The sequence below is a fragment of the Odocoileus virginianus genome, chromosome 12 (assembly GCF_023699985.2).
Source record: "Odocoileus virginianus isolate 20LAN1187 ecotype Illinois chromosome 12, Ovbor_1.2, whole genome shotgun sequence".
NCBI lineage: Eukaryota > Metazoa > Chordata > Mammalia > Artiodactyla > Cervidae > Odocoileus > Odocoileus virginianus.
This window is the reverse complement of record NC_069685.1, coordinates 17,087,084-17,225,435: the sequence shown is the minus strand read 5'-3', so window position 1 is coordinate 17,225,435 and position 138,352 is coordinate 17,087,084. Positions and strand designations below refer to the sequence as shown.

The 138,352-nt window shown below is 43.4% G+C and overlaps 1 protein-coding gene across 3 annotated transcripts; it reads right to left on the bottom strand.

The window, feature by feature from the left end:
* Positions 1-28,781: 28,781 nt before the first annotated feature.
* Positions 28,782-81,171, bottom strand: SETD7 (SET domain containing 7, histone lysine methyltransferase). Of its 3 annotated transcripts, none has more exons than XM_070474836.1 (9): positions 80,842-81,171; positions 79,918-80,050; positions 69,873-70,002; positions 55,422-55,623; positions 50,380-50,569; positions 44,328-44,409; positions 41,775-41,892; positions 40,115-40,272; positions 28,782-34,359 (listed from the first exon to the last, which is right to left on the bottom strand). In XM_070474836.1, the coding sequence occupies exons 1-9, from the start codon at positions 80,875-80,877 to the stop codon at positions 34,179-34,181; spliced, it is 1,230 nt and encodes a 409-aa protein (XP_070330937.1). In that variant the 5' UTR covers positions 80,878-81,171; the 3' UTR covers positions 28,782-34,178. The 3 variants fall into 3 exon arrangements, with proteins under 3 accessions (XP_070330937.1, XP_070330938.1, XP_070330939.1); XM_070474837.1 differs by lacking the exon at positions 80,842-81,171 and adding an exon at positions 80,738-80,814; XM_070474838.1 differs by lacking the exon at positions 80,842-81,171 and adding an exon at positions 80,192-80,276.
* Positions 81,172-138,352: the final 57,181 nt, after the last annotated feature.

Here is a 138,352-nt window from a genome sequence, read left to right as displayed (position 1 = left end):
CTGCAGAAATCCAAAGAGAAACTGACTGTCAGTCCCAAGGCAAAATGTCTAGGATGACTTGGCTAGATTCAGGTGCCCAGTGTAAGACCAATAGCTAAGAAAAGGTCAATTAGTAAACTTCTATGTTTGGGGAAGAAGGAATTTTGGGAAACAGAAGGGAAAAAGCTGCACAAAATCATTTGAGCTTTACTGTTTAGACAATGGGTTGTTCATTTGCTAAGTGGTGTCTGACTCTTTGTGACCCCGTGGACTGCAGCACACCAGGCTTCCCTGTCCTTCACTATCTCCCAGAGTTTGCTCAAAGTCATGTCCATTGAGTTGGTGATGCTATGGGTAGAAAAAGCATTTAAATATGAAATGCGTAAGAAAGCGTGAAAGCATTTTAGCAAGGAAGTAAGTAAAAGAATCAGATTTATACCTAAAATTCCATTGGCAAGGAGAAGGTTGTGAATGGAGACATGGAGGCCAGTTTACTGTAATAGCCGAGAAGAAAGAACTTTCAACTGGGATGTTGACAGAACAATATGCCATACAGCACTTATCTTCCTCTGGCTGGCTTATTTCATTTAGCACGAGGCCCTCCAGATTTATCCTTGTTGTCTCAAATGTCTGGATTTCCATCTTTTAAGACAATAATATTCCTGTGTGGGGGTGTATGTGTCATATTATCTTTATCTATTCATTTGTCAGTGGGCACTTAGATTGTTTCCTTACCTCAAGGATCCAATGAGTATGGTAGTACAGATCTTTTTGAGATAGTGACTTTTTTGCTTTGTATACCCAGAAGTGAGATTGTTGGATCATATGGTAGGTCCGTGTTTAATTTCTTCAGGTATCTCCATACTGTTGTCCATAGTAGCTGTACCAGTTTACATTCCCAGCTGCAGTCCACAAAGGTTCTCTTTTCTCCACATCCTTCTTTTTGATGATAGTCATCCTAAGAGCTGTCAGGTGTTATCTCATTGTGGTTTTGGTTTGCATTTCCCTGATGATTAGTGATATTGAGCACCTTCTCAAGTACCTGTCAGCCTCTGGTATGTCTTCTTTGGAAGAATGTTCAGGCTCTTCTACTTTTACACTATTTACTTACTTTTGCTACTGAGTTGCATGAGATTCTTGTGTATTTTGGATATTAACTCCTTATGCGATATGTGATTTGTAAAGTTTCTGCCATTCCCCAGGTTGTCTTTTAATTTGTTGGTGGTTTCCTTTGCTGTTCAGAAGCTGTTTAGATTCATGGAGTCCCACTTGCTTATTTTTGCTTTTGTTGCCGTTGCTTTTGGTGACATGTAGTCATTTTCTTAAAGAAAAGGTTGACCAAAGTAAAATCCACCAAAAAGAAATCAGGTCTCCCAAACCTGGGCATTCATCTGAGATGATGTATTCACTCTGGGGGGATGCTTGAGAACACACAAGTGGCTCACCAGTGTTCCTAGAGTTATGTCTGCCAGTCTCCATGCCGTCACGCGTGCTCTAGCTTTGGCTTATTGACAGAGAACCTCCAGTTTCTCAGACCCGCAGCTCACAAACTTCTTAAGCAAATATAAGATTAGTAAATATATCTGCTTTGTGGAGTCTATTAGTTCATTGTATATCCACGGACGCTGTATAGTACACATTTAAACATTCTGAAAACTCTGGGAACTTAATCACGGAAGGTCATGTGTATCATAAACTGGACAAGGAGGCACTCCCTAAGCCTTTGTCCTTCTTCCCCTTCTCTTCTAGCTGAACACCCTTCCCCTTTCTGATCTTATCTTCAGAAGGCTCTTGATTCCCCAACCCACTTCCAGGGCCTTGACTTGGCCCCTGAATTCCTGTGGGCTATCTTCCTTTTAGGGTACCAGTGACACACGGAACTAGATACGTCAAAATCCAAACTTAGAATCCTCCGCCCTAAACTGCCCCCCGCCCCATGTTTCCTCAAAACCCCTAGACTCTCTTTGAGGCTTCCTTTCCTTCACCTCCCATATCTGGTCTCCCACCAGGATCCATTGGTTCCACTGCTTCTGATCCTTGAATTTGTCCTCTTCTTTCTGAGAGGCCATGGACACTGTACATAGACTCTGAGGTCTAGCTGCAGGTGGACTGAATCTAATGGTAAAATCTCTCAGGGCTTCAATATCCTCTCATTTTTAAAAAGTCTTTATTGAATTTGTTACAGTATTGCTTCCATTTTGTATTTTGGTTTTTTGACTGGGAGGCATATGGGATCTTAGTTCCCTGATCCTGCTGTGGAAGGTGAAGTCTCAACCACTGGACCGCCAGGGATCTCTCATTTTTAAAGGGGACTGACAGTAATTCATAGGGTTATTGTGAGAATTAAATGAGTTAATATGCATGTTCTCCAGTGTTGCATAACAAATATTTCCACAACTTAATAGACAAAACCACACTTGTGTGTTACCTCTCACTGTTGCGGTGAGTTAGGAGTTGGGGAGCTGTCCAGCAAGGCACTTCTGGCTTGGGTCTCTCGTGAGGCTATAGTCGTCTAACAGCTGGAGCCGGAACACCTGGCACTCCCCAGGCATCTCCTTCTGTCTGGTATCCCCACATGGTGGCCTCAAAGTAGCCAGACTTCTGCTAGGATGGCTGGAGGTACCCTGAGCAACAGCCCCAGATACACCAGCAGATGCCCCAGGGTCTTTTCTCACTTAGATCGGAAGTCCTGCTCTGTTGCCTTGATGGAGGAAAACCTGCTGGGGAAAGAAAATCTATAGAAAGAGGAAGAATGAAGATGGATTAGAATGAAGAGCTGACTCATTGGAAGGGACCCTGATGCCAGGAAAGATTGAGGGCAAGAGGATGAGATGGTTGGATGGCATCACTGACTCAGTGGACATGAGTTTGAGCAAACTCTGGGAGACAGTGAAGGACAGGGAAGCCTGGCGTGCTGCAGTCCATGGTGTCACAAAGAGCTGGACACGACTTAGCAACTGAACAACAACAAAGAGAATAAAAGGGAGGCTGGGAAGGGAATAATAGGAATCCTAAAGGACAAATATAGAGGATAAAACGATGAATCAAAGAGGCATTGGTGGAATGTTGTAAAACAAAAGCCCCACAAAAAACCTGCCAGGATTGAAAGTGGGGAGACATAAACTCCAACTCTGCATGGAGGCCTGTCAGAACACTTGTGGACCTTTCTTAAAACCATCACAGAGAGTGACCATGAGAATGTTTTGTACCATTCAGATGACTCACTGCTTATCTCATGGCAGTCTCATTAAAAGACTGAAACTGAGATGTGCTGCACGTTTTTCTTTCACAAAAAGATATGATTCAAATTACTGGCCATTTCTATAATGATAAGTGTCTAGGATGTATTTCATACTAAAGATTATGCTACCTAATAGTTATTTTTACAAAAGCACTATTTCTTTCTGGTGGGTATCTGAAAATGATTTTATCTGACGTGCTTTTATTTCTAAAGTCTGTGTCACCTATAAAAATTCTATCTGAACATTCTGAAAGTTAGAATTTTCCATTCTGTTTAATGTTCTTCCAAACTAAGACTTACACTAGACTTTGGATCTGTTTGTTAAAATGAAACAATTAGTTTGCAAGAATGAACTGAGGAGATGGATATCTAGCAAATGGTTTCCAGTAAAAACCTTTGCATATCTTGTAGGTGGAATTGAGAACTCTGCGTCAAGGTTTAATTAGGCCTGTGAATGATGTTCTTCTATTTGGACCTAAGGATCTTTGTGGGTTTTTCATTTTTTTTCTTAACTTTGGTAGTCATTAAATGTGAGTATGAATAAAAACTGAGTTTATAAATGGACTTTTGCCATGCTTTATGTTGAAGTACTAAAGATTTTCAAAATAATGAAGCATATTTAATCCTACCACTTTCACTGAAAATTATTTTCAGCTAAATAGGGCTGTGTGAGAGATAGAATAAAAAGGCTCTTTATGTGAAAAATACAATAATTATTTAAAACTATACTTCATCTCATCTCTTAAATTTCTATTTTGTGTATATGTCTTAATCTACTTAAGGTTATCAGTACAGATTGTAGTTATAGTTTTTTTATTAAACAGTTGCAAATTCCTTTGTTTTTTATTTTTAACGTGTTTATTTACTTATTATTTTTTGACCACGTGGTGTGAAGGATCTTTGTTCCCTAACCAGGAATTGAACCTGTGCCCACAGCAGTGGGAGCATGGAGTCGTAACTGCTGGACTGCCAGGGCAGTCCCTTGATCGTGGCTATAGTTTTAGATGAACCAATGGATATTCACTGGAAGTGTTACCAAACCAGTCTTGGGTCTGCTCGTCCAAGTGCACACAGTGAAGCCAATTTACCAATACAAGGTTGTGGTGAAGAAAAGTGCAGTGTGTAGTGCAGGGTGCCAAGCGAGGAGTTCAGGGTAGCTAGCTAGTATTTGAAAGACTCAAACTCCCCAAAGGCTTTGAAGATTTTTAAAGACAGAGTGAGAGGGGGATTGTGGGGTTTTGATCAACTTGTGGACATCTTTCTGATGGGTTGGTGGTGAGAGAGACAACGTTATCACCCTTCTGGTTCCAACCGGTCTGGGGTCTGTGTTCTTTTCTGGGGTCAGTTGACTTCTTCCCCCCGGTGGGGTTTTCAGTATTTGCAAAACACCTCAAAGGGCATGACTCAGAATATTGTCTATAGCCCTTGAGGAGGAACTAAAAGTCCTTGGCTTGACTTCATGGCTAATTTTTTTTTTTTTTTTACCTTGCTTGGCTGTTTTCCTTTTTGTCCCCCTGCATTTTCTCACTTCTCTGATGAAGTTTTTCCTTTGACTAAAGTTTTTTTATACAGACAGAAGGTCAGCGGAGGACATGGGGGGAAATCTATTTTGGGAAGGCCTCAGAGGGTCCTGCTTAGTTACAGAAGTGCTGGTCACACACTTTTTCTGATAAGAGTGTCTGGTCTGAAGAGTTTGAAGACCACTGAGGTGCACACTTCCATCAGCGTCTGTGAAACACCCTGAGCTGTTGGCATGCATGTCCTCCTGCCCTTGGTGGATCTGGGCTGTGTCTCTTTACGAAAGAAGGCTGAACGCAGAGGAATTGATGCTTTTGGATTGTGGTATGGAGAAAACTCTTGAGAGTCCCTTGGACAGCCAGGAGACCAAACCAGTTAATCCTAAGGAAAAAAAAAAATCCTAAAGGAAATCAACCCTGAATATTCATTGGAAGGACTGATGCTGAAGCTCCAATCCTTTTTGGCCACCTGAGGCAAAGAGCTAACTCATTGGGGAAAAAAACCCTAATGCTGGAAAAGATTGAGGGCAGGAAGAGAAGGGGGCAACAGAGGATGAGATGCTTGGATGGCATCACAACTCAATGGACGTGAATTTGAGCAAACTCTGGAAGATAGTGGAGAACAGAGAAGCCAGATGTGCTGCAGTTCATGGAGTCACAGAGAGTTGGACATGACTTAGTGTCTGAACAACAGCAACTCTACGACGTGGGAAGCGGCAGGAGCCACTGCTTGGGGATTTGTGCTAGGCATGCTCCCCTTAATTCATCCCTCCCTAGGATATCACAGGGGGAAGGAGAAGGAACCACTTGCCTTAATTCTGCTGATGGCAGCCTTGATTATCTATAATGATCTCCACATTTTCACAGTCAGCATCTAGTCTTTGAATGTTATTTGTTTCCTCCACAGTCACCCACTTTCCCAACGTGTTCGCCATTTGAAAATCACTCGTATTTAAGCAATTCTTCTTGATTCATTAATGATTTGACTCCAAGGGCTTTCAAAAGGAAAAATATTCGTGATATGATGGTTGAGTCATGCTTGGTGAAATAAGCAGTTCAAGCCCAGCACGATGCTAGAGCAATACTGCATTCAGACTGGCAAGAACATGTGTCTTCTGGGAATTTTGTTACATGAAAGTAAAAATGAAGTTACTCTGCTTTAATTCCTTTGCTAAGCTTAAAAAAACAAAAACAAAAATCAAAGCAAGCTTTCTTAATGTTAGTAAACTTAGAACATTGAGGTCCTCGTGTTTTTCTCTTGTATTGTGATGGCAAGCGAGATCAGGTTCTGCCAGCTGAACCTGGGCAAGACCCTACAAGCCGTGTTACATGTCCCTCAGCCTCAGTTTCCCCATCTGTAAAATGGGGCCAGTAACAGTCTATAATAATACCTGCTTCCTTTTATGCCTTAACAGTTATTATTAAATTGATTTATGTTAATGAAATCCTCTTAGAAGCATAAGACTTCTGCTGTTGACAAAGTTGCTTCTAATACAAACTTCTCTGGTTTGTATTGTATTTTGTCTGGTGGGAGCCATTGTCCCCACAGCCAGAGTCTCTTTTCCCTCTTGGACCTCCCTCCTGCTTCCCACCCATCGCATCGCTCTAGGTTGTCACAGAGCACCAGATTTGAGCTTCTTCTGTCATACACAAACTACCACTGAAACATACACTGCCACGTGTAAAACTAGATAGCCAGTGGGAATTTGCTCTATTTGGCTGCTGTCTTAAAGGCTGTTTTCTTCGGAGTTGGCCCATTAACACTGGACTGTGTAGGCAGGAATCTCTCCCCCTTGCTGCCCTTGGAAACTCAGGACTTCTTACTTCAGCCCAAGTTTTAGAACTTGGGCAAATGGCAGCTGTCTCAGGAAGAGGGACTTCCCAGGCTTAAATGGATCTCTATATTGGAGATCTTCATTGCATCACCCATTCCTAACGCCTGCCTCCACAGGCTCTTTACCCTTGAGGCGGCCACTAAATGGAGCCCAGGACAAAGAGCTTTCTGAAGACTGATGACAATTTTTGAGACCTAGAAAAAAAAGGGACTGACCTCAAAATATGAAAATAAAACACAACTAAGAATCATTTAATTAAATGTCTACCAACTAATAGTTAGGCTATTATTAGCAAAATGTTAATATTCAAAAATCATAATACTTTTTTAAAAAAGGAGATTAGATTATTCCCCTTCAAAAGGACCATGTACCATGCTTGCTGAGAAAGTGATTATAAATGGAAAGGCTGACTTGTAGCTAAATTGTTAAAACTTTTTATTTCAGAAAAACAGTACTGTAGGTGCATTTTAATGTATTCAATATGATGTAGAGGGCTTGGGAATTTGAGTGAAGACTGTACATATACTAGATGGCATTATGGAATGATTGTTAATTTTCTTAGTTGTGATAATGATATTGAGGTTAAGTGGAAGAATCTGAGGACTACTTATGGAAGTGTATTTAGGGGTAAGGTACCTTGATATTAGCAACTTGCCATCAAAGTGTACTGAAAAATAATAACTATATGATGGAAAGAAGGAAGCACTAATTCCATTTCTTCTGCTTATGGGTAGCCTTGATTATGGATAAAAATTTCTGTATCTTTGCAGTCAGTATCTTTTATTTGAATGTCATTTGTTTCCTACGGTCATCCTTTTCTCTTAAGTGTTTGTCATTTGAAAATTACTCAGCATGTCAGCCACCTGCTTTCAAAAGTTTCTGCAAAATGATAATAGCAAATATATGGGTGTTTATATACACACACATGTACAGGATAAATGCGGTGAAATGTTAACAAGTGTTTTGAAGACTGGTAAAGCAGGTTAGAGGAATGAACAAGATATATGACGATTTGAAGGAAGTATTTGTCAGGCATATGCAAAGGCCTTGAGGCAGGACTTCAAAACACCTGATACTGTCCAACAAATTTTTTTGCTATTGTTAATCTAATGACAGTAAAACAGACTTTAATGATTTTAAATTTGTATTTCCCTATTTACTAATAAGAAGTTTTTAATATATTTATTTTTTAATGTGTGCTTCATTTTTTGTGAAATTCTTATCTTTTGTTTATTGTTCTATTGCATTGTCTTTTTCTTATTGATCTATAGTGCTTATATGCTGGGTAATGACTCCTTTGCCCAATATATGTGTGGCAATTATCTTCTTCCTATTTATGGATCATCTTCTCTGTCTTTTTAGGGTGTCTTTCAAGGAATAGATGCTATTAATTTTAATTCCATTGAGTTTATCAGTCATTTTATTTATGATGTGTATTTTTGTGTCTTAATTAAGATAAATTTCTTACCCTGAAGTGGAAAAAGATGTCCCACTAAGCTACTCTAAATGTTTTATGATCGTTTTTCACACTGATGTCTTTAATCAGCCTAAAATTGATTTTTATACAGTATAAGGTGAGAACCCAATTTTGTATTTTTTTCCATATTGAATATCTAATTTTTCTGGCACCATGTATTAAGTAGCCACTCTCTCCCTAATGATCTGTAGTGATCACTTTTTGTCAGTAAGGGTTCCATATATTCTTGGATCTGTTTCTAGGCTAATTTTATTCCATTCGTCGATTTGGCTGTTACTGGACCAATACGACCTGTCTTAATTTCTAGAGCTTTATATCTTGATATTTGGTGAGGCAAGTCCCTTGCCTTTATATGGAGTCTTAATTATTTTTTGACCTTTGTTCTTCTACCTAAAATTTCCATTCAACTTGCCAAATTCTATGAAAAGTTCTGTTGGGATTTTGATTCAAATGCTCTGAACTTAGGAGAATTGACATCTTAACAGTGTTGAGTCTTCAATATGGTACGCTTTTCTATTTATTTAGGTTTTTTAATTTTTTAAAAATTTATTCACTCGTGGCTGCATTGAATCTGTAGTTGCTGTGTGGGGGCGCTCCTTGCAACTGGCAGGCTTCTCTCCAAGTTATGGTGTGTGGGCTGAGTGTTGTGGCATAGTTGCTCCAAGGCATGTAGGATCTTAGTTCCCTGACCAGGGATTGAACTTGTGCCCCCTGCATTAGAAGGCAGATTCCTAACCGCTGAACCACTAGGGAAGTCCCAATTTTTCTTTAGCCTTTCAATAAGACTTGTTATAATAACAGGACACCAGTTTTGCCTTTATTGTTTAGGAACTGAAGGCAAAAGATCAAATATTATAACAAAAGATGCTCTCTCTGTTTTTATCACTTAGGAAGTCCCAAGAGTTTGGGCATCTGTGAGCCAGGAACTGGGAATGAAGACCGGATATACATTTCTTGTTATAAATCAAACATCACACATTTTCCCTCTTCTTTTCCTCATTAAATCCCCTCCAAACTTGCCTATTTGTTTTCAGTTTATAACTTTTTTACTCTGGTCCATCCTGGGCCAGGTGCTTTAAGTATTATTTCCTTCAATCTTGACAATAACCCTTATGAGGTAAGTATTATTGCTTCTCTTAGAGAAGTAACTTTCCTAAAACTATATGCTACAAGGGGATTGATCGAAGCTTGTCTAACTTTGCAGGCTCTTTCATCCCAGAAACCTTTGCTACTTTATTCTTGGATTGAAATTTATTCAATACAGGGAATCCTAAGGAGATGAATCAGAGCAGTTGGTTTGAACAAAGGAGGTCTATGAGGAGGGGAAGTAAAGAGGAATGGAAATTTAAATGGACAGTGAAAGCCACCTCATAGGCATGTGATGCTGAGTTTGCCAGAAGCAGGCATTTCATCTTAACTGGCTGGGTCATCTTCATTTCCAAATGTCTCCTCCCAAGAACCCCTACGGTGCTCAGAGCTGTGGCAATCCATACAGCTATTGGGCAACCCTGTAAACCATCCATACTTCAGTGTTTTAAAAAAGTGAAAAACAAAATCAAACAGCAATCAAAAAACCCAAACAGCTATTGGGCAATGAGGGTAACACAGTAGTTTTTACTACATTCCACTCTTGGTCAATCACAATTGTTCCCTTACAGTTTTTTGGGGGTTTTTTGCTACCAAATTGGCTTCCCTGATTATCCGTTCCTGGAGTTCATCCAGTGGTTATACATGTTCTGCGTTAGGCCCTTGTTATTCCCACTATGACTTGTTAGTCCCACGACTCAATGGACATGAATTTGAACAAACAGTGGAAGACAGTGAAAGTTAGGGGAGCTTGGCATACTGCAGTCCATGGGGTTGCAAAGAGTCAGACATGACTTAGTGACTGAACAACAAAAACAAATGAGTAGAAGGTGGAGATGTACAGACAAAACCCATTCATTTATTCAGCAAGTACTGAATGAGTGTCTGTTATATTTCATGTGCCAGGCAAGGAGCTAAAGGCACAACAATAAATGAGACAAAAGGCTGTACCTTGGGAATGCCTTTATTCTAGTGATAGAAGACAGACAACTAATATAAGCAAAGAAACAACACAACTGGGTTGGGATACTAGATAACAATGAAACAAATTGGGTCGGGAGATAGACAGGGTGAGTCGGGAGATAGAGGGGGTGAGTGGAGGATGGTCAGGAAGACATCTCAAAGGCAGACTCATGAGTGAAGGGCTGACAGGTGACACCAGCCGTGCAAAGACCTGGAGGAGAGCAGTGGGCAGAGGAATCAGCAGGTGTCAAGGCCTAGAGCCAGGACAACACTTGGCAAGTCTGAGGAACAGAAGGCCTGACTGGAGGATGGGGGGCGGGGGAAGGGACTGACTGATACTGGGGATGTAGCGGGAACCAGGCCAGTGTGCATTCTAAACACAATGGAAAGGGATTCGATAAGGCAATGGAATGACCCACATCACTACTTGAAAAGCTCGTCTCTGGTTGCTGGGTGAAAAGTGGACAATATTGGGATTCTCTGGTGGCTCAGAGGATAAAGAGTCTGCCTATAATGCTGGAGGCCTGAGTTCAATCCCTGGGTCAGGAAGATCCCCTAGAGAAGAAAATGGGAGCCCACTCCGGTATTCTTGCCTGGAAAATCCCATGGACGGAGGAGCCTGGCGGTCTACAGTCCATAGGGTCGCAAAGAGTCAGACACAAATGAGCAACTTCACTTTCAAGAGATGAAGGCAGCATGCCTGCTGGAGTCTCTTTCTTTCACATAGTTTCCCAGAGGCTTGACTCACTGACTCACCACTCCCTGCCAACATCTCTTGGGCCAGAACTGGGTCTTCTGGCCAGCCTTAGCTGCAAGGGATTCTTTTTTTTGTTTTTTTTTTAATTAAAATGTAATTGATTTACAATGTTGTATTGGTTTCCGGTATGCAGCAAAGTGAATTTTTACTTATCTACTGTATTTTAAGTATTGTTTAGTCATTAAGTCATATCCAACTCTTTTGCAACCCCATGGACTACAGCTCTTCAGGCTCCTCTGTCCATGGGATGTCCCAGGCAAGAATACTGGAGTGGGTTGCCATTCCCTTCTCCAGGGGATCTTCCTGACCCTGGGATCCAACCTGCATCTCCTGCTTTGGCAGGTGGATTCTTTACCACGGAGCCACCTGGGAAACCCCTATACTTATCTATCTATATATATATTTTGTATTATTTTCCATCATGGTTTATCACAGAATATTGAATACAGTTCCCTGTGCTATATAGTAGGACCTTGTTGCTTTTCTATTTTATATATAATAGTTTGCACCTACTAATTCCAAACTCCCCATCAGCTACCATAAGTCTGTTTTCTATGTCTTTGAAGGGTTATTTTCTTTTTTCTTTTGGAGTTGCCATAATAGAGCATTTTAATTTTTTAACTTTTGTTTTATTGAGGTATAGTTGATGTACAATATTATATGTTTCAAGTGTACAGCATAATAATGTTTAAAGGTTATGATAGCTTACAGTGAACGGTGTCAAATTTCTGATCTCCAAAGAAGATTTAGCTTCGGGACCAGGGACCAGTCTTGATCACTCAAGAGCCTTTGTGTAGCAGAGTTGTTGTTTTTTTTTTTTTTTGTGTGTGTGTAGCAGAGTTTTATCAAAGTATGGAAAGAGAGAGAAAGCTTCTGACGTCAGAAGGAGGACAGAGTCTCCCCCTTGCTGGTCTTAGCAAGGGAGCTATATACTTTTTCAATTGGTTATTACAGTAAATCAAAAGAATGTCTCAAGGTTGTAAAGGTCTTACCACACCCTCTCCCACAATTTACATTTTAAGATAATAGGGTTAAAAATAACAATAGAAAGATCTTACCAGACCCACTCACATAATATACATTTAAAGATGACAGGATTAGTCAGAAGTCTCTCAAGAAGGAGAAACATGTCCTCAAGCAGGATACGTTGTGATATAATCATTGGTACAGAGTTTAAGGAAAAACATATCCTTGAGCAAGATGAGTTGTTTTGTTGTACAATCATCAGCTCTGGGCTTTAAAAAAAAAAAGTTTGTCCTTTTCTCCTTCTGGCGAACTCCAGACCCCTCTGTCCACCTCGAGACCCCTTTCTCCTCCTTGGGGACCCCAGACTTCTTATCAACCTACCTAAGAATTGACTCAGTTACAAACATTTGGAGGTTATATTCCACCAAAGTATTGGCTGTATTTTCTGTGCTGCATAGTACATCCTTATTACTTATTTATTTTATACACAGTAGTTTGTACCTCTGAGGCCTCCTACCCCTATATTACCCTTCTCTCCTTCCTTCTCCCCACTGGGAACCATGTTTGTTCTCCATAAATCTGTGTCTGTATTGTCATGTTTGAGTGTTTTACTTTTAAGTTTCCAAATATAAGTGATATTATACAGTATTTGTTTTTCTCTGACTAATTTCACTTAGCATAATACCCTCCAAGTTCATCCATGTTGTTGCAAATGGCAAACTTTCATTCTCTTTTTATGACTGAGTTGTATCCCATTGTTTGTACATATACTACAAGTTCTTTGTCCATTCATTGGTTTATGGACATGTAGTTTGCTTCTGTTAGGTAGTTAGAATAGGGAAAAGGAGTCCAAAATGGTCATGGCTAAAAGACAAGGGAGGGAAAAGCCACAGAAAATAGAACAAAGGAAGGTCAAAGAAAGGTCTGAGGACCGGAGTGAGGACTTCAGGTAGACCAGCACTCCTGGCTGAGCCCAATTTGCATAGGGCAGGCCCAGGGGGAGAAAACACACAAAAGAAGGAGCCAAGCGCTCACTCTCTCTCCTGCGTGCAAACGCTCTTTCTCTCTGTCTCCACACTCCCCCCGCTACCCGCTCCACACCTCCTGCTTGCTGGCGCGCTCCTCTATTCTTCTCTTCTTCAAGGAAGGCTTCTCCTGCTATCTTCTAAATAAAATAAAGCTGTAACACTGATTTGTCTAAGAGCTATAACATGATTTGTCCAAGACTCGAGAGCCGTGATGCACTGAAGGCTTTAATGTCCGTCTCTCCAAATCACTGTTGTGACGAGACAAGAACCAAGGAGCATACACTCACCTGACACTTCCACATCTTGGCAATTGTAAATAGTGCTACTGTAAACACTGAGGTACTGTACAAAAAAGATCTTCACGACCCAGATAATCACAATGGTGTGATCACTCACCTAGAGCCAGACATCCTGGAATGTGAAGTCAAGTAGGCCTTAGAAAGCATCACTACGAACAAAGCTAGTGGAGGTGATGGAATTCCAGTTGAGCTATTTCAAATCCTGAAAGATGACGCTGTGAAAGTGCTGCACTCAATATGCCAGCAAATTTGGAAAACTCAGCAGTGGCCATAGGACTGGAAAAGGTCCGTTTTCATTCCAATCCCTAAGAAAGACAATCCCAAAGAAAGCTCAAACTACTGCACAATTGCACTCATCTCACACGCTAGTAAAGTAATGCTCAAAATTCTCCAAGCCAGGTTTCAGCAATACGTGAACTGAGAACTTCCAGATGTGAAAGCTGGTTTTAGAAAAGGCAGAGGAACCAGAGATCAAATTGCCAACATCCTCTGGATCATTGAAAAAGCAAGAGAATTCCAGAAAAACATTTATTTATGCTTTATTGACTATGCCAAAGCCTTTGACTGTGTGAATCACAATAAACTGTGGAAAATTCTGAAGGAGATGGGAATACCAGACCTCCTGACCTGCCTCTTGAGAAACCTGTATGCAGGTCAGGAAGCAACAGTTGGAACTGGACATGGAACAACAGACTGGTTCCCAATAGGAAAAGGAGTACATCAAGGCTGTATATTGTCACCCTGCTTATTTAACTTCTATGCAGAATACATCATGAGAAATGCTGGGCTGGAAGAAGCACAAGCTGGAATCAAGATTGCCGGGAGAAATATCGATAACCTCAGATATGCAGATGACACCATCCTTATGGCAGAGAGTGAAGAGGAAAGAAAGTGAAAGAAGAGAGTGAAAAAGTTGGCTTAAAGCTTAACATTCAGAAAACTAAGATCATGGCATCTGGTCCCATCACCTCATGGGAAATAGATGGGGAGACAGTGGAAACAGTGTCAGATTTTATTTTTTGGGCTCCAAAATCACTGTGGATGGTGACTGCAGCCGTGAAATTAAAAGACGCTTACTCCTTGGAAGGAAAGTTATGACTAATCTAGGTAGCATATTAAAAGCTGAGACATTACTTTGCCAACAAAGGTCCATCTAGTCAAGGCTATGGTTTTTCCAGTGGTCATGTATGAATGTGAGAGTTGGACTGTGAAGAAAGCTGAGCGCCGAAAAATTGATGCTTTTGAACTGTGGTGATGGAGAAGACTCTTGAGAGTCCCTTGGACTGCAAGGAGATCCAACCAGTCCATCCTAAAGGAGATCAGTCCTGGGTGTTCATTGGAAGGACTGATGCTGAAGCTGAAACTCCAATACTTTGGCCATCTCATGCGAAGAGTTGACTCATTGGAAAAGACCCTGATGCTGGGAAGGATTGGGGGCAGGAGAAGGGGCCGACAAAGGATGAGATGGCTGGATGGCATCACCTACTCGATGGGCATGAGTTTGAGTAAACTCTGGGAGTTGGTGATGGACAGGAAGGCCTGGCGTGCTGCGATTCATGGGGTCGCAAAGAGTCGGACACGACTGAGAGACTGAACTGAACTGAACTGAAACATGGAGGTGCAAAGGAATTAAAATATGAATATTTTAGGCACAGGAAGGCAAAAAGGGAAATGGCTTGCAAATTACTTTTTGGTAGTCATTCTAGTCTGTCACTAGGGTCATCTGTATTATTCCTAAAAAGAGCCTGTGAAATAGGTGGGGCAAATTTTCTTTTAATAAATGTAGTAGACATCCTTTTTTTGTCATACCACACAACACTCGGGATCTTAGTTCCCCAACCAGGGACAGAACTTGTGTCCTCTGCATCGAGAGTGCGGAGCCTTAGCCACTGGACGACCAGGGAAGTCCCTAGGTAAGCCAATTTTTATTGGACTCATTTATAAAAGGAAGACAGCATTAACAAACATGAAGTTCAAAAGACTTGGATCTCGATCTTCTGAGCTCAAATTGGATGTGTTCTTTTCACTACTTTTCATTATTCTGGGCCCCATAAATGACTGAACCTAGTCACCACATGTCCTGTTGCATCTCAACGTTCATTGTCCCTGAGCAATTTTCACAGCTGAATGGACCCTGGACGGAGATCAGTTCAGCAAAACAAATTTTGAAATGGAAAGAAGCCTTCTAAAAAAGAAGAAAGAAAAATAAAACAATAAGTAATGTCTTCTGTTATATTAGGAAAAATTGTCCCACCAAACAGAATGATCATGTGGAAAAAGCACACCCCCCGGGAGGTGTGGGAGACAGTCCACTGGGGTGTGGGAAGGACACTGAGAATCCTGTGTTTGCATGAATATAGATGATACAGCTATAGACACAGAAGTTCAGCATTGCTAATATTTATTTATTTTTATCAGGCTGCACTGGCTCTTAGTTGCAGCACATGGCTCTAGCTCAGGGATTGAACTCAGACCCCCCTGCATTGGGAGCACAGAGTCTTAACCACTGGACCACCAGGGAAGTCCCAGCATTGCTAAAATTTAATACATGAGTTGACACTGGGTATCAGACAGGCCCATGCCTTACATGTGTGGGATTCAAATCATATCCTGATTCTACAGTCTATACCATGGAGAAGTTAACAGCAGTACTCTCATTGTTTGTTTATTCACTGTCAATGGATTGTGGCAATAGGGGTTGCCAAGTGCCTGATTATGTGGATTTACTAGTAATGTTATCTTAAATAGTAAACTCTTTATAGTTTTTTTTTTTTTGTAATGAGATGGAGAGTTTCAGTGAAATTATACTTAGAAGAACAATGCTTAACAATCATTACATATATATATACATATATATATATATACATAGTCACCTATAGCCAGAAGATCATTATGGATTATATGCAATAAGAATTCAACATAGGTATGTCATATACATAGGTATGTATGTAATTACATACCACAGTGTTTTCTACTATGCAAATTAATATAGCTAGCAGAAAGCACCTAGTACAAAGCCTGCTGTATGTGTTTTTGTAAACATTCAATTAATCAAGAAAAACAATCACAAGCTGGCTGGAGTGTTAGTCACCTGGCTGGCCTCTTAGTGGTCACATCAGGAGATACTCCTTGGGAAGTCTTCCTTGGCTTAATGCTTTTCCTGGGTTCGGACTCTGGATATTTTGTCAGCACATTACTAACAGCTTCACCTTTCAGGACAGATTCATTAGTCAAGCTTACAAGACCAGAATCAAACCCAGAATCCGAGTTTGCTTACATGCTCAGTCGCTAAGTCGTGCCCGACTCTGCAACCCCATGGACTGTCGCCCGCCAGGCTCCTCTGTCCTTGGGATTCTCCAGGCAAGAATACTGGAGTGGGTTGTCACTTCCTCTGCCAGGGGATCTTCCAGAGACCTGTGTCTCTCAAGTCTCCTGCACTGGCAGGTGGATTCTTTACTACAGAGACACCTGGGAAGTCCCCATGTATACATGCTATTAAACCCGTTTGATTGATTTTTCTCCTGTTACTGTCTCATGTCAATTTTATTCTTTAGACCAGTCAGAAGAACCTAGAAGGATACAGGAAGATTTCTTCCTCCTTGACAATATGATTAATAACATTCTCTTTTTCAGTTCCTTTTTTTTTTTTAACTCGTTATTATGGAGATTCTGAAACATACACAGTGTAAGTTAACGAGCCCCATGTACCCATCACCTAGCTTCAATCTCTATCCACACATGCTCAGTCAGTCTGGTTTTATTTACATCCTCACCCACATCTCCTACCTTCTGTATTGGAATTTGAAGAAAATTCTAAACATCCTGATTGATTTTAAAGGTATGTTATTGAATCAAGTCCTGCTGGTTTGAACACCATTTTTATTTTATTTTTTTCTTTTTCTGGTGACTTTAGCTATCTCTGCTCCAATCTTAAAGTGCCTCCCAGAGAGTGAGTGTTTAGTTCTCAAGGGAAGCCTATGGTTCTGAACACAATCACCATTATGATTGGGCAGGGTACATTCCACTTACTTTTATCTTTCCTGAATTACCCAGGGATATCACTCTGAGCATCATCTTTTAGGGTTTGAAACAGCTCAACTGGAATTCCATCACCTCCACCAGCTTTGTTCTTTGTGATGCTTCCTAAGGCCCATTTGGCTTTGCACTCCAAGATGTCTGGCTCTAGGTGAGTGATCACACCACTGCGGTTGTCTGGGTCATTAAGATCTTTTTTTTTGTACAGTTCTGTGTTATTCTTACCACCTCTTCTTAATATCTTCTGCTTCTGTTAGGTCCATACCATTTCTGTCTTTTATTGTGCCCTTCTTTGCCTGAAGTGTTCCCTTGGTATCTCTAATTTTCTTGAAGAGACCTCTTGTCTTTCCCATTCTGTTGTTTTCCACTATTTCTTTGCATTGATCACTGAGGAAGACTTTGTTATCTCTCCTTGCTATTCTTTGGAACTCTGCATTCAAATGGGTTTATCTTTCCTTTTCTCCTTTGCTATTAGCTTTTCTTCTTTTCTCAGCTATTTGTAAGGCCTCCTCAGACAACCATTTTGCCTTTTTGCATTGCTTTTTCTTGGAGATGGTCTTGATCACTGCCTCCTATACAATGTCATGAACCTCTGTCCATAGTTCTTCAGGCATTCTGTCTATCAGATCTAATCCCTTGAATCTAATTGTTACTTCCACTGTAAAATCGTAACGGATTTGATTTATGTATACCTGAATGGCCTAGTGGTTTTCCGTACTTTCTTCAATTTAAGTCTGAATTTGGCAATAAGGAGTTCATGATCTGAGTCACAGTCAGCTCCTGCTCTTGTTTTTGCTGACCATATAGAGCTTCTCCATCTTTGGCTGCAAAGAATATAATCAGTCTGATTTCAGCGTTGACCATCTGGTGATGCCCATGCATAGAGTCGTCTCTTGTGTTGTTGGAAGAGGGTTTTGGTGTTTGCTATGACTAGTGCGTTCTCTTGGCAAAACTCTGTTAACCTTTTCCCTGCTTCATTTTGTACTCCAAGGCCAAACTTGCCTGTTACTCCAGCTATCTCTTGACTTCCTACTTTTGCATTCCAATCCCCTATGATGAAAAGGACATCTTTTTTGGTGTTAGTTCTAGAAGGTCTTGTAGGTCTTCATAGAACTGTTCAACTTCAGCTTCTTTGGCATTAGTGGTTGGGGCATAGACCAGGATTACTGTGACATTGAGTGGTTTGCCTGGAAATGAGCAGGCAGTTGTTTTTGAGATTGCAGCCAAGTGCTGCGTTTCAGACTCTTTTGTTGACTCCGAGGGCTACTCCATTTCTTCTAAGGGATTCTTGCCCACAGTAGCAGATGTAATGGTCATCTGAATTAAATTTGCCCATTCCGGTCCATTTTAGTTCACTGATTCCTAAAGTGTCAATGTTCACTCTTGCCATCTCCTATTTGACCACTTCAAATTTACCCTGATTCATGGACCTAACATTCTAGGATCCTATGCAAATCCTAAAAGATGATGCTGTTAAAGTTCTGCACTCAATATGCCAGCAAATTTGGAAAACTCAGCAGTGGCCACAGGACTGGATAAGGTAAATTTTCATTCCAATCCTAAAGAAAGGCAATGCCAAAGAATGTTCAAACTACCTCACAATCGCACTCATCTCACATGCTAACAAAGTAATGCTCAAAATTCTCCAAGCTGGGCTTCAATAGTATGTAAACCGTGAACTTCCAGATGTGCAAGCTGGTTTTAGAAAAGGCAGAGGAACCAGAGATCAAATTGCCAACATCCGTTGGATCATCGAAAAAGCAATAGAATTCCAGAAAAACATCTAATTCTGCTTTATCGACTACACCGAAGTCTTTGGCTGTGTGGACATGCTGTGTAAAATTCTTAAAGAGAAAGAAAAACCAGACCACCTCACCTGCCTCTTGAGAAATCTGTATGCAGGTCAAAAAGCAACAGTTAGAACCGGACATGGAACAATGGACTGGTTCCAAATTGGGAAAGGAGTATGACAAGGCTGTATATTGTCACCCTGCTTATTTAACTTACATGTAGAGTACATCATGTGAAATGCCACGTTGGATGAAGCACAAGCTGGAATCAAGATTTCAGGGAGAAATATCAATAACCTCAGATATGCAGATGACAACATCCATATGGTAGAAAGCGAAGAAGAACTAAAGAGTTCTTGATTAAAGTGAAAGAGGAGAGTGAAAAAGCTGGCTTAAAATTCAACATTCAAAAAACTAAGATCATGGCATCTGGTCCCATCACTTCATGGCAAATAGATGGGGAAACAATGGAAACAGTGACAGATTTTATTTTCTTGGGTTTCAAGATCACTGTAGATGATGACTGCAGCCATGAAATTAAATGATGCTTGCTACTTGGAAGAAAAGCTATGACCAACCTAGACAGCATATTAAAAAGCAGAGACATTACTTTGTCGACAAAGGTCCATTTAGTCAAAGCTATGGTTTTTCCAATAGTCATGTATGGATGTGAGAATTGGACCGTAAAGAAATCTGAATGCCGAAGAATTGATGCTTTTGAACTGTGGTGTTGGAGAAGACTCTTGAGAGTTCCTTCAACCGCAAGGAGATCTAACCAGTCAATCCTAAAGGAAGTCAGTTCTGAATATTCATTGGAAGGACTCAAGCTGAAGCCAATGCTCCAAGCCTTTGGCCACCTGATGTGAAGAACTGACTCATTGGAAAAGACCCTGATGCTGGGAAAGATTAAAGGCAGAAGGAGAAGGGGATGACAGAGGATGAGATTGAGGTGGTTGGATGGCATCACCAACTTAATGGGCATGAATTTGAATAAGCTCTGGAAGTTGGTGATGGACAGGGAGGCCTGGCCTGCTGCAGTCCATGGGGTCACAAAGAGTCGGACATGACTGAGTGACTGAAGTGAACTGAAATGATCACTTTGAGCATCATCACTTACTGGACTGGAGTGCAAAGCAGACATGCCAGACTTCTGTGCTCTGCCCAGGGGAACTTGAACCACATGCGGGGTCTCTGGGAGCTGGGTCTAAGAAACTGTGTCCGTAACGAATTCCCAGGTGATTCTGCCCCTGAGGTTGGAGAATATTGTTAGAGATTGCTAAGGTTTCAAAGTACTCAGGTTTCCAGCCATGGTGCTGAAAAACTGAATGAGACTTTTAGAAAACCAGCTGCATTTTTCTGATGCTTCCTTCTTTCTTCTGTTGCTTGTTGTCACACCTCTTGGGTCAGAGGCCCTGAGGCTGGAATCTATTCCTTGGTGGCTGTGCCAAGGTAGTTCTGCAGAGTAAAGTGCATGAACTTCGAAATAGCGATTGGTTGCTTAGAAGTCCTTTGATTTCAAGTTCCTGGCTGTGTCCTACATAGCTGTGGGTGCTATAGGTCTTACTAGGTAAGTGGTGTTCCTATGGGCTTCACAGGTGGCACTGGTGGTAAAGTACCAGCCTGCCAATGCAAGAGCCCTGGGTTGGGAAGATCTGGAGAAGAAGCCCGTGGAAGGAGGAGCCTGGCACTCTACAGTCCATGGGGTCACAGAGTCGGACATGACTGAACAACTGAACACACACACGAACACACACAGGCTGAGTGCTAGATTTGCTTTTGCAAAAAATGGAAGTATTGTTGATTTTAAATGTTGTGTTAGTTTCAGATGTACAGCAAAGTGATTCAGGTATATTCTTTTTCAGTTTATTTCCCATTATAGTTTACTATAAGACATTGAATATATCTCCCTGTGCTATAGGTCCTTGCTGTTTATCTGTTTTATATATAGTAGTGTGTATCAGCTAATCCCACACTCCTAATTTATCTCTCCCTTCAGCCCCTCATCTTTCCCCTTTGATAACCATAGGTTTGTTTTCTATGTCTGTGAGGTTGTTTGCATTTTGTAAATAAGTTCATTTGTATCATTTTTTAAGACCCCACATGTAAGTGATATATGATGTTTGCCTGTCTCTGTCTGACATACTTCACTGAGTATGAGAATCTCTAGGTCTATCCATGTTGCTGCAAGTAGCATCATTGTATTCTTTTTTATGGCTCAGTAACATTCTATTATATACATGTACCACATCTTCTTATCCATTCCTCTGTCGATGGACATCTTGGCTATTGTAAGTAGTGTTGCTATAAATATTGGGGCGCATGTTTCTTTTTGAATTAGAGTTTTCTCTGGATATGTGCCCAGGAGTGGAATTTCTGGATCTTATGCTTCTGGAGTGTTATATTTTGAATGGTTCTACTACATAGCACCATTTTGCGAAATTTCTCTAATATCTCAGTTCTACTGGGATAAATTTTCCTTCGAGTGACCAGTTTCAGCAGTATGGGATGAACACTCATGCTCCCCACAGTGTTCATCACAGTCATATGATAAGCTTGACTATGACTCTGTTTTTTATTTCAAGCTGTTTAAGATTTCCTTGTTTTGGAGAAACTATATTCTTCTGCGGACTCCTCGGTGGCACAGTGGTAAAGAATCCGCCTGCAATGCAGGAGACTCAGGTTTGATCCCTGGGTGGGAAAGATCCCCTGGAGGAGGAAATGGCAACTCACTTCAGTAATCTTACCTGGGAAATCACATGGACAGAGGAGCCTGGTGGGCTACAGTCCATGGGGTCTCAAAAAGAGTGCAGTTTGTGCATGTGGATGGCTGGGAGATAACTTCCCCTGCTGATCCATGACCCTCTCATGACACTGTGGGGTGACTCATTAAAAAAAATAAAGAGAGAAGTCAGGGAAGTACAAGATAAGATTGATTTAGGACTAATGAACTCACAACCCATATTTGGCAGAAAACAGTGGTTTTAAAGAGCTATACGACCTTAAAATGCTTTTTAGTGTTTGTTTTAGTTTGAAAGGAAAACAAGCTTTGTTCAACATAGTTTATTGCAAGTTCCAAAAGTGCTATTCTGTGCTTAGTCGCTCAGTCATGTCAGACTCTTTGTGACCCCATGGACTGCAGCCCGCCAGGCTCCTCTGTCCATGGGGATTTTCCAGGCAAGAATACTGAAGTGGGTTGCCATGATCAAACCCAAGATTCCAGCATTGCAGGCAGATTCTTTACCATCTGAGCTGCCAGGGAAGCCCTTTTGTAATTTGGGTGTATTTAAAAAATTAAAGAAGCCCTGGAAATTGTGTCTTCATTTGTTCAAAGTTTAACCTGATGATGGGAATAAACATCAGCTCAGTTTTCATGTTTGTTTTCAAAATGTATTAAATCATCTTGCTTAAGTTCTTTCTGTTCTACAGCATCATGTCAGAAACAGTATGAGAATAAATCCTTACCACAAGAGGGAGCTGGATCACGAAGAAACTAATGAATGGGCTGTTTTGGAAATAGAAACTGGGAGAGTGCTGGTGTTTCACGGCAAGACCGTCAGCATCAGCAGTGGTGACAGAAGCGATTTTCACACGTGATTATTTCATTCTTGTGGTTCAGACCAAGAGCAGAGTTGCCCTAGATTCCTTACTTCCCAATGAGTTAAGCGTGTCTTTCTCTTCTGATTTGTTGACATCTGAGGCCTTGCTGAGCTGGGCCACCGATTCCTTTAGCAAACAAGTTGTCCTTTCATATGCAAACCATCCCATCCAGAGCCCATCCGGCAACTGGCTGCTGCTTCTTTTTTTTTAATCCATAAAGATGCTCATTGCAGTGTTATTTATGATTCCAAAATGCTAAGCAACTTGAATATTCAATAGGGGATAGGTTAAAGAAATCATGGTACTGTCATATAGTACAGTGTAGCTTTTAAAAATTATGCCTGCATGCTAAGCTGCTTCAGTTGTATCCGACTCTTTGTGATCCCATGGACTGTAGCCTACCCGGTTCCTCTATCCATGGGATTCTCTAGGCAAGAATACTGGAGTGGGTTGCCATGCCCTCCTCCAGGGGATCTTCCCCACCCAGGGATCAAACCTGGATCTCTTAAGTTTCCTGCACTGGGAGGTGGGTTCTTTACCACTAGGGCCATCTGGGAAGCCTAGAACCCAAAGTTTTCAGTGGGAATGTATTTATGATATATGTTATTTTAAAATTTTATTTAGATTAGTTTTTATTGGAGTATAGTCGCTTTACAAATCAGCTTCTTTTTTGGCTCTTACACTCCAGGGCCTCCATCACCCCAGGGCCAGGTGCTGGGTAAATAAAAGCACCCTCTACACTCCAGAGCCTGCTGAAATTATTCAAACTTGTTTAGTTGCTCAGTCATGTCTGACTCTTTGTGACCCCCATGGACTGTAGCCCGTCAGGCTCCTCTGTCCGTGGGATTCTCCAGGCAAGAATACTGGAGTGGGTTGCCATTTCCTTCTCCAGGGGATCTTCCCAACCCAAGGATCAAACCCGGGTGTCCTGCATTGCAGGCAGATTCTTTATCATCTGAGCCACCGGGGAAGCCCCATTTATGGAATACTCTGTGACAGACTATTCTAAGAGCTAAATCTCACAACAACCATATAAGATAGGAAGCAGCCTTTTTTCAGTGTCTCCACCTTTCTTACTCTGCTTCTCAGACTTTGAATATGCCATTCCCTGCCTAAAATACTCTCTCTTTCCTTACTGTTTGTTCCCTCTCTTCATAATTCACACCTATATGTAAGGTCTCAGTTTATTCAGCACTTTCTCCATGAAGCGGTCCTTGATCTTCCTAAATCTGGGTTACTTGTCCCACCCTATGCATCTCTTGCATTGGCAGGCAGATTCTTTACTGCTAAGTCACACCCCAGAGCCCACTGAAATTATTCAAAATAATTAATTCTAAACCTTCTGTGCCTGTTCCTTCCCCCAGAAACCACGTCCAGCCTCTTGTCCCCATCTTTTCTGGTCCCCTCTGCCTTCTGATCCACCCCGGGTCCCCCCTCCACCCCCCACCCCCGCCATGGCTTGGTACCCCCTCCCCCTGGGAACTGTGACTAATGAACTGCCTGGCTGACAGCACTGATTTGTTGGCCTCATCACCTGAGTGATAATAAAACCAACACCTTAAAATCTCTAGCCCTACATCTCAGCAAGTCCTATTGTCACTGCCTTTACGGCATATTCCCAATTCAACCACTGCTCATCGCCAGCGCCCCTTCTGGGTCCTGTTCTTCCAGCTGCCACCTGGGTCCCCCTCCCCCTCTCTAGTCTATTCTCCGCCCTGTGTGCAGTCAAGGTGAACCTGCTACACAGGTAAGGCCAGTCTTATCACTCTTCTCTTCAGAGCCCTCCAATTGAAGGGCTAACAGCAATTACAGTTTCAACAGCATTTTTGGAACTGTCAGCTGCAAATGGGCACTAGCCAAGATCGTTGCCAGAGACTGAACAACAAGGGCGTTGCCATCTGCCTCTGCTGAGACTGAACTCTGGGCTGCTGCAGCTGCTGACCTTTGACACCTCTGAGGGGGATTCAGGGCGGAGAGCGAGGCGCTCTGTGCTCCGGGGAAACTGAAGGAACAGGTCTTTGGGTAGATAGATATTTTGGGGAACTGATTTCATGATCCCAATCCTTGCATCTCCTCATACCTAGAAAATCACTACACCCCTTCTTGGTGACATCAGCTCCTTGTGACTAGCAGAAAACCTTTTGTAAAGTATGCATTTGATTGCTTTGAACTCCCCCTTCTCAAAAACCTTACATATTGACCTCCCGCCACTGCCTCTTTGGAGCAGTCTCTCAGAGCTATCTGAGCTGCTGTCTACCGGGCCTCAGTCCTCATCTTGCCTGGAGGAAAACTTAAGTCGCAACTCTCAAGTTGCGAATCTTTTAATTGATAGAACTATCAGAAAACTAAGATTGGATAAAGCTGTTTTGGTTTTCTTTTTTTAAAAAACACAAAGAAGTAGTTTATGGCATTGGTTGACTTTTCATCCATTCTGAGTTAAAAACCAAGTCCTTAAAATGGCTTTGGGGGCCCCTATGGAACTGGAAGACAGTGAGAATGGCTGGAGAAGAAGGATGAGGGTCAGGGAAAGAAAAGGGCTTGCAAAGTTCCAATCTTTACAACCCCAGAGCAACCCTGTGCCACAGTGTTATCCACTTTTGCTAGACAGAAATCTAAAGTCCGCTGTCCCATGGGCAGAGCTGATACAAACCAGCCTGACTCCAGGGCCAGGTCCCCCCCCCCCACCCCCACATCATAACTCTCCCCGGTGCCAAGAGTGAAATATCCCGAAGGGAGCTTCAGGTAGTGAAGGTGAGGAATGAGAAATAGGCTGGGGTGGAGAAGCTACAGCTGGAATCCAGGCAGAGAATGTGGAAGTTCTGGACCAGGGCAGAAGGTGATGTGAGCAAAACTATGGGAAGTTGGTCTGGGTATTGATGCTGAAATCTCAGCTTCTCTGCACACCAGTGCTGAATCAAATCTCAGAGACAAGAGTTTTGGGTGAAGCAAAAAAGGACAGTTTTATTGCTTTGCCAGGTGAAGGGGGACACAGTGGGTTCCTGTCTTTGAAATCCACGTGTCCCAATCCAGGAGGATATGTTGAGGAGTTTCACAGCAATAGTTCAAGGGTGCGGGTGCTGACAAGATTAGGGTGTGTGCAGGGTCTCAGGTGCTTAGTCTCCTGATCTTGATGAGCTTCTCAGGCTCCTTTAATCTCGCCTCAAGTGGCTGCTTCTCCCTTGATTAGTAATGGTTCGAATCTGCCCTTTGGAACACAGGGAAGGTCATGGAGGCTGGAGTATCCTACAAAAAAAGGCCTCTGTGCCTGGGAGCCCCATGGGGCCCCAACTTGGTTTCACTATTGCATGAATTGGACCAAGTAGGGCCTGGGGCCTGGGAGATGAGTTCATCAGGAGGCTAAGTAAATGATCAAGGGAAAGGAAGTTGGCTTTACCCTGTAGAGAGCATGAAGAAGTGAAGGGCAGGAGGAGAGAGGAGCTCCCGTAGTGTGGTCTGGAAAGCAGCCTGGGGCCCAGCCGCCTGGCTTCATGCTTTGCCCCTGCTGCTTCCTTGTTAGTTCTGTGATTGGTTACTTAACTGCAAGGTAAGGTAACATCTCTATGCCTCAGTCTTTCCTTCTCTAAAATGGGGTGATAGCAGTACCTATACACATGGCTGTTTGAGAAATAAATGAATAACCTAAACACTTAAAACTGCCTTATAAACTTGACCTACATGTATCTTTGTAGAACCTCTTCCACACCAGTCCCTGGAAAATTTTGAGTTGATTTGATTAATTAGAAAATCCATTTTGAGATTTCCCTACTGGTCCGGTGGCTAAGAAAACATGCTCCTAATGCAGGCAGCCCGGGTTTGAGTTCTGGCCAGAGAACTAGTTCCCACATTCAATTAAAGATCCCACGTGCTGCAGCTAAGACCAGGTGCAGCCAAAAAAATTAGAAAAAAAAGAAAGCAAAGAAAATCCATTTATTTATTTGAAGAGACTAACCTCCTTTCGTCTCTGAAGAAAATAAGACAAAATCTATGTTGCAAAAGAGGCATACACTGTGGGTGGTCAGCCCAACCCTTCCTTCTCTTTCCTTCCTTGATGGGAGAATCTCAGCTTTGCTCAGGCCCTGCTGTCCTTCCCCTCAGAGCTGTGTGCTTCCCTCAGATACTAATGGTGCTCCCATGGTCTCTGCAAGAGACTTACATTTTCACCGACTGTGTATTGCCAAATCTGGCTGTGATGTCTGTAACTGTGGCAGCCACTTTGTGACTGTGGGGTGAACTGGCCCCTAAGGGCAAACCTGACCTGCTAAGAATTGCAAAGCAGAAAGATAGAAAAAAAGTTGGTTAGCATTAACCAACTCCAGGGTCACTCAACACTTCTTGTGATGCGAAAGAGTAAATCTTGATTGCTTCAGCTATATTGAGGCAGGTTTTTATGTTTCTTGAAGCTAGAAACATTCTGATACTTGCAAGAGTAAAAATTTGGTAGCAATGTAGATGGAGTCATTCGTCCTTTTCTATGTATATTGTAAGAAGTGAAGCTCTAAATTAAAAATCATGGCTTTTGGTTTTCACAGAGAAACAAAACTTTAAGAAAAACACACCAATACTTTGCAGGGGAGTTTGCATCATCTTTTTATATGGAAGACAACTGTTGTTTTCTAAAATACTTGGGGCAAAACTTTCTAGTTGAACAACCCGAAACCCCAATATTCTGAATGACTGTTATCTAATTCTAATTCTAGAAATGACTGCTGAAATAATTTCAAATTTAGTATGAATTAGCAGCCTAAGTGATCTGGAACATTAAACCCCAAAGGCAGATATTTTGTAAGCAGTATATGTGGGGCAATTACTGAGCATAAAACAATTTGGTCTCGATCTTCCTCACAATCCCTTATTCTACAACCCTTTAGCCCACCTCCATCTTAAACCACAAAAAATTGCCTGATCCTTCACTTTTGAGAGTTTGGCTTCTTAGATTTATTCCAGTTTTATTCATTTTAATCTCACAGTCCTCTCCCTCACAAGCAGGAAGAATACAGGACGTTGGTGAGTGAAACTCTGCCTTAAGGATCCAGTGTGTGGATGTGTCTTCATCCAAGTGGTAAAGCTGGTCCCATGCTGGTTTGGACTGAGTCATCTCACTTGCTTCAGTGGAAGGAAGCGTGATAAGAGCGAGGAATGGGCAGCCGAGGGGGCTAAGAGAAAGCAGGCGTGCTCATGGATTGCTCTAGTTTGACACCCAAATGACTCACATAGCTTGGCCCAACTCACTGGAATTCACCGCTCTGGGACCCTGGGCAGATGGTGCAGTCGATAGCGAAGTATTATTTTTATCCCCTTTTTCACTGGCTTTTGTGCTTTGGGAATGTTGTAGGGGAGAATTTGGGGAAGTTGCTTGTGATTAGGCAGAAATAAGGGATTACAACTGAGTGAAATAAGTCAGAGAAGGAGAACTATTGTATGACATCCCTCATATGCAGAATCTGAAAAGATATGATACAAAGGAACTTATTTACAAACAGGAACAGATTCACAGATGTAGAAAGAGAATTTATGGTTGCACGGTGGGGGGTGGGCGGGGAGAATAGTTAGGGAGTTTGAGATGGACATGTACACACTGCTACGTTTAAAATGGACAAACAACGAGGACCTCTGGTGTAGCACAGGGAACTCTGCTCAATGTTATGTGGAAGGGGAGTTTCGATACGTGTATATGTATGGCTGAATCCCTTTGTTGGTCACATGAAATTATCATAACAACATTGTTAATCGGCTATACTCCAATTTAAAATAAAAAGTGTTTTTTTTTTTTTTTTGTTTTTTTAATGCAATCAGGGTTCCTGGCTTCCTTGGCTCAAAGCTATCCTAAGATCACCAATATCTATCATGACATCTAACAACATTCCTGTATCTTAACCATGAGTTTCCCATTCTTCTTACCTTTTCCCTGATTTTCTCTTTTCCATTCAATACTCTTAACATTTATGGAGTTGATCAGATATATTTGGCAGATGTTGCTAAGTTTTTTGGATTCATGGGTGTATGTGGTATCATGCCAAATACACAAGTTTCTGATCTTTCCACAGCCCTCTCTCAGTTCTTACTATAATGCTTTGAAAATGATAAAAGGTGAATACCATTTTGAAACTAGTTCAAATGTAAAGTTTGCATAGTAATTTAAATATATAGATAGACAGGGCATGAGAAATGTTACTGCTTTTCCGTCTCAGGCAAACAAAGGAAGACAATGACAGGTGATTGTATATTTTGTTTAATACTTGCATTGTTTCTATAGCGCAATTATAGCAATCTTTAAATTGACTTCTCATTACAAATATTTGTCAAGTTTTGTTTCAGAAACATTTTTCCTACTCTCTTGCACATGCACCCAGACACACTACAAAAAACTCATTCATAACACAGTAAGGGCAAACATTATTCATGTAAACATCTTTCATTAATTTCCCATAATTTAAAAAAACCATAGAATTATAGATATTGAATAAGGCTCATAGATTTAGTTCAAATTCCACAAAAGACCAATCAAAGATGCTCATTAACTGTGATGAGGTTAACTTTTGGTTTCAATAAATGCTGAAAGCATTCCCTTGGCTTCCAATCCTTAAACATACCTCACAACCTAATCGATTTGTTTCAGGATAAAAAGAGAACACAGAAAACGCAGGAGAAAAAACTCTTGAAGTAGGGAGCTCAGAACCATGAACCCAACTCTCTTCTATGATAAGCAGACACTACGTAGTCCCTGTAGTTTCCCAACGCATGAATCGAGATGAATGACAGTCATCCAAAATGTAACCAAGTTGTATATTAAGATACATCAGTACGTGTGTACATATTGCTAGTATACACAGTGAAAATCTGTCATCATATTTATCATTTCATTTCATCCAGGACCAAAGTGGAGAAAAACCAAACCCACTCAAGTTGACTATGATTATAAAGGAGTGTTCTAGTAAGAGTCGGGCAGTTGGGAGGTGTGTCCTAGGGAGGTGACTGGTCTTGATGTTAAAACGACTTCCAACAACGGTGCGTCAAGTCACAGACAGAGGAAGCAATGATCTGCGTTATCCAAGGATGTCTCTCTCTGGTGGAAAGTTCGGGGCTTGGGTGCATAGTCGCCCAGAGCCGAGACAGAAGTGGACTGTGCTGGGAAATGGGCCCCGCCTTGCCAGCAGGACCCGCCTCCATCCTCTCTCGAGGTGAAGGCCCGGAGGCAGGGACTGCTGGCAAAACCGTGAAGCCCCACCCGGGGGATCTGAACCCCAACTCCGCTCAGGGCAGCCTCCCTGACGTGTGTGACTAGGCAGTAAGGTGGCGGTGGATGGCGGCCAGAAAACCCGTTCCAAGGTTCCCACGGCCACGTCTGCCTTCTGATTCTGCTGCCCTGCAAAGAAATTGTGCTCCAGATAACTGCACCGGTGTCTCTAATGCCTCTGAGTCACTCCCCGGCCCCCGAAGGCCTGGAGTGATGTCACAAAAGGGTGGACACAACTCCACGAGCACCTAACTTCCACCAGGAAGCGGCTGAGGCACTGGGGAAGCCTACGAGCTCTCTCCACGTCGGCGGCAACAACGCGGGGAAGTTGCCACGCGTCAGAGTTATTTGTAGGCTTTTGATTCTTTAAAAATCAAAATTGATCTGCATTGTATCTCAATAGACTCAGAGGATTCTCACCAAAAATTTTTGCAATTTGTTTAAATAGCACTGGAATAATTCAACTTCATTTAAATATATTCATTCTACCATGAAAATAGTTCATACAAACATCTATTTACATACAAACACATTAAAATTTGTGAAAAGGGTTTCCATCCCTGTGGTTGTATGGCTTGAAATAGTTTTCATTGCTTTGAATATGTCTGCACACATTTGGCAAAATAAAACCGTAACAATTTAGTATTTTTAAAACAAAAAGACACCAAAGTTCCAAATTCCTGAAAGAAAAGAAAAAAAAGAAAATCTATCAAGGTACCTCAAGTAGATGTAAAAATTTCATATATTTTGTGAACCTTTGATCTGCGGCAAATAAACAATACCACTATCGGTCTTGCAACATAGTTTTGCTTGTTTTTCTAAAACAGAAGATGTCTGGATTCTAAATCACTACTCTTAAGACAGAAACTTGAGGCAACTGTTTTAAAACAAAGCACAACAGAAAAATGATACCTTCCTGGAAGATCTTAAATGCAGTTTGCAGTGAGTGATTTAAAATTTCATAGATTAAAGGAAAGTTACTAAAGTGCCACATACGACTCACGGAGAAGACAACCCTTGAACTCACTGTTCACAGTTACTGCAATTTTATGGTTACAACTAAATATTGTCAATGGTTACACTTGGCCTTCACGCTGGCCTTTTTTAGGTTGTTGGTGATGAGGAAATTGTTTTTCAAGTGTGAAGAACCCCCAGAGGGCAGATAAGTTTAAAGACAGCCTCAGACAGGTTCAAAGGGGTCTTCAACAACAAATTTTCTTCTCAGTTTCTCAGGCAGACCAGGGATGAAGCAGGTTAAAATAAGAATAGGTACTGCAAAACTCAAGTCTTCCATGCCAGTAGCTTTTTAATCTCATCATTCCTTTTCCAGAAATTCAGTCCTTACGTTTGTTTTTTTTTCTGAGTCCATTCACATGCCCATTTGGGGACATACTCCTACAGATTAGTTCCTATTCCTAACTCTAACACAAGATAATATTTTGTCATAGAAAAGCTGCTAAGGAAAGATCTAGTCATGCAGGACTTGGGCTGAGATGGCTCTGAGCGAATCTCCTAGGAACCATGGCATCACACACCCATCTCAGCGCTGGCGCTTTTGGGGGAGCCAGAAAGTTACTCCTCTATCCCCACTACATGGATTCTTCCACGTTTCTGTGCTGTTGCTCATGAAACTACCTGCTTCCTGACACAGTTCCCTCCACAGCGGATATCAAGATTCAGTAGAAAAATACATCCCTCAGCTTTGGCTCAAACAGGGAAAAAAACACCCTTATTCCCTCGGCAGTTCATTCCTCAGGGGACCCCAGTCCCCTTAACGGTTTGTCTACCTGCAGAACACAGTGAGTCTTAAGGCGCCCTCTGACCCCACCCTGTGACGAAGTCTTGCATTGAGGAGTGTGTCGGGGGAGGGCAGGGGACAGCAGGAGCAGTAGATTCAGACATGGATGCAGAGCGATGGAGAGAGGTACTCCTGAAGGGAAAGAGAGACAGACTGCGCTCCGGGGGCGCACAGAGGCAGGAGACGCGGGACAGAGGGAGCAGGAGGGAGGGATCAGCTGGTAGGTTGTTAGCGTTCTCACAGACGACAGGGAGAGAAGAAAGGGGAGGGCAGGAGAAAGAAGAGCCGGAGATGCAGAGGCTGAGCTTGGGGTACCGCCTCCTCTGATGTGTCTGAACGTCACAAACACACTGCAAGACTCTGAACTCAAAGTGTTGACATTCACGATCTCATCTGAAAAATGGGTTTGTGCTGGTTAATCACTACCATTTAATTCGATCACTTTTATCAAAAGAAAAGAGAAATTCCATTTGAAGGGGGTAGTCCATTGGTATAGAAATTATACCCCACGGCAGCCTCAAGTCCTTGCCAGATCTCCCCCTGACCTCACTCCCAACCCCACTGACCAGGAGTAGTTCAAGCCATCTTTCTCTGGAGACAGTCACTCACTTTGGGACACGTTTGAATGAAAGCACCTGTCGGAATACACGTCCCAAGACCTCATCCGTCTGTCACAGTTTACTGAACGGTCTCTTTCTACAGAATAGAAGCGATCCTATCCTGGTGCCTTTTAATCTGAAAACTTTTCAGTTCCCTTCAAGGAAGATCTTTCTGGCAGCCCTCAGAACTTCTCACAAGTGAACCAGCAGCATATCTCCCTGAAACCAAGGCCACTTAGCTGCTCTGCCAGGGACACAGGGGCTCTGGGAAAGCCTGGCCAAGGGAAAGGCTGAATCCTGTGCCTGGAGCAAACTGCCAAAACTGAAAGTTGTGAGCAGCCCCTGGATCAAGCACTTCTGTGAAGTTCTTCCCAGAGCATGTGTAACTGACACAAAATAGCAAACTTCCTCCTGCCTGTTTCTTTTCTGCTTTCTGAGCCTTCCCTAGTTACAGGAGCTACAGGAGCGTGGAAGGCTTCAGCTTTCAAGACCAGACTGACTTGGTGACAGGTGCTCCGCTGACAGCTGCGACTTGGAACAAACACTAATCTCTAGACCGCCCAGCTCCACAGTGAGGCATCTAGGGAAGGCATAGCTGTGGCATGTGGCGAGGGCGCTTGCCATAACCCCCAAACTCTCATAATTCATTCAGAGCAATCCCAGTTAAATTACATACCTAATTAGCTAAACTAAAAAACAGGGGGTTTTCTCCTTATTTCTGCAGTTGTGATTACACATGGCTAGCAAAATGACTGAAATGCTATTGATACTGTTGCTTTTAAACTATACAGGTGTTAATCTTAATTCACAAGGCTTTGAAGCAGGTAAATGCTTTGAAATTACAATGATGAAGAGTTTTAGCGGTTAAGGTTTGATGTGTACCTAGTGATCAGTACGTCTCTCTTAATAGTAGCGATTTAGAAAGAAACAAAACAAAGGAATTTCGAATTCTGGATTAGAATTCAAGTTTGCTATTTGACTTTTGAATCCAATGCACTGTGCCACAAGCCAGACTGCTCTACGTTATGTACATTTAATGTGTACCCAAGGAGAAAAAAAATGACTAGCACTATTGAAGATACTGCAAAATTGCCACAGTTACTGCTTAGAAATACTAATTTCCATCTCTTCTTTCTTAAAGTATATATTACAACTCTTCCATAACTTAATGCAAACAAAGTAAATTCATTTCTTCTCACATCTTAAAGCAAAGATATCTTTGTTTACATGCGAGAATAATAATTCTATAATAATAGCCTGGCCCTAGGAGCCAGGTCTTTATACTAGGACATAATAATGAAACAATGACAGATCGATAGAAAGAGCCAGAGAGACCTACACACTGGCGCTGACACAAAATCTGTTTGGAAGTTTTCTGTCGTGAAAGATACCTAAGAGAGAGAAGAAGACTAAGGGGTGAACAGACTCAAAAAGTGGGGTTCTGTTCGCTAGGGGGAAAAAACAAGGCCATTCTATTGCAAGAGACAGATCAAAGGTTAAAAGGCAAATTATACTACATTTAGAGAATAAAAATGTAGTAATTCTCCCCTTCATATGGCGCATATGCAAGTGTGACAGAACAATTTGCATTGGCCATAGAAATAAACCTCATGGAAAAACCACTGACTAAAAATGACTGAAAAAACCCCCTTTTTTCCCCTTTTTTCAGTCTAATCATTTGGCATCTCTGAAGTGGTACAGATTTAGACTTGAACCACCCAAGAACATCATGCTGTCTTCTGTCAAGTGCGCGACAGTACCTCTCGGGAGGGCGTTGTTGCGAGGCTAGCTAATTTTAAATCTGGTATGAGTAATACAGTCAGACCTAGTTAGTATTCGAGAAAGTCGGAGCGAACGCAGAGTGAGAGGGTGTGATGTCACAGCATGAGCAGTCCCTGGTTGTCCCGTTGTCGGATAAACGTAGTGCATAGATCCAAGTTTCTGTTCCAGGTCCCCTGCAGCCCGGAGCCAGGCCTTTCACTTCTGCTGGGTGGCCTGGAAGGCCTTCAACTCCACCTGGTACCACTCGGGAGCTTCTGGCCCGCTCTTCCCTGGGGGGCTGTGGTCGTAGCCGTAGGCAACGGTGAGTTCCTCGTCGGCCTCCACGGCTCGGAGGGTGCGGATGCATTTGATGGGCCCGAACCTGGGGTGGACAAACCTAGACATCAAGATGCACACAGTCATTCCTGGGTGGACCAGAAGGTCGGACACAAAGGCTAGAAGGGCCGAGACAGGAATCACCCACATGCTTTGGCCTGGACCCCAGGGGCAGGTCGTCAGTGTCACAGGAGAGTTAGCATCAGCGTTTCCTGGGAGCCTGGTGCTCACGTACACTTGGGCTACCCCACCCAGACCTGGCGGTGGAATCTGCATTTGAACAACCCCTCCCCCTCCCCCAGGGGACTCTTCTGTGCGCACACTCAGTTGCTCAGTCGTGTCTGACTCTGTGGCCCCACGGACTGTAGCCCGCCAGGCTCCTCTGTCCTTGGGATTCTCCAGGCAAGAATACTGAAGTGGGTTGGCATTTCTTCCTCAGGGATCTTCCTGATCCGGGGATCGAACCCTCATCTCCTGTCTCCTGCACTGCATGCAGATTCTTCACCACCGCACTGAGGCTTAAAAAGCATGGCCCTAGGACTTCCCTGGTGGTCCAGTTTTAACAATTGGACTCTCTGCTTCCAATGCAAGAGGCTGGGTTGGATCCCTGGTTCCAACTGAGATCCCACCTGCCATTTAGGATGGCCAAAATAAGCAAGTGAGTAAAGAAAAAGTATGGCCCTATCTTCCTTTTTGAGCATATTTGGCGCTCTGTCTTTATAAATCAACAGCCAGGATCTACCCCCAAAAATCTGTCTTTAATGAGAAACCGGATTCAGTGTAGTCTGCCAGCATTTCAGCTCATCCGGCCTGTAGCATCAGATTACCTGGCTGTGCCTCAGGGCAAGGGCACTTCTGGAGTTCTAAGAGAGAGCCCTGTGGATTTTCAAAAGCAAAAAATGCTGTATTCCATCCTGTACTTCTTGAGGAAGCATTATTTTCTAGTTTTGAAAGTAAATGAAGATTTCTTTCCAAGAGGGAAGCCCAGACGCTCTGCCATCCTGCTTCTTTCAGATTTCCCGCTGACCCACGCTGTGAAGGGAGAGGCTGGGCTCCTGCTAGGATTAAGCTCATCTGTGGAAGGCTCCTAGCCCGGCTCACCCGCACAGCTCCCTGCAGGAGAGCAGGGGCTAAATAAGTATTAATAGATTTGTCTCCTCTAATAAGGGATTCCCAAGTGGTGCTGGTGGTAAAGAACCTGCCTGACAATGTAGGAGATGTAAAAGACTTGGGTTTGATTCCTGGGTTGGGAAGATCCCCTGGAGGAGGGCATGGCAACCCACTCCAGTATTCTTGCCTGGAGAATCCCATGGACAGAGGAGCCTGGAGGGCTGCAGATACATGGAAGGCATGGCCAGAAAAAATCTTATATTTTTGTATGCATGTGGTTGGATCTGTCTGGTTCATTTACAGTTACATTTTGAACAAGAGGCACTGAGACGTCACAGAAGGTCCTAGATCCTAAGTTAGATGGCACATGGCGCATGATGGCAAGCACTTGGTGGGAGAGGTGTGTCTGCAGTGTATGGACATACTTTGTGTGGGATGAAGGGCAACAACTGCACCCTCACTTCAAGGGGTGTCAACATCTACCCGTTCTGGGTGTCCTGTTCCCTGGCACGCACACTTGATTTGGGGCTGAAGACGCTGGTGTGAGTCCTGGTTCCACACGTTGTTACTGCCTCCTTCTGGAAACTCACCTCTGCAACTCTGAATCTCACTTTCTCCTCTGTAATCATAAGACTAGTGATTCTTTCCTCCAAGAGTTCCTGCGGTGACAAAGTGCTGTGGCTGGGCTCAGGCACTTCAGTCCTATCTGTCTCTTTGCGACCCTGTGTAGCCTGCCAGGCTCCTCTGTCCATTGGATTCTCCAGGCAAGAGTACTGGAGTGGGTTGCCATTTCCTTCTCCAGGGGATCTTCCTGACCCAGGGACTGAACCTGCATCTCTTATGTCTCTTGCACTGGCAGGCAGGTAGGTTCTTTACCACTAGCATGTGCCTGGCACAACTGAGGACTCTCATCAGTTGCTAAGCACGTAAGCAAGCCTGTGGGTGTGTGAGATTGTGCGCACGCACAGAATTCTCAAATGTGCTCTGGCACAAAAGATATTCCTGGACCAGGGATTTGGGAATTACTTACTAAAATCGCAACTCTTGGGCTCCAAAATATTTCATTAGAAAAGTAATACTCCTTACAATAGCATATCACTCGGCCATAAAAAGGAAGAAATATTGCCACTTGCAGCCATGTGGCCAGACCGAGAGGTTATTATACCAAGTGAACTAAGGCGGACAAAGACAACTATCATGATATCGCTTATACATAGAACTGCAAAAAATGATACAAGTGAACTTAATTTACAAAATACAGACTCACAGACATAAAAAATCAAACTTATGGCTACCAAAGGGGAAAGGTGGGGAGGGAGGAGGGATAAATTAGGAGTATGGGATTAATATTAATAGATATACACTACTATGTAGAAAGTAAACCATAAGAACCTACTGTACACTACAGGGAACTATATTCAATATCTCATAATAACCTATGAAGGAAAAGCATCTGAAAAAGAATACATATATATATATATATATATATACATATATCTGAATCATTTTGTCATACACCAGAAACTAACACAATATTGTAAATCAGACACTTCAAAAAAAAAAATACTCCTGAAATGGAGCTCTAGTTAACCTTGTGGTACTACACACACACACACACAAAATCCCACAAGAAGCCTAAGATTTCTCTTATTGTCCTCTGGCATTTTCATTTTCCTACTCATTTTCATTATTTTCAGAGTAGAAAACAGACTGAAAAGAAAGAACTCAGTCTCAGGTGCCGATTCTTCAAAGCAGCCCTAGAACACAGAGGTTACGAGCACTTCACTTTGATAAGAGTCCTGTATTTCTTGTCCCTGATCTGGGATACTGGTAATAATTACCAGTAATACAGGTGGCCCCATGAAGTTACTGGGAAGACTGAATGACATCGTGCACAGAAGCCTGTACCACAGTGCTGGCCTGCAGAGAGCGCTCAGGAAACACTGGGCAAGATCAGCCCTCCGGCCAAACCTCAGACCATGCAGTTCGGCTCCTTCTTGATGAGCAACCTAGATCTACAGCAAGGAAAGCAGTTCCTGTCTGTCCATTTGGCACAGTGTACGGACTACAGTTCAAACGGCTTACAGAAGTTGGTGTTCTGTGTTAAAGTGTGCATAGCAGCACCAATGATTTTAGAAACAAATGAATCCCATGGACTGGTATCTGAATGTTCTGATTGTTATTCAGGTAGTCTCTCCTGGGGCTTCTCAGGTGGCGCTCGTGGTAAAGAACCCACCTGCTAAGGCAGGAGACATAAGAGATGTGGGTTTGATCCCTGGGTCAGATCCCCTGCAGGAGGGCATGGCAATCCACTCCAGTATTCTTGCCAGGAGAATCCCATGGACAGAGGAGCCTGGCAGGCTACAGTCCATAGGGTCATAGAGTTGGACACGCCTAAAGTGACTTGGCACCACCTCTCCATGACCCCAAATAATTAATCATTCACATTGGGCTTGAAAAAAAAAATTTCTGAGGAGGGACTTGATTTTGCACAAATGGTTCCTTCTCTTTTCTCCTGTGGTCTCTTACTTTTGAGGAGAAAAATCATATCCTTGCCATGAAATCACAAAACTCATTCGTTTTAAGGGGCAGCCTAAGTAGCATTTATAATCCTTCATTACCACGGGTTTAAATGGTTGTTGTTCAGCTGTGTGCAGCCTGGAACGATGCTTTGGCCTAATTTACATTGGCCATGAAAGCCTTGGAGTTAATAACAGTGTCAGTTTCATTTCACATGACACATGTCCTTTGCCATTTCTACTCGCCCTTTAAACAGAAGTTGTAGCTTCAGTACTTGGTACTGGCTGCCAAGGAGAGCAAGTCCCTGCCAGAACAATTTTAAAGCCATCTCAGGGATGCAAGAAGGGACACTCGAATCCTGGCACTTCTCCTACAGATTAAATGCACACGATCTGATCCCGCTTATGTTAACAAGCAAGAGAACCAAGCAACAGCAAACTACAGCTGAGCAGAAAAGATTGCACGCGGCTCCCGGCTGCTCGGAGGAACTGTCATCCTCGGGCTGAGCTAAGGACAGCGGTGACGTGGAATCTCAGCTATCCCTTTAAGGAATAGTCAGAGATGCCTGACTTGGGGAAGACGGTTTGGGAGCCCATGAAAACCACTATGATATGTGTAGGGCTACTGTGTGGAAGAGAGATTGACGTTGTACACTAGAAAAGGGATAATTAGGGCCAGGGGCCAGAGAGGTCAGGGAAACCCACTGGGGTCCAGCAGAAAGAACTTTCTAGTAACCAGAGCCCAATAGCTAACTCCATCGCACGCATCTGTTTGTCCAGACAGCTGCCCTTGTGGATAATGGTACGGCTCTCATCCATGGAGGTGTCCAAGAGGTTCAGTGTGCTATTGGAAGGGGAGGCTCAAACTGAAAGGGGTTATTTGATTTTTTAAAACTAATGACGGTGGTGAGATGTAATTCATGCTTCATAAAACGCACCCATTTAATGTCTACCATCCAGGGGTTTTCAGTTGTACAACCACAGCCACTAACTTTGGAAGCCTCAAAAGGAACTTCCCACAACCCGAATGTCTATCAACAGAGGGATGAGTAAACAAGACATGGTACATACAGACAACGGGCTGTTAAAAAAGAATGAAATAATGTCATTAGTAGCAACATGGGTGGCCCAGAGATTGTCACACCGAGTGAGATAAGTCAGACAGAGAAAGAGGTATATAATATGATGTCACTTACACATGAAATCCAAGCAAGTGATACAAACGAAAACTTATTTACAAAACAGAAATGGACTGACAGACTTAGAAAATGAACTTATGGTTACCAGAGGGGGAAGGTGAGGGGAAGGGATAGTTAGGGTGGTAGAGATTGCCATGTACACACCTCTATGTTTCAAATGGATAACCAGCGAGGACCTGCTGTATAGCACATGGAACTCTGCTCAAGGTTATGTGGCAGCCTGGATGGGAGGGGACTTTCAGGGAGAATGGATATATGTATGTGTATGGCTGAGTCCCTTTGCTGCCCAAGTGAAACTACCACAACCTGTTAATCAGCTATACTCCAATATAAAATGATAAAAAGGAACTTCCATGCTCAATAGCCATCAACTTTTGCTCCCCCAACCCCGGCTCCTAGCTCCAGGCAAGCACTGACGGGCGTTCTGTGTCTGGGGCTATAGAGAGGACTGTTCACACAAATGGAATCAACATCACACGGTCTTTAGTGACTGGCTCTTTGCATGTTTTCAGAGGTCCATCCAAGTTCTTGCCTGTGTCAGTATTTCATTCCTCTTGGCTATCAGCTGATAGGGACTCTGATTTTATAGGTTTTTTTTTCTAACACCCAGACCTCATGCCCTAGGTTTAGGATTTTACAGTCCTCCTTCCTTTCACATCATAAAAGGATTCCCTAATCTCTACAGTGCAAATTCAATTTGTACTATTACTTCCAGTGACACTATCCTTAATTTTCCAGAATGAGAGCTGAAGAACAGAAAAAGCCACAATAAAACAGCAACCACGAAGTGCAGTATTTCCGCAGCATGTCTACTCTTTGAAGCACTTTTCTATTTCTGGGTTTCAAGTAGTGAGCATGAGTAGCCCCCTGGCTGAGGACCCTCTGATATTCTAAGGGGGCCACCTTCTTTGGGGGCAGGATAAGACCTCTGAGGTGCCCTCTTCATTCTCGGGGCCCCACGGCACTGGCAGCTTGGGGTCCTACTCACATGTCATAGATACAGTTTGGAGTGAAGGAGTGATTTGCCTTGTGTCCCAAGGAGGCACAGTACTTGGATACGTGGTTGTAGGGCTCAGGCACATCAATGACCGTTTCCTCGTCAAGGGAGAGGGTGTTCCCATTGAGAGCCCAGTCCCTGCTGTCGACCTGCAGAAAACAAGAAAGTGAATATTGGAAACGAGCTTCCTGCCAGGAACTCAAAGGCCACTGAAGATATTAACTCATTTATCCCTAACCTCATGGTTTGAGTGCCATGTATATGGCAAAAGCCTAAGGCAGCAGCCCCCAACTTTTCTGGCAACGGGGACTGGTTTTGTGGAAGACAATCCTTCCATGGATCAGAGTGGGGGGATGGTTTCAGGATGATTCAAGTGTATTACATTTATTGTGCACTTTATTTCTGTCACTATTACATCAGCTCCATCTCAGATCATCAGGCAATAGATCCTGGAGGTTGGGGACCCCTGGCCTAAAGCATCCCTTGCACTTTGATGGTGCATACTCCACACACTGATGGTGGGAAGGGCATAAAGAGCAGAGCAGGGCAGCTCAACTTCCTATTTATTTTTAAAGTAATTAAATTAAACTAATTAATTAGTTGATTGATTTTTGGCTGTGCTGGGTCTTCGCTGCTGCCTGGGCTTTTCTCGAGTCGCAGTGAGCAGGGGGCTCTCCAGTTGGGGTGTGCAGGCTTCTCATTGCTGTGGCTTCTCTTTTTGCTGAGCACAGGCTCTCAGGCACGCGGACTTCAGTGGTTAGGCACATGGGCTCAGTAGTTGTGGCTCCTGCACTCTAAAGCACAGGCTCAGCAGCTGTGGCTCTCAGGCTTAGTTATTCTGTGGCATGTGAGAACTTCCCAGATCAGCGATAGAACCTATGTCTCCTGCATCGGCAAGTGGGTTCTTTACCCCTGAGCCACCAGAAAGTGAAAAGTGAAAGTGTTAGTTGCTCAGTCATGTCTGACTCTTTGCAATCCCGTGGAATGTAGCCCACCAGCCTCCTCTGTCCATGTGAATTTCCCAGGCAAGCATACTGGAATGGGTTGCCAATCCTTTCTCCAGGGGATCTTCCCCATCCAGGGATCAAACCTGGATCTCCTGCATTGCAGGCAGATTCTTTACCATCTGAGCCACAGGGAAGCCCATAAGCCACCAGAGAAGTCTTCAATTTACTATTAATTAACTTTCCCCATCTTATTTTATAAAAAAAGAATTTGGAAGGTATTTGGGTCATGGGGGCAGGTAGAGCCCTTATGAATAAGACCGGAGTTCTTATAAGAAAACTCTGAGTTCCCTCATCCCTCCCGCCATGTGTAGTTATAGCTAAAAAAGGGACATCAATGAAGCAGGAAGCCAGCTCTCACCAGACACTGAATCTGTTGGCACCCTGGTCTTTGACTTCCTGGCTTCTAGAACTGTGAGAAAGAAGTTTCTGTTGTTCATAAGCTACCTAATCTACAATGTCTTTGCTATAGCAGTCTGAGGTTGGCTGGAGAACGATATCTGAGCAATTTTATAAAAAAGCCTAGCCTTTTGTTCCTTTATATTCTTCCTGAACATTAAAGTAAAAGGACTAATGAGAAAATTAAGGGTGTCTGAAACAAAGCCCGTTAAACAGTCAAACTGAGTCCCCACTTCCACCTCACTCACCTCTTGGTGTGTAATTCGGACTCCATTGTAAAAAGACATAACAGTATTGGGTCCCGCAGCTACTTTTGAAAACAGTCCTTCTCCAGCACTGGAAATGAGAGATTCAGCAACATAAACCCTAAAAAGAAAAAATAAAAGGCAAATGATTCGTTTTAGTTTGATATATCATCCCTTACTAACCACCCAAATACCGTCATAGCTACAGAATCCAAAATGTCAGTTCATAGTAATCCAATGAGGCAGAAAGAAAAAGTGAAATACAGATTTTGGCACTGAAAACTGGAGAATGGTGTATACTTATGACTCTCATTGCTCTCTAATAAAGGGATTATTAGTATATATTCACAAAGTAACTCAGTGCTTAATATAAGGTTTTTAAAAATTTGCATGTTTTAATTAATGACAATTTCCACTGTCTTCTTGGACTATGCAAACATTTCCCAAGGCTAATTAAAGCTATACCCAAGGTTCTCAACCCTGAGATGAATCCTCTACATAAAAGAGTGACAAATAATTAATAAAAGATACTCAATAAGTACTTCCCAACAAAGGAGTTTATAACAGATTAGCTAACTCTGGCCCAAGGATCAAATCTAGCTGTTGCTTGTTTTTGTAAATAAAGTTTTATTGGGACACACCCACACCTATTTGTTCAGTATTATCTATGACTGCTTTGGCATCACAAAGGCTGACTTGAGTAGCTGCTGTAGAAACTCACAAAGCCTAAAATATTGACCATGTGGTCCTTTACAGAACAAGTTTGCCAAGCGCTGGTTTTAAGAAGATAGAACTCGTGATTACAGAACAGGATTTATTGAGAGAGTGAGTGCGAGCATGTTAAGTTGCTCAGTTGTCTCTGACTTCATGACCCCAAGGACTGTAGCCTGCCAGGCTCCTCTGTCCACAGGACTTCCCAGGCAAGAATAGTGGACTGGGTTGCCATTTCCTTCTCTAGGGGACCTTCCCGATCCAGGAATCGAACTCACATCTCCTATGGCTCCTGCATTGGCAGGCAGATTCTTTACCCCTGCACCACCTGGGAAGCCCCTTATTAGGAGAGTACCTGCCCCAATCACATAATTTCAGTTATTCCAGCCCCTGTGGTGGATAGCGAGTTTGGGGGAAATGGTCACTTGGGATTTCTGTTATGTAGATCTTCTGTTAATTTGATGGGCTGGAAGGCTGAATTACTGCTTCCACCTCCTGACTCTCTCCCTGGGACAGAGTTATTCTGATTCTTGGTCATGTGACTGCCCTTCAGCTTGCATGGAGGATAACGTCCCTGCCCAACTGACTTGGTTTTGGCTGAGTGATCTGCTTTGCCACTAGGCAGAAGTGACTGCAAGGCTAGGTCTCGGGTGTTAAGAATCATGGCAAGTCTCTGCCAGCTTCCTTGAGCTTCCATTCATCTCCACAAGGAGAAGATGCCCCAGGGGGCTGTTGTTTGCTTAGCCTGAGTCTTGGAATGAAGGCATGTGAGACAGACCGGAACCCAACTTGAATCTTGGAGCACAGCCTAGTCCAGCCGAGCAGAGTGGAACCCAGTCAAAAGTGGCTGAGCCTCAGCCAATCTACAGAAGTATGAGCACAGAAGGAAATATTTGCTTTCATAAATCGCTGGTAGTCTAAGGCTACTGTTATGTGGCATCATCACAACGACAGTAACACACAAAAAAAGATACATACAGTTAGGGGACTGTTGTGTTTGGGGGCTAACAAAGACCAAATCTTTCTCTCTGCAAACAGGCCAGAGTCTCATCTCAAGAAAGAGGCCATTCATTCATTGTGACATTGTAGTGTCAGCCCTGTCAGTTAAACCAGGGAAGAGGCCTTTTCTCAGACGCGGACAGAAGAGAAACTGAATAGAAGCCGTGATTACAGAGTGAGGCCAAGAGAAAGTCCACTGCAGATGGCACTCTTACCCACAGACAGGCCAGCCACTGGGGCACACGAAGCCCAGTCAAGAGACCCGAGAAAGCCATTCCAGGAATCCAGAGCTAGAGTTTAGCTAGCATGTCCAATGGAATGGGGCCTGACACTCTGGAACGGAGCTTAGAGAATTGTAATTTGTAAGCTGGAATGTTTTTATGCTTCTTACATTTTATTTATTCCTGTCTTCCCTTAGTGAATAAAGACATTATCTTGTGCTCCAGACCCTCTCAGCTGGGCTAAGTAAAGCAGCAGACATCTGGTCCTGCCTTGACTAGAGCTTTCAAGAGTGTGAAATGCTCCCGAGGGGCTAGGAGAGGCTGCCACGCCAAGAGCCCCAGGAAAGCGGACGCCTGGGCAGGGTATAACGGGCTGCCTGACCCTTCGTAGAAGCTTCACTCCGGGACCAACACACAGGCTGTTCTGTGCTTTACGGGCGGAGAAACTCTCTTACAGGGACAGATGCTGTATGACCAGGAAAACACTCTTTCTCAGAATACACATTTTTTTTTCTGCTAGGGAACTCGGCCTGAGTAGAGGGCCACCAAGGAGCAATAATTCCCACCAGAAGAGTTATTTAATCTCACATAAATGATGTCATTAAAACCACAGGGGAACAATTACCTCTCTGATTCATACGGGTCTGGAAGAAGAGCATTGGAAGAAATGCAAGATGAAGTTGACTTATCAAAGTGGTACACCGCACCTGAAAAGCAAACAAAAATTTCAGTACAGGCCCAGTGTCAGGGAAGTGCATCAGAAACATTTCTCTCTATCAATGGGACCTGCATAAGTTAAATAATGCAAAAGGTTACTCAAGTTAGACCAACTAGAATGAAATTCTTCAGTATAAATGGAGAGCTTTTTTTTTTAATAATAGTTTTTCATGATAAGAAAGTTTACTTATCCTGAGTAAATGTGCAAACACAATGAAATTCTTAGCTTCATTCTCCATCATATTCATTATGCATCTCTTGGTGACTATAATGACATTCATTATTTTTAGGAGAATTTATTATTGTGAATACATAAATCCCAACCCATTTTTTCACCTAGTAAAAGATACACATATGCGTTTTCTTTCTTTTGCAGAATATCCAAGTGGAAAAAAATACAGAGAGATACTCAGGAAAAAGTTAATCTAAAGTAATAATTTTTTATTACTCCTGAAATGCTTTCACTGTGTTCAGGAATATAATAATGAAGATGGATACCATTTTACAAAGCATAATTTACTTTAGCTCTTTCATTCTTTAACTATCTGGAATTACATGAGTGACCTACACCTAATCATCATCCAACCCATTGGTAGAACTCATGTTATACTTCCAATATCATTTCTGATTTGAGAATCTTAAGTGTAACAAATATTGTCATAACATCAAATATTCTTATACTAGGGGATTAAAATCTGTTGTTTCATTTGTTGAACTTTGTGATTCTGAATTGAGTTGCTAAAAGATATTTTTAGGTTATTATTGAATACAGCAATTGGATGCTTAGTAGATGGCATGGGTACCAGGTGATGATGTTAATTCTAATTAAAATATGTGATAGGATGAAATAGTTGCTGGCTGGCTAGATAACAAGCTTCTTACAAGCAGGTTTACACCAGTAATTACAGACTGCTGTGCAAAATATAAATGGATAGTTTTCAGATTTATTCTGGAGTTTTGTTATCAGGTCTTCACAGCCATCAGGAGTATCTCTTAAAATTCCATTTTTGCTTTTGAATTCTCTTTATTCACATGATTTAAAAGCTGCTTGTGTAATTAAAATTTTTAACTGAGAAAAAGCTTTGTCATGAAAACTTGAGATCTCTCTCTGGTTGGATAAGATTGGATAATAGTTTTAAATTTTCCTTGTGGTTTTTTTCACACTAGACACAGTCTGTAGAATCAAACCACCCACCCTTGGCAATTGTCTCCTTCACCAAAAATAAACACTCAGCCTCACCAGAATTAAGAACAGACTGCTTTTGATAAAGCATTAACAAAGTCATCTTATTTCTATTAAAGTGGTTCAGAAACCAATTAGTACTTTATTCCAGAAACGAAGACACACAGCCACTCTAGAATTAATGTTAGTTCTCTGCAAAGAATCAGCCTCCAAGAACCCTCCAAGAGCATGAGGAAGATATATGGTGTTCCAAAGGCTAATAAGTAACAAGTTTACTCCTGAAAAGTCAATTATTTTAGGCACTAAGGCATCATAAATTATCCATTAAGCAGTTCCTAAGTAGTTACCAATGGTTACCAGGTTCTCATTCTTTCTTTCTTTTAATACCATCAAAACCCAAATTAATGTCTCAGACGAAAAGTCTGAGATCAGTCCATGTCACAATCCAGATCAGCCCGTGTCACAGACCATTTGAGTATTTTGAAGAGAGAGAATTTAATACAGGGAACTGGTTACATAGAAGATGGAAGAGCTGAGGAGCCAAAGAAGGCAATGAAGAGCCCAAAACTGCCAAGAGCAGAAAGCCATAACCCTGAGTCACAGGAGCAGCGTTACTCACTCAATCGTGTCTGACTCTTTGTGACCCCATGGACTGTAACCTGGCAGGCTCCTCTGCCCATGGGATTCTCCAGGCAAGAATACTGGAGTGGGTTGCCATGCCCTTCTTCAGATCTTCCCTACCCAGGGATCGAACCCAGGTCTCCAGCATTGGCAGGCAGATTCTTTACCATCTGAGCCACAGAACCATCCCTGGACCTCTGGACCTGGGGGAGCCCAGGGAAGCTGGACCCGTGGGGAACCGTCCTGTTAAGAGATGGAATCAGGAGACAGGCCCCTGCTGGGGACTCTATGGGACACACAGAGGGCTTCTCCCTGCTCCTGTCCTTGGCCTGTGGCCAAACCCAGACAGAAGTCGGAGGCACAGAGCCTGGGAAATGCACCAGGGAAGGGGTAGACACCCCAGCCTGCAATAAAGCAGAGCAGGGAAGGCTGAGAACCAGCACATGACCGATTAAAGGAAGTTCAAGCAAGAAAAAAAAAAAACAAAAAACCCCACACTTCCAAACCAAACATTTCTGTGGAATACACATCCTATTGTGCAGAAATTCTCCTAAGAACTCCCATCTCCTTTCCTTAGACTAAAACGTTCCTCACAAATGTGCTAAGTGCCAACTCTACACATAAAACACCATGCTAGGGGCTCTGCAGATACAAGCAGGAGTCATATCACATCTCTTCCTGCTTTCAAGGAGTCACGGTGTCTTCTCCAACGCTGACCATCCCTCCCGCTGCTCCCTTAGACAGGCCTGTGCTCCAGGCCAACTGAAGGTACCCTCTCCTCCCTCTATTCCCCTGTCATTGCTACTATGACCTGGGACTGCAGTTCATCCATTCAACTGACAAACGTTACTTCTAAGAGCGGAGCCAAGCCATAAGGATGGAACAGGAAAGGATTTCCCTTTCCCTTGCAGTCCAGTGGTTGGAACTCTGCACTTTCACTGCCAAAGGTCCAGGTTCAACCCCTGGTTGGGGAACTAAGATCCTGTAAGCTGCAAGGCACGGCCAAAAAAATAAAAATTAATAAGGACTTACTGTATATTGCAGGGAACTCTACTCAATACTCTAATGGCCTATATGGCAAAACAATCTAAAAAAGGGTGGATATATGTGTGGGCATAACTGATTCACTTTGTTGTACACCTGAAACTAACACAACATTGTAAATCAACTATACTCTGATAAACATTTAAAGAATTAAATTTAAAAAATGCAACTTCTGATTTAATAGTCCTGAAGGAGGCCTGACAACCTGCATTTCTAAGAAACATTCAAGTGATGCTGATAATTGCACTAAAAAAGAGACAGAATAGGCATTAGCCAGGAAATGGAATTGCTATGTAAAGAGGCGAAAAAATGAGGAGAGAAGAAATTCCAGGCAGAGGCACAAGAAAACTCAGCAAGAAGTGTGGAGAGAGAGAAGCAGTTTGTTGGTCCAAGAGCACAGAGAGAAAGGAGCAGGCGGTGAGGAGGGTTTCAGGTGAGACACTCGCATTCTGCTTCCTCCTCCCCCAACCACTGGGCCAGAAGCCACATGACCCCGAAAGCCCTCATCTGTCAGCCAGTCAGGGGTTCAGCACTTGTAACTGGAAGAGGAAGGAGACAGAAACAAAAGGGGCGGAACACAGAGCAAAGACTGGGCCTGGTTCCTCCCAGTCACCCAGAGCAACTATGCTTTCCGATCCCTTTGAGACCCAAATTGTTCAACCTAGCCTTAAAAGAACTGAGGCCTGCTGGAATCTTGCCAATAAATCCACCCCTCCTTTTCTGGTCTTAAGTGAATTTGAAGAGGGTGCTTGCTATTTGCATCCAGGAGTTCTAAGAAAAACCATAATTCCCCTGAGACTGATCACTCTCACTTTCCAAAATGTGTTTCATACTTACACCAAGAAAAGTGTAATAACCACAATAACTTTCCTGATGGGGCTTTATGATAGGTGCCAATATCTGTATTGTATCATGAAGAAACAGGTTCTAAAAGGGTAAGTAACCTGCCCCAACCCATAATACAGTAAATGTTGGAGCCAAGACTCCAACGAGGTGACTCTCAAGTTCAAGACTCTTGCCACTAAAAGTGTTGCCATTTCTGAAGTTTTAAAATCTGCATCACCAACTGGGATCTTCCCCTGGCCAGAGTCTCCTCATTTCTGAACATTGTAACACTGTCTCCTATTGAAATGGACATGAAGAGTGCAGATACCAGAGTTTAAAGTTCAAAGATTACTGTTACACTTAAAAAAAAAAAAACTTCATTGTGGAATGACTTTAAATTTACAGAAAAGTTGCAAACATAGTACAGAGAACTCCTGATGCCCCTCACTGTTTCTCCTAATGTTAATTTCTTATGTTACATGGTGCATTTGTCCAAATTAAGAAACCAGCATAGCGTTACTATTGAGTGAACTCCAGGCTTTATTCAGATTTCACCAGTTTTTCCACGAATGTCCTTTTTCTGTTCCAGGATCCAATCCAGACTCCCATGCTGCATTTAAAATGCCTCAATTTTTAACTTAAAAAAACAAAAACGGAGACATTTATAACAACCCAAGTTGGAGCTAAATGCAAAGTGCTAGGTTTCCTATTTTTGAACAACCACCCTTTGGAGAATCTCCTTCCAATCCAAAGAGCTAAATATTATCTAGGCCTAGCAATGCCTAGATGCACTATCTTTTTTACTTTATTCTTCTTATACCTTAACTTAGATTGGAAATACATATATGTTGGGAAGATCCCCTGGAGAAGGAAATAGCAACCCTCTCCAGTATTCTTGCCTGGAAAATCCCATGGACAGGGGAGTCTGGTGGGCTACAGTCCATGGGGTCACAAAGAATCAGACACGACTGAGCACTTCACTTTTTCATACATTGTTTTCAAGGAACCAGACCAATTTAGCTTTCTTAATATTGTGCCACTCAGAATACAAAACCTTGATTTTTTTCGTTGTATATTTTCCAGATTTTCTACAGTAAATAATTCTGTAATAAGAAAAAAGTTTGGTGCCATCCGGTACTTCTAAAAGGAAACAGGACTTTTTCTAACATGCAGACCAACAGGCTCATTTGTGCATTGAGTATGTCTTCCAAGACGATGCTAGACGTTCCCCTCCTTCCGCTCGCATCGCTCAGCCTGTGAGATCTTAGCCAGTCAGGGGTTGAACCCATGCTCGCTGCAGTGGAAGCGTGGCGTCTTAACCACAGATCACCAGGAAAGTCTCGATATTAGACTTTGAAAAGAGGCCAGGTACCAATGTGCATTTATCTTTCCCAATTGGAACTCAGGTTGATTCAGCATTACAACTTGGCGATCTACCTAACTTGATTCTTTATCAATTCAATCATTAAACTGTAGGGGTTTTTTCCCCCGAGATATAATATTTAAAACTGATTAAATTACCGCTGTCATTTTTTCACCCCTCTGTGCACTAGAATTAGACAGCTATGCCCTTGTCAGGTGACTTTCCAGCATCTGCTACTAAAGTGCCTGGTGTATCGTTCCCTGTTTCACTGATGGCTTGGCCGTGTGACTTGCTTTGACCAATGACAAGTGGGTGAAAGGGACTTTGTGTCAGTTACACACTGAGGCTGCAAGAGGCATCGCAGGTGTCTGCTCAGTCTCTGGCTTCCTGTGGTCGCCTGAGAAAACGGATCGAAAGGCCCAGAGCTAAGGCCCAGCACAGGCTCTGAGCTGACTAGGGCTTCCCGAGCGTTAGAGAATGCTGGTTCAGTGTTAAAGAATCTGCCTGCCAACCAGTAGGAGACGCTGGTTTGATCCCTGGGTTGGGAAGATCCCCTGGAGAAGGGAATGGCTACTGATCCAGTATTCTTGCCTGGGAAAACCCATGGACAGAAGGGCCTGGTGGACTACAGTCTACAGGGTCGCAAAGAGTTGGACATGACTTAGTGACTAAACCATCATCACCACCACCGACCTAACTAGATGCCTTGAGTCCCATCTGGCCTGGCCATGCCCCACCTGGACCAGTTGAATACAGCTGCTTATCAGACCTGTGTTTGATGTTGTAAACCCCTGAGGTACTGAGGTGTCTCATAAGCAGCCAAGCTGATACACCAGACAAGACAAGGAAACTAACTTCTCCCCAGTAAGCCCTAGCAACCTGTTTTGGAATTAAAGCAACTCATCTGAAGCAGATTCAACTTACTTCCAGGCATCAGTTCAAAGTGAGGCCTTCCTTCTTCAGTGGACAGAAGAGTAGCCAGCTTCCCTTCTATCATCTCTCCATCGATGAATTTTCCATACAGGGCAGTCCTTTCATCAGGGTATACGTAGGCTATCTTCTCTCCCGTCATCTCCCCATCTTCATTTACTTCTCCTACAAGGCTGCCTCCATCCTGATGGGACAAACCCAAAACCAGAAAATATTATATTATAGTATTTATCTATATGACACGACCAGTATTCTTGGGCTTCCCTGGTGGCTTAGCTGGTAAAGAATCTGTCTGCAATGTGGGAGACCTGCGTTTGATCCTTGGGTTGGGAAGATCCCCTGGAGAGTGGCTACCCACTCCAGTATCCTGGCCTGGAGAATTCCATGGACTGTATAGTCCATGGGGTCCCAAAGAATCAGACACAACTGAGCGACTTTAACACACTCACTCATAATGACACAAGTTCAAGATATTTCTCTTGTGCACGCCCACTGTTAGTAGCACTAATATGGATGATAACAGATTAAGAACTCAGCTTTTCACATGAGCACAAAAAGCATGAGGCATATCATCCCTCCCCACCCAGTCCCCTATAGGCTATATGCACAGAGAGTGTATAAACCTGATTTACAGAGTCAGAGATGGAGCTGTACTTTATAATCCTGGACAAGTTACTGATACTGTCTAACTTGATTTCTTATCTAAGAAACAAACACACTGTATTTGTGCGTGCATGTGTCCTCAGTCCTTTCAGTCGTGTCCAACTCTTTGCGACCCCATGGACTGCAGCCCACCAGGCTCCTCTGTCCATGGGATTCTCTAGGCAAGTGTACTGGAGTGGGTTGCCATGTCCTCCTCCAGATCTTTCCCACTCAGGGACGGAACCTATGTCTCCTGCGTTGCAGGTGGACTCTTGACTCACTGAGCCGCCCCTTTGTAATAGGTCATAAACATTGAAAGGAAATATAACAAGGGTTACTCTGAGCCAATATCAAATGTGATGAGGGTCTGCAGCAAAACAGTCTTACTCACTATTCTTAGAAATTTGTTTTTCTAATATTGAATTCTGAATTTTTGGTCTATTAAGAAAATCTTTAGTTCAAAGATACTTAAGAATTAGTTTAGCGTACGTGAGTAGAGAGTTGTCTGTGGTTTTGCAAGGAATAAACAAAAGAACTTTGAGATACTGTCTTTCTGAGAGTCCCATACCACGGTTTATTTTTTTGAGCTAGAATGCGAAGTGAAAAAAGAACAACCAAATTCTCCTCCTTTGCCCGTCACTTCTCTCTTCCCACTCTTCTTTATTTACTGCTCCCTTCTGCCTCCTTCCAGGAGAGGAGCCAGCTGTGCTTCCTGTTTTACTGTCACTTGCTTCACTCCCAAGGGTCCTTAAATGCTTTAGGGCAGAGGCTATCGTAGAATTCTGCATCCTGGTACCAGTGCTAGGGACACAGGAGGTGATGTAAAAACTTTGCAAATTGAATTGGGACACTAAAAATAAACTAATAGTTAATTATTATTAAATTATATAAATTAAATATTATTATATATTATTAAATAAAAAGTTAATATTTAAAAACCTAACCTAGGGTACAAGATATGTTTCCTTTTTTTTTCTTCCCATCTAGGAGATCCTCATGGTATAAATGGAAATCTCAGACTTTTGTGGATTTGACCTGAGACTAGTAAGGCCATGACATCTTCTAAAAGCTTGGTCATTTCCTCAACTGAAAGGTTCTAGAAGCAGCTACTCAGAGTCAGTGATGTGGGATGACTTCTGAGTGATTTCAAATGTGGTTTACAGAGAAGGAGCAGGAAGAAATAACCACCAGGTATAGAATCTCCACAGTTCACTGGAGTCTAATGGCTCTTTGGAGAAAAAACAGTTATAAATTTAAAAATGAATCACAGCACTTTCATAGAAAGAAAAATACCTGGAAGCATTTTTCCCAGATAGAAAGGATGTTAGGGTTGTATTATTGCTCTTCCTTCCTCCCGAGTTAATTCTTAACGACCTAGCCTGAACAGAGACGCATATTCTGCAAGATCTGCCTTCAGACTTCCAGCGACGATGACAGCTGAGTGGCGTCAGGACACTTGTGCTCCTCACATACCGTAACTAACTAAACCATCAAGATGACTATTTATTCAGCATTCTCTCTTTCTAAGGTCTCAGGTTTTCTTCCCCCTTACGTGCTTTAAACTTCCTTTTGTGGGCAAGTGATTTTATTTGTCTAGAATGATAAAGCAGATTTTTCTTTTATTTTAGAAAGGAGTTGGTGGTTTTAGTTGCTAAATCGTGTCTGACTTCACGACCCCATGGGCTGTAGCCCTCCAGGCTCCTCTGTCCATGGGATTCTCCAGGCAAGAATGCTGGAGTGGAATGCCATTTCCTTCTCCAGGGGATCTTCCCAACCCATGGATTGAATCGGGTCTCCTGCATTGCAGGCAGATTCTTACCAACTGAGCTACCAGGGAAAGGAGTTATGAGTTTTTAATTAAAACTCTCTATCACTGTTCCAAGGTAAACTTTTGACAGAAATAAACTACCCTTAGAATGAGCTTACAAATCCTGGATGGAGAATCATTATTTTTTGCCTCGCTTTGTTCCTACTTTAACCTCACGTCACAGACACTTCCCTGTTGGCTGTACCAGGGGGAGCAGAGGGAAAACTGATCCCCTTTCTCCTCTGCTCAGCAGCTCCTCCTATGGGAAGAGGAATCGGAAGAGGAATCCTTCACTTGATCGGTGAGACGGCAGGATCTGACACCCATCTCTACCAGATGGGGGTTAACAGGATAAAGTCTGCTGCTCTCACATGTTCTGCATTTTCGCTCACCTGTTCTGAGAATTGGCAGCGCCCATGGGCTGCACCTGCTCCCCTCTCATCCTCTCTTCTCCTTGGGGAAGCTCCCCCAGGCAGCCCTACTCCCCAAGGGAAACCTGAAGCTTTCTAGCTGCTCTGTGGGCACCTGGCCCATCTGTTTAGTTCAGAGGGGCAGAAGTAGAAACCCATGACACCTCTGCATTCTAACTCTGCCATAAGGAAGTCCCGATCCCTGACACCTATGTCCATTTCTTAACTGCTCAGTTGAGTCCGACTCTTTGTGACCTTAGGAACTGTAGCCCACCAGGCTCCTCTGTCCATGGAATTCTCCAGGTAGGAATACTGGAGTGGGCTGCTATTCCTTTCTCCAGGGGATCTTCCCAGCCCAGGAATTGAACCTGGGTCACTTGCATTGCAGGTGAATTCTTTACTCCAGGCTCCTCTGTCCATGGAATTCTCCAGGTAGGAATACTGGAGTGGGCTGCCATACACAGGGACTGAATCCGGATCTCCTGCATTGCAGGCAGGCTGTTTACTGTCTGAGACATCAGGGAAGCCCGCTTCTTAATTGATTCTCAACCCGGAGATCAGAGCAGTGGGATGTGATCACCAGCCTCACGCCTGGCCCCAGTGCCAACAGATACTATACACAAAATGTCATCAACCAAGTTAATTTTGACAGCTTGTAACTCCCCAGTGCTTCTTCCTTCCTGAGGTGGAGTCCTCTCTCGGTGTTTAAAAGGACACTAATTAAAGCTGAAGGCTAAAATGCACCTGTGCATTTTAGGTTTCAAACTGCAACTGCATTGAGTGAATCAGATCAATTTACCTTAGTGCAGCTTTGATATCCTCTAGGGACTTAAATTGATCATAGTTACAAGTAAAATTACAGGGAGTGGGAGAATCTTGTAATTCATTGCATTTCCTTCATTTCAACCCCCAGGAGGAATTCCACTTTCCCTGATTTCAAGATTCACTGTGCTATGGGCAGCTCCCTAGCACAGGGCAGTAGGAAGCTTATCCTGCCTAGTGACAAAGCGACAGAAGTTTCAGCTTCCTAATCTGGTAAATACCTCCACCTCTTCTCCCTCTGTAACAGAAATTTCTGAGCTATTGCAGATCCTACCAAGAGAATGTGTAAATGCTTTAACAATAATTTAAAAAAATGTTTCACAATTTTTTTCTTTGGCTAGAGTATAACTTATTTTTCAGCAACAATAATGTGTAAGTAGATTTTGCTGGTATTACTTTTCTTGTTATACATATAATAGAGACTTTGTTTTTACTGATACTTTTAAATCATAAAAGGATAGGATTAAGAGTAAGAAAAAACATATTTTGACTTAAGCTCTGGACAAAATAAAATATTAGATAAAATATTTTTGCAGGTCCATTTTCTGAAACATTTTCTGGAAATTCACTAAGAACAGATGGGGTATTTGAAATGCAAACAAAAATTACAACATTAATTCCCAGCCATGGGTTTTTGCTGCATCTTTCTGCTGTAGTCAACTCCAGAAAGATCGTAAATGTTATCAAATATTCAAAGGCTAGTTAATTTTAATCACCTTGATTTAAGCAATATAAACCAAAAAATGGGGAGGGGGATTGGAAAGTCAAGTAACAATAGTGTAGTATGTCCAAAAAGATGTGAAATTGCTGGAATCATTCTTACCTATGAGAGAGAATAAAATTAATCGCAACAATGAAACATTCTAACATTCTTTCTATATCCCAAAGAAATATTTTTAAAAATCAATGTATTTTTGTTTTTATTGGTGGTACGATCAAGCCAGTTTGTCTCAGTTTGGTTTTCTTTTACTTTTTTAAAAGATATTTATTTAGCTGCACCAGGTCTTAGTTGTGGCATGTAGAATCAGACCCAGGCTCCCTACATCGGGAGCATGAAGTCTTGGCCACTCAACCACCAGGGAAGTCTACTCCATTTTGTTTTAATCGTGACTAATCAATTCTTTCCAAAGCAACCCTGAAGAGGAATTGACAGCAGATCGGAGGACAATTTAAGTCAACGGTTTCACAGTGAGAGGACAACTCCCTTAAGTTGTTGACTTCAGCTACTGACTCTCAAGTTTGCACAGTCTCACGTTTTCTAACATAGAGAATACATTTATTCTTCATTGGGAAGACTCAAAGCCTTGTCTTAAAACATGCTATTTTTCAGCGAATTGAGCAGTGACAAGACTTACTGGGTAGTATATCCAGCACACTCCATGCCGAATGTTATCTTTATATTGTCCCTTGAAGATGAGTCTCCCATCTGTGTCGTACTCCTGGGCCGGTCCATTCAGCTCTCCGTCTACATACGTGCCCTGGAGAACGCCTCCGTCCTCGTAAGTGTAAACTCCCTGCCCCTGCAGGGCATCGTCCACGTAATATCCCTCCAGGGTGCTGTGAGGGAAGGGAGAGCAAAAGAGGAGCGTGAGACCGCGACTCAACTCTCCTGAAAGACAGGATCGTATCATGCCCACCTCTGTTCCAATGCCCGCCTGTATTCAGTACATCCTCCTGAGTTCTCTGAGACTGCTAGGAAAAAATACTCCTGAGATATGGGTAGGATTAGAAACAGAGGAAGATTTAATTCCTAATCTCCTAGCTCCTATTAAATCCAGTTTCTCTACTGAAAGAAATACAAGAGAAAGAAACCACAAGTGGAAACAGAATAAGCCTCATCTAAGTTATGTTTCCTGGGGCTTCCCTGGGGGCTCAGATGGTAAAGAATCCACCTGCAATGCAGGAGACCTGGGTTTGATTCCTGGGTTGGGAAGATCCGCTGGAGGAATGCATGGGAACCCACTCCAGTATCTTGCCTGGAGAATCCCCTTGGACAGAGGAGCCTGGTGGGCTACAGTCCGTGGGGTCACAAAAAATTGGATACCACTGAGTGACTAAGCACACATGTTTCCAAGGCTAGATGCTGACCAATACCAGGCAACAGAAATGCTGGTGTTACCCTTTCCACACATAAAACACTCCTGCTTAATTTCCCTCAAGAGTGGTCCAGAATTCACTGGGAGTTCTCAAAGGTCTTTAGATGGCTTGTATAGAGTGGTCTCTAATAAAACAGATGTGGTTTAGAACGTGTAGATGTCTACCTATTTGTTTTACACTATTAATGCATTATTTACTGGTGACAACCACAATTAGTATCCAATCAAAAGTATCCCCTTCCATCTCTTTGGAAGATATATGGGAAGGTACTTGTGTATGTGTGTGTGTCTATGTCTATGTGTGATCATGAGCAATGGGGGTAAAGTATGGAAGATGGCAGGCTAAACCTGACTAATATCATTTGTTGTTGTTGTTTAGTCACTTTAGCCATGTCCAACTCTTTTGAGACCCCATATACTGTAGCTTGCCAGGTTCCTCTGTCCATGGGATTCTCGAGGCAAGAATACTGGAGTGGGTTGCCATCTTGTTCTCCAGGGGATCTTCCTGATCCAGAGATCAAACCCAGTTCTTTGAGTCTCCTGCATTGTAGGTGGATTCATTAGTAGCCTGATAGAAAGTTTGAGATCCATAGTCCCAAAACTGAAGAAAGCTCACAGGGGTGTTTATGTTGATTTTATAAGAACCTTTTTTTCTCTCCTCATAAAACACTTTTTGGATTTCATAACATATTTTGAGTGTCAGCCTTGCAAAGGCCATTATGCAATGAAGCTAACTTTATCCAAAAATTCCTTTATGAACAGAAATTTGGAATAAAGGGAAAGACCAGCTCAAATTATTATTATTTTTTACAATTAAAACATAAGATGGTTAGCAACAAAAGTTTGATTATTTTAACACACACAGATAATATTCATTCATTAATTCAACTAACAGATATTTATAGGATGCCTTCAAGTAGTGAGCACAGCTGTATGAAGATCTAGGAAGCATTATGAACAAGACAACCACAAAACCAGGAGACAGGTACTGGGGACAGGTGGGAGCCACGGGGATGGATGTGGCTGCACCCGACTCTACCTGGAAGAGTCTTATCTTGCTGTTAATGAATGACAGACTGATCTGTAATTATTAAAAGAAAAGCACAGTTGAAATAACGATACCCTCTGATTACAATGTAATTAGACTATTTGTAGTCTCCCAAAGAGATAAATCATTCTCTTTCAGTTTTGTTTGTATGATCAGTGATAAATAGGCCTAGTAAATTCATGTAGAGACGAGGGTGTACTTCAGCATAGCCCTTGCATCAGTAATCAAAATTCTAAATTAGTGAGGTTGGAATTAATGAGATTACACTGTCATTAGATTCCCACCATGAAAAAAAAAAAAAAGAACAACCTTGGTGAAGGATAACCAATCAACTGATATAATGATGCAACAGATAGGACAAAAAACTATTTAATTATCCATCTTGACTTGGGGAATTACCAGGTAAAATACAGGATGCTCAGTGTAGTTTCAGATAAATAACAAATAACTTTTTTTAGCATAATTATGTCCCAAATATTGAACAGGACATAATTACACTAAAACATTTTTTGTTGCTTATCTATGTGTGTACGTGTGTGCGTGTTCAGTTATGTTTGACTCTTTGCGACCCCATGGATTGTAGCCTGCCAGGCTCCTCTGCCCATGGAATATTCTAGGCAAGAGTTTTGGGATGGGTTGCCATTTCCTACTCCAGGGGATCTTCCTAACCCAGGGATTGAACCCAGGTCTCCTGTCTTGCAGGCATATTCTTTACCACTGAGCCACTTGGAATACCATTTTAACTGGGTGGCCTGGATTTTTATTTGCTAAACCTGGCAACCCTATGGACTGAATTCTCTGTCCATTCTCAGTCAGACATTCAAAATGTTACTGTGTGTTTGGGCAGAACTATCCCCTGACAGACTAGTCTGCCAATATTTCTTAGGTTTATGATGAAATCTACAAGGCATGGGTCTCAAGAATCAGTTAAACAATCATGTGGATTTGCACATATTTCCCCCAGTCATATCAGTAACTTGTCTCCCCCTCCCTTACAGCAGAGCCCACCCTTATTAGTATCATAATCCCAAGAACAAACGGCTATTTCCTGTAGCTCAATAAACCTAAGATTCCCAAATGCAAAGTCTTGAGACTTCGGAGAGCAAAAGTTACTGCATTGTTTTCCAGCCCCCGACTGAGGAAGCAGCTTAGCTTCCCTGGTAAATTTTTTTGGTAACTTGGATGGAATCTGATAACAAAAAAGGGACATGTTATCATATGAACTGTGATCTCCAAGGCAATAAAAACTGATAAGTCTCTGAAATCCTCTGTCACTGAGGAAATAAAAAACTTCTTAGTCTGGTGTTAAAGGCACCACTTCTTTCTCTAACTTTTCCTCCCGAAAAGGTTGGCAAACCGTAGCTGGCTGCCTGTTTTTGTAAATACAGTTTTACTGGAACACGGCCACGAACATTCCTTTCCGTATCCTCTGTGGCTGCTTTCATATCACAGCAGCAGAGTTGAATAGTTGCAACGGAGGCCATATGTGGCCCCCAAAGTCTAAAATATTTACTATCTCCCCCTGGGCAAGAAAGGTTTGCCCAACTTCTGCTCTAGAACCCCCTGGTTACATTAGTTTATTCACTGGCCTCAAGCACACCTCTATGTATCTTAGCTTCTATACTGGGTTTTCCCTGGTTCTTGCCTTGAAACATACGTAACTAAACTTTTTAAACTCCTGAGGATGACTTCAGGGGGAAAAAAAAAAAGTTGTGGGTCACATTTGCCTTTTAATCATTCAAAACAAAAATAAGTTTGGGAAAAAGAATGAATATTCTCCAACCTCTGGTCTTTTTCTATTTAAAAAAGAAATCAGCTATGAGAAAACGGCATTATGTTGTACTTGATTGTTAGTACCTGGTCATATTTGAGAAGTAGCTATGGAGGGAAAACTTTCTTATCTTTCTTGCTGAAATGGCATGGGGAGTTATACTATAGAGAAGGGTGCTCATCACTGGCCTCCCTGGAGCTTCCCCTTCACCCACATGCAGCCCTGCTTCCAAAGGAGGCTATCTTGACCTCTGCAACCACAGTCACCGAAGCCTAGTCTTCAACTAGTACAGGATGTGCCACATCTTTATCCATGATCAGCTTATGGGTCCTAGTTCTCTAAATAGATTGTAAGCCCTTTACAGGAACAAATTAGGCATTATGTATTTTTCCCCTCACATATAAACACAGCATATCTTCAAGCGGTATTTCCTAAATGAAAGAGTGGAACTGGGAAATGGGATAATCTTGCTCTGAGAAGAGAAAATTGAGAAGGAACATAACCATGTTAAGAGTATTTCTCAAGCGCAGGGAGAATTTTTTATATGAAGTGTATGTGCATTTAAAAAAGAAATCAACTATGAGAAAATGGCATTATCTTGTAGCCACTCAATTGCAAGTGAGGAAAGTTTCTTAAACTCTGTGCTTTATATTTCTCCATTCGTAAACTGCAGCTACTAATGAGGCTATTCAGGATTACAAGGTTTAATACATAGCAAGTGCTTAGAAGATGTTAGGACATAACGACTGCTCGAATAACAACTATTATTATTAAGCATGCACTTTCATGTATATGATGGTGAGCTTTTTGCTGAGAAACTTAGCTTAAAACAGCAGCACCGGGGAACTGGTTATAGACTCTGGAGTAGACAGTCAAAGAAATTAACAACACTGCTCTAAATTTACCTTAAAAAAACCAGCTAGAAAGATTCCTCTCTGAGGGAAGGATGGAATAAATGCTTCTTTAAGTGAAAAAAGTAAAACATAGTCATTGTAAAATGAACAAACAAGTAAACATAAAGCAAATCAAACACTACAAAGATGTGGAAAGCAGAAACTCCCTGGACTCTTGCTCAGTTCGGCATACATCATTTAAGACTTTTCTCCATTAATACCTTATGCATTTTCCAACCTCGCGTGGTTGCTGTTTTAGCAAAAACTGGGATCATACCACACCCAATGTTCTTGACTTGTATTTTCTTAAAATTTCTTTCAACACTTGGCCGATATTTTAGTATGTTAAGAAGCTACAAAAAATGGTTTGATTTTTCCAGTACGAGCACTTGAATCAAATAACTTGAAAACATGGAAAAAATGTAAAAATCAATTTTAATTAGATTTCTTTCTTCCCATATACACACAGGCCATTTTTATCTGTTTTATCAAAGCTCTTGTACTTAACTTTCCAGTAACCTAACTTGGAAAGAAATGAAAAAAATTTATAGTTGTTTACCTAGGCAGATACATCTGCAATCTATTCAACTATTTTCATTGAAGAATTCTCTTTAATATCTGAATACAAAAAAGTGTTCTTAGGAGACTAAACAGCTTTGGCTTTTCCTTTATATTTTGGGCTCTAGAAGGTTTGGGACTTTCCAGCTCCTGAGGCATAAACTCTGTTCTCTCCAGCACTGTGTTCCCTTCCTTATGTCTAGTACAGAACCTAGAGAGAAATTTTATTTTTTAAAAATTTATTTATTTTTTTATTTTTTGGCCATGCCAGGTCTTAGTTGCAGCACACAGGCTCTTCAGTTGCAGAATGTGGGATCTAGTTCCCTGACTTGGGACCAGATCTAGGACCCCTGCATCGGGCAACCACTGGACAAGGAAGACCTGAGAAGGATTTTTTAAATGAAGGATAATGCTACTTTAAATTCCTATCTCTAACCAAATTAAACTGTGACTCAGTATTAAAACATTGTTATATGACTATATATTTTAAAATGCTCTTTTTCTTAAAAAATTGAGATATCATCAGCATACAACATTATATTACATATTATCTCTTAAAATATTTAGAACTAAGTAAAGAAGAACAGCAATAAAAAACCCCAACTCATCTACTAGGGTTCTATCCAACCAGAAAAGCCAACTTCCTCCAGGATGTGACATGCAAACTACATGGAGCTCTGTCATGCTTCCATGTAATCCTGTGTTCTGTCTTCAAAATTTTTTACCTTTTAATAGAAGATCTATGAGTCTGTAGCTTCTGATTGTTATAAAGTTTCAAGATAACAGTAGGATATGTGAAGAGCAATCAGTGAAATTGAGTTTTGCTCTGTAAAAATAAGCCCTGGGAAAACCCTGCTGGCCACTGTTAACTGATAATAGTAACATCAGTAATAAAATATAGTAGTAAAAAATCAAAACAGTAATAATCCATCCTTGCTCTTGAGGGCATTGTGTTAAGTCAAGTAAGTCAGACAAAGACAAATACTCTGTCCCCACTCATATGTGGAACCTAAAAAAGCTTAACTTGGGACTTCCCTGGCAGTCCAGGGGTTAGGACCCCTCATTTCCAATGCAGGGGGTGAGGGTTCAATCCCTGGTTGGGGAACTAGGATCCCACATGCCTTTTGGCATGACCACAAAATTTGAAATAAAAAATAAATAAAATCAGAAAAGTCTAATTCCTCGAAACATACAAGTAAAGAGCAGTGGACGCCAGGGGCTGGGGGGTGGGGAGATGCAGATATGTTGGTCAAAGGGTACAAACTTCCAGTTATAAGATGAGTAAGTTCTGAGGATATACAGCATAGGGACTATAATTAACAATACTTTTATACTCGAAAGTTGCTAAGAGAGTAGATCTTTTTCCTTGCCCATGCCGCATAGCTGTGGGATCTCAGTTCCCTGACCAGGGATTGAACCTAGGCCCTGACAGTGAAAGTCTGGAATCTTAACCGCTAGGCCACCAGGGAACTCCCAAGAGAGTTAGATCTTAAGTATTATCACCACACACACACATAAAGCAATGATGTGGGGAAATGGAGATGTTATCTGATTGTGTGGAAAAAAACGCAGACACAGAGTAATAGGAAAAAAGTAGGGAGCTTCTGGGTTGGTGACCTTGTGAAGACGCTGGGAGAGTGACACCCTTGGAGGGGGTCTAGGAGCCCCGTGCCCCTTCCTCTGACTTTGCTCAATGCATCTCTTCCATCTGGCTGTTTCTGAGTTTGGTTGCTAAGTTGTGTCTGACTCTTTGCGACCCCATGGACTGTTGCCCGCCAGGCTCCTCTGTCCATGGAATTTTCCAGAATACTGGAGTGGGTTGCCATTTCCTGCTCCAGGGGATCTTCCCAACCCAGGGACTGAACCTGGGTTTCCTGCATTGCAGGTGGATTCTTTACCGACTGAGCCACCAGGGAAACCCGTTATAAAGGGTTATATCCTAAACTGAGTTATATCCTTTTTTTTTAACAGACTGGTGATCTAGTTTTTAAAAAATTACTAGTAGAGCTCCTACGAGGTACCCTCCCCTCTAAGGTCTTTACATGGTTTTTCACTTAGTCTTCACAACTAGGAGAAGTTGATAATAATTATCCCCATTTTTCAAACAAGGAAACAAGTTGAGGGAGGCCAACTCGCTAGGGCAGGGCTCTTCTGAGGTGATTCCTCAGGAAAATCTCCCGTCAATGTGCCAAGCTCCCAAGTTGTTTAAGCTCCTATAAGAAAGTGACTGAATTCACCCCAGGACTCCTTTGAATTTTCCACAATTAAAGCTAATGAGTAACCTCAAGTAAAATGAAGGCATGAAACAAAGACTGTCAGGATCAGAGCTATTTTTTTTTTCCCTTGGCTTGTGGGGTCTTAGTGCCCTGACCAGGGATTGAACCTGGGCTCCCTGCAGTGGAAGCGCGAAGCCTTAACCACTGGACTGCCAGGGAAGTTTGGAGCTATATCCTTGGTTCCTGTGAGAGGAAGGGAGCAGATGCAGGGAGAAGAGGGGTGGCTTTGGAACTGAACTCACCTTGGCTTGACTCTCAGCTCCAACTCCTAGCGATGAGGTCACCTGGGGTAAATCACTTCACCGCTCTGTGCCTTAGTTTCTTCATAAGTAAAAAAGGACTATAAAACCTACCTCACAGATTGTTGTGAAGGCTGTGTGCCCAGGGTTGGACAAATGGTAGGTATTCAAAGTTCTCCACCTCATTCCCCTCCCTTTCTTCTCATACATCACAAAACGCTCTGCCTCAGTCAGAACTGTTCCTTAGGATACAGATGATATTTGTTGAGCCTAGTTCCAACAAAAGCAACATAGAAGGGACTTTTGCCTTGTGTGGGAGGTTGGGATACATGACTTCAGAAGTCTGTTCCAACTCCAATTTCTCTGAAATGCAACCAAGTGCTTTCTAAAAACCAAACAAAAGAACTCTGTCTGTGGACCTGTCACCTGGAAAATACCACCCTTCTCAGTGGCTCAGCAGATGGGCAGCTTCTCTTAAGTTATCTGGTCCATGATTAACTACAAGGAGCCCTCTTAGCCAGATTCATTAGGAACAAATCAACATCAGAAAATGACTTGGGCAGAGGAGGATGAAGTCATGGAGTAACATAATACTTTGAAATCTAATTGGCAGGTCAGGAGGAAGCATCAATAATGTTAAAAAAAAAAAAAAAAAACCTGAATGAATTCATTTATCTCTATTTCATAATCAGGCTAAAAACCACATGATGCCCTAATATCACACAGGCCAAAGACACTCTACATTGAAATATCTTTTTCTTGATACCATTCTAAGATTTCGAGAAGTCCTGCTAAATTGCCTTTACATCCACAAATCTTGGTCGAGATGGGAACAATTGGGACATTAAGATGTCCCAGAATCTGGGATTATTACTGTATTAAAAATCAGAGATGTGTATATCGAAGCATGTTGCCTACTAAACATTTTGTAATACCCTACAGTACTCCAGTGAATTACTGGTGCCAGAGAGACTCCAGAACCACAACAAAGCCGCAAGATTCCTTTCTCCTCACCACATCAACACTTTTATATCAGGACCAGAGCAGATGTTAGGAAGTCCCAATTACCTAATCTTAGGACAATCTTCTTCTTTCCATTAGAAAGGGGGAAAAATGGGGAACTGCCTGGTAGTCCAGCGGTTAGGCGGTTTCACAGCAGGGCTGGAGTTTAATCCCTGGTCGGGGAACTAATCTCCTGCAAGTAGCATGATGTGGCAAAAAAAAAAAAAGGCTGGGGCAGGGGTGGGGATGGGAGGGGCAGACTGGAAAACAACAGCTGCTTGAAAAGACAGTTTAAAAAATCAGGTCAATTTTCTCATTCATTCCTCAATTGTGGGATAAACTATCTGCTTGGTCAGACTTTAGGTCTCTGACATAATAAACCAGATTTAACTTAAGAAAATACAGGTCAACTGTTTGTTAAGATCTCAAAACTGGTGACAATTCTGAAGCTGAGACAGCAGTAAAAATGTACATGTTGGCTATCTATACTGATTTAGAAAGAGATAGCTAGTTCCTGAAGGCTCCGACAGTCAAGAATCTGCCTGCAATGTGGTAGACCTGGGTTCGATCCCTGGGTTGGGAAGATTCCCTGGAGAAGGGAATGGCAACCCACTCCAGTATTCTTGCCTGGGAATTCCCATGGGCAGAGGAGCCTGGCAGGCTACAGTCCATAGGGTCAACATGACTGAGGCAACTGAGCATATTCACTTTTTACATTTCCGTATTTCTTGAAGTTCTTTTTTCTACCAAGTATTTGCTACCCATGTAATTTAAAATCAAAATAAAATATTCTGCTTCTATTTTTCCAGGCCATCTTTCCTGGTGATCTGCATATTTAAAATTCTTATTCAGATTTATCATATTCTGTGTAAAGGGAAAAACCGATTCCAGATCTTTCTTGATATAAGTTTTTATTTGTTTGAAACCTTCTCATAAATCACACACCCAGTCTACGGCACAGATTGTGGTGATGGTTTCATGGATGCAGACCATGCCAAATTCAAGTTGTGTACATTAAACATGTACAGATTTTTGTATATGAATCATGCCTCAAGTTAAAAAAAAAATCATACAACCAGGTTCAGGTTTTATATAAGATTAAAAATGCATCAAGCCAAGTCTTCTGTCACTACCCTGGAATTTTCCAAACACAGGCTCCTGTAACTGCAAACAAAGCCTTGATTGGTAACATAAGCTAGTACTACAGGTTCGCACAACTTTAAAAAACTTTATCAGAAACCTTTTGTTTCCTCAATGGTTATTTCAAAACCTTGATTCCACCCTTTTTGGAGGAATTTTCCAGACTAAAGACTCCTGACCGGTAGTAAAAACCCTGAATGCCCACTTCATTTTACTCAATACATCAGACCCTGAAAATTGGAAGCAGTAATAGGGAGAAAAATTAATAAAGCAATGTAAACTAAGGTGCTGCTTCATGCAGAAACTGACTTCTCTATGCACCTCCCTGTTAGATCTAATAGATTCCGCAGCATTTTATTTCAGTCATAAGACTCCCTAATTTTTCCACAAATTCTTTTTTTTTTTAATTTACTTTTAACTGGAGAATAATTACTCTATTAGTACAATATTGGGATGGTATCCGCCATACATTAACATGAGTCAGTCATAGGCTTACATACGCGCCTCCGGTTGTCTCCTAAAATGCCCACCCTCTTCCCTTCCCGTCGCCCGCTCCAAGTCATCACATAGCACCAGCTTTCAGTTCCCTGGATCACACAGCAAATTCCCAGCTACTAGCCACTTCACGTACGGTAATGTCTGTTGCAGGACTACTCTCTCAAGTCATCCCACCCTTTCCCTCCCCTACCGTGACCATCAATCTATTCTTTCACAAATCCTTTTAGTAGATGTCTCACAGCATGATCCTTATTGGGCTTAAGAAAGAAGGTGATTACGACCTTTTAAGAACCTGTCACCACACTGTCATCCCATGTCACAAAGGCAGTGAGACTGATCTTCTCCCCTCAGGGGATTACCTGCCACATGCACAAGGCTAACAAGGGTGAGCTTTTCAGGTGCTTGCTAATACCCTCATTCTTTGAGACTCCCATTGGCCCTAAGTCTCTTCAGGTGTTTGAGTGGTAGGTATAAAAACCAATGAATTTGTGCCCCCAAAAGAAAAAAAGAAAAAAGTGAATTTCTTTCTATTCCTTAGATGGTTACTGACCTAATGCTTCAGCCTTACCTGGTGCTTCAGTTTGCCCTGGTCTTGACCCACAGGCAGATCTCAGCGTAAGGCACGCTGGAGGAACTGGAGGAAGCTGGTCAGAGCTGGACGTGACTAGCTTGACAGGAGGAGGGATGTGTTTGGAAGACTCAAGGTCCCCCTCGGCACCCCAGGCCTCATTCCTGGCACATGGGTGGGAAACCTAGCCTGACTCTTGAGTACAGAGCAAGCCCACGCGCTCAGTCACTCTGTCATGTCAGACTCTTTGTGACCCCATGGACTTTGGCCCATCAAGCTCCTCTGTCTATGGGATTCTCCAGGCAAAAATACTGAAGCAGGTTGCCATTGCCTACTGCAGTGGATCTTCTTGACCCAGGGATCAAACCCAAGTCTCCTGTGTCGGCAGGTGGAGTCTTAAAGATAAATAAGACATTTATCTTTACCACTGAGACACCTGGGAAGCCCAAAGCAAGCCCATAACCAACACTAAATTCAACCAAACCTGTGGACTGTTTTCCCAGAGTCAATCAATTAATTAGGTATGACCTTCAAACTAAGAGATTTAAAGCACTCTTTAAACACTTGTGTGTGTGTGTCTATGTGTCTGAGAATTCTACCCTCTTTTTCATCTCCCATCCCCACTCAGCAAGAACTTTTTTCAGTACCAAATTAAGAGTGAGTGTTATGAGGCACAGAAGATGAAACAGACACAGATTTTGCCCTCAAGGAAACCTCACTTCTGTAGGGGAGAGACTTATTTCTGGCTGCACCTTGCTGCTTGTGGGATCTCAGTACCCCAACCAGGGATTCAACCCGCACCCTGTGCATTGGAAGTGAGGAGTCTTAACCACTGGACTGCCAGGGAAGTCCTTGGAAATAAGACATTTATATAGATATATATTTGTTGAATGAATAAAAGAATAGCTGCATGAGATAAATAGTGACACTTTCCAAAAAAGAGTTATAAATAAACTCTTGTGGCAACGAGGCAGGAAAAATCTCCCTCTGGATGGCTTAAAGGGGTTGTGAGAGAGGAAAGCACTGATACCAAACCCAGCAAGAGGTCACTACAGACCTTGGGTATCCACCAGTGCAGGAAAAAGGAAGTAGAATACTGATTAACATGAATAGTTTGGAAACCAGTTTCTGCTAAAATGAGGTTGAGTGTGGGGCTGGGGACAATGGGAAAGAGAAGGTTGGAATTAAAAGTTTACAAAAGTTCTCTGAGGCTTTTATTGCTTTCCTCACCCCTCCTTATTTCAAATAATTGAGAGCCTGAAGACGTATTAACATTTTTTTTAAAAAAGCAATTCACTCCACCTACAGAAAAGGAATGGGATCTGGGTCACAAGCCAGTGTCTGTGATCCCCTTCAGCTATCAGCTTAGACAATTTCTCTCCTGAGGAATTCCAAGGTTTGTAGAAGTTTCAGCTTATTACCAATGTCAAGAATTTAGCAAGTGGTGCTATGTCTGATACTGAGCGGGACCCTGTGGGGCTCCTGGGCAAAAGGCCTTTCTGTGGCCCCATTTCTTTGATTCCAGGCAACAACCTTCATTCAGCCTCCATGACCTCCCCTGAGTTCCAAGGGGCAGATTCAAGCAGTTGTTAATTAGGGGATACAAGACCAGGGAGAAACAGTCCAGAGCAGCCTTGGGGCAAAGTCCTATTTTCCCATCAACAGATACAGGTGACAGACAATATCTTTGAGCCATTCTGCAGAGACTGAACACCCCTCCAGGTGGGAGAAGTTAGCGATTAATGACGGTATGCTGCCCACAAGCATGGAGACCCCAGACCAGTTGGACCTGAAGGTTGACCATGTGGACTCCTATTTATCTCACCACCAACCCACCAGAAGAATGTCCATGAGTTGGTCACGCCCTCTTTGAACAATTACTATAAAACTTGTCACTGTCTTCCCCAAGCCGGGACACTTGGTTTTGAGGGCATTAGCCCGCTGTGTTCCCCTCTGCCTGGCAAAGCAATAAAGCTACTCTTTTCTAGCTCACCCAAAACTCTGTCTCCGAGATTTGATTCAGCACTGGGATACAGAGAAGCTGAGCTTTCAGCATCTTGTCCCACAGAATTCTATAATCTGCTTTAGCTAAATCCATTTCTGGGGTCTTCCCTGGAAGTCCAGCGGTTAGGGCTCTGTGCTTCCACTCAGGGGGGCATGGGTTGGATCCCTGTTCAGGGAACTAAGATCCTACATGCAGCCAAAAAAAATCCATTTCTGTATTACTCAGTCAAGTGGCATGAAAAGAGCCGGTTCTTCCATGCCTCTGAATTCTTCTAATTGCTGGAGATATTCACCCAGCCACTCCTCATTTCTGAAGATGACATGGCTTAAAAGTCACTACTCGCAAGCTGGACCTGTGTAACCCATCTCTTTTGAAAGAGAAGAGTCCTAGCTATTCCCACGTATCTCAGGAAGGTGAAGAACTTCTGCCTCATGGTGCTCTCATACAGGAGGTGAAAGCAAAGTTAAAGAATCCTGCTGTGAAAAATATTTTAACTAGAGGGAGAACATAGGAAACACTATTACAACGTCAGCATTAAGTATCACATGCAATTATCTAGTCACCCCAAAGACAAGCATTTACAACACTGGGTCTGGATCCCCCCCTATGTTCACCGGTCTTACTGCATGAACCGTGATGATGGGGCTTTGAAGGCCTCTGCTAAATATTCTCTTGACTAATCTCAGGAGGAGAGAGAATACGCTGAGAAAATGATGAAGGTGAAGAAACAATGGGGTGGCTGAAGCTTCTTTCAGGAAATCAAGAAACTGGACCATGATGTCTGAGAATGGGCTGAATGCAATGCAGTAAGTGTGCATTACACTCAAAAAAGAGCGTGGATCGGTCACTACTGGGATTGCACACACTGGTCCCTGATGAAGAACGATCCCCAATTGTGTAACTCTATGGAGACGCATTACCTGAACAAGCAGGTGGAATCCATCAAAGACCCACCGACTTGTGCATGACGGGGGCCCCTGAATCTGGCACGGCAGAAGGTGTCTTTGACAAGCACACCCTCGGAGGTGATGCGGGCAGAGCTGAGTCTCAGGCCATAGCCATGGTGGGGGCGAGGTAACCAAGCGGGACCCTATGGGATCTTCCCGGGACAGACCCCTCCCCCATAGCCTCTGCTGTAGCTCCTCTCTGAAGCACCTAGGTAACAGTATCTGATGCACATTTCCCAGGTTGACTTACAGATGCTAAATCCTTCACCGAATGGAAGAAATTGACCACTGATGACCATGAGTGCGTAGCCCCCAGACTCACTGGCGCCTCTGGGTTGGTAAAGCGAACCCCTGTTACGCCGCCCGTTACCTCACTATCACAGAATTGTACACACGCTCATTACATATCCTGGGATGCCCTGCCCTTACCTTGTCTTTAAAAACACTTTCCTGAAACCCGTACAGGAGTGTAACAGGCAGCAGTAGGTGCCCTGGACTCCTTGCATGGTGCCCCGCACCAAACACTTTCCTCACCACCACCTGGGGGCAGCAGATTGGCTCTACTCCATACAGGCCACTCGAGTTCTGTAACAGGGGGTGAATTCCCTGGTCCCCAAAGCAGTACATGCATGTGGGGCTTACCCTGACCTTTCCTAAAAGTTGTACTAAAATACTGAAATTCTCTCATTCATATCATTCTTCCAAATAATTCGGTACCCACCTCCTACCCCCCCAAACAAAGCAAAACAAAACCGCAAGTGCTACCTGCCATCAAAGAAGAAGAACTTGCCCCGTCCATTCTTTTCTCCGTGAATGAAGTTGCCCTCGAATCTGTCCGTGGAGGAGTAGGTGACTGTGCAGAAGCCGTGCGGTAATCCATCGTCGTCCAGGTGCCCTGGGGAAAGGCAAACACAGGGCAAACCTTAGCTTCCACGCTCCCCCACCATCAGGTGTGTGCTCAGATGCTGCCAGCAGGTGCCCTGAGCAGACTGGGGGTCCCTTCCTTGCTCAGGGAAGGGCGGATGCCAAGCTTTCTCTGCCTGCATCAGCACCATCAATTCTACTTAGATACTCTTTCAAAAGGGTGGGTCCACGATAGACCACCTTAGACACATGTAAGAATAGGAACCCAACCCACGCTCATATTTTACGAGGGACTGAAACTTATTCTCGATAGTAACATCTGCAGTGTGAGTTTCGGTTGACTCAGTACTTCTCCACACGCTACTCCTCAGGTTTGGAATGAGTGTCCCTGAACGGTCATGCTTAACCGAAACGTGGTGGAGATGGCACACCGTCTTGGCAATATGTGGCGTGGTTCTAGAACGAAGCACAGTACAATTTTATACATCATTACATGGTCTGATGTGGAGCTCTGCTGGCCAGGCACCCTCTGAAACCCCCCCTCCTCTCTGTTACCTTCTGACAAGAGCTCGACCCACCTCTCCACAACTGCCCTAACGTCTGCACCTCATCATATAAACACACAAACTCAGAGTTCTTCTAAGCTTGAGCTTAAGCTTAACATCGAACTCATTGCTTTACTTTATAAAAATCTTTCTGCTTTCAATGTTCAGTAATAACCTTGTCATATACCTTCTGCCCACTGGGTTCAGAGGGTTTGTGCTTTAAATGTAGCCAGAAGTATCCACATGACCATTTAAGGAGTGATTTTTGAACATCAGTAGCCATGATTACACTGTGATCTTTAAATTGCTGGTTCTTCTTGCATCACCAATTGGTATATTCTAATATTTATGTTTCCAGTCAACATTTAGGTTTCTTATTATTATCCACATATCTCACAACACCCAGGAGTCACCTCCTTGGTGTCTCCCCAGTCATGTTGCTGAGCTAATTTTGCAGACGTGGGTTGAAAATGAAGCAGCAGTTAATCTACTGACTTTTTCCTGGGTTAATGACCTGAGTCATGGATGAAAAGGTATAAAAGCATTAAATACTATGCAATGCAGGGACATTAAGCACTTAAATATGGCTTCCAGATGGCTCACAGACATAAAAAAAAAACAAACAAAAAAACAGACCATAACACCACAATGAATGCTTTACTCTCCTAAAATAATTTCTTCTAAAGTGATAAAAGACTATCATCCCTTAGAAGGGATAGTAGGCAAGCACTCTTATGAAGAACAAAACACCTGTTTATCTGTATTATTGATTACATAAACATAAAATACAAATGAACAAAGACTGTTTTATTGCTATATCTCATTCTGCATAGAATGAATTACCTAAAATATATCACAAGAAAACATGGCTACTTAAATAAATTACAATGAATAGGATCATTTTCTCTTAACACAGTTTTTTTTCACCAAGGGCCAGGAAATTAATGGTTAGGAGGGAACTAGGACACATTTGCTTCCTTGCTCAAAAACCAAAAACTGTGTGTGACATGATTCAATGACACTTGAATCATATGAAATAATTTGGACAATTATTTTCTAAATATCTACTGATGACACTTTTCTCATTGAAATAAATTAAACCTTTTTCTTTTTTCATTAAAAAAACACACTCAGTGTATAGTTAAAAGCTTTTTTTTATGAAATGTTGCTCAGATCAAATTAAATTTAGTTGTTAGCATTCCTACAAATGTAGCATCCCACTTTTGATTTAGGTATAACTACCAGAATAACCATTTTAGCCTTATATTGAAGTACCTACTAATCTGTTCAAAATGCTTTCTCCATAGAAAACAGTTCACATATTTCAGACTTTATAAAACTAATGTTTGATGAAATTAGTGATTCTACCTTGCTTTTTAATTTTTAAAATATATTTTAAAAATGTATCTGGCCATGCCGGGTCTTAGTTGTAGCATGTGGGATCCATTAATAGTTCCCTGACCAAGGATCAAACCTGGGCCCCCTGTATTGGGAGCACAGAGTCACTGGACCATTGGGGAAGTCCCTATTCTACTTTCAATCAAGAGAAATATTATGGTAAATATGAACACTAAGGGAAAAAAAAACCCAATGTAAATTCATTTCCACCTTTCCTCAGTTGCAGTGGTCCTGTCCTATTTCTGAGCAAAACATTGCAGGTGCACCCTCAGCAGCGGCATTTAGATTCTAGAGAAAAATGGAAGCATCACAGAACACAATAAAAACAGTACAATAAAAACAAAAAAATAAAAACAGTACAATAAAAACAGCTTGCGGGACAGTACTGAACCCTACTGAGATGAAAGTGGTAGCATCAACCCACTCCATGAAGGATGCCTGCCTCTTTACAGGCCAGTGAAGAGAAGTCCCATCACCTTCTCAGTCTCCAGGGAGAAAGGAACAGAAGAGCTGCTGAATCATGGCCGTTTGGTGACACCATGTGTTTAGGAAGAAGGCTGGGATGGGTGACACTTCACTGCCTTTCCAAAGGTGTTCAGTTGGTGTGCTGTGAGACATCTCTGAAATCGCCTTCTATCAGATCACAGCAGGGTCCTCTGATTGGCTTGTCTGTTCTCTTCTCATCCTTCCAAAAGCAGGAGGATGTGATCAATGACCGGACGTGATCAATGACCAGGATCAATGAAAAAGGAGCTAAAAGTTACTAAGGCTTATGATCATTCAAGACTCCCATCCTGAATATTTAATAGCCTGGGGTGGTGTTTCTGGTAGCAGAAGTTTATGTTTAAAACAACACCCACAACCAAAACAATAACTAAGAGACTCCAAGAAAAGAAATGTCAGGAAGAGGAGAGACTGGGTTGCTATGACCTCACATCTCCTACCAGCTAGTGGTACAAGAGCTTCTGGTACAACTCTTGTTCCAAAGCCATTTGGACAATAAGATCATGTGATATTTATCTTGCCAGTAAGTCAGTTTGATGGAGAGGGAGACTGAAACACAGAGAAGAAAAAAACACCTGTATATGTTTTCCATCAGGCATCAGGCACTGAGTTATGCAATTTCCTATTATCTAAATTAAACCTCACAGTCATCCCTCAAATTCCAGTCTTATAGATGAGAAAGTCATCCCTATTGCCCAAGAAGCACATTAACAGCTACCCTGAATGAGCTATGTATGCAGGTCAGGAAGCAACAGTTGGAACTGGACATGGAACAACAGACTGGTTCCAAATAGGAAAAGGAGTACATCAAGACTGTATATTGTCACCCTGCTTATTTAACTTATATGCAGAGTACATCATGAGAAACACTGGGCTGGAGGAAGCCCAAGCTGGAATCAAGGTTGCTGGGAGAAATATCAATAACCTCAGATATGCAGATGACACCACCCTTATGGCAGAAAGTGAAGAACTAAAGAGCCTCTTGATGAAAGTGAAAGAGGAGAGTGAAAAAGTTGGTTTAAAGCCCAACATTCAGAAAACTAAGATCATGGCATCTGGTCCCATCACTTCACGGCAAATAGATGGGGAAACTGCAAACAGTGGCTGACTTTATTTTTCTGGGCTTCAAAATCACTGCAGATGGTGATTGCAGCCATGAAATTAAAAAACGCTTACTCCTTGGAAGAAAAGTTATGACCAACCTAGACAGCATATTGAAAAGCAGAGACATTACTTGGTCAACAAAGGTCCATCTAGTCAAGGCTATGGTTTTTCCAGTAGTCATGTATGGATGTGAGAGTTGGACTATAAAGAAAGCTGAGCACAGAAGAATTGATGCTTTTGAACTGTGGTGTTGGAGAAGACTCTTGAGAGTCCCTTGGACTGCAAGGAGATCCAACCAGTCCATCCTAGGGGAGACAGGTCCTGGGTATTCACCGGAAGGACTGATGTTGAAGCTGAAACTCCAATACTTTGGCCACTTGATGCGAAGAGCTGACTCATCTGAAAAGACCCTGATGCTGGGAAAGATTGAAGGCAGGAGGAGAAGGGGATGACAGAGGATGAAATGGTTGGATGGCATCACCGACTCAATGGACATGGGTTTGGGTGGACTCCGGGAGTTGGTGATGGACGGGGAGGCCTGGCGTGCCACGGTTCATGGGGTCACAAAGAGTTGGACACGACTGAGCGGCTGAACTGAACTGAACTGAATGAGCTAATGGATGCGAAGAACCCTTTCTCCTACTCTTTCAATCCTGGGATAAAAGCAAACTGGCAGGGTATCCTTTCTTTCCTGCCGATGGCAGAAGCGACCTCTAAAGAGAGGGGATCTCAGGTCCCAGGAAGAGAAATGGAAGGGGCCTTCACAGTTAAGATAGCTCTCACAGCACCAGCATATTCTGACGGCAAGTGCCTGTCTCCTCCACGTGTTACCCAACACAAAGAGCAACACTAGTCCTGCCTGCTCGGATGGAGGTCAGTCTGCGCAATGTGCCAAGTCAGCCAACAGCCTTCCAGGCCAGTTCCCACTCAGCAGAGGTTGAGTGCCAGACCCAAACAAGGAAAAGCTGCTCGAATGATGGTCGTGTGTTGGGAGAGCAGCCCTTGTGTATATACCTGTCTGCAGCACGGTTTTCAAATATTGACAGAAGTCAGAGAAAGGGGGAAAAAAGGAACTGTCTCACAAATCTACTTTTTCACTTTGTTCTCAAGATCATTATCTACTGAACAGACAGAAAGTTCAATTTTTTTCCCCTTGGATTCCCTCAGTTTTTTTTCCTGAATCTGATGAGAGCGAGGGCTGTATTCTGTGCAGTGATGGTTCCTCTCAGCAGAGGAAATTCCCTCTGGATCAGACACTCTGCTGCTTACAGCCTCAGGCGTACTCACAGGAGATCCGAGCGTGTGTGTGTGTGTGTGGGGGGGGGGGGTCCTCTCAGAACCAGAGACCCTTACACGCATTGTTGGTTTTGTAGAACAGAATTATTTTTAAAAAGGTAATAATAATAAAAAAAGGCAAACTTATTCCGTTTAGTGCAAGAATGTGCCTTCATGATGAAGCACTTATGCTTGTGGTTAAAAAAACACAATCTGATTTTTGAAAGTCATCCTTTGCAAGAGCTCCGTTATTAGTTGTGAGGGTCATAGTTTTAATGTGAGGCCCACATACAAAGGGTGTTACCGGAACACCTCGCCTGTATTTTTCCTAAGTCCAGAGCATCAGTAGTCTTATTACAGACAGGTAGGATAAGTGATTAGGAGGACAGTTAAAAATACTCTTAATACTTGAGAGAGAGTAGCATGGAAGCATGCGGCTTCCCATGGTGGCTCAGACGGTACAGAATCCACCAGCAATGTGGAAGACTTGGGTTCAATCCCTGGATCGGGAAGATCCCCTGAAAGAGGGCATGGCAACCCAGGGCAGTATTCTTGCCTGGAGAATTCCATGGACAGAGGAGCCTGGTGGGCTACAAGTCCATGAGGTCAAAATCAATCAGACAGGACTGAGTGACTAAGCGCACACACACAGCGTGGAAGCAGATACATGTACACATGTAAGACAGAGCAAATGGAAATTCCTTGTATGACTCGGGGAACTCAAGCCTGGGCTCTGTCATGACCTAGAGCGGTGAGAAAGGGTAGGGGGTGGGAAGGAGGTTTTAAGGGGGGGGTATATGTACACCTGTGGCTAATTCACTTTGATGTATGGCAGAAACCAAACCAATATTGTAAGGCAATCATCAATCAATTAAAAATAAATAAATATCTTAAGGGCAAAAAAAATCCTCTTACAATCTGAGGGGACTGGGGCAGTGAAACATGGAGATTCTTGTTTTCATTCTGGCTTCTTCGTTCTAGCGATGCTGCCCTTTCCCCTTTTCTTCTTCCTCCCTGTCGCCTTTATGTATCCAGGCCTGTCTGATTTTTCCTGCCCTCATAACTGCTACTTCAAAAAGCCTTCTAGATGACGGCTTCCCTTGCTCCCCACCGCCTGTTCATCCTCCCAGAACAGAGCCCCCAACCTTCCGTTCTGAGCTCTACAGAGCCTCTAGGACATGGTTCACGGTCTGGGCCTGGGACAAGACTCCCTTCCCTGTATCACCCTCCACTTTTCTCCTCCTTGACCCTCTGTTATAGTAAAAGCCAGCAGTTCGTCTCTGAATGCGCCTGAAATAATTCCACTCTCCCCCTCTCCTTTTTTTTTCTTTTTTTTATGTTTTGGTGCACCTGGGTTAATATTTGATTAGCTGAAATTTCTTGATGATGCTAGTGAATCATACATAAGAGTGTCCCCTTCTTTGCAGGATGATATTAGTCTTATTGAATTTTGCCAACCTAATTAGAGAAAACCTTTATCTCAGCATTTGCATTTGTATTTATTTAGTGAAGTTGTTTCTTTTCGAATGCTTGTTGGCCATTTGTTTTCTTTTTTTCCTGTGAATTGTTGCTTCATTCCACACCTCTCTTTACTTGCAAAGTGCCTCTCTCAACTGGACTCAATTTCATGCCAACTCTTCGGGGAATTCCTTCCCCAACTACTGCCACAAGCTGTATGCAATTTTCATTTCCTCTCAACCACCATCACTCATCTGATTAGATATGATATATTTATTTCAAATTATATTAGGGACCACCTTGTATTCATCTTTGTGTCTACTGGTAGGCAAAGAAATAGATGTAATAAAAAATTCTATTCCCAAAGCTAAACATCACCCTTTGCTGCACCAACGAGCCTCAAAGAAAAAAAGCCTCAGCAAGCGGACTTCCTTAGATGTCCAGTGGTTGAGACTCTGCGCTTCCAATGCCAAGGGCATGGGTTTGATCCCTTGTAGGAACTAAGATCCCGCATGCTGTGCAGTGCAGCCAAGAAAACCTTTAAAATAATAATAATATAAAAGAATAAAAACCACAGTGGGAGCTCAGGCAATGTTTGCAGCCCGCTGAGGCCCAGGGCTGCCTTCCCAAGGAAGCACAGCCAACATCATAAACAGAAACTCCCTCTCCTCCACCCACCTGCCCTCAGGGATTCCTCTGCCAGGGCTTAGAACTCCAATCAAGCTACAGTTCCACCCTAACAGAGAGGTAACCAAAAGATACATGATGTGACAATCAACACTGAACTTAAGTCCTGAAGAGACCAGTTTCTTCCCCAGAGTAAATTTCTAAGGAGGAAGAAAAAGGATGTCTGTAGCAGAGGCTATCAGAAATATATTTTTTTCTGAAAGTCACCGAACTTTTTCAGAACCAGCCTCTAAAGAGTGACACTGATAACTGTTGCTTTCAAACTCAGCTACCAACTGTTTCCTACATGTGACTGGCTCATTAAGAAATAAAAAATAAGGGTGTACGGAGACTATCTGGAGAAGCGAATGGCAATCCATTCCAGCATTCTTGCCTGGAGAATTCCATGGACAGAGGAGCCTGGCAGGCTACAGTCTGTGGGGTTGCCAAGAGTCAGACATGACTGAGCAATTAACACACACACACACACACACACACACACACACACACACACACACACACAGGGAGACAACGTAGTATGGTGGAGCAGGGTTCTGGGGTCCAAGCCTGTCCCCTGCATCGCTGAGGGTCCTTGGATCAGTTCTTAACTTCTCTAAGCCTCAGTTTCCTCCTCTAGAAAATTAGGATAATATGAGTATCGACATCATGAGATTGAATGGATAATGTGTGTGTGAAACACTTAGCACAGAGCCCGCACATAGTAAGAACTAAATAATTACAGCAATAATGATAGCTAAGACAATGAAACTCAGAGAGGACAGGCTCTGCATAGGGACAGAGGTAGGTTAGCTGGTACTTCAACAGCAAGATACTCAGACTAGCCTTTTACCAGTCCCCCAAGCATGTGTTAGATGTTGACACTCTTACAGACAGCACTTTAAAAGGCCAAGAATGGCTGGGAAAAAGCCTGCTTTTACACATGCATGCTCTAGACACTGTGAGTCTGAGCTGTGTGTGCCTCTAAGGACTTGAAGACTGTGTTACTTTGTTTACTGTTGGTATGACTGAGTAACCATGTGACCTGGATTGCTCCAGACATTCAAGGTTTTAGCCAGTTGTGCCAGCATAAGTATTAAATAGTGACCCTTCTCAAGTATATTCTGACTTTGGACAATAATGTATATGAATATACCCTCACACTCTATATCACAGAAACTTCCTTGCTTATACAAAGAAGTTTCTCTGCTTCCACCCATTGAACAATCCCAAATGCATGGATGTATTTCTAAAGCTGCTTGTTTACATTCTGCAAGCAGCCTGGGACTGTGGACAACTGGGCCTTAGGTTTCCAAACAGCTTCAAAGGGTAAGGTGGTTTAACCTTGGGAGCATTGCCTGTGATCAAGGGTTTGCATTATGTTTACAAGTCAAAGTAAACTTTGAAGAAGGAGACCAAGTCCTAACAATTTGAGAGTAGCCTTTTTCAATTATCTTTCATAACATGAAGACACACCTAGTCAATAATTTAAATTTAAATAAGACTACCAATCAACGTCTTTGGGCCCCAGGAAGTCCCAGTATTGGCTTTATTCATTACAGAGAAATAGTTCAGGGCATTGTGAATTTAAAGCAAAACCAACACTCCTTGAAGCTCCATAGAGAAATAAGAAGTTTCAACAGTTACATGAAGACAGCTTTTAGAGAATTCAAAAATATTATTCAACTTAATCTCTCCCTAAGACCTTGGGAGCACTGCAAACGGAGTCAATTACGTTGATATAAAAATTAATTTTTTTCCTCCCAAAGTAGCAGTAACTGCATTCTCATGCATCTGTAAGCCTTGTCACTTTGTCTTTCTTTACCATTTCTAAGAACTTGTTATACAAATTAGAAAGGAAGCAGATTCAACCAAAAGCTAAAAAATGTTTACTTAGCTGTTTGGTTAAAATATTCTGGAATAATACCACGCAACACTGCAAAACATCACGACGTACCGTCTAGGGTAGAATCAAATAAATAACGCTAAAGTGTATTTTCCAGTATTCACTGTTACAAAATCATAACGTCTCATGATACAAACAACTAGATTGTATAACATCCCCACCTCGTTTTTTTAGAACTAGCCAAAAAAAAAAAAAAAAAGAGGTGGAGAAACTCAGCAAAACAAAGTGGCGAGAAAAGTCGGGGGAGGGGCGCTGGAAGCGAAGGGGCGGAGAAACACGACAGAGGCGGTGATATCACCCACAGCCAACTGCATGGAATTCAGAAAGTTAAGTGTCACCCAGCAATTTGGGTCCGGGCTTGCGGCGCGCCAGCACAGCGTGGCGGCGGCGGCACCCGCCTGGGAAGCAGGAAGGGGGAGGGGCGGCTTGGCCGAGTGCGCTCCGGGGCAGCGGAGGCCAGGTCGGCGTGCGTTCAAGTCCCGGCTCGGGAGCCTTGTCCCCGGCCCTGCAATGATTTCATCTTTTTGGAGGAGCGACCGCCCGAGCCGCGGCTGCCACGTGCCTGGTCCAGCCCCGTGCGCTGCGCTCGGGGACGGATCGGGCCGCGGCCGCGGTCACCGCGGGTCGCAGCGGCAAGCCGAACGAAAGGGCTGGCGCCGGGAGAGGTGCTCGGGATTGCTCCATCGAGATCGCCAGCGGCGGCTGGGGTGGGGGTGGGGGGGTGCTGACCTCCTGCGCACCTCCATCTCCCATCCCCGAAAGGGGGAAGGCCGGAGTGCGGGGCAGGTTTTGCAACTCCGAGGGCGGATGCAGGCGGTGGCCGGGCAGGATGGAGCAGCCGTGCCCCTCTCCTGACCCCCAAGGGGACCCCGGCCCAGCTGAGCCCCTTTCCCGGCCTGCGCCCCGCCGCTCAGCGCGCGCTCCCGGTGGCGTGGCCGTGGCTGTCCGGCCCCTGCGCGAACCCGACTACCCGAGTAGGGGACAGTGGCGGCCGCTGGGGGCCCGGAGCCGCGCCGGTCGCAGCCCGCCACTCCTTCCGCGTCCCGTGCCCCCTCCGGCGCCTCCTCCCGGGGCCCCACAGAGATGCTAGTACCTTCCACCGCTTCCTCCACCATCTCATCGTCGCTATCCATGGCGGCTGGGGACCCTGCCCAGCTCGGGGCCGCGCGGCTGCCTCGCGTCCCTCTGGGTGCTCCCGGCGGCTGAGCGAGCGCTGGGGCTGAGCCCTGCGAGTTTGGAGGAGGAGGAAGAGGAGGAGCAGTCGAGGCTGGCTCGCACTGCCTCCCCCTACAGCCCTTTCAATTCCTTGGCCTTAAGCTGCTCCGGCAGCCGCCGTCCCTCCTCCCTGCGCCCGCTTGCCCCCTTGCCTGCCAGGCTCCGGGGTGCCGCCGTGGCCGCCGCCGCTGCAACTTTCTCCTGTAATACCCCCTCTTTGTTATCGAGCAGCTGATCCGCTGACATCACCCAGCGCCGGTGCGCTCCCTCCCTCGCTGATTGACAGTTCCCTGTCCCTTCCCAGAAGTAAGGCTCCTTAAAACGAAAGGCGCTCCCGGTCCGCGCTGGCTCGGCGCCCCACCCCGCCAGTCCCCCGGCCCAGCACGGGTTCAGCTTTTGCTTCTGCGAGGCTGGGTGCGCTCCTCGCGGCACTTGGGACCTCCGGGTAGCCACCCCTGGGGGTGGGGAGGGCTCAGAACGCTCGACCTCCAACTATGCCAGGGACCACTTGGAAGTCCGCGTTCAGTGCCCGCCAGCCGCCGCACCCCTCCCCTCCCCGCCCCGGCTCCTCGGGACGGCCTCCAAAGAGCTGGGCAAGCTAAGGCAGCGTTCCTGAGACTCCAGCGCCTCAACTTCCTCTCGGCCTCGCCCCCACTCATCCCGTTTGCCACCCGGAGCTGCACGGGTGCGGCACGCACGGGAGCGCAGGTGTCCCCGCGCCGCCGCATCACATCCGCGAGCAGGTTTCCCAGGCGCCCGGGGGTGACAGCCCGCCCGGATGCCGCCGGACTGCGGCTCCCACCCTAGCGCGCTGCGTCCCCACCCTCCTCGGGACCATCAGGCGTCTCGTCTCGAGTGATTCAGAGCTTCAGCAGATCCAAATGGCAGCGGGCTCGTTATCAGACAGGAAATAAGCCGCGCGGAAGGCCTGGCAGGTCCCTCCTCGCGGCGGTGGTAACGGAGAAGGAGCCAGCGGGTGGAGCCCCCGAGGAAGGACCCTCCGTCTGGCGCGCCTCCCCCTCGCGCCTCCCGCCCAGTGCGTGCGATGTCCCCCGCCGTCCCCTGGTTTCTCCAAGTGCCAGCCCTTCACGGATTCCTGCTCTGGAAGTGTGGAACATCACGGGGCCCCGCTTCCCGGCCCCGCCACTTTGTCACCACGGCGTCGCCTCTTACAGGTGGCGGTAAAGGGCGGCTGTAAATAGCTGGTTAAATGGATGCAAATGTACACAATGTACCGTGGAATTACCGGGTGCCGCTTTGGGCATCTGCCAAGAACAGCTACTGCACGGAGCGGGTGAGGGTGGGGAGAGGAGAGGAGAGGAGAGAAGGGAGCAGAGAAGTTGTTCTGTTTTGTTTTCCGAACCACGAGTGAGACTTTGCGGATTTCGGAGTACTTCCCGTACCCGGGAGACCACGCCTTGCTTTGGGGCTTTGTGCTTAAATGCCAGTTTTTTTTTTTATTTTTTTATCGAGTACTGAGTTTCTTCTTAAATTCAGTTTTTATTCTGTGAAAAAGAGCACAGTGTTAGGGAATGTGTCTCAGCGCTGCCAGAAGTTTCAGTCCGTTTTGACTGAGAGAGAGAGGGAAGGCCCCTGAACCAGGGGTTGAGACGGTTGTGTCCTGGTGATGCTCACCTGCAGAAGGGCCTGGGCAGGCCACCTTTTCACAGCTTGAATTCCTCCCCTAGGAGATAAGAGGCTTAGGCTACACAGGTATCAGGCCTGCCAGCTCAGGCTAGACTGCTCAGAGGTCCTCCAGCTTAGTCTATATTTTTCTAAAGTCTTCTGGCTTAAATATAACCTCCTTAAAGTCCTCCAGGGCAGACACCTGGGCTCCAAAGCTACAAAACGATCGGGTTCCTGCAGTGGAAGATGAAAGAGCCGCTTTGGATTACACCATTTTCAGACATGAACTGCAGAAATAGGATTTTATTTCTGATATTAAAAAAAAAACACCATCAGGTACTGACCTTGGTCAAGCACTAGTTTCCCCTTTTAAAACATATCATCTCCTCTCTTACATATTACACTGATGCACAGAAACACACCGATACTCATCTTCTTCAGTTTTCAGTTTATTTTCCAGGGCAAAAAAAATGCTGTAAGCTAAAGGAAACACAAATAATTTATTTCTCTACTCAAAGCGGGTTGAAACAGGGGCACAAAACATACACGTGGAGTAAACCAAGACCCAAATTCAAGGTGGGTGGGGTGTGTGGGGGGAGGGAAAGGAATCATGTCACAAGTGTCCACAACTTTAGGCTTATAAGGAGGATGTCTACCTGCCCCTTGGTGATGGGAGATTCTCCCAGCCCGCATCACTTCAGCAGACCTCCTCTGGATGTAAAGGGGGTGGGGGGGGGGGGGGAAGCAACCAGGGTCTTCCTGCTAGAACCTTCCTTAGGTTTGCACAGAAGGCAGGCGGCACCAGGGCACAGTCCCAGGCCCTCCCTGCCCCACTCCTGCCTGCTGGCTCTGGGCCCAAAGTTTAGGCAAAATGTTTTGATGACTCCCTTAAGAGCCATTTGCATTTTTAACACATCATTCTGTGTGTTTTCAATCCCCTTCTCTGGACTGACTGATTCTTCTTTCTAGCCTCAGAACCCAGCAGAGTGCCCAGTACAGAAGGAAGGTTAAGCCTTGTGCGTGATGGCTATGCAGAGAGGAATAGTCTGTTTTATATAAACAGTGCTGAGCCTTTCTCACACACTAGATCCCCTTCCTGTGCTTGGCAAAATGCTGTGTTGTTAGTTCGAGTTTGAAGAGCATGTTTGAGTTGTTCTACTTTCCCACATTTACTGGCCCCAGATCTGCTTCCATCGCATTCTTTCCCACAGTTTTCTTCATTGAGAGCTCATTTCATAAACCCTCTTTCCACTTGGCTTCCTGCCAGCCTCCTCTGCCATACGCTGTCCCCACCAATGTGGTCATGGGCTAGAAAATCAATCACTGAGCTCTTAATCACAGTGCTGGGCGGCTGCGGCGGCAGCCAGGCTCGGTGCCTAACTCAGCAGATCCCAGTGCGCCAGAACAGGCCTGTCCAGGGAGGAGTGGGGGGGGCTCGGAACAACCCTCGACGCGGCCTGGGGGTAGGGGTGGGGACTTGCTTCCAGGCTCACACCAAGGAGTGACTTTTCTACGCTACTCTGCCTTGTTCCTAGGCATCCAAGGATAAATCCCTCTCTTCCCACTCAGCTTGAGAAACAGAAGTCCCTCTTCCACTGCAGCAAACAGTCAAAATACTGAGTTATTTTATTCATTTTCCCACCCATGCCTTTCCCCAGAGAAGGCTGGTGCTTTCTTACAAGACTGATATAACTTTTGCAATAAATATCTTTTCACAGGGATCGTGTATTTCATGCATCTTCCTACACTGAGGGGGAAATTTTCTGTCAATTTACCACAGTGCGTGCTGGCTAATAGTGAAAAGCCTGGTGGATGTGGGACTCGAGTGGATCATTAGCCTGGCTGTCTCTGAGCCCTCGTCCTGTCCCGCTGACCGGGCTGGAGGGGCGCAGGCGGTCTTCAGGGTCTCCAGGCTCCTCGGAGGCGGAGCCTCTCCAGGGGTCCTGGTGGATCTATGACTGGTATGCATGCTCTGCTTTGATCTTTTGCTTGCTCTGCTGGCTGGGAGACAAGAGCGGAATGAGTGGAGGAGCTCTTAGATAATCACCAAGTCTTCTCTTGGCACTGTTCACCCCTTAATAAGATTTTTTTCCCCACCAAATCTGCCACTGTACTTGAGTTTTCATCCCACTTGTTTTGGTTCCTCCAAAGACTAGCCATGCAGCTGCTCAGTTCAACTCTCTGGACCTGGTTTTCCCATCTGTAAACGAGGAGGTTGGTTGTCCACCCAAATACTAAGCTCAAACCTTCTCTGTCCACCTTTCCTGGGGAAAAGTTAAGTAGAGCGTGAAGAACTCCAGGGACACACACAGGAAAAGAAAAGGGAAGAAGCGGGGGGTAAACTTGGCAAATGGAATAGTCAAGGCCCCCGGTCATCTATACTGAATGGTACAGAGATCTGGGGCTGATGGACTTGATCTGACTCTGGAAAGAGAAGCGGGGGCCTTTGCGGAGAGCTAAGGTTCTTGGCTTCTGAATCACTGAGTTGCTAATCAAGTGGCTAACTGTGTTAGTGACGACTGCAGAGGCCGGGGGGAGGGGCAGAGAGCAGCGCTGGGGGAGGCTGTGGGGGAGGAGGTGTGGATGAAAGGGAAGCATTTACTGCGTGTGGGGCTCAGCCAAGAGCAACTGGGAACATCAAGGGCAGCAAAATAAAGGTCCTGGAGCAAAGGACGAGATGGAGAAAATTCATTCTGCTGGAAATAGACATGACTGCAGTCGTGAGGAGGACTCACGGATTCAGGGTGACCTGATTTGATCACTGCAACAGGAAGTGCAGGAGAGAGAGGGCAGGATAACCTGACCTGAGGAAGTGAATTAAATAATGGAGAAGACATCATTGTTGCCATGGCATTTAAATATCCCTCACCACATTAAGCTTCTTTTTCTCTCTTTGGCTTGATTCTTGTTCTTGCAACATGTTAATGTCATTGCAGTATATACGGTAAACTAAATTTAGACCTTTTGGAGCATGGAGGAAGGGAAGATGAAGCCCAGGTCTCCCCGTCTGGGTCCACTCTGGGCACATGTTCTTCCTCTGCTGTGTGCCTGGTTCTTTTGGTCTTTGCATTTTGGGTTATGAAAACCCTTGTCAGTCTCGGGTTCTGGGAAGCTGCTGAATGACATAATTTAAAAAAAAAAATGGAAACAATTTCAAAACAATTTCAATTTCAATTTCTGCTTTAGAAAATACTTTAGAAAAATCAATAAGGTGCAGGAATTTGAAAAATAACGACCATGAAAACCAAATGTGTTTTCTTAAGTATCATGTTATTGTGTTGCTTTTTAAAAAATATTTTACTGGGCTGCAGTTAAGGTTACTGGGTCCTGTAATCAGTCATGTGCAAATGCTAACGTTGCAGGGGGTGGGTACCTTGTGTGTCTTTTGACATTACTGTCCACAGAGTGAATGGAAAGGCATTTCCAGTTGTCTTATTTACCACAAATGTCACAACATTCATCAAGGCCCAGAATCTGAAATTCTTCAAATAAGCTCACATTAAACAGACCCTAGAGATTGATGTACATACCTGAATTATGACCAACAGACCATAATACTCAGGCTGTGATGGCAAGCACTGTCTCTATAAATAAAGGTACTTGAAAAGACAAATTCTATCCAGAGGTTTGCTTAAACTGGATTTAGAATAAATGAAATTAGTTGTATGGTCCACAGAGAAATACCCCTGACATAACTCCCTGAAAGAATGAGGCAGCCCACCCGCCCCACCCATACTTTGTTAGATGGGCCAGCCAGCTTCTGAGAGTTTGGCCTTCCTTTCCATATGCACGAGCCTCTTCAAACCAGTTTCTCCCACACAACATCCTATACAGCCAATAGGCAGAGTTACACTTTTAAAGTCATAATCACATTCCGTGTCTACCTTCCTGATATTAATATCAAGTCACTTCGATGGGAATTTGGGTCACAAATTCTTCAGTCACAAATTCAGTCAGTGTCTTGGTTTACTCTGGCTGAACTCTAGACAAATCCACCATATATGCAGATTTTGCTAGTCTGACTTTCTGAGGGTGACCTGGTTTACAAGTTCTTGGAAAAGCAGCTCATTTTTGCTTCATGGGGTACTGACAGTGACCTAACCTTCTTTTGGTTATCATGGACTTTCAATAAAGGTATCAGGCTTATTAAAGTCCAGAGGTCCTGGAATGTGATAGAGTTGTCCATCTTTTCCTGGCCACCCAACTGAAGGATATTTTTCCTCTTCTGTGTGGGAGTAGAGAGGCTAGCCTTTTTCCATGATGGCTTAGGTTACAGAATTCCACCTTGAGGGTGCAGGTCCTATCTACTCTAGCATAGATGGAGAGCAAACAGGACTCTGATTTTTGAGCTCAATATTCAGAAATGAAAATATTCACATGGCCTCACTAACTCAAGTTACAAACAAGGGCAGATTAACAAAGTGTTTCTGAAACCTGGCATTGAAATGACATCCTTGACCCATCCCCACCCAGAGGAACAGGATGCTAAGCCATCCGTTGTTGAGCTGGACTTCACTGCTACCTGCCTTGCAGTCCTTTTGAATGTAGAGTGTCCCTTCAGGTCACTTCAGGTCCTATTGATCCTCCTTGCTGAGCCCATAAATCAATTCCCAGGAAAAGATGCTGTGGCCAACTTTTGAAATATCTTTTGGTCCAACTTCAAGAGCCCAGCTCAAATACTCCTGTGCTCAAGAGAGAGGAGCACAAAGAGGAAGCCCAGGGGCAGGCCCTGTACCGTCCCCTTGGAGAGCAAAGCCAGCTGAGCAGCTGTGTTGTGAGGGCAGGTCTTCCATAAGCCCTGAGCATCTTTTCCCAACCTGGCATCTGGGTGGTGCCTCACGCCTGGGCTGGGCATCAGTTCACTATGGAGGTGGGCTGCCTAGTTATGGCTTGGCCCGGAAGACAGGGCATGTCCTCCACATTGCCTGTGCTCCCCATCTCTGGACTGGCTTCTCCTGGGATTCTCTACCCGTTCAGGAGTGACAAGAGATTGTGATATAAAGAGGTTAGTTTCTTTGTGGAGAAGGCAATGGCAACCCACTCCAGTGTTCTTGCCTGGAGAATCCCAGGGACGGGGGAGCCCGATGGGCTGCCGTCTATGGGGTCGCACAGAGTCGGACACGGCTGAAGCGACTTAGCAGCAGCAGCAGCAGTTTCTTTGTAAGTTGTATATAAGAGAGATCGGGAAGTCAGTTTTCTTTTCCCTCCCACCAATCCTATATGATTTGGGTATTTTATAATTAACTTTCCTATTTCAAAAGAATCCTTCTGAAAATACTTCCTGAAAAATCTGGAGTTATAAAATGGATGTATCTCATCTGTAGATTTGTTGTTCCTAAGGGCCTGCTTCTCTTGTTACCATGCTATTGTTATTGCTTAATCAATAAGTTGTGACTGACTCTTCTAGTATATGGAGAATTTTATGTTGAATAGAAAGCAGTTTGTTATCTATGATCTCATTAGTATCTCAAAGAAAGAAAGAAAGTGAAAGTGAAAGAAAGAAAGAGTCAGAATGTCTGACTTTGCAACCCCATGGACAATACAGTCCCTGGAATTCTCCTGGCCAGAACACTGGAGTGGGTAGCCATTTCATTCTCCAGGGGATCTTCCCAACCCAGGGATCAAACCCAGGTATTCCACATAGCAGGCAGATTCTCTACCAACTGAGCCACTAGGGAAGCCCAGTATCTCAAAATAATCCTCAAGACCATGATGATTTAAAGACTTGCCTAGGATCCCACAACAAAAAACATGGCATAATGATGCTCAAACCAAGGTCCTTTGGGCCTTCAATCACATCAGACATCTCATGCAGAGTGATGAGATCCTTCAGAGGATAGGCATAGGAGGGCAGGAGATAAGTGAGAAGAGAACAGTCCAAGACACAGTCTACTATGCTCCAGGACCTTGATCCATGTGACTTCATTTAATCCTGAAATGACCTTATGGAATATTATCTCCATATATAGATGAGGAAACCTGACACTCTAAATAACTCGTCTACACTCATATCTGTAGTGGTTTTGGGACTGGAGTCCAAGATGTCCAAACCATGAAGAGCCACATACGGAGGAAAGGGAAGTGACAGGATAGTGGTGGAGAAACAATTCTCGAAGCTGACTGAGTAGAGGAAAAGTACATCAGTTTTCATGGTGTCTTGCAAGATGGATTTATAGGAATACAACCACAGGAGCATATACATGGTTGACCTTGGGTAGCAGAGGAAAGATTTGACTTTATCTCTGAAGGTATGCTCACCCCTCCCAGTTTTATTGAGCCATAACTGACGTACATGACTGCATAAGTTTAAGGTATACAGCATCGTGGTTTGACTTAGATATATTATGAAATGATTATCACAATATGGCTAGTTAGCGTCTGTCATCTCATATAGATTCAATTAAAAAAAAAGCAAAAAAAAATTTTTGTGATGAGAACTCTTAGGCTTTCCTCTCTTAACAATATTCCTGTATGTCATACAGCAGTGTTAACTGTAGTCATCATGTCCAAGGCATCTTTAGTCCTTGCTTAACCTTATAACTGAGGGTTTGTACCTTCCCACCACCTTTGGAGGTATGCTTTTATGGAGGTGACCTAGGTGACTTTCACTTATTTGAGATGGCCTACTACTTGGGCCCACGTTGCTCAGTTGGTTTTTCTGGTGATGGTGGCTGAGACGGAGGGCAGAGATGATGTCTGCTGCTGCTACACGAGGCTGCATGGCGCCTCATACAGTTTGGACATGTAGGTGTTGAGGAGCTGTGTGCTTGTTGATGGGAGGTGCTCTTTACCATTGAGGGATTGATTCTAACAAGCCCACCAAGGGCCTGTTGCTGGGAATGGCCATCTTGGGAGCAACTTATGTCTCACAGATGACTTTTGAGCCATGGATGTGGCAGAAGACTGAAAAACACTTTTTTGAGAACTTCATCAAGTTAAAAAATCTAGTCTGTTTTTTTTTTTGGCTCTGTCTTGTGCGATCTTAGTTCCCCGACCAGGGATCAAACCTGGGGCCCCAGTGATGAGAGCGCCAAGTCCTAAACACTGGACAACCAGGGAATTCCCAAAGATAAACCAATCTTAATCTATAATTTTAGATCACCATTTACTTTATTACTTTTAGAAGCAAAACACTCATTGTAGAGATATTAGAAAAGTAGAATATTAAAAAAAAAAGAAAGTAAAACTCACTTGAAACCTAAGAACCAAAGTAACTTATAAAAAAACAATGCGGTATATAGCGACTCAAACGGTAAAGAATCTGTCTGCAGTGTGGGAGACCCGGGTTCGATCCCTGAGTCGGGAAGATCCTCTGGAGAAGGAAATGGCAACCCACTCCAGTAGTCTTGCCTGGAGAATCCCATGGACAGAGGAGCCTGGCGGGCTACAGTCCAGGAGGTCGCAGAGTCAGACACGACTGAGTGACTGAACACATATACTCTTTCAGACACTTTCTAAAAATATAGAAGCACAGTTGATTTATTGGCTTCCCCAGTGACTCCGCAGTAAAGAATCCACCTGTAATGCAGAAGATGCAGGAGACTTAGATTCGAGCCTCGGGATCTTTCCTGGTTTAGGAAGATCCCCTGGAGGAGGATCTTCTTGTATTCTTGCCAGAGAATCCTGTGGTCTGAGTCTAGAGAGCAACACTTCATGGGGTTGTAAAGAGTCATACGCAGTTGAGCTACCGAGCAGGTCATAGTTGATTTACAATGTTATTTTAGTTTCATGGGTAGAGCAAAGTGACTCAGTTACACATATACATACATATATACATTTACATATATACTTTTTCAAATTCTTTTCTATTACAAGTTATTATAAGATATTGAATATAGTTTCCTGTGCTATACATACGTCTTTGTTGTTTATTTTATATATAATAGCGTGTACATGTTAGTCCCAAATTCTTAATTTATCCTTCCCCCAATTAACACTATTCTTAATTAATATTTCATAATAGTTGATTATCCAATAGTATACTTGGTTCTGTTCATTATAATTTAACATTTTTTTCATACTGTCATTCAACATGGATTTGTGGACAGTAATCTTAAAAGTAGTAATACCAGTGTTTTAAAAAAGCTCTGTAATCTAGGAATTACGTCCTGTATAGAAGTAAGCAGTCCTATGCTCCCGAGAGCAGTAGACAATGTATTTGGGGCTTCCCTGGTGGCTTGGTGGTAAAGAATCTGTTCGCCAAGCAGGAGACATGAGTGTGATCCCTGGGTGGGGGAGATCTGCTGGAAGAAGGCATGGCAACCCTTCCAGTATTCTTGCCTGGGAAAATCCCATGGACAGAGGAGCCTGGCAGGCTACAATCCATGGGACTGCAAAGAGCTGGACATGATTTCAACTAAACCACTACCACCACCTCCAGACAATGTATTTGCACAGCACAACAAATGGAAAAACATACGCTAAAATGTTAACAGCAGTTGTCTCAGGGCTATGTGTCTCAAGAGTTTTAGACTTTTTCTTTTTGCTCACTTAAAATAGTTTCCTTATAGTGACTATTATTAACTTATATAATTATAAAAGGAGGTTATTTAAAAAAAGACTACTAGTTGGAGGCAAGTTTCTTTACTTTTTTAGGCTTTATGTGTCATATGGAAATTCTAATAATTTCTAATAATTTCCATTCCACAGAGTGTATTCATCAAAGTAATGCAGGTAAAGCACTTTTAAAGAATCCCAGGCACATGGTGAGTACACTCTACCTTGTGGCCACGACTGTCCCAGCTGTCGTTGAATGAGTTAAAGCTTCAGCTTCTCCTCCTCTTGTCTCCTCGTAGAGTAGGAGGGTGACCCTTCAAGTCATTCACACACACCATCGCCCTGCTCACACTTAACACTGCTTACACAAATATTGCTGGTGCACTTGAGATCGGATCTAAATAGCTTACCCTGGTTGCAAAGCCCTGCAGGATGTGGTTCCTGATCAGATCTGCAAGGAACTCCCACATCCTCCTTCCTTCCCTGACCCTCTTGTTCCTGGGATAAAAATCAAGTTCCCTCCTACCTCAGGGCCTTTGCACTCACTGTTCCCTTTACTTGGAATTCTCTTCCCTATAGTCTCTCACAGCTGGTTTTCATTTTGTTTGTTTTCTTTAAATCGGAGTAAAATTGCTTTACAATATTGTGTTAATTTCTGCTATACCATGAAGTGAATCAGCTACTTGTATACACACATGTATCCCCTCTCTCTTGGATCTCCCTCCCAAGCCAGCTTCCCATCGCACCCCTCTAGATCATCACAGAGCACCAAGCTGAGTGATATACATCAGGTTCCCACTAGCTATCTATTTTGCGCATGGTAGAGTATATAGGTCAACTCTAATTCATAGCTGGGTTTTGGAGTTAGTATAATAGTCCCTCTTCAGGGAGGCCTTCCTGGCCACCCAACCAAAAGCAGCTGCCCAGCCTCACCTCTCCTGTTTAATTCTTCCTCTGTTTCCTTTTCATGGTAGCATTTGCAACAGCATGTTCTTGCTTATTTGTATGACTTTGTTACACTATTACTCTCCATAGACTTTCTTCTTTTTGTCAGAATTTCCTCTAGAACACCTACCACAGTGTCCAGGTGGTTGTAAACATTCAATATATAGTTGCTGGGTGATTTAATTAACTAAGTAAATTATCCTTGTTAAGTGAAAATTATCTTTGAGCAGTTCAATCACTTCCCACCGCCTTCTCTTCAGAGGGCTGGTGTTTTCCGAAAGAGGAAGAAGGCAGTGGCAGACATATCACTTTATTTCTTTTTCTTTTCTTATTTTTTTGGCCAGGTCACAGGGCACGGAGACTGAACCTGCGCCCCCTGCCTTGAAAGCATGGAGTCTCAGCCACTGGATCGCCAGGAAAGTCCCCACTTTATTTCTAACCCCTTTTCCCAATTAGAAAACGGATGCTACAAACATCAAAACCGTTTATTTCTTAGGGTCTCCCACATGTGGCTAGATTCATGCTTTCCAACCTAGAGTGAGACTTAAAAAAGAAAAAAAAAGAGCTGTCCAGATTTGAAAAGAGAACCCTTAGAGGCTCTCACTCTGATGCATGAGACTGGACAGGCAGTCCCCACTCTACAAAAGAGGTCGTGTTCCCAACATTTCTCTGTGTATGTTGTTTGTTTCCAACACAGAATGCATTTTTCACTGAAAACAATGTTCCCAGACTAGCCCACAAAAGCCTATTTAACCTTCCATGCTCAGTAGGGGGGAAAAAATACGTTTAAAATCTAGGAAACAAAGCAAGGAAAATGAATAAGAAATACAGTTTAGAAGTTTCTCTTGAATACTAGTGCTTGCGGAGAAGCGCGTCCAACAAAGGAGAATGGGGCTGTAGGTGAAGGCTGTGGAGGTTTCGGACGCCTCAGCCCTGAAGGACCCAGGACGCTGACAAATGCCACGAATCCTAGGAGCCGACAGGTCCGAGCCTGTCTGAGGGAACATTCCTGCAGGCCTGCGTGCCCACAGAGAGCTGGCGAGGCTGACACCTACTCTGCCTTCCACACGCTGAATTCTCGAGGCTGGAGTCGACTTGTGGGAGTTCTCCCATCAGACCACGTTCCCATAAGGCAGTCATTCTGGTGGTCCTTGAGCTTTCTCATAAAATTTCTGCCTGAGTTATCTGAGTATAAAATGACAGTGCAGCTTAGAAAAGAGTAAATTCAGTGTTGGTTCTATCACTGAAGATCACCATTTCATCACTGAAAGTACCACGAGGTAATTTCAAGCATGTTTCCTCCTGTATCTGATCTTTGTGCTGCCACTTTAAGGCCAAAACTTTTACTGCCTGAAAATTAAGCCCCAGAAAGCAGGGGGGTGGGGTGGGGGGGCTCCTTTGATGTCAGTTCTTCTGAAATGTTGTGTATTATTTTGCATAAGAAAGTGTTCCATTTGGGGAAGACCTATTAACCTGAAACAACTTCAATCAACTGTAATTCTGGAAGTTTGTAGACAGAGTATCTCAGAGATCAAAGCTTTACTCTCTGAAGTAGCTCAGTTTCATCAACTATAAAATAAGAACAGTCACACTTCTTACATTACTGTTTTTTTGTCACTTTTCTTATAAATATGTAGATTTAATCGTTAATTAATTTATACTAATAGAAGCAGGGTCTTTATCCCTGTTTACTTGATTTAAATCTCAGATGATTTATTTTAAAGCCATTTTGAGTTCAGTTCAGTTCAGTTGCTCAGTCGTGTCCAACTCTTTGCGACCCCATAGACCGCAGCACGCCAGGCCTCCCTGTCCATCACCAACTCCCTGAGTCCACCCAAACCCATGTCCATTGAGTTGGTGATGCCATCCAACCATCTCATCCTCTGTCGTCCCCTTCTCCTCCTGCGTTCAATCTTTCCCAGCATCAGGGTCTTTTCAAATGAGTCAGTTCTTTGCATCAGGTGGCCAAAGTATAGGATCTTCAGCTTCAACATCAGTCCTTCCAATGAACACTCAGGACTTTTACTTAATGTGCTTTGGTATTTACCTAATTGTAGGTATCTGGCCTGGCATTTTACTTTAAATAAAGCAATGACACTAGATCCTAAATATTAGCATCAGTAGTTAAGGAATTCCTTAGGCTTTCTTTTCTAGGATTAGTCCTTCCACAGAGGCTACTGAAGGGTCAGCAGCAGTATAATGTGGAAGGCTTTGGAGTCAGATAATCCGAGATCAAGCTCAAGTCCCATTCTTTTATAGAGCCATCTGATCTTCAGCAAAATTCTCAATCTTAGTTGGTCACACCTGTCCTTTATTTTTTTTAAATGGAGGTGAGAATAAAATAAAATTAGGGATGAATCTGGGCTTCCCAGGTGGCACTAGTGGTAAAGAACCTGCCTGCCAGGTTAGACATAAGAGATTCGAGTTTGATCCCTGGGTTGGGAAGATCTCCTGGAGGAGGGCATGGCAACTCACTCCAGTATTCTTGCCTGGAGAATCCCATGGACAGAGGAGCCTGGTGGGCTACAGTCCATGGGATCGCAAAGAATCGGACACAACTGAAGTGACTTAGCACGCAGGCAGGGATGAATCTACTTCATTGGTTATTGAGAGGATTAAATGAGATTATGCATGTAAAACCCAGCAGTAGATGGTGGCCATTGTTATATTATTATTATTTTAAAATGTAGGCTGGTAATTGTATTCACTTTCAAGGGTTTCTGTAACAAAGTACAATACACTGAGTGGCTTAAAATAACAGAAATATATTGTCTCACAATTCGTGAGACTTAGAAGTTTGGATTCAGGTTGTTAGCAGGGGCCTGCTCCCTCTGAAGCGGGTAGGAGAATCCTTTGTCTCTCCCCATCTTCCAGTGCTTTGGCTTGTGGGTATATCACTCCAGGCATGAGGCATTTTCTCCATGTGTGCTTTACGAGGTCTTCCCAGAGCGCATGTCTGTCTCTCTGTGTAAATTTCTCCCTTTTGTAAGGACCCTGTCATACTGGATTAGGACCCACATTCATGACCTCCTGTTAATTTGACTTCTGCAAAGATCTTATTTCTAAATGGTGTTACATTCTGAGGTCCTGGAATTCAGACTTCAGCATATCTTTTTTTTTTTGGTGGACGTGGGGAGAGGTGGAGACATAATTCGATTCATAACAGTAATGGAAGTTTTTTTAAAAAAATTCTCCAGAGTAAGAAATAGTGTCTCACATGTCTAAAATCTTTCCTCACAAGATTTTATTATGACTGAGATTTTGCTCATCAGGGAGGTTTAGATATAAAGACGTAAACTCTTAAGTTGATTCTGTTGGTCAATCAATTTGAAAGTAAGGAATTTGCTTTGTTTAAAGAGGGAGATATTCTTTCTAGCAGAATTCTGTTCAGTACACGTTACCAGTACCCTATTCACTGCCTTCCATCCAGACAGGCAAGAACCAAAACCCATTCTCTCTTGGGTGGTTGCCAAGCCCCTCCCTAGGTCTTGATTTCAAATGGTCATCCAAATCCATCCTCGCAGACTCGGGTCTGCAATAGAGACTGGTGTCCCTGTTTCGTGTGACATTTGGGACGTACTTGGCAGTACCAGGACTGTGGGTGTGTTATCAAGTTGCCCTTAGTGGAGTAAGGGAAACTATCATAAGTTCTCAGAGTTGGAAGTTCTCTTGGAGATCATCTCGTTTAGTTGTTCCCAAATCTGGCTGTGTGAGAGTTGTACTATGAAGAAAGCTGAGCACCGAAGAATTGATGCTTTTGAACTGTGGTGTTGGAGAAGACTCTTGAGAGTCCCTTGGACTGCAAGGAGATCCAACCAGTCCATCCTAGGGGAGATCAGTCCTGGGTGTTCATTGGAAGGACTGATGTTGAAGCTGAAACTCCAATATTTTGGCTACCTGATGTGAAGAACTGCCTCATTTGAAAAGACCCTGATGTTGGGAAAGATTGAAGACAGAAGGGGATGACAGAAGATGAGATGGTTAGATGGCATCACCAACTCAGTGGTCATGAGTTTGGGTAAACTCTGGGAGTTGGTGATGGACAGGGAGGCCTGGTGTGCTGCGGTTCATGGGGTCGCAAAGAGTTGGACACGACTGAGCAACTGAATTGAACTGAACTGAAGGGTCACCCAGGGAAATTTTAAAATATGGCAGTTCTGAGGCCTCATCTGAGAGATATTCCATCAGAGTGGTAGGGGAGAGGGGAACCTTAAAACAGCTCTCCAAATGAGGCCCAAAGAGGCTGCGTGACTCCTCATGCTTGGTCAGCGTTAAGTAGTTGACTGACTCCTATTTAAGGGCTGGTTCCATGCTCCACCTTTCTTCTCCTATGATGCCAGGAACTTTTTTTTTTTTCTTCCCCGGCTGTGTATGTGAGATCTTAGTTCCCCAACCAAGTATCGAACCCATAGCCCCTGCACTGGAAGCCTGGAGTCTCAACCACTGGACGGCCAGGGATGTTCCAGAGCCAGGGCTTTAATTCTGGTGATGTTTGCAAGGTGAACACAAAGATTCTCTCACTGCTGCTTGTTCCAGAAAGCATTTCCAGGGCACAGCAGATCTTGGAGCATTTGTGTTTTTTTTGACATGTAAAATAGCTTTGCAACAGGTTGTACAGGCTGGTAGGTCTCCTTCTGAAGGTCCTGTCTTTTATGTTTGTTCCGACATAAGTTTTTATACCACTGAGCCATATTTTCACATTTTAAGATATGAATGTGTGTGGTTTTTCAAAGGAGAACTTAAAGGATAGTTATAAAGAGTTGTCAATACCTTTTCATCAGAAAGCACCCATGAACGGTAGAGAGGTTGAAGGGAGTGGGGGCAGGGTGGAGAGAAAAACTGCAGGAAATCCGCTTCGCACAGGGGTGAGAGTTTGGGGTACAGATGAGGAGGACAAGAGGAGCATGACCCAGCTCTGCCTGTTAGGATGCTGGTCTGGCTCTGAGTGTAGCTTGGTATGAGTCAGCGGTCTCAGAGTCCAGCTGAATGTGGAAGAACATAGAAATCAGGAAGCCAGGCTTTTAAGTCAATCTGACCTGGGTTCAGATTCAAGCTCTCTCACCACTGAGCCATTCACTAGTGTCTCTGAGCCTTAGTTTTTGCATCTGTAACACAGGGGTAGTAGCACCTCACAGGGTGGGGATGAGATTTGGGATGTCTGATACCTGGTAGAAACTCCAATACTTTGGCCACCTCATGCGGAGAGTTGACTCATTGGAAAAGACCCTGATGCTGGGAGGGATTGGGGGCAGGAGGAGAAGGGGACGACAGAGGATGAGATGGCTGGATGGCATCACCAACTCGATGGACACGAGTCTGAGTAAACTCCGGGAGTTGGTGATGGACAGGGAGGCCTGGCGTGCTGCGATTCATGGGGTCGCAAAGAGTCGGACACGACTGAGCGACTGAACTGAACTGATACCTGGTAGAGAGTGTTCAAATGTCAATTCCATGATCATTGTAGAGTTACATGTGGGGGACTTGTGGGGACCTTTTTCTGTTACTTGCTTGAGGCCTTCTGCATGTATCTTTCCAAGGGAAAACATATCACTTTAGCAAAGTTCGTGGGGCATGATTTGAATGTGGCCCCGCTCTGCAATCAGAGGAAGGAGGCGCTGTCTCTGGCTGTCTGTCCCCTTTCTGGTCTATTGTTGCTGGATCTGAACTAGCAGTCTTTTACTTTGCAAAAATGAGTCCATGCAGAAGAAGCAAGTTCTCTCTGGGAATGGAGACCACAGGAACGACCTTGTATAGAAAAAAGTATTTGGTTCTGGAGAGAATGTGGACCCAGGCAAGAGATGGTAAACCCCAGACACTGGGCTGTTGGGCAGGCATGAGGCTGAGGAGACATCTACAGAGAAAGTAAGACAAGAGGGAGCAGAGAGAGGGGAGGTGACAAAGCCGGGACAGGCTTCTGAATCTTAGGATTCCACCCAGGCCTACCTTGCTAGGTGGACTTCATTTTAAGCTTTGAATTCCTCCCCTGATTGTGACTGGTTCACCTGGGCCGGGTGCTTCTCCCCATGCCCCAACTTTTTCATCTCTAAGATGGACAAAACCCAAGGCCTCCCTCATACATCGATTAGAATGTAAGGAGAGATCAGAACAGCTAAAAAAGTCTTGATTATATTCCCTAAGGGATACATTTTTAAGAGACACTTGAAGGAACCCCTCCTACACTGTTGGTGGGAATGTAAATTGGTGCAGCCACTGTGGAAAACGGTGTGGAGTTTCCTTAAAAAACGAAAACCAAAATTGACATAGGATCCAACAATCCCACTCTTGGGTATATATCCAAAGAAAACTCTCATGTGAAAGATATGTGCACCCTAAAGTTCATAGCAGCACTATTTACAATAGCCAAGACATGGAAGCAACCCAAGTTTTCATCAACAGATGAATGGATAAAGATGTTCTATACACACACACACACACACACACACACACTGGAGTCCTACTTGGCCATGAAAAAGAATGAAATAATGCCATCTTGAAGCAACATGAATGGACCTAGAGATTATTATACTAAGTGAAGTCAGATAAAGACAAATACTGTATGATATTACTTGTATGTAGAATCTAAAATATAACACAAATGAATTATCTACAAAACAGAAACCAATTCAGAGACACAGAGAACAAACGTATGGTTACCAAAGAGGGAAGGAGATGAGAGAGGGATAAATTAGGAGTTTGGGATTAGCAGATGCAAACTACTATATATAAACAACAAAGACCTACTGTATAATAGGGAATTATATTCAGTATATTATAATAATAATAAGTCATAATGAATATGAAAAAGAATTTATATATACTATATATATCTGAATTACTTTGGTGTACACCTGAAACTAATGCAACACTGTAAATCAACTGTATTTCAATTTAAAAAAGAAAAGAGAGAGAGATGCTTTAGGGCACCTTCTTTCTCCCCTAGGACTTTGGAAAGGGCAATCTCTAACCCTTGAAGGGATTCAGACAAATTTGTACAAGCCAAAAGACATCAACTCTATTTTCCGAGCTTCTGCTCTCTGGACTGTGCCTGAGTTAATCGAGTTGTATTAACACAGACGTATACAGATGGCTAACAAACACATGAAAAGATGCTCAACATCACTCATTATCAGAGAAATGCAAATCAAAACCACAGTGAGGTACCATTACACGCCAGTCAGGATGGCTGCTATCCAAAAGTCTACAAGCAATAAATGCTGGAGAGGGTGTAGAGAAAAGGGAACCCTCTTACACTGTTGGTGGGAATGCAAACTAGTACAGCCACTATGGAGAACAGTGTGGAGATTTCTTAAAAAACTGGAATTAGAACTGCCATATGATCCAGCAATCCCACTTCTGGGCATACACACCGAGGAAACCAGACCTGAAAGAGACCCCAATGTTCATCGCAGCACTGTTTATAATAGCCAGGACATGGAAGCAACCTAGATGCCCATCAGCAGACGAATGGATGAGGAAGCTGTGGTACATATACACCATGGAATATTACTCAGCCATTAAAAAGAATTCATTTGAATCAGTTCTAATGAGATGGATGAAACTGGAGCCCATTATACAGAGTGAAGTAAGCCAGAAAGATAAAGACCATTACAGTATATTAACACATATATATGGAATCTAGAAAGATGGTAACGATAACCCTATATGCAAAACAGAAAAAGAGACTCAGATGTATAGAACAGACTTGTGGACTCTGGGAGAAGGCGAGGGTGGGATGTTTCAAGAGAACAGCATCGAAACATGTATATTATCTAGGGTGAAACAGATCACCAGCCCAGGTTGGGTGCATGAGACAAGTGCTCGGGCCTGGTGCACTGGGAAGACCCAGAGGGATCGGGTGGAGAGGGAGGTGAGGGGGGGACCGGGATGGGGAATACATGTAAATCCATGGCTAATTCATTTCAATGTATGACATGCTGAGTTGAGCTTCCCAGGGGGCGCTAGTGGTAAAGAACCGTCGTGCCAATGCAGGTACACATGAGACGCGGGTTCCATCCCTGGGTCGGGAAGATCCCCTGGAGGAGGACATGGCAACCCACTGCAGTATTCTTGCCTGGAGAATCCCATGGATGGAGGAGGCTGGTGGGCTGTAGTCCATAGGGTTGCACAGAGTCGGACGTGACTGAAGCGACTTGAGCACGCATGCACGCAAATGCTGAATTATGTGTGAATCTGCTCTTCATGCCTCAAGGACAATGCGCAGATGTTATTCGTATCCCAGACCTATTGCTGGCTTCTGAAGGTGTCTCAGCCCTTTGATAGAGTGATGATCACTTAGTCACTTAATATCTTAACAATGATGTTTCTAGACAAAACCAGCATCCAGGTCATTTCTTTTCTCAGAGCCTTGGTTGACTGTGTAGAAGATGTTTGAACAACTGAGGCTTCTTGTTGTGATAAATCCTCCATCTCAAGAAACAGTGGCCCCAGGCAGTCTGTGGTGGGGATACAAGGCACATTTCAGCTGTAACAAGCAGGTGAAAGTAGGATAAAATGTGTGCCAAGCACTCTCTCGAAGGGGAATAATTAAACCATTCACTAATTTATCTTTTGTTCAACAGACATGTATTGAGCACTCAGAATGCATAAAGGAAGAGTGAAGAAAAGATAGGTTCTGAGGAAGCTCCTGATGGAAGGAGGTGGGGACAGAGCACACGGGCCTCTGAGAGGGGCTCCTGCAGGGGGAGAGGTTGTCCAGGTGGTGATAGGGGCTATAATTTACCTTCTGATTTAGGAAATCCCACCTCATTTCCCTATAGGTCCCCTTCATTTGTGAGGCATGTACCCCTATTTGGGGCTCAAAATATTTGATCAAGGTAGCCACGGGGTAAGAGAGAATTATGGAAAAGCACCCTCCACAAATATCACCTGATAGCAATTATATGAAGAATTTAAAAAAATGATACAAATGAACTTACCAAACAGAAATAGACTCACAGACACAGAAAATAAATTGATGGTTACCAAAGGGGAAAGAGTGGGGGAGGGATAAATTCTGAGTTTGGGATTAACATATATACACATTACTATATATAAAACAGGCAACAAGGACCTACTGAATAGCACAGGGAACCATATTCAATATCTTGTAATAAACCATAGTGGAAAAGAATCTGAAAAAGAATATATTCATGTATATGGGCTTTCCTTGTAGCCTAGACAGTGAAGCATCTGCCTGCAGTGCAGGAGACCCAGGTTCCATCCCTGGGTTGGGAAGATCCCCTGGAGAAGGAAATGGCAACCCACTCCAGTATCCTTGCGTGGAAAATCTCATGGACAGAGGAGCCTGGTGGGCTGCAGTCCATGGCATCGCAGAGTCGGGCACGACTGAGCGACTAACACCTACTCGCTGCTGCTGCTAAGTCACTTCAGTCGTGTCCGACTCTGTGCGACCTCATAGACGGCAGCCCACCTGGCTCCGCCGTCCCTGGGATTCTCCAGGCAAGAACACTGGAGTGGGCTGCCATTTAACACTTACTTACTTACATATATATATGTATCTATCTGTCTGTCTACCTGAAAAACATAACACTGTAGATCAACTATACTTCAGTTAAAGAAAAAGACACCCTGGCAGCCAGTGCTCAATGGCCTGTGGGTCAGCACTGCCGTGAATTGGTGGATCTGGGATGAGGAAGCAGGTTCCATGATGTGTTCTAAGTTCCTATCCTGGCCCGCCAGGAAAGGGGCAGTCCTCACAAGAGAAGAGGCCAGAGGCGAGAGTGATGTTCTGCAGCCAACGCTTGCTTCCGATTTGCCAGTGGAAGTGTCTGGGCACACAGCCAGAGGTGCAGTGAGTCAGGGCTGTTGGGTGAATGACCCTGAGACGGTGCTCACTGAACGTGCCCAGAAGCACCACAGAGTAACGCCTGGAGGGAGGAGGTGGAAAGCCCGTGTTAGGGCTCATCTATCCCTTTCCTGGCAATTTCAGAGGAATCAGCCAGCCCCCTTTCTCCCAGACCCAGAGCTTCCATCAACACTCCACTCCACACTCCCACTCTAGCTCTGTTGACCAGAAAACCCACAATAAGGTATACACATCCTTGCTAGAGATTTCCCACCCCTGAAGTCTGCCTTTTACCTGGTGGGAAGAGAAGATCTGCAGTTTTTTACTGAACAAACCACCTACTTACTTCTACCCCCTGAGAGAAATCCCTGATTAATTTTTACCCCCTCACCAGTGCCAAGGGCCAGGAACTGGGCACCTGCATCAGGATCAGCATACAGCAGATTTTAGTATGGGGGAAGTGGAAGACATCTGTATGGGTAATGTCCCAGCCGTTGTCACCTTGGTCAAAGTCATCCCCAGAACCTCCAGAGGCTGTCTCTTCAGTCAAGTTGTACGGAGCCAGGTCATTTCGAAGCACACGCATGAGCATGTCAGCCACAAAACCCACCAGTAAGAACACAAGCACCGTGGAATTGATGATGGACAACCAGTGGATTTCCCGTATCCTGGGAAAGAAACAACCATCATCACCATGGCGCCTGTCACTCTAAGGCTCAACTGCAGTCTCAGGCCAGCGCACACTGTAGGTGTGGGTGAGGTCGAGGAACTCATGGAGTTGTAACTCATTTAAATTGTGGGGCTTGACACCCCCAACTGAGACGTGGGCAAAGATAATTCAATCTTCATGGAATTCTAGGTGGGAGTGCAAACGGGTCCAGAGCCCTATCTTGTGGCCCTGAGGCAGGAAGTCATTCTCCTCCATGTAGCCCGCAAAGCCATGGATTGGCAAGTTGTCTACACAAACTCAAAGTAGTAAAGTTCCTCAGTGGCCTGGCGCAGCTGTTCCATCTACAGAGAGCAAGTCGGGGGACTTACCAGGTGGTCCAGTGGTTAAGACTGAGCTTCCACTGCAGGGGGCACAGGCTTGATCCCTGGCTGGAGAATGAAGATCCCACTTGCCACATGGCATAGTCAAAAATAAAATAATAATAAAAAATAAAATATTAAAAAAACAAAAGCACCCTCTACCTCTCCCCACCCTCTTCAGCAGAGGGACAAGCAAGGTTCTGAAGTGGCCCAGTCTGCCTGTTTGGGGGTGTTGGTGCTGAGTTAGAAGCTCAGGTTATTCCCATGCATGAGCTCGGGGATCTTTAAAATCCTAGTTCTTCCCCATCACTCCCTGAGTTTGGGAGGAGGTGAGTGAGACAGGAGTGTGGTACCTTAGGATCAGCTCTGCCTATGGTTCTTTTCTCTTAAAAACCTCTTTTCTAGATGTTGGAAGGAATCTCCCCATCAGTCTGTGAGGGGGTATGGAGGGGTTATTATCTCTCATATTTCACAGACAGGAATAGTAGAGTATAAAATGCGCAAGTCATGTTCCCAAGGTCATGTGGTGAGTTAGTAACCGAGATAGGGAAAGGATTCGGGTTTCTGGTTCTTCCAGTTTTGTTGCCTCAGCATTAGACCTGGCTGTCTCATTATATTTCACTTGTAGTTAGGATTAGGGTCTGTAGCTGTTTTAGTTGCTAAGTTGTGTCTGACTCTTTTGCGACCTGATGTTCTATAGCCTGCCCGTCTGCTCTGTCCATGGGATTCTCCAGGTGAGAATACTGGAGTGGGTAGCCATTCTCTTCTCCAGGGGATCTTCCCAGCCCAGAGATTGAACCTGTGTCTCCTGAAATGGCAGGCAAATTATTTCCCACTGAGCCACGAGGGAAGCTGTCTATCAGTTCCACCTTAACTTTGTTCATTAAAAAAGAAAAAGTGGGGCAACCCTTGCTTTCCAGACCTCAAAACTGCGTTGTGACTTTATTGGGCAAGGCCTAAAAGAGAGTCGAATTTCCCCCAGCACGGCTGAGTATCCTTGTACGTTTGGCTATTGGTATTCTGCAAGCAGCTGTCTGAAGGAGATGGAGAGCTCCAACAAGGATGGGCCGGAACTCCAGCTGCTGGTGAGCAAGTGTTCCCTATTTATAGCGGTGGAGGGGCTGCGAAGGAATGGAATTTTTTTCCTTCGGAGCTGTTTGTGATGCAACCAACAGGAAGTGGGCTCTAATAGATGCTAAACTGGGTGACATCAATGAGGGCTACTACAGCACTTCTCCAGCCTGGCTATGCATCAGAATCACCCAGAGGGCTTGTTGGAACCTGGGTTTGTTGGGCACCACCCCCAGAGTCTGTGACTCAGTAGCTTCTGGGGTGGGGCTCCAGAAAGTACGTTTCTAACAAATTCTCTGCACGGTGCTGATGCTGGGGGTTGGTGCAGCAAGTGGGGGCTACTCTTCCCGGCGGTGCGCGGGCTTGTCATCACGGTGGCTTCTTTTTCTGCGGAGCACAGGCTCTAAGCCCGCAGGCTCAGTAGTTGTGGCCCCCAAGCTTTACTTGCTGTACAGCAGGTGGAAGCTTCCTGGACCAGGGATTGAACCCGTGTCCTCTGCCTTGGCAGGGGCTTCTTAACCACTCTACCACCAGGAAAGTACCATATTTATTCTTAAGCTTAAAAGGTTTTAAGATTATGACTTTTCCTCTGAATAAATTTTGACTACATCTCATAGATGTTAATAAGCAGTATTCTCTTGATCATTATTTGCTAAATGATCTAACTTCTCTTTCTTACTTACAAAATTCCAAGGGTTTGAACAAAATGAAGCAATCATCTTTGGCTCTGCTACTCTCTGAGTTTACTCTGGAAGCTGCTGTCTTTTCCTAAACCTTTGTAGATTAAAGCCATAAAGCCCTTTTTAATGGCATCTCTGTGACTTGTGTGATAAACAAGGTTATGTTGTACTTTATTGCAATTTAAGAGGAAATGGGATTTGGAAGATGAAAATCCAAGCCTGACTCTGCCACTTCATACTGGTAACCCAATAAATGCCCATTTTGAACCTCACTTTTGTCTGCCAGTGTTGGATTGAATTACATTATCTCTCCTGTCCTTTTCAATTTATGACTCTAAGAGATTTGGAATTAGTTTCAATTAAAACTGGTTGGATGATTTCTAGGCTGACTTGTTAGCAGACGCAACACGGCCAAGTGGAAAGATCTCTGGCCTTGGAAACTGGAAAAGCTGAGTTCAACCCTTGCCACAGGCAGAAAAATGCTTGTTTCCTCACATGCTTTCTTGTGTGACACTCTCCGAGGAAAGAAAATCACATGGCCCTCGCAGCTTATTTCCTCCCCTTTCGTGGCAAGAAGCCAGCCTGGTCAGAGTTAGCTAGGAGAGGAAGAGCCTGATGCCGGAGGTTGAGCCCGGGAGCCTCCTCGCTAGCAAGGCTGGCTGGTGACTCAGGAAGCTCCATGACTACGAAATTGCCTAGATGTACCTGTGCGTCTTTCTCTGTGTATAGAGACGGCCCTCCTCTCCTGGGATCTTTCTATGATGTTCTTACCTCCTATGCTGAGTCCCCCACACCTGTCTAGGTTATAATGGGACCTCAGACTCTCATGACCACACGTTACTTCTATGCTTGTAAGTTTCCCCCTGATAAATCCTATTTTTAATTTGCATCATGTGTGTTATTAATGTGTGCTCCTGTCTTTTTTGTACAACCCACACTATGTGATGAGCATCATAATAAGTGCTTTACACACAGCATTTTATTGAATTCCCATGAGGAGTTTGTGAGGTCTATTATCCCCACTTTACAAATGGGGGGAACCTAGTGCCCAGAAAAGTTCAGCAATTTTCTGGAAGAGGCAGAGCTAGAGCTTGAATCCAAATAGTTTGTTTTCCAGGCCTGGCTTTTAACTCTAAAAGGATGCTGTTCACATCCTAGACATCACAGACAATTTTCCTGCAGCTGGTGAGAAAGGGTCTTATTTAGTTAAGACAATTTATTTTTATTTAAAAAATGTTTATTTTGCTGTGGCATATGGGATCTTTAGTTGTGGCGTGTGAACTCTTAGTCCCAGTGTGTGGGGTCTAGTTCCCTGACCAGGGATCAAACCTGGGCCCCCTGCATTGGAACCATGGAGTCATAGCCACTGGGCCACCAGGGAACTTCCCAGACAATTTTTTAACATAGATTAAGATAAAGTGTAAATGATGCCTTTTCTAGTTTGTCCAAAAGCCCCAGGTGGATAAGCAGCAGCTCTGATGTAACCTAGGACTATGTCCTAGAAGGGACTTAATACATGGGAATGAATTTTTTTTTTTTTAAGGAAAGGTTCAATTCAAGATGCATTCAGCATTCCTGAGAATGCAAAGCCCAGTCTCAGAGAGAGGAGAGAGGGAAGGCAGGGCCAGAAGTGGTGTTTCAGGAAGCCTGATTCATCGACCTCTGTGGTCCTGAGGCCAGAAGATTCGGGGTCACTGCCCCCGCTTTCCTTTTGCTGCTCTCTTGATGATTTTGAAGATCTTCTAGTAAATTACTCAACGCTGTAGTGGCTGTGACAGTCCCAAGGCACTGCTGCTTAAAAAACGTAATTTGTTGTCCTACTGTTCACTTGAAAGACTGTGGCTAGGAACATTCGGTTTATAAAGGCAGATGGGGGAAACCTTCATTTTTAGGAAATTATTATGTTTCATGAGCTAGACATGACCCTTTGCATCCACAGCACTGCAGACCCCTGTGGTTCTGTAGAGATCCCCCACCTTCCTAACAGTATTTTGTTATAGAATATCCTTTAATTCTTTTCCATAAGGCTCAAATGTCCTACTTCCACGTGCTATTTTCAGTTTTTGTGAGCAAAATCCTCTTCTGAGACTTGCCAGTGCTCATGTTAACTCATTCCCTTCTCGCCTTCGTGGTTCAGCGAGTGACAGCTTCTCTGGGGTCCGAGCAGGGCGCAGTCTTCTAGATCCTCCCTTGACTCACCTGTCATTTGGTTTAAGCAGAATCAGCAGTCTTCAAATGGCCCTCAGGGACTTTGGATAGCAAATATGTGTTTGCCTTCTCAATACCCAGATATACACGTGTATGCTTCCTTGCTGGGTGATGTGCTGAAACAGTGAGGGGAATGGTCTCACTGGGCTTGCGAAATAAAGCACAAGACTTTGCTGTTACACCTGAATGCAGGTGCACAGATAGTCACACAGAAACACTGCACTTATCCACACAGACATAGGTACACTACCCAGAGAGAGCAGATGGATGCACGGAGGACTTCCTGTAAGAGGCATACGTCGGGAAGGAAGAAATTTTCCTCTACTCTGCTAGGTTCTTCCGGCTGGTCTAAGAATTAAATTGATGTGAGACAGATGAGGTGGCTCTAGTGGTAAAGAACCCACCTGCCAATGCAGGAGACGTAAGAGACTTGGGTTTGATCCCTGGGTCGGGAAGATCCCCTGGAGGAGGGCGTGGCAACCCACTCCAGGATTCTTGCCTGGAAAATCCCATGGACAGAGGAGCCTGGTGGGCTACAGTCCATAGGGTCACAAAGAGTTGGACATGACTGAAGTGACTTTGCACACTTGCATGAGACAGATGAATAGAAGAAAATCAAACAGAAGTTTGTTAACATGCATATTCAGGGAGAGACCCAGAAGTGAGTAACTCTCCAAAATGGCCAAAACCCTCACATTAAAGACCATCCTCAAAGACAAAAGAGGATGTTGGGAGAAGTGGTTTGGGATCTTAAGGGGGAGGAAAGCAATTGACATGGAGATAGAAAAGCAAATGTTTGGTGAACAAATGTTTGCTGGGCCATGCAGAGACAGTGAGACAGAGAGGAATTTAAACAAACTTTGCTAGGTTTCTTCTTGTCTACACGTCTAGTTCATACTATAGTTACCTACAGTGAGATGCCCTTCCCGGAACTGTCCTCTGTCTACAATCTTTAGGCAGGTAGACAGAAGGTCAAAGGTTCTCCATGAGTCTTTGAGGCTTTGATTGTTTTCAGTTTGAAATAATCCACATACCAAAGAGACATTTTGCGAATGGTGAATTTGCTCCCCTACACAAGCAAGTACCTTCATAGACCTTTGATTTTAAAGGATGCCAGGAACTCGGAGGAAGGTCACGTTGGCATAAGCTCGAGAAGACAGCTTCCTTGATGAGACTAGGTTCACAGACTGCTCCAAGCAGAATAGGGCCCTGAAATTTCATATCAGTCTGGTTCCTTGCTTGAAATCTAGGAAAAGGAGTAATTCTAACAATGTGATTTGCTATGATTCCTAAGCACCACCAAGAAAGGAAGAATGTGTACACAGGAGTGTTCCTGGTAGGAAAGTGGTTTTATGTAAGTTGTATGGGTGACTTGTGTGACTATCCCTTAAATCTATGTGGTTTCCATTTTACTGATTCTAGGTTCTTCTATATTAGCCTTCTGATAATTAATTTGGCTCCTCAAGAGGTCTCTAACTACTGCTTAACACAGCAGAATTGTAGTAAAACCAAAGATAGTTCCCTTTGGAGTTTTTTGGGTGCTTCATAGGGAAATACTAAATCATATATGTCTCCCACTACAAAAATAATAAGTATATTCTGGTGCATAAATTAGTCTCCTGAGAACTGGGTTAATACAAATTCATTCAGTAGAAATCGAGCTAAGAAAATGGAGTTTATCTTTAACACCAGCCAAAATAGCACTTCCTATAAGGATTTACACTAGCCCTTCAAGAAGTAACCTCATAGATTTCATTCATTCATGCACTCATTCATTCAACAAGTGTTTATTTAGCACTTGATCTGTGCCAGGCCACCTTCTAGGTGCTAGAGATCCATCAGAGAACAAAATACGCAAAACCCTTATGGAGTTTATATTCTGGTGGAATTCACCCTTGAATTCTCCTTTTATGGAGCTTCACACAACATGTTATTCATTTGTGTTATCATTTGATTTGTTTTTTTCCTCTTCTGTAAGGTCCATGAGGACTGGGTCAATTTGGCTAAGCATTGAACATCTAGGATTCACACAGTGCTGACTCATAAAAGGCACTCAATACATATTTGTTGAATGAATAGATTAGTAAATTCTCAAAGCTTCATATCTGGTCTCTGGGCCTCAAGCAATTGCTCCTGAACCCTCAGAACCATCAACAGGTTTGCATGTTTGGAAATTACTAATGGACATTGCTTTCTTGATAGGAAGTTACAGAGCCAGGATTCAAACTCAGTCTCTCTGACTCAAAAGTCAATGTTTTATTCACTGCGCCAGTAGTCTCAAACTGGGAAACCCAACCTGAAGGTATTCAGAGACATTTCAAAGGGAATGTAGCTTCAGGTGTTTTTAAGGGTATGACTGATTTTATTGTTCAAGATTAGCTTAAACAATATTTCCCATCCATATTTTCTGGAACCTTGCCACACCCTCACCAAAAGAAGGAGTCTGTATATCTTCCCTTTGAACCTGGGTGGGCTTCTGTGAATATCTCAACTCACAGAGTGGGCAGAAGTGATGCTACGTGACTTCTGAGGTGAGGTCCACCTGGCACATTCTCTCAGGCCCTCGATTTGGGACCCAGCCACCATGCTGTGCGGAAGCCCAGACCTCATGGAGCAGCTTACATGAAGAGAAGCTGTGAAGGGGGGCCCAAGACCACCCCCAGGTTTGTTGATTCACTATGAGGTCTCACAAGACTCAGCATATGGTTGTACCCCCAGCTAAGATTTATTATTATATGCAAGGGTACAATGCAAACTCACAAAGGGAAAAGGTGCAAAGTCAGGAGAGACAGGCACAAGTCTCTGGAGTCCTCGCCCTTGGGGGTCACACAGGATGCCCTGAATTCCTCCTGCAACGTGTGTGACCACGCGTGTGAAATGACATCTGCCAAGAAGGGCTTATGGTCTTCTCTGGAGGCTCAGACAGTAAAGAAGCTGCCTGCGATGTGGCAAACCTGGATTCAATCCCTGGGTTGGGATGATCCTCTGGAAAAGGGAATGGCTACCCACTCCAATTTTCTTGCCTGGAGAATCCCACGGACAGAGGAGCCTGGTGGGTCCATGAGGCTACAAAGAGTTGGACACGACTGAGTGGTTAACATTTATTGTCGTTGTCAAGAAGGGCTAAGAGTCAAATTGCCCAAGGTTTTTATGGTGGGCTGGGCTGGTAGGCATTCTCTGCCTACTATGTCCCAAGATTCTAGACCCTCAGAAGGAAACCGGTATTTAGCATAAACTACATTGTTTGTATAAACAATTTAAGCACAGAAAGCCACTCTCACCAGTTAGGGAGGTGAGACCCCCTCCCCACATCCAAATGCCCAAGTACCAGTCAAGGACCAGCCTGCACGTGTCCTAAAGCCCCCGGCTTCCACCCTCTGAGCTCCCGTAGCTGTGGACAACTTGACATCCATGTGAGAGGTGATCTAGGAAACACATCTCCCAGCCCTCAGCTCAGTCCCGTGAAGCACAGCTTTCCCCTCCCAGTCCCACTCAAGGTACAGATCCGCGAGCAAATTAAATGACTGTTCTCAGTTTCAGCTACCAAGTTCTGGGTATTGGTTATGCAGCAATACATAGGGAATCGTTTGCCAATTTGAATGTTCCATATGTCCTCTGTGAAAATTGATCATCCTAGTTCCTTCGCTGTTCTATCTGAAACTGTCACAACATCGTTAATTGGCTATACCCCAACACAAAATAAAAAGTTAAAAAAAAAATAAAAAGAAAATTGATCATCTTGAGAATCCAGCATCATGACAGACCCTTTCACAATAGCCCATCTTCACTGCACAAATTAAGGTGTGTCGTCACTCTCCTGACTTTAGCAGGAAGTTGCTTTGTCCTAGATTAGGACTCAGAAAACTTTACCTGAAAAGGGTCAGATGGTAGATATTTCAGAAAATGTGGGCCACATACATCTCTGAATGTTCTTCTCCTTTGTGTGTGTGTTACAATCTTTTAAAAAATGTAAAAACCATGCTTAGCTTGAGGGCTGTAAAAAAACAGGATGGCAGAATTTGGCCAGCATCAGCTGGCCATAATTTGCCAACCCCTGCCCTGGATAATTAAAAAAGCAAAAGCTCGGCAAACAAAACAAAACCTCCAGTGCAGCAAAGAAAGAGATAATTTGGAATAATGGTGTCAGTACTGAAAACAGAGAATGGCTCAAATATTTGGTAATAAACCCTTTTGCAAAGCAGGTGTTTCCTAATTCTTTGCTTTCAACTGTATAGAAGGAGACATAATCACATGTTTAGCTGGTAGATCATAAAAAAATTATTCTAGGTATTAGATCACTGTGAGATTGTTGGTCCATAACTTGGAAGGCATTCAGAGAATTAAGTAAAATTACAGTTACATAATTTACTCCATTTTCAACATCAACAATATTCTTTGGTGCTGTGTCTATAAAAAATAAAACTAGGAATAGAATTTATATAGAAGCCTGTGTCATTCTAGAATTAAATAATATTAATTAAAAGTACAAGAACTAATTAAAAAAATAGTCCCATCTTATTGTGGTACATTTCCAATAAAATTCAATTTTTTACCTTTAATGAATATATATGTTGTTTTGTTCAATTATATATTACTACTAACTATAATATTGTTAGTATTACAACAAAAACTATAATATTTAATCCAACATAAAAATCTTAAATAATCAAAGACTAATAATTATAGGAAATTTAAGTACATTTCAATTTCAACTTCTAACATACATTTATGACAGATATGTGAAAAAGTGATCAATAAAATACTTTTAAGAATAAAATATATTACATTAGCATAAAATTCAACAGCAGAAATAGGATGGAAATAAAATCTCAAAGGGAAAAAGAGCAATATAAAATTTTCAGTTGTCAAAAGGAGCTTATTCTTGTATTTTTTAAAGTTGGATGATTGTGGCTCTCAAACTGCTACCACTTTTAGAGTCCACTGAATATATTTAAGGGAGTGATGTGACGATTTTACTTAAAATGTCAACATTTACAGGACACCAGAATAGCAGTCCTCAGAGTGTGGTTCCAGAGCCCTCACCACTGGGATCACCTGGAAACTTTACAGCAATGCAAATTCCCAGACCCCACCCGAGAGCCATTGAATCAGAACCTCGTGAGGACAGGCCCTGGTATTCTGTTTTTACCTGCCCTCCAGGTGATTCTGATGCCTGCCCAAGTGTGAGACCCACTGTACCATCTGTTATTGCTTTTGCAGGTACTTGAAGTTATAACAGAAACTTTTTAAATGTCAATTTAAAATGTGTGAAGGGACACATGGTCTTATAAAAAATTACTTGAGGCAAACACAAGCAAACGTGTTTGAGGACCACTGCCCCAGACCCTGCCGGCTTCCCTGGTGGCTCAGATGGTGAAGAATCTGCCTGCAACGCAGGGTCTTCCCCTGGGTGGGGAAGATCCCCCGGAGGAGGAAATGACAACCCACTCCAGTATTCTTGTCTGGGAAATCCCATGAGGGGCCTGGTGGGCTACAGTCCATGGGGTCAGAAAGAGTCAAACACAACTGAGTGACTAACACACAGACACACACACCAGACCCTATACCTCTCGTGTGTTTAAGCTAAAGAGAGGCTTCTCCTGAAGAGGAATTAGTGGGTTGGGACACGTATTGAGGATGGTTTCACATAGAAACAGGAAAGGATTTGGACAGGCCCCCTTTGAGCCCATCTGAGTTCATGCTAATAAGGTGACAATGTGGGGCTCCTAGGTTCCCTCAGGTGGGACTGGTCACCTGCAAGACCAAGGGATTAGAATGTCGGAACTTTCAGTTCCACGCACCGACCACTGGGAAGGGGATGCAGGACTGCAGATGAGCTGTATCAAACCTCGCCAACAATTTGATGAGCTTCGGATTGGTGGATGCATCCAGGTGCCAGGAAGGTGGTACTCCCGAGTCCCCAGGGACAGAAGTTCTTGTAGTCAGAACCCCTCCAGACTCACCCTATGCACCTCTTCAACTGGCTATATCTTTTATACATATCCTTTACAATAACTGACAAACTTAAGTGTTTTCTGAGTTCTGTGAGCTGCTCTAGCAAACCACTGAACCTAGGGAGTGTGTTGTGGGAACTTCCTATTTACAGCCAGTTGTCAGAAGCACAGGTGACAACCTAGGCTTGAGACTGGTGTCTGAAATGGGGACTATGGGACTTCAGCCCGGAGCCAGTGAAATCTGAGTGTCAGAACTGAGTTACATTTGTAGGATACCTAGTCAGTATCTGCTGAGAATCAGGGAACTGCTTGGTGGTGTTGGAAAACATTCCAGACCACCCAACCCAGGACATTGTCCACCCAATCCAGGGAGGCTAGCAAACCCTAGGGGTAGAGAGAGTCATGTTCAGAGGCAGCTATGTCCATCTGTTGCTTCGGGCTTCTTTGAAGTCTTGGCCATTCCCTAAATCTGGAGCCCACCTCCTGAGATCAATGAGAAGCCTGCAGAATGCCAGTTGTTCAGGCGGAAGGAATTCACCAACTCCTGGAGCACATTATTGTTATCTTTGTTTCCATTTAACCAAGGGCTCTCCAGGGAGAAAAGGCGTTGCATCATCAAAGCACCGGCTCGCTGGCTGTCCATTCCCCAAGGGGCGGGTTCTCTTTCCAGTCGCTTGGTTCTCCGAAGTATTATATGCAGCGCAGAGTGGTGTCCTGTCACTTCAGCTTGCAGATTCAATGCCTCTGATGTCATTAGGTTATGGCAAGAGAGTAAGGGAACACAGTGATGGTAAATTTTAGTTGACAGTGTGATGCACCTTAGAGTAAGCTGCTCTGAGCCTCCAGGTTTTCCCCTTGAAGGTCGCTTTCCACTTTGCATCACTACGTTCATTCATAATGCAGTATGCATGAGGGACAGGGATAAGGAAACTGTGACACTAGCTCTTCTATTTAGTGTCTTACAAAATGGGATGCAAATGAATTGGTTCTGTGGGAGCATTTTATATCTACAATTCCTACAAGGATTGCTGTCCATATGCAGATGAGTTTCAGGTGCCATCTCAGTTTTCATTATCTGTCTCATATTTTTGCAGGTTAATAATTGAACTGATTTTTTTTTAAGTCTTATATAATTATGTCGAAGAAAAGGGAGAAATTGGCACAATTTCTTTTCTCCAGGCTTGAATTTGATGTTCCTTTTGGATGCAAGGAGTTAAAATGAATGTCTCAGTTTTGGGAGCAGTTAAAAAGCAACATAATTCTAAAGTGAAATTTCACTTAATCTATCAAACTGTCCCAATCAGTCGATGAAAAAATGTCAAGAATAAAATTTCAAAGGGATTGGATTTAAAAATAACCACTGGGCATGTACTGTAATAAAACTTTTAATAGCTGTTTTATTTTTCATTTCTGTGCTTGTCTTTAGTGAAATTGCTTGGAGGTGGACAGAGCCGGAGTGATGGTCTGGAAGACAAAAGTCCTTTGTTTCTGAAATAACAGCAAGTAGCATCCTTTGGTGATTTAGACTGTTTCTCAGGAATTTAGAGCTGCCTCTAATTAGGCTTGCCCCATCCTAGGCACATTCAGTCCCTCTGGGCTGATGAGGCTGGAGGGGCTGGAGGTTCTTCTGGTCTTTCAGATGTGGGGGTGAGGAGGCCCTGGAATGGGCCATAACTTGTAACTTTTCAAGTGAAACTGAGGCCTGAGGACTCCTGGAGAGAGCCCTTGCATGTATGTGTAGCTCTTCCCCATGACTTCATGGTTTCAGAGTATCTGACGGGGGAGATGCTGTTTTTTCTCCCTCTCTTACTTACCCTAGTTTTTCTAGAACACGTATCAAATTCACTGCAGTGATGTCCAAAGGAAACCTTCAATAAAATTGTGTTTTGTGAAGGGTTTTTCTGATTTCAGAGAGGGTTTGGGATGGTTTATATCTGAATATCAAGAATTAAAGCAGTCGTTGTTGTCATGCATGCATGCTCAGTCGTATCTGACTGTGACCCCAGGAACTGAAGCCCACTAGGCTCCTCTGTCCATAGGATTCCCCAGGCAAGGATACTGGTGTGGGTCACCGTGTCCTCCTCCAAGGGATTGTCCCGACCCAAGAATCAAACCCAGGTATCTTATGTTTCCTGCATTGGCAGGTGGGTTCTTTACCACTTGAACCATCAGAGAAACCCCAATTAATGCAATATTGTAGTTCAAAGCTCAGGCTTAAGAGTTATGCTGGGTTGGGCCCCTGGATTCAACATTCATTCGCGGTGTGGCCTTGTAAATGGAAACTTTCTGAGCCTCAGTTTACCTTTCTGCAAACCTGGGATACAAAATCTACATCATAAACTTGATGTGTGGATTAAATAAGATTAAATGTGTGTATACATATATAATACTTTATAATATACAAATTTATGTATACAGTGCTTAGCACAATGCCCAGCACATGTAAACATGCAAAGTAATTTGATTTCTTCTTACCATCTTTACTTTTATAAATCTGATCCTTTGTTCAAAAGTTCCAGATCGCTGAATTCTTTTCTCTCTGTCCGATAAACTGACAGTGTGACTCTGGTGAACTAGGGTAGAGAAAGAAGCACTTCTGGTCTCCTTGTAAGGTGTCCTCCTCTTTCCTTGGTTCTGGAAGCTCCAGGGCGGGACAGTTTCCCTGGTATCTCCAGTGCCACCCTGAGCAAGCTGAGACTTTTCTGTCGGGTACAAGGATATGGAGGTCTGCAGAGGAGGCATGGGCTGGATGCCTCTTCCAAAGGGCTGTAACTGTTCCTAACTGTTCCTGATAATATCTGTCTTTTGCTGGAATTGGGAACAGTCTAAAACACTAAAACAGTGTTTTAGAGGACAGAACATTTCCAATCCTTGAAAAAATCTTTCTAAAGAAGTGTCTTGGCACAGAGCGGAGACTCAGATGATCCTGGTGATGATGGTCTTTTCTCCCATCAGTCTGTTCACAACCACGGGCTCCCCAGGGCTGAGGAGCCTCCCGGGAACACAGGTTCCTACCGACCTTGAGCACCACTTACTGTCAAGGCCTGAAGGAGGACTGTTTCCTGAACTGCCTCCCACCCAGGCAGCATGACTTCATCCCCCGGGGAAAGAAAAGGGCTTCATGCCTGAACTGAAAGGGCTTGTGACTAAATCTTGTGACATTCTGAGGTTCAAGGACCCGTGTGTTGTCAACCCTCCGAGTGTAACTGGGAATGTTCTGACTTCATGAGAGAGAGGAGCCTTGTCGCCTGCAGAGTTTCAGAGCCGTACTAGCCCCGTGGGCACCCAGGGAGGCAAGCTCCAGCTCGGAGGGGCTCTTCTGGGGTCAGGGTGGAGGTCCCCCTCAGCCAAGTTTGCAACTATAGGGACGCTATAAATACACACCCTGGGGATTCCCAAGTACACTCAGGAGAGGGGAATTTGGATGTCAAGCTGGTGGAGGCTGTGAGTCATGGAGACCTGGATATTAATATTGATGAAATTCCATTTGTGGTCACAGGCCAGATTTTGGCTACAGAGACACTGAAACAATTTCCACAAGATGTATTTTTTAGGATTTAGCCCTTGATTCTCTAATTTAACCATTTATTACCATATTCATGAAAAACCTGAAAATGGCTCAAGATTGAAGCTGTGTCTTTGGGACGCCCATTTGGTGGAAAATCCAATCCATCACTTCACGCTGCTTTTCCCTGCAAATGACAAACAACTTGCTTAACTGCATTGATTGATTTGACCAGATGTTTGGCATCATGTAGCAGGTTTCAGTCAAGATGGTGGAATTTTTTCACTTGTCTGATTGCTGTCTTGGTGCCTGAGGTGACTACACAATTTTAGAACCTTTTAAAGCAGTTTCTCTCAGTGATTTCCCTCACAGTTCTATTAAGGATGACAAGGCCTTTACCTCAGGAGCTGAAAGTGAGGAAAATGGGGTGATCCTAGGCAGCAGTCTCTCTTGATGGTTTCTCCCACCTTGTGTGGGGTTAAGATAGATGCCTTTCTTTCCCTTCTGAGTCAAACGCACTAGACACTGACCCACTGAGAAGGCTTTGCTGATCAAAAAAACTCAAAACCTTAAAAACCTACTTCACTATAAGTCACTTCAGGGTATTCATGATTTCAATCAAGACATCATAAAAGAAGAGTTACATGAAAATCGCGCCATCTTGCTACAGGAAACAGCAGAGGAAATGTCAACTTTTACCTGAAACCGTAGGCCTAAGAATTTGCAGTGAGGATACAACCAGAAGATGGAGTTGATCACGCCTTCCTGCTTCAAGCAATTTTTCCGTTCAGCTTCTAGGACTTGACACTCTCCCGTTCCTCCTCCTTCCCGCCCGGCTGCTCCTTTCAGCTCTTAGCGGGGTCCAGCGAAGGCGGGCACGGCTTCCCTCTTCTATCTCCTTCCCTCCCCGGGTTATATCACTGGTCCTCTACCTTGTCATGCTGCTGAATCCTGGCACCTCCGAATGTATTTCTCAGGCCCTGCACTGTGCCCTGAGCTCCAGTCTTGTTCACCCAGATGCCAGCTCGACATCTCTACTAAATGTCAAGTAAGCCTCTCACACCTAACGTGTCCAACGCTGAGGTCCTAGACACCTCTCCCAACTCTGTTCAACCCACATCTTCATCTTCACCATCTCAATGAGTGGCGATTACATCCTCCCAGCTGCTTGTGTTAAAAGAGCTTGGAGTCACTGCAGGGAACTGAAATGATGTCTCCCCAAAAGATATGGCCACGTTCTAACTCCCATTATGTGAATGTGACCTTAATTGGGGGAAGTTTGTTGGCAGTTATAATTAAGCCTCTCTAGGTGAGATCATGCTGAATTATCTGGGCAGGTCCTAAATCCCAAGGACACCTGTCCTTATGAGAGATAAGAGATGACATAGCACAGAGGAGAAGGCCATGTGAGGATGGGGGCAGAGATTGGAGTCATGTAGCCTCAACCGAGGGAATGCCCAGATCCCCCAGAAACTGGAAAAGGCAAGAAAGAGAATATCCCCTAGAGCTTCTGGGGACAGGCACCCCTGACAGCTCCTTTATTTCAGCCTTCTGGCCTCCAGAATTGTGACAGAATAATTTTCTGTCACTCTAAGTGGCCAAGTTTGTGGCTCTGTGTTTCAGCAGCCACAGAAAACTAATGGAGTGTTTAACATTTCCCTTCTTTCTTTTTCTTGAGCCAACCTCCCAGCAAATCCTGTTGGCCCTTTCCCCCAAACAGACCCAGAATCTGACCACTTCTTACCAGCTCCATTGCTATCCACCTGGTTTGAGCTCTTACATCTCTTACCTGGAATATTGCAATCCCGTCTTCCTGGTTCTGCCCTTGCCCCAACCACCCCCCTCTCCCGTGCAAGATCCTTTTAACATGAAGTCAGCTCATGTTGCTTCTCTAGCTCCCACCTTACAGTAAGAGCCAAAGTCTTACTAACAAGGGCCTGCCAGGACTTTCATAATCTGGGCTGGCTTCTTTGATATCTCGGGCTCATCTTAGACTACGCCTCCCTTGCATACTCTGCTCCAGCCACTATGGCCTCTTTGCTTTTCCTTGTATGTACCAATCATGTGTCTGCCTCAGGGCCTTTGCACTGCCTTTTCCTCCTGCCTGCAGCACTCTTCTCCCAGATATCACGATGGCTAAATCCCTTATCTTCTTCAAGTCTTATGTATTTCCTCAGTGAAGTCTTCTCTGACAACTCTATTTAAAACAACAACCCTGATATATGCCCCATCAACACTCTCCATACAGGAGCATGCCTGTGTGTTCAGTTGCTTTAGTCAATGTCTGACTCTTTGAGACCCCACCAGGCTCCTCTGTCCATGGGATTCTCCAGGCAATGATACTGGAGTGGGTTGCCATGCCCTCCTCCAGGGGATCTTCCTGACCCAGGGAATAAACCTATGTCTCCTGCATTGCAGGCAAATTCTTTACCACCGAGCCACCAGGGAAGCCCCTCCATTACTCATATTATGATATAAGTACTGTGTCTCTTACTTGTTTATTTTATTTATTGTTTTTCTCCATCTGCTTGAAGGTGAGATCCTTATGGATATATTTATATATTTTTTACATATTAAAAAAATATATTTAACCCATTTTTCTCTAGAAAAAGCAAGCTATAAAATCTCACCAACTGAAGAATCGTCTCCCAAACGGTTTCATCTTCCAGAAAGCATTTGCATCATATTGCTTATTTCTGGCTCTTCGTAAGAAGTACTTTGGGGACAGTAGCGTCTCATGGGTTTATACAGCTATACAATGCTTTGAAAAAATGAGAAAGTGAAACTAGGAATATTCAAAACAAAGTCAGAGGGTGGTTGTTTACATTACCGAAGGACTCTTAATTTAGAAAGGAAACCAGTGTTGAGTGCCTATAAATAGCAGCTCCCTCTGCAAGTAAGTGCTTGTTTATTTGACTAAATGCTTGAGGTCAGGAACACTTCAAACTCATATATTAGCAGGTCAGCAAGATCCTTTGAAAATCATTGTAAATGATGGTAAGTTAGCCCTAAAATGACGGTGTGATCGGTGACAAAAAAGTGTATTTACTCCATCCACCCAAATCATCTTCAAATGACACTTTGGAAAACATTCTTGACATGAAGCTAAGCATAGTCATACTCGCAGTTGCCATGTGGAACTGTCTGGCATTGGAACTCACACAGAATTCAAATTGCAAGGCTGTGTAGCTGTCACAGTTTTACAGGATCGGGGGATCAAAAGTAAGTCTGTTTCCAGAGAGGCAGCCAGACCCATAACTTCTCATTTACAAGCAGCACACACATGATTGTTTTATGTGTGTGGTTTGTTTAAAAAAAAAAAATAGCAACTTGATTTTCAAACTCAATGAAAGGTTTAAGGGCCTTGGAAAGCACTGTAAGTCATAGTCATCATAAGAAGTCACATACAATAGAGCATTAGTTTTCCAAGTGATAATTGAATTCAACCATTAAAAACCATGGCTATTTCAGGAGAAAGTGTTGTAGTAAGCGCAATCTGAAAATTTCATGTTTCATGAGGAAATCTTAATATTCGAAACTGAACACTCAAAGTGACCTCTGCAAAAGCTTTGAAAGTTATGTGGTTTATGTAACTTTTGTCGATTTCATGGTTAAATACACCTTTCCAGTTGATTTCTTTTAACAGTAAGGAGAAAATTCAATTTCTTCATGAGAAAATCCCACCCAACAGCAGGAACTAGATGTGTGTCAGTCTTGACAGACTAACAACGAGAGACAATACACTTCTGTCACCAGAGGGCACCAAAGCTCAAGCTGCCAGGAAAACTGCAACCTACAAGGACACAGCTGTCGGACTAGAAAACCCCTGAAATGTCGTACTGGACAAGACCTTACCTAGTTATTTCAAAGGACTGATAATGTCTCCGATAAGGAACAACTTCCCTAGCTTGTTGTCATAGCTCAGTCTATTATTCATAAACTCTCCCAGCCAAGAAATTCTCAACATCAGCTCATTTACTCATCCATCTCATATATATTTACTGAGTCTGTACTATGTACCACACCCTGGGGAGCACTGTGGACAGGAAAGGCCATTTCTGCCTTCTTAAACCTGGCGGGCTACAGTCCATAGAGTCACAAAGGTTAGAAGGGGAGACTGACTCTCAGCCAACTCTTGCAGTTCAGTGTGGTGTGGGTGATGAAGAGGGCAGAGAGGGGCCGTGAGGGCAGCGAGATGGCCTCCTTACTTATCTTTGAGGTCACGGAAGTGTGGTCATTTCCTATGGCTTCTGTAACAAATGATCACACGTGGAGTGGCTGAAAACAACAAAAAGTCATTCTCCTGCAGTTCGGGAAGATAGAGGCAGAAACTCAGTGCTGGGAGGGTCATACTCCATCCCAGAGATCCCAGTGTCTGTCCATCCCTATTCCAGGGGCTCCAGGCATCCCAGGTTTTGTGGCTGAATTTCCCCAATCTCTGTCTGCAGGGTTACATTCCTGTCTCCTCTGTGTGTCTGCACTATAAGGAAATGTGATTGCATTTGGGCTTCCCAGGTGGTGCTAGTGGTAAAGAACCCGACTGCCAATGCAGGAGACATAAGAGACACAGGTTCCATCCCTGGGTCAGAAAGATCCCCTGGAGGAGGACAAGGCATCCCACTCCAGTATTCTTGCCTGGAGAATCCCCATGGACAGAGGAGCCTGGTGGGCTACAGTCCATAGGGTCGCAAAGAATTGGACATGACTGAAGTGACTTAACATGCACACATGTGATTGCATTTAGGCCTGTTGTGGATCGAACTATGTGTGGCCCTCAAATCCATATTCTGAAGCCCTACTCCCAACATGACTATATTTGGAGACAGAACCTATATGGGAATAAGGTTAAATGAGGTCATAAAGGTGAACCCGCTTCAATAGGACTGACTGGCTGCCTTAAAACGTGAGACTTCTCTAGTGGACCAGTGGTTAAGACTCTGAATTTCTACTGCAGGGAGCTCGGGTTTGATCCTTGGTTGGGGAACTAGGATTCTTTATGCTGTGCAGCGTGGCCAAAAAATTAAACAACAACAACAAACAAAAAGAAGAGAAGGAGACACTGGAACCCTCTCTCCAAGGAAAGAGCATGTGATGAGAGCGGGAATTCAGCCATCTGCAGGCCAGGTAGAGAGGTCTTACCAGAATCCAACCCTGCCAGCATCTTGATCTTGGACTTCTAGCCTCCAGGACTGTGAGAAAATAAATCCCTGTTGTTTATGCTACCCAGTCTGGGGAATTTTGTATGGCAGCCCATTGCTCCCCCACCCCCTGCCCTGAACAATCCAGGAAATCTGGAGATGCCTAGCTTAATCACATCTTTTGCCATGTAGGGTAATAGTTACACGTTTCAGGAATTAGGATGGGGATAGCCTTTTTTGGATAGGGGCACTACTCAACCCATCGGGGAAGACCTCCTTCCCTCCTGAGAGAGTGACATTTAAGCTGAGATCGGAAGGCTAGTTGGGGGAAGGAGAGGTGAGTTGCAGGACTGTCTCTGGGTGAGCTGCAGGGAGCAAGAGGGAGAGGCAGAGAAGTGAGAGCCTTGGGAGGCGTGTCAGAGAGTCTGCGTTTTATCTCAGGGCCCATGAGAAATCCTCGAGGAATCAGAGGAAGGGGAGCAGGTACAGGACACAATCTGATGAACATCTTAGATCAGTCAAAGCTGTTTGCAGGGGTGAAGACAGGAACCAGGGGGACCAGCTAAGAGGGTTTTGCTACACACCCTAAGCAGGGGCTGGAGCCTGGACAAGAAATGGCAGTGAGGATGGAAAGTCGGAGCTAGATGGATAGATTTTTAGGTTGGACAATTGGAAGACTTGACTATTAACTTGATGTGAGGAGTTGAAAGAGGGAAGCTTCAAGAATAAAGTCTGAGTTCCCAGCAGAAGCACCAGGGTAAAGTGTGGGAGCATTCCTGTGAGCAGGGGAACCTGACTGAGTCATGAGATGGGAGGAAGAAAGAATAGTCAGGAGTCAAGTTTGGGACATAATGAACTTGAAGGGTTCGTAAGAAAAAGATTCAAAAGGAGGTGTCCAGGGGTTGCTCAGCCACCTGGAGCTCAGATGAAAGATCTAGACAAGATGAAAAAGGCTTGAGCATCGTTAGACTTTAGATAGTAAACGACATCTTCAGGGTAAGCAAGCTCGTCCAGGGGGAATTTTAAGAGTAGAAAGAGAAAAGGGCCTTGAACAGAGACTTAAGGGCAAGTACAGAACAAGACTCGTCCTTTGTGGATGGTCTTGAAAGGAGACTGGAAAGGAGGGGAGAGAGAGAGGGAAGAAAGGAGACCAGGCTGTGGTCTGAGTGGCAAATGGTGCCTGGAGGTCAAGAAGAGAAGAACCAAAGCTTATGGCAAAAAGCTTTCTCTGGGTCAGAAGGGGTGAAAGCTATTTTGGTGCAATGGGAGCCAGAGGTCAGCTAGAGTGGGATGAGCAAAGGGTGTGGATGCAGAAAGCAGAGAGGTCGTTCACGGAGAGGAAGGAGACAGGTTAGAGATGCTGAGGGTGAGCTTTGATTTTACTTATTTATTTTCATATTTATTTATTTATTTGACCATGCTGGTCTTAGAAGTAGTACATGGGACCTTTGATCTTCATTGTGGCATGTGGGATCATTAGCTGTGACACGTGGGATCTAGTTCCCTGACCAGGGATCGAACCCAGGCCCTCTGCAGTAGGAACATGGAGTCTTAGCCACTGGACCACCAGGGAAGTCCCTGATTTTATTTTTTAAGGCAAGAGAAAATTAAGATATTTAAATGCAGAGGGGAAGAGGCCGCAGAAGAGACTGGGAAAGAGACTGAAGATGAAAAGAAGCTAATACATGCCTGAGAAGGTGGTGGAGGAGGGGTTCAGGCTCCAGGATGACAGGAGGCCCGAGGGTGACCTGTCCACTGTAACCAGAGGGAGGGGGGCAGTGGAAGAAGGCGGGGTGATGTTCTGGTGGCACATGTTATAAGTGCTCTTTTCTGGCAGCATCTACTTTCTTCTGGAGGAAGCAGGGTGTGATGATCTGCTGAGGGTGCTGTGGAACAGACGGGATTGCAGGTTTGTGGCAGAGTCACCCCCGAGGTCAGGAGAGCTGACTCGGGAAACAAGTGGGGCTGCGAGGTCAGAGAGATGTTACCTGGGTGGTAATTGAATGAGCTAGTTGGAAGGTAAGTAATTGAGGAAGCTAGTACGAGATTACTGTGTTAGGTATGGTTTCTGAGGAGGAGTGGATCTGGTCAAGGGTGGGACGATGAAGTGAAGAGCTCTATTCATCGTGGTGGATCGGGAGGTCACCTAAGATGCTGACAGGTCTCAGGGTGGAAAGAAGAGCTTAAAACAGGAGCCAGAATCTTCGCTGGAAGAGAGGAGCCCGTGTGGAGCAGAGCTTTGAAGGTGAGGGGTCCTGGAGCCAGGACTTTAAAAATAGTGGTCCTCTGGCTGATGAAGGTCTGCAGACCAGTCCAAGGGTGGCTTGTTTTTTTCAAACTGTTGTTCTTCAGTCGCTAAGTCCTGCCGGACTCTTTGTGACCCCATGGACGGCAGCAGGGGAGCGCAAAGAGTTTCAAACTGTGGTGAGACCAGTTAGAAGGTCCTAGCACAAAAAATCGCCAAATCAACCAACTGGTCCAGTCAATTGTGCAATGAATGAATGCAGCAGGAGAAAAAAAATCTGCAAAACAGTTAATAGTTGTCTTAATAAAGACATTCCCTTAATATGTGTCAATGACTTCAAAGCCAAACAGTTTTTTTCCGTCATAAACTGGTTTGCATTATCCGTTCCCGGATTCCTTTTGCTAAGTGTGTTTAATCCAGAGTTGGCTAAATCTGTACTTTAAATGCCACAGTTAAGCCTCATAATTCATTTCTGTCTTAGTGGCAATGGGACGGAGCTGACCACTATACTCATCATAATAGCTTTTAATATCCTTACTGAAGACAGCTATTAATTTCACACACTCTTGCCTTCCTTTTTTCCATGCTAAATCCTGTGCCTGGTATCTCTTTCACAGTGCATATTTCTTTACCCCTTAATAATTTTATATTTAAGTCTAAAAATCCTCCTTTAAAAAGCAACAGATATGATAGAACCATGTACTTCTATTAAGTGTATTCAAAGGCAAGTCAGTACATGGATACGAGAGATGTGATGTCTAAAAAAATTTCTACTGTTAACAAGCAATTATTTTTTTGCCTATATAATTTTTGCCATCCTATGGGTCAGCCAGGGTCTCTCCTTCTCTGATCTTCAGCAGAACAAAACCTATACTGGAGGAGTTTCTTTTTACAAACATCTCTACTGTTAAGACTTTCCAGGTGGCTCAGTGGGTAAAGAATCTGCCTGCAATGAAGGAGACGCAGGCAGACGTGAGTTCGATCCTCTGGCCAGGAAGAACCCGCTCCAGTATTCTTGCCTGGAGAATCCCATGGACAGAGAATCTGGCAGGCTACTCTGTTGGGGAGTCGGACTGAATGGGACATGACAGAAGTGACTTAGCATACATGCATGCTATTGCTAGGAAGTCGTTGCAGTCACAGCTACTGTATGCCATTAGGTGAGAACTTAGCCAAGCTCTGGGCTAAATATCTTATATACTCTATTTTTTTGGCCGCCCGATTTGTGAGATTTCAGTTCCCGGAAGAGGGATTAAACCCTGGCCATAGCAGTGAAAACCCAGAATCCTAACCACGGGGAACTCCCAATACACCACATTTAAACATCACAAAGCCCCTGAGAGGTTAATATTTGTATTATTTCCCTTTTATGGATAAGGAAACAAGCTTAGAGTTCAGGCACATGCCTGAGGGGACACAAATCAATAAAAAGCAAAACCTGAATTCAAAGATCAGTTTAAATTCTAAAATCCATGTGATTAATGAACTTTTGCTGCTGTGATGAGAATGCAGGATGAATGTGCATGCCTCTGTGTGTGTGTGTGTTAGAAAGAGGGAGAGTGAGAGAGAGAGAGAGAGAGAGAGGTTGGTGGTGGCAAAGATGCTGGGGGAAGGGCAGGGACTGGCATATATGGAGAAATTAGAGTGTGGCAATAAATGAAAAAATATATATAAATAAAGAGAAACATCAGAACTAAGAAAAAAATGTAATGTGTTTTTTAATGTCAAAACTCCAAAATGAGGTGTGGGAAACCTCTGTTTCTTTAAGAATATGCTTTTTACTCTTTTATTCTATGGAAATCTGTAATAGGAACAGCCTAGAGTAAATTTTCTTCATCTGTTTTTTTTTGCCACACTGCTGGCTTGCAGGATCTTAGTCCCCCAGTCATTGATCGAACCAGACTCTCGGCAGTGAAAATGCGGAGCCCTAACCACTGGACTGCCCTGGTAGCTCAGCTGGTAAAGAATCCGCTTGCAATGCAGGAGACCCTGGTTTGATTCCTGGGCCAGGAAGATCCCCTGGAGAAAGAATAGGCTACCCACTCCAGTATTCATGGGCTTCCCTGGTGGCTCAGATGGTACAGAATCTGCCTGCAATGCAGGAGACTTGGGTTCAATCCCTGGGTGGGGAAGATCCCCTGGAAGAGGGCATGGCAACCCACTCTGGTATTCTTGCCTGGAGAATCCCATGGACAGAGGAGCCTGGCAGGCTACAGACCACAGGGTCACATACAGTTGGACACAATTGAAGCGACTTAGCATGCACATGCATGCAACCACTGGACCACCAGGGAATTCCCTAGAATACATTTCTTAACACTTCTAGTTTTCTTATTTGGGATCGTCTCTTCTTCTTGGGTAGGAGGACTGTAATCGGTAGCTCTGCTTTCTTTCAGCCTGGGAGCAGACAAGTGGCTCCAGTTTAGAAGTTCTGACTCCAGGCAGATGCTCGTTGCACTTTGGGATTTGACTCTTAGTTGTGCCGTGAAGCAGCGTCAGACTTTATTTTTTGGGGCTCCAAAATCACTGCAGATGGTGAATGCAGCCATGAAATTAAAAGATGCTTACTCCTTGGAAGGAAAGTCATGACCAACCTAGACAGCAGATTAAAAAGCAGAGACATTACTTTGCCAACAAAGGTCCATCTAGTCAAGGCTATGGTTTTTCCAGTGGTCATATATGGATGTGAGAGTTGGACTGTGAAGAAAGCTGAGCGCCAAAGAATTGATGCTTTTGAACTGTGGTGTTGGAGAAGGCTCTTGAGAGTCCCTTGGACTGCAAGGAGATTCAACCTTAGTCCATCCTAAAGGAGATCAGTCCTGGGTGTTCATTGGAAGGACTGATGCTGAAGCTGAAACTCCAATACTTTGGCCACCTCATGCGAAGAGTTGACTCCCTGGAAAAGACCCTGATGCTGGGAGGGACTGGGGGCAGGAGGAGAAGGGGATGACAGAGGATGAGATGGCTGGATGGCATCACTGACTCGATGGACATGAGTTTGAGTAAACTCCGGGGGTTTGTGATGGACAGGGAGGCCTGGCGTGCTGTGATTCATCGGGTCGCAAAGAGTCGGACACGACTGAGTGACTGAACTGAATTGAGCTGTGCCGTCTCATCCCTGGGGTAGGTCCTCATCAGAATTCTCCGCTACAGAGTTGCTGTTTAGTCTTGGAGTTTAAATCTGTGCTCTCCGGACTTTCCTGGTGGTCCAGTGGCTAAGGCTCCATGCTCCCAATGCAGGGGGCCCAGGGTTCGATCCCCGGTCAGGGAAATAGATCCCACATGCTGCAACTAAGACCTTGCCCAGTCAAACAAATAAATAAAAATAAATATTATTTTTTTAAAAATTGCACTCTTGGTTCTGTTTCCTTGATCTATGTGTTTTTCTGTATGCCAGTACCACAGTCTTGATTCTTGTTGCTTTGGAATAAGTTTTAAAACTGAGAACTCTGTCTCTTCCTTATTTTCCAAGACTTTTTTTTGTTGTTGTTGTTGTGGGTCCCTTTCCTTTCCATATGAATTTTAGGACTAACTTATTCACTCATTTCTATACAAGAAGGCAGCTAAAATTTTGATAAAAAATTGTATTGAGTCTGTAGATCAGTTTGGGGATTGTTGCAACCTTAGCATTATCTTTCAATCCATGAGTTCAGGAAGTTTCTCCACTTACTTAGAACTTTCAATATTTCTCTCAATGATTCTTTGTGGTGTAATGATTCTGCAGCGTCCGTGTCTTGAAACAGAGCAGGACGCTGTGGTCCTTGCCTGTACCCCATGTCCTCTGTCTGCCTTTGTCTGTGGAAATCTTTAGTCAAAGAGTAAGTTTAATCAGAGAAGTAAGAGTAATCTTACTTCTGATTAATCAGAGTAAGTTTAATCAGAGAACACGCGAAAACAAAGAAAACAGTCAAAGGAGACCGAATAATGACAAGGTACTCACTCAGCATAGTCAAGGAGCTTTATTCCTTTCTCAAGGGCTATAGATAATACTCTGAGTCACATCCTCTGAGTTGCTTTACAGATACCAAAAGCCCCAGCCACCAGGTGGAGAAGTCAGCTACACCATGACCGGACTGTGGCCAGGGCATAAGCTGCCACAGTTCTGAGAACTGGCCTCAAAGAAATGGAAACAAATGGACTCCGGAACTGAAGATTAACTGTACCTAAAACAACCAAGATGCTAGTCAGACCACCAATAACCAATCTGAAGATGACTGTCAGAGTTGACTGTGCTGTTTCCTCATGTAGCCCCCTCCTTCTTCCTAAAAAAGCTCTCGCCCCAGTGGTTGCCAGTGTGTGGGGGGAGTCGGCCTCTGGATAGATGTCCATGCTTCCCCACCAGTTACTGGCATCTGAAATAAAGCAAACTTTCCTTTCCACCAACCGAGCCTGTTTATTGGCTTTTGGGTGGTGAGCTGTCAGACCCCCAAACCTTTCAGTAACCGTTTTACATTTTTTTAATAAAATTTATTCCCAATATTTATTCTTTTTAATGCTATTGTAAATGAAATTACTCTCTTAATATCACTTCTGGATTGTTCATAGTTAGTATGTAGAAATATAACTGATTTTTGTATATTGATATTGTATCCTGCCATCTTACTGAATTTGTTTATTAACTTTATTTTTTTTTTTTTTGATGAATTGATCAGGATTTACTATATAAAGATTTTGTCATATACAAGTAGAGATAGTTTTACTTCTTCTTTTCCAACATTTATCCCATTTTCCTAAAGGAGATCAGTCCTGAATATTCATTGGAAGGACTGATGCTGAAGTTGAAACTCCAAAACTTTGGCTACCTGATTTGAAGAACTGACTCACTGGAGAAGACGCTGATGCTGGGAAAGATTGAAGGGAGGAGGAGAAGAGGAGACAGAGGATGAGATGGTTAGATGGCATCACTGACTCGTTCGAGTAAGCTCTGGGAGTTGGTGATGGACAGGTAAGCCTGGAGTGCTGCAGCCCGTGGGGTCGCAAAGAGTCAGACACGACTGAACTGAAATGAACTGATGCCATTTTCTTGCCTACTTGCCCTGGCTAGAACCTACAGTACAAACGTTGAATAGGAATGGTGACAACAGACATCCTTGTCTTGTTCCTGATCTCAGAGGAAAAGCATTCAGGTTTTTACCACTAAGTATAATGCTAGCTGTGGGTTTTCCATGAAAATGAAAAGTGAAAATGTTAGTCACGTCCAACTCTTTGTGACCCCATGGACTGTAGCCCACCAGGCTCCTCTGTTCATGGAATTCTCCAGGCAAGAATACTGGAATGGGTTGCCATTTCCTTCTCCATGGAATCTTTCCGACCCAGGGATCGAACCTGAGTCTCCTGTATTGCAGATGGACTGTTTACCATCTAAGCTACCTGGGAAGCCCTCTAGAAGCCAGAAAAGATGAGGAAACAGATAATCCCCTAGGGCCTCCAGAAGGAATGAAGTCCTGCTGATACCTTGATTTTTAGGATTTCTGACTTCCAGAACTGTAAAAAAATAAATTTGTATGATTTAAGTCACCCATTTATGGTCATTTGTTACAGCAGCAACATACAGAAAATGAACCATCAGTTTCTATCACAACTCTTGGACTCTGCTGTAGTAAAAGCAGTCACAGACAGTATATATAGGAGCAGATGTGTCTGTGTTCCAATAAAACTTTATTTACAAAAATAGACAGGCTGGATTTGGTCCATGGATGACAGCATTCTGACCTCTGGAATAGCCTCATATACATACCTCTATTCTATGTAATCTCCAGTTTTGAGATGTAAGTTTGCCTCCATTTTTAAATTATAACAAGTAATGTTCCAGTGAACATTCTTGTGGGCAGTTCATTGGGCATATCTCAGATGACATGTCCAGAACAAATCCTAGAAATGTGATTCTTGGGTAAAAAAGTGTGTGTATTTTTCCCTAGGCTGACCTCTTGCAAAGCCACAAAAATTTGCATTCCCAGGGGAGCACAGCACAGTCTACCACATGCTCAGAATAGCCAGTTCTTCATAAGTAGATACACAGGGACTGGGGCAAAACACCAGCATAACAGCTCACATTCATATTTTATATGCAGATTTTAAAATACTGGAGCAGGTTATTTTTCTGGTAATCCTGAGTTTGGGCTATTTAATGTGAAGTTTTAAATGCGGGCAATAGAAAAGAAAGTATAAAGTCTAATACTTAAGCATGCTAATAAATGATTATAATCTTTACATTTTATTAAGCTGTGCAACTCAGTAGGTTGCTAGATGGTAACAATACTTGGATTTTGGCCTCTTCGTGTTGATCCCCTGAGAATGGAAAATGGCTGGCTAGATGCATGTGACTTTCTCATCAATTGTCTAAACAGAGACTTTCAAGGACAGTATTTCTGGAATGTGCTCTTGATCAATTTATTTTTAGTATAGGAAAAATTTCCCTTGTATTCACAATCTTATTTCTCTTGGTCTCTACAGGAATTTGGAGCCCCCTATTTGGAGTGGTAGCATATAGGAAAAATGATTAGTTGATTCATTCCTTGCTGTTTGGAGGGAAGAAAAATCAATACCTCTTATTTTCCAGCAAAATTCACTGTGTTTCTAAGACTGTTCTTTGACTCTTGGCTCTAGCAAGGATCTTCCAGTCAGGGGTTATATTCAGATTGGTCAAGAGTGTTTTTATGATTCTTAGGGAAACTTCACAGGTACAGTGTCAGAGTCCTATATCTGAATGATATACATGGACTTACTTGGTGGTCTGGTGGCTCCCAATGCAGGGAGCCTGTGTTTGATCCCTGGTCAAGAAACTAGATCCTACATGCCACAACTAAGAGTCCACATGTTGAAATTAAAAATCCCATATGCCATAACTAAGACCTGGCACAGAGAAATAAATCAATTTTTAAAAAATGAAATAGTGTGTGTGTGAAGATGCCAGGTGCACACTAATATAACTAATGTTTGTTGAGGATTTAGTATGTTCTGGATGGGGAACATTTTCCTAATTAGCTCCGACACCATCTTTGAAAGCTAGGCATGACTATTATCCTACCAGTATTATTGTCGAGGAAATGAGGGGGAATAAATAACTTGCCCTATGCTAGCAGCTAATAAAGAGTTGCTGCGAGTTGAACACAGACAATTCGATTCCAAAGCCCATACTTTGCATTATGGATTACAATAGGTAATCAATGGATGCATTCTTCCTTGTATTTGTTTATCCAGTCAGTCAGTCAGTAGGTGTTTGTTCATTTATTGGGCTTTGTTGTAGTTTAGTTGATAAGTCATGTCTGACTCTTGAGACTCCATGGACTGTGGCCTGACAGGCGCCTCTGTCCATGGGATTCTCCAGGCAAGAATACTGGAGTGGGTTGCCATTTCCTTCTCCAGGGGATCTTCCCGACCCAGGAATTGAACCCAGGTCTCCTGCATTTCAGGCAGATTCTTTACCAACTGAGCTATGAGGGAAGCCCTTTTATTGGGCTTACTATATATAAGTAAACAAGACAGGAAAACTTTCTGCCCTATATTAGAGGTTTTCCTTCCAGTGAGGGCCATGACAATAAATGGCCAACAATTAATATACCAAACATAGTAAACAAGTTAGTTATAAAGTACATTGGAAGGTATTAAATACAATGAAAGAAATAGAGCAAAGGTAATGGGTGTGGGGAGTGGGTGTATGTGGATGGGCTTCTTGGAGAGGGTGGTGTTGAGCATGGATTCAAGGAGAAGAAGGAGTTCTTAGGATTCCTGTCCAATCATCTTCTACATTTGTAAATCTTTCTCAGTGAAATTTAAACCAGAATAATATCTGCACCTCCTATCTAGATGGTAACATTATATTTACCATACCATCTGTAGACTCCTTGGAATTCTCATCAAGCAGAGGACTCAAACTTAGATGATCAAGTTACTGAAAAGTGTAACTAATAATATATATATATAGCTTGGGCTTCCTTGGTGACTCAGTGGTAAAGAATCTGCCTGCCAAGCAGAATACCTGGGTTTGATCCCTGGGTTGGGAAGACCCCCTGGAGGGAGGGCATGACAACCCATTCTCGTATTCTTGCCTGGAGAATCCCATGGACAGAGGAGCCTAGCTGGCTACAGTCCATGGGGTCACAAAGAGTTGGACATGACTTAGTGGCTAAACAACAACAGCCTCGATTATTTGGACGTTAGATGAAAACAGAGATCCCCTTATGCCAGTATATCTGATTCATGTACATATATGAGCATATTAAAAAGTAGAGACATTACTTTGCCAACAAAGGTCCATCTAGTCAAGGCTATGGTTTTTCCACTAGTCATGTATGGATGTGAGAGTTGGACTGTAAAGAAAGCTGAGCGCTGAAAAATTGATGCTTTTGAATTGTGGTGTTGGAGAAGACTCTTGAGAGTCCCTTGGACTGCAAGGAGACCCAACCAGTCCATCCTAGGGGAGATCAGTCCTGGGTGTTCATTGGAAGGACTGATGTTGAAGCTGAAACTCCAATACTTTGGCCACCTGATGCAAAGAGCTGACTCATTTGAAAAGACCCTGATGCTGGGAAAGATTGAGGGCAGGAGGAGAAGGGGATGACAGAGGATGAGATGGTTGGATGGTATCACCGACTCAGTGGACATGGGTTTGGGTAGACTCCGGGAGTTGGTGATGGACAGGGAGGCCTGGCATGCTGCGGTTCATGGGGTCGCAAAGAGTCAGGCACAATTGAGCGACTGAACTGAACTGAACAAGGACATCTATAAAATTCAGGGGCAAGATAAACATCACAGGGAACTGACAGAGAACCAGAAGAGAAGCTACTGAAAAATAAGACCCAACACCCGTTTCCTCTCTGGCTTTGGTTGTCAGGCAAATATTTTCCAGGGAAAACAGCATAAGACATGAGAAGTACTGAGGATTTGTTTTTGTTTTCATTTTAGATGCCTGCCTGGGGTCTTGACATAAAATATTTATTGAACTGCATTTGAGAAATATTTTTGTAGGTCACATTACGAAAAGAAAAAGGAATTAAATTGGCATTGACATATACATGTCTGAGTTGAGTATGCAGCTTGTTTCAATCTTTATCAGATTTTAAGTTCCATGGGGTGGAAGTATGTGTCTGTCTTGGTGATGCTCAGTGGTCGTTTGTTGAATTAAAGGATGAGAAAAAGAAAGAAGGATGTAAAGGAAGAAAAAAGAGAAGAAAGAAAGGAAGGAAGAAAGGAACAAAAGAAACTGAGGGAAGAAAAGAAAGTGGACTCTCTTTATTTAGGAGCCTTAGTTATATGCTGAGCAGTAGTTGAATAGAGGATAATAATGTAAGATTAGGCTTCCCAGATGGCTGAGAGGTCAAGAATCTGCCTGCCACACAGCAGATACAGGAGACTCAGGTTCCATCCCTGGGTGGAGAAGATCCCATGGAGGAGGAAATGGCAACCGACTCTAGTATTCTTGTCTGAAGAATTCTATGGACAGAGGAACCTGGTGGGCTATAGTCCATGGGGTTGCAAAGAGTCAGACAGGTTTGAGCAACTGAACACACACGTATGCACACAGTCTCCAGGGACAAATCGTTTAACTTTTGTGTTCTGTGTGTGTACGCTAATGGTTTTATGACAATGACAATTGTGAAAGAGGCCTTTGTGCTTGCAAAGAGTGACATTAATTCACTCTTCATTTTGGGGGAGGTGCACATGAAGAAGTACAAGAAGTGCAAGAAGTGGCAAGAAGTTTCATAAAGATTTTTTTTCCGGACGTCCACGTCAATATTTGACCATATGCGGATTGGGGCTGAGAAAAGAGCCTTATATTAGTGATTTCCAAATTGCAGAAATCAACCTAATTTTTTGGTGACCAGCAATTTTAAAAAGTGCTACAGAACAGGGAAGAATCGAACACACCAGTGTGCACTGTGTGCTATGAGGGTGAGTGTTGCGTCATATACGTGTTTACTGGATAAAGAGGTAAAATGCATTTCTAGTTATGAAACCGTTTTGTTTTGGCCACACCAAGTGGCATGTGGGATCTTAATTTCTTAAGCAGAGTTTGAACCCGTGCTCCCTGCATTGGAGTTGTAACCTTTGGACTGCCAGGGAAGTCCCTGAAAAGTTTAAGTTCAAACTTTGTGTGAATGAAGTGATTGGATCGGTATGTGCACGATCCCCATGTCATGAATAAGCCACTGAAATCCCTGTGAAGCTCAAATCCTTCTGAGTTTAGTAGAGAAGCATTGAGTGAACTTCTTTCTTGGTTTAAATCCAGCCTCTACCACTTCCTAACAGCCTGACTCTGGGCCTTTCTTTTCTTAGGTGTAAGATGAAATAATAGCAGTATCCACTTTAGAAAGTTGTTCCGAGTATTAAAAATGAATTACTATATGTAAAGTGCTTAGAAGAGTGCCAGGCACATAGTAAGGACTATATGAGTATCAGTGATTATTATTGTTATTGTTGTTGCTCTTGTTACATGATGAGCCCCGTGGGAGAAAATACATAGACATTGTCTTATTTAACCTAAGACCAAGTAGTGGTTTCAGCACATGCAATACTTTACACCTTATTTGAAGTAGAGTCTGCCTATCTGACTTTTAGGCAGGAACACTCAACAGCTTAGAAACCAACCATCTCCCTAGAGGTTCTTCTACATAAGATCATATGTAGTAACTGGGGGCACACTTTATTTGGACATGCAGTGTTTTTTGTTTGTTTATGTTTTCTTTTATTAACTTTTAAAATTTGAACTCCCCAAGCAGCTTCTTGTGGCAGAAACCAGATTTGCTTTAATATAGTACTTATATACATACATACTTGTGAAATACATGTACTTTGAGGGGATCTGTTTACTTTCCATTGGGAGTCATTCTTTACTGTCAGAAGTCTCACCTGCTGCTTTATATATTTGGTCAGATTCCTGACATGTTTTGTTTCCTCTGTTTAATAAAGGTGTTCTTCCTAGAATGCATTAAACCTGCCTTTTGATTTAATATGTTGAGAAAGAAATTGAAAGGTTAAGATTAATTTTAGGAATGCTTTGGGTTGTGTATTAAATAGCCATTAATTCTGGAACACAAGGATAAGATTGTAATAAAAGGAGATGAAACAGTTAAAAAAAAATTACCTCGGTCCTTATCACTTCCTACTGGCTAAAGTCACCTGACAATTTATATTAACTTGTCTGATCTCTTGACGCATTTGCCTTTTAAACCCCTTCTCAAGACTGAAGTGCCTAAAACTTCCTTACTCTACACTTAGCTGCTTTTCAGCTTCAGATCTTTAAACTGAATTAACACGTTATTACTTAACAGGGCTGTCCCCTGTCTTCCACGTCTCCTGGCATTTCACCTGAGAGGGACAGGGCAGCAGTCATTCTGCTGTAAGCATCTTACCAGGCTACCTTGCGGGAGTCACTCTGAAATGGAAAGAAAACTTCTGTGAAGCACATATTTTGCCAGGCACAAAGCCATGCACATCCATCTGGGGACCCCATGAGACTCCTGGACTGAATTCCAGAACTCCTACGATGGCAGGTAGAGGAGGTATGCGAATGTTCTGTGTTTACATTGCAGCCTAGAGTACAATAAAATATATGTAGGTTGCTGTATTATGGGCTTTAGCTCATTTTTAACAAGATCTTGAATTCGTATGGCACCATTCTCTAAAAAGCTAGCAATCTTGCACATACTGGATATAATGCATCACCATACTGATTCCTTTAGAGAAGATAGGTGGGTGGCATAGACTGGGGAGAAATGTAGCTACCAAACGGCTGTTCACATCAAAAATATTTAAGGCTGGGACTTCCCTGGTGGTCCAGTGGTTAAGATCCAGGCTTCCAGTGCAGCGGGTGTGGGTTCGACCTCTGGTCGGGGAACTAAGATCCTACATGCTCTGTGGCCAAAAATCAAAAGACAAATATCTAAGGGTGCATCGCTGAAAAAGCCATAGGTTTCAACTATTCTGTGAAAAGAGCACAGAGGTCTGAATTTTCTGGTTAATCTGATAGATGTAGGTAGCTCAGGGCTGTACCATCCGGTCGTCTCTGCTGAAAACATTTGCCAGTTGACATAGGGCTGTGTAAAGACTCCTGAGGTCTATAGTTCCCTTATCGGCCATTAGAGTCACTGAGAAGAAGAAAAAAGTCTTCAGAAAACACAGCATGAATAATGGCAGCAAGAGAAGTTCTTGGTTATATCCCACTCACATATTTTTGAAATGTAGGTCAGATCTAGAGGAAGTGATAGAAACTTCCTGTTGGATTTTCATTTATAGCATGTGTCTGAAAATCTCTAAATGTAATCTCTTGGTGTAAAATAAACTGCAGAAATCTGGGATGTGTCAGTCTGCTTTATGTTTATTGAAGCCATTCTATTTGAAGCTGAAATGTTGTAAAATTATATAGTGGAGTGAACAGCTACAATTAGTTTAACAGACATGACCGTATTTTTCAATTGAAAAGCTGTCAAGACCTCAACAATCAGATACAAAAAAAGATCCAAGAATCCTATAAAATCCTGTCTCCTAGGAAAGATTACGTTCCCCTTTGTTTGCTACACATCTTTTTGAATATTTTACTATCTTCTACTCTTTTTTTTTCTTAGATTTTAATTTTTAAAAAATTGAGGTATGGTTGATTTACAGCATGCTCCTAGTTTCAGATGAATAGCAAAATGACTCAGTTATACATATATAAATATATATGTTCTTTTTTAGATTCCTTTCCATTATAAGTTATACAAGGTATTAAATATAGTTCCCTGTGCTATATCGTTGGTCATTGTTGTTCTACCATCTCTTTTTGTGGTTAAAAAAAGGCATTTCCCAAAGATAAAAAGATAAGTCTCCCCCCCCCCCCCCAAATAATGTTTAAAAAATTCAAACTGGCTAGAACAACTTAGATATTTTCACAATCCCAACCACGCTCTTAAAATAAAAAATGTTTGGGCAAAACTAAAAATCTCATTACCATAGCATGGTAGATGCCCCCATTTAATTTATCTGTAGTCTACTTTGGTTTTGAATTTTCTTTCTGAATTGAGATGAGGATTCTATTAGTTGTAAAAGTAATGCTACTTGATGACACTTGTTGTCATCTGTAGCAAACACTGTTGATGGCCTATGCAACCAACAGCAGAAGCTCTGATTCTGTGGTTGTATCAGCCCTAATACGTTCTGTGAAGGTCACCCTGCTTCTTACCTGGGGGGATAGGTCACTATCTTGTTGAGCCAGTCATGATCATCCCATTTTCTCTGACAGTGAGAGCAGAGAGATGGAGTGAATCTGGACCTTTCATGATATCATGAAACCATCAAACTTTGAAACAACCTACATTGAGGTTTTAAAAATGTGAGATTTTTTTTAATGGCTTTTTTTAAAGCTAAATTCAGTCAGGACTTTCTGTTACTTGGCTCCCCAGACACCCTATTATTGCAACAAAGAAAATATTTCTATGCCTTCACCTTTCTCAGCATCAGGGTCTTTTCCAATGAGTTGGCTCTTCAAATCAGGTAGCCAAAGTATTAGAGTTTCAGCTTCCCCATCAGTCCTTCCAATGAATATTCAGGGTTGATTTCCTTTAGGACTGACTGGTTTGATCTCCTTGCTGTCCAAGGGATTCTCAAGAGTCTTCTCCAGGACCACAGTTCGAAGGCAACAATTCTTCGGTGCTCAGACTTTTTTACTGTCCAGCTCTCACATCCGTACATGACTACTGAAAATACCATAACTTTGACTATATGACCTTTGTAGGCAGTTTCTCTGCTTTTTAATATGCTGTCTAGGTTTGTCATAGCTTTTCTTCGAAGGAGCAAGTGTCTTTTAATTTCATGCCTGCAGTCACTGTCCACAGTGATTTTGGAGCCCAAGAAAATGGGCTAATTATGAAGGTTAAATGAAACAATGTGTTTGAAAGGCCATTGGATGGAGTATCCTTGAGAGCACATATTGTGTGTTGTGTTCATCTTTGTAATTTCTATCACACAATGGCCAGCATATAGCAGCAAATACTTAAATATCATCTACTCTGTGTCTGTGTTTTTCACATACTAAATATTTTTCATGTATTTAAAAGCTCATTTAATTGTACTCACTCATTTAATTGTCACAACAGCACTATTGCGTTTTTCTACTTTACAGATGAAGAAAGAGGCTCAGAGAGATTAAAAAGTATATCCAAGGTCATCCCAATAGGAAGTAGTAAAGACAGGATTTGAATCCATGCAGTCTTCAAAATCTAGCGTCTCAACTACACAATATTCTACATAGTGGGGGCTTAGTATTTATTTGATGGGTCAATGCTACCTGATACAAGTTCAATGAATGTTTATTGATCAAGTGGGATGTAGCAGTTGAATAACAATTACTTTTACTTAAGAAGGAATGTTATACTTTGATATTTTTTTCTGTTGGAGAAAAAGTAGTTCTTCCAGGTTTAGTGAGGTTCTGTGACCATAGGTCATTTCAGGGGACATTTTTTCCATGTTAATAAGTGTGGCCCCCCAAGACAGCTACCAGTAGGATCAGGCTTGAATACAAGGATTATTCAGCACCCTTTAAACCAGCTCTTTAAATCACCTGCTCCAATTTATTAAATCAGCCCCGTTAAATATCTTAGCCTCCATTGAATCAGCCATCTGTCTTAAATCTCCTGACACCCATTATACCAATAAAATCCCTTAGGTTTCCTGACACCACCCCCCAAAATCAATCTGCCTTCTTAACTCTCTAGACACCCATTAAGTCATTCTGCCTTTTTAATTCTCCTGAACCCCAATTAAATCAATCACCCTTCTTAATCTCCTGATAGCCCCTAAAACAATAAGCCCTATTAAATAATGTGATTGCCTTTGATTCTATCAGTCTCCTTAAATCACTGGGCTGCCAATGATTCAATCGGGCCCCTCTATCTTGTGACTCTGTTGATCTGATCAGCCCCCTAAATCACGTGGCTTCTATTGATTAAATCAACCCTCCTTCTTAAATCTCCTGATGTCCATTAAACCAACACCTTAGGTTTCCTAATCCTGATTAAATTAATCAATCCCCTTAGGTTTCCTGACCCCCATTAAATCAGTCTGCCTTCTTAAGTCTTCTGATATCCATTAAAAAGGATGATTCTTTTAATTAGGGTGAGCTGTCCCCCATGGAGCATGGCTTGGTAATCCCTCTGCGGTCCAGCCAGGGAGTGGTGCTGTATTTCACTGGACAGTCTCTGGAATATAGAATACCCTTAGTTTTGTCTATCATCTCTGCTCCCAAATGGTTTGTTAGGGCACATACTAGGACAATTCTGGCTACTAGAACATCCTGGTCACAATCCCATGATTATTTATAGCTAAAGGTTGGTTAGTTAGGTTGATTATTGGTACCTAAAGGCAGGAGGAGAAGGGGACAAGAGGATGAGATGGTTGGGTGACATCAATGACTCCACGAGTTTGAGCAAGCTCTGGGAGTTGGTGATGGACAGGGAAGCCTGGTGAACTGCAGTCCACATGGTCGCAAAGACTTGGACACAACTGAGTAACTGAACTGAACTGAAAGGCTGCTTAGGTAAGTGAGTGTCTCATTTCTGTGCTATGTTCCCGTTCCCTACGGGCACTCCCATGCCTCTGTCCCATCCTCAGCCCCAGTGGTGCTCTGCTCACCATTC

Excerpts from the sequence above, each read along its gene's own strand:
- SETD7 (XM_070474836.1), bottom strand. The coding sequence starts at position 80,877 with ATGGTCCCGAGGAGGGTGGGGACGCAGCGCGCTAGG. Across the intron at positions 44,410-50,379 it reads CTTTGAACTGATGCCTGGAA|GTGCGGTGTACCACTTTGAT; the intron begins GTAAGTTGAATC and ends TTTGCTTTTCAG. Across the intron at positions 40,273-41,774 it reads TCCGAATTACACACCAAGAG|GTCGACAGCAGGGACTGGGC; the intron begins GTGAGTGAGGTG and ends TGTTTTCTGCAG.